The sequence below is a fragment of the Pelodiscus sinensis genome, chromosome Z (assembly GCF_052426305.1).
Source record: "Pelodiscus sinensis isolate ZL-2025 chromosome Z, ASM5242630v1, whole genome shotgun sequence".
In the NCBI taxonomy this organism is placed as follows: Eukaryota; Metazoa; Chordata; order Testudines; family Trionychidae; genus Pelodiscus; species Pelodiscus sinensis.
Window position 1 is genome coordinate 6,267,776 of NC_143085.1, and position 111,899 is coordinate 6,379,674.

The following is a 111,899-nucleotide window of genomic DNA, read 5'->3' on the forward strand; positions in this document are numbered from 1 at the left end:
TGACAATGTTTCAGTGGAGGCCAGCTAACACACCAAACTATTATATTACCACTTTCCCACCAAAAATCCTACACTGCTTTAAAAAAATATTAAAATGGCACCTTAATGTAGGCACCAACTTCTGCCATGAGCAATAGACCATGCAGACAGAATGAGATGGACAGGTCTTCTGCTAGCCCTGTTATTGCACCAGCAAGCACCCAATGTACAATTCGCCCTGCCAAATTGTCATGATACTGGGATAACAGTGTAAGAGGAGCTGCACCGTGTGAAATGTTAGTTCCTCTGGATGTGCTGGATGGAAGCTTTGCTGCCTATGCAGCACAGAGAAAAACTTTCATTGGTGCTGGGTTGGATTCTTGACCCACCAGTGCATACGGTGTTTGAAATGAATCTGACCCATAGAATAGACTCCTGATCTGCATTTCCCACCCTAACTGTAGCGCCTAGGTCGTCCTGTGAGCACTGGGTCCAGAGGATGGTTCTCTTTGGTTGGTTGGCACTGAAACACAGGCAGCCATGAGTGCTTATGCACCAAAAGAGCATGCTGAAATGTGTGGCAAAGGCAGCTCTGCTGGCAGAAGGAAAGTGAAAGCAGATACCACCTGTGGTGTAAAGAGAATAGGTATCTGGGGCGCTAGCTGACTTGAGGGAAGTTGGTCAGTTCTGAAGGGGCAAAATCATCCCTGGTGAAAGCACTGGATTTATACCAAGTAGGAACATGGACCTTCAAGCCACACAAGCATGGGATCAGGGCTGGAACTCCTCCATTATATAGCACCAATTCTTTGGGTTTCACAAGATATCTGGAGGCCCAGTTTAGGTGGCAGGAGACAGATGCCTTGGGTCTGTCACACTCCCCCTAGTTTCCTCTCTGTGGCTGAAGACATCTAGTTCTTCAAGGAGGCTACCATATCCATCACTTGGGCTATGTCTACACAGCAGTGTTAATTCAAAATAACTACTGTTAATCTAAAATAAGAAAATGAGTGTCTATACAGCAAGCCATTATTTCAAAATAATGGCGAGCTGGAGGGCTTCTTACGCCAACTTCTGTAACCCTCATTTCACAAGGGGTAAGGGAAGTCGAAGGAAGCGCATTCTTCCTTCGACTTCCTGCTGCGTAGACAGCACTAAAAGCTGAATTAAGCAATTTTGACTTCAGTTACGCAATCAGCATAGCTCAAGTTATGTAGCTTAATCCGACTTTTGCCCTGCAGTGTAGACATGCCCTGGGGAACCCTGGTGTAGGACTAGCCAGCAGCAGCAGGAATCATTCCAAGCGCTGTTCAAACTCCATCCCCTTGGTCAGGCAACCAGACTTTTTAGTTATTTCTATCCTTGTGAAATACAAAACTAAAGAAGCGCCACAATTTCCAAGCCCTTTGACTCAGGTGCAAACACATCTTGAAAAAACTGATCGTATTGAACCCACAAACCCTCAAAAATGGGTCAGACATCTCTGGAGTTCTCTGTCTTCAATCTAATTACAGCAGATGCCCCCCAGAAAATTGCTTCCTCTGTGCTGGACCCCGTCGGGTCCTGGCATTGGCATGTGTCCCAGCCCCATCAGCTGCCCAATCAGCAGCAAGGAAAAATGGCTACTGATGCCCTCTCTGGAAGCTTCAGTCCCATACTGCTCCCCACTCTCCTTCCCAGCAGTTCTCATTCGCTGTGGTCGGAGTGCAATGCTGCAGCTAGAATTTGAGCAAAGCTGGAACAGACAGATGGGCAGCTCTCTTTCAGAGAGGGTCAGCCACGATGTTTGGATCTGTGCATGCCAATTCGCCAGTGAATGGCATACTCTTGGCACTAACCTGACACTAGAACAAGCTGAGACCTTCCAGCTGCCAATCAGAGCCCAGCCCTACCACGCCAATCCTCTGCAGCTCCCCTCGTTTCTGTCAAAGGCTGCCACTGCCCTGCCAAATCCCATGTATCAAACACAGATTATATAAATTCATCCCTAGTTGCCTGTCCCAGTGCCCTCCCTCCCCCCCCCAGCTGCCTGAATGATGGATGCACAGGCAAATGGTTTTCATTGCCTGCCTCATTAGGGAGAGAAGCAGTGTTGTGTGGAAGATATCACTGACGCTGGGCTGCAGAGGTTGGACACTGGACACGGCACTGCTAAGAGAGACACCAGCAGCTCCATTCTGCAATACACTATGACCCTCTCCTAATATCCCTATGAGAATTTGGGAGGAGATATATGGGGGGAGGGAGCCAAAATCTGTGTATTCCCTGCTTCAGAAGACTGAGCCCCCTAACTTCAACACAAATGTAATGGGGAAGGGACAGGGCCTAGGTTAGATACTTAATTATATGGGTCACATTAGCATAATCATAGAATCATAGAACACTAGAACTGAGAGGGACCTCAAGAGGTCATCAAGTCCAGTCCCCTGCCTTCATGACAGGACTCAGCACCATCTAGACTATCCCTGATAGATGTCCCTTAAATATCCCTAGTGATGGAGATTCCACAATCTCCCTAGGGAACTTATTCCAATGTTTGACCACCCTGACAGTTAGGAAGTTTTTCCTAATGTCCAGCCTAAACCTCCCTTGCTGCAGTTTAAGCCCATTGCTTCTTGTCCTATCCTCAGAGGCCAAGGAGAACAATTTTTCTCCCTCCTCCTTGTAACCCTCTTTTAGATACTTGAAAACCACTATCCTGTCCCTTCTCTTTTCTATACTAAACATGCCCAGTTCTTTCAGTCATGAAGAGGAACCATTTTGGAATTCCACCTAATTCATTAATAGTTTGCATTTATCTTCAAAGCCAAAAACAAAGATCAACTAATTAGTCCCTCTAAAGCAGGTATTAAATATGTATTTATAGTGTTTGTGGCTAAACTGTAGACCTGATAAGTTGCAAAGTTTCCATACTAGGAACCGTGAACAATCTCACACTACTGCAACTAATATTTTATCCTTCGTCCTAGGGCCATGTCTACACTAGGAAATTATTTTGAATTTACTAAATTCGATTTATGGACTCCCAGTTTAACAAATTCGAACTTCCGTGTCCTCACTATGGGGAAGCCTCATAATTCCCCTATGGAGAAATTAATCCAAGGCAGGCTCCGTTAATATGGACGTACTACCTCAGACTAAGCCCCAGGAAACATTCTGGGAAACTGCAGGAGGCCTTTGTTCGAATGAGAAGCACCGGAGCATTCACACACATGTAAATTAAGAATTAGCATTATTCCTCATGAAAAGCAGAAGTACAGAATTCTAATTCTGCGGCCCCTTATTTTGGAATAACAGGCTTGGTAGTGTGGACGCATCACTTACAAATTCAAATTTGGGGGGTGGGGTTATTTTGGACTAAGGTCCTAGTGTAGACCAGGCCTAAGTGAATTAACTTTCTGTTTCAGAAGGTTGAAAAAGCTACCAGAGGAGAAGCTGTTCTGGATTTGGTTTTAACAAATAGGGAGGAACTAGTTGAGAACTTGAAAGTGGAAGATAGTATAGGGGACAGTGATCATGAAATAATAGAGTTCATGATCTTAAGGAAAGGTAGAAGGGAGACCAGCACAATTGAGGTAATGGATTTCAGGAAGGCAGATTTTGATAAGCTCAGAGAACTTGTAGGTAAGGTCCCATGGGAAGCAAGACTGAAGGGAAAAACAACTGAGGAGAGTTGGAAGTATTTCAAAGGGACGTTGTTAAGGGCCCAAAAGCAAACAATTCCGCTGTGTAGGAAAGATAGAAAATATGGCAAAAGACCAGCTTGGCTTAACAAGGAGATCTTGCATGATCTCAAAATAAAAAAGGAGTCATATAAAAATGGAAACTAGGACAAACAACAAAGGATGAATATAGGCAAGCAACACGGGAATGCAGGGGCAAGATTAGAAAGGCAAAGGCACAAAATGAGATCAAACTAGCTACAGGCATTAAGGGAAACAAGAAGACCTTTTATAAATACATTAAAAGCAAGAGGAAGACCAAGGACAGGGTAGGCCCACTACTTAGTGAGGAGGGAGAAGCAGTAACAGGAAACCTGGAAATGGCAGAGATGCTCAATGACTTCTTTGTTTCGGTCTTCACCGAGAAGTCTGCAGGTGTGCCTAACGTAGTGAATACAAGCAGAGAGAGGGTAAGTTTAGAAGATAGGATACACAAAGAACAAGTTAAAAATCACTTAGGAAAGTTAGATGTCAGCAAGTCACCAGGTCCTGATGAAATGCATCCCAGGATACTCAAGGAGCTGATAGAGGAGGTATCTGAGCCTTTAGCTATGATTTTTGAAAAATCATGGCAGACAGGGGAGATTCCAGAAGACTGGAAAAGGGCAAATATTGTGCCCATCTATAAAAAGGGGAATAAGAACAACCCAGGAAACTACAGACCGGTCAGTTTAACGTCTGTCCCAGGGAAGATAATGGAGCAGGTAATTAAGGAAATCATATGCAAACACTTGGAAGGTAATAAAGTGATAGGGAATAGCCAGCATGGGTTTGTGAAGAACAAGTCATGCCAAACTAAGCTAATAGCTTTCTTTGATAGGATAATGAGCCTTGCGGATAAGGGAGAAGCGGTGGATGTCATATACCTAGACTTTAGTAAGGCATTTGATACGGTCTTGCATGATATTCTTATTGATAAACTAGGCAAATATAACTTAGATAGGGCCACGATAAGGTGGGTGCATAATTGGCTGGATAACCGTAGTCAGAGAGTTGTTGTTAACGGTGCTAAATCCTGCTGGAAAGGGATAACAAGTAGAGTTCCGCAAGGGTCTGTTTTGGGACCCGTACTGTTCAATATCTTCATCAATGATGTAGATATTGGGATAGAGAGTACGCTTATTAAGTTTGCAGATGATACCAAACTGGGTGGGGTTACGACTTCTTTGGAGGATAGGGACATAATTCAAAATGACCTTAGCAAGTTAGAGAAATGGTCAGAGGTAAACAGGATGAGGTTTAATAAAGAGAAATGCAAAGTGCTCCACTTAGGAAGGAACAATCAGTTCCATACATACAAGATGGGAAGCGACTGTCTAGGAAGGAGCATGGCGGAAAGGGATCTAGGGGTCATAGTGGACCACAAGTTGAATATGAGTCAACAGTGTGATGCTGTTGCAAAAAAAGCAAATATGATTCTAGGTTGTATCAACAGGTGTGTTGTAAGCAAAACTCGTGAAGTCATTCTGCCGCTCTGCTCTGCACTAGTTAGGCCTCAGCTGGAGTACTGTGTCCAGTTCTGGGCGCCACATTTCAAGAAAGATGTGGAGAAATTGGAAAGGGTACAGAGAAGAGCGACAAGAATGATTAAAGGTTTAGAGAACATGACCTATGAAGCCAGGCTTCATGAACTGGGCTTGTTTAGTTTGGAAAAAAGAAGATAAGGGGGGACATGATAGCGGTTTTCAAATATCTAAAAGGGTGTCACAAGGAGGAAGGAGAAAATTTGTTCCTCTTGGTTACTGAGGACAGGACAAGGAGTAATGGGCTTAAAGTGCAGCAGGGGAGGTTTAGATTGGACATTAGGAAAAAATTCCTAGCTGTCAGGGTGGTCAAATATTGGAATAAATTGCCAAGGGAGGTGATGGAATCTCCCTCTCTGGAGATATTTAAGAACAGGTTAGATAGACATCTGTCAGGGATGGTGTAGACGGAGCTTGGTCCTGCCTTGAGGGCGGGGGGCTGGACTCGATGACCTCTCGAGGTCCCTTCCAGTCCTATGATTCTATGAACTGGTTTGCAATAAGCTATGCAGAAGAGGAGCTTGAGGGCTGCTCATGAGTAGTGTGCTGCCCTCCATTCCTGCTCAGATCTCTCACTATGAAATAGGTTATCTAGGTTTTATAGGAGTTAAGACTGTCCAAGAAAGTGCTTTATACACTTTCAATATATACTGGTGAATAAAGTATTACTATTATTCCTGTTTTACACATGGAGAAACATGGTGTTCAACAGTTCAGGCTCAAATCATCAAGTGGAGTGGGGGTGTCTCCAATTATGGGTATCTCGGTCAAGCTTGAAACACCTTGAAACTAATTTTTACACATGCTGAACACACATGCCTCCCATTCACTTGAACTTGGTCTTTAGGATGCTGAGCTCTGTTAAAAATAAATGGTAACTTTTGAACATTTTGGCCAAAGTCACAAGCCCGAAACCACATTTTGAGTCAGCGAAACTAGGGATGCAAAATCCAGTTTAAAATATTAACTGGTTAAAGGATATTTTTACTGGTCCATCCTAGCACACCATCATGGAGGAGAGTTGTTCTGGCTGGGCCAGACGTCAATTAACAGGTTACTCTGGTAAGGATGCTTAATGGGTAACTAGACAACCCTAAGCGAAACAAAATCCAGGAGCCCAGACTCTCAGCCTGCTGCTCTAATCACAAGACCATGGAATCTGAAATAAACTTTTGCATGGCAGGATAGAAGGAAAGGGCTTTGAAGATGCGCTGAGCAACATCCTTTGGCAGTTTCAGATCTGCCACTATAACTGAAAAGGGGCAACAGAAAAAAGAGTGTAGTGCCAGTTTTAAAAAAGAAATAATAAGAGGTCACATCCTCTTTCACCTGAAGAAGCTTCCTGTTAATTAGCAGCTAGCTTGAAAGGCTAATGAGCAGCAGTGACATGTAAGCAGGAACTGCTTGCATTCCTAAGTGTAAAGGTCAGGACAAACTCTGAGGTCCGTGATCTCAAGGGAATAGGGTGGGTGGGGAAAGATGGAGAAGAAGGAATGGAGAGAAAGTGACTAAAAGCTGAAAGAGGACTTTCCTGCCCTTAAAATGCAAGTGTCTGTGCGGAGGCCAATGTGCCTGAAGAAAGTGCTCTTCTGTCTCAGTGACCTTGCAAAATGAGAAACAGAACAAAAAGCTTCAGGCAACAACAGACGGAAGCCTTAAAAGGCAGTTTTAATTTTAGCCAGATTGTTATGTATGTTCAGTCATGGGGTTATTTGGGGATAAAATGTACTTGCACTGGAATAAGATAAAGGAGTTGTCACACACACACCTCCGACATACCTGGGACTTAAAATAACAACAGGGCCAGGCCTGTAAATCCAAATCAATTCTTCCATTCAGAAAGCACAGCCCTCCAGAGTGACAGTTGCCTCAGGAGGAGAAGAAAAGAATTCCATTCTCCACCTTCTGCACTCGTACTACTACCATGCACTCAGACCACACCCTTGATTTGAGGGTCTCAAAGCCCTTGACAATCTTTAAGTTACCTTTGCAATTCCTCTGTGAGGCATGCAGATATTCTTAACACAGTTGCATGCATGGAAAACAGACACACAAAGATGTGTGTCCTAGCAAGACAGCGATATGTGCTTCCTTTTTCAGCCCTAATATGCTGTTATGAGGGATACTTGCATTATGTCATACCACACTGCAGTCATTCTGGGTCTCCTCTCTCCTTGAGCTGCCAGTCCATTTGATGCTAATGAGTGATCTTCTCTGCCTGACCTTTTCGGACTGGTCTGCTCGAAAGGATCCAAGTATCAGCCACCCAGATGTGGAATATAGTACCTGATCCCCAAACTGACCTCCCTCCTGCCACAAAATGCTCAGAAGCAACTGACTGGAGAGGGGTGGGAGGGGGATGGATGCTGAGCAAACTGATTGGAGAGACAAATGGATTAGAAAATCCCATCTAAAAAGCCCAGACAGAGTCTTGGTGCTATTTTCAACAGCTGTCATGGGCCACTCAATTAGTGGCTTGCTCTACACCGTAGATTGAGGCTGATCCTAAAATGTCACCCCTGCCAATGCAACTTGCCCACTGCACCAACTTAATAACACTGCCTCTGTGGCCCACAGTCAATGTCAATTAGATTGACACGATGTCAGTGTAGATACTCTGTTGCTTACATTGACTATTGCTGCCTTTTAGAAGCCATCACACAAAGTCCCACACTGACAGTTAAATCCATGCAAGCGCTCCTGGTGAGGACATGCACTGCCAACATTAGAAGCGTAGGATGGCAGAGGATGCATGTCAACATAACTTAGGTCGACATAATTTTGTTCTATAAGCATATCCTTAGACTCTGCTAACACTAGAATGTCCTTCGAATAACTTTCATCACTTGGGGGTGAATAATCCACACCCTTCAGCAATAAAAGAGATACCGACCTACACACTGGTATAGACGGCACTTGTCGGCAGGAAAAGCTCCGTTACCAATATCGCTGCTACCTCTCATGGGAGGTGTAGCAGCTAAGTGGATGGGAGATCTCTTTGCTGTCAGCTTAACACATCTTCAAGAGAGCCCGTCCCATCCATCAGATAGTTTGGGGCGTCCGTCCTGGGCCCTGTACTATGGCAGGGCTCCGAGAGGCCTGGGAGATTGTGGATGTGCACTGGGGAGGATGACACCAGCAGCAGTGGTGGAGCAAGCCAGCAGCCTGCTCTGGTCTTCTAACGGGATGGCTTTGCTTCACCATGGCTGTGGGAAGCAGAGTGCCCCAGCCCTCTCTGCTCCCCTGAATTGTGCCAGGCCCCTCACAATAATCCCTTAGGTCACATTACATCCCTGAGGGGAGAGGGCTTGAGTGATGGGATACAATGGAGGCGGGAGGAGCAGAGCAGGGAGAGAAGGTGGGGGAGGGGCATGGCTTGGGGGAAAAAGTGAAGGGGAGCCAGAGCAGGAGTGGGAAGAGGTGTGGCAAGGTCAGGCCCGATGGCAGAGGAGGGGGTTGTCCTGGGCCCCACGACCCGCTAGGGGTGGCACTGTCTTCACCAGAAATACTACAGTAGCATCCTTGCTTTTGAGCAGCTGTGGTGCTTCTAGTGTAGACACTGCAGGGGTGGATCTTCCAGAGTTTGATTTAGCGGGTCTAGTAAAGACCCACTACATCAAACACAGAGGGTGCCTTTGTTGACTCCAGATCTTGTACTCCTCATGAGGAGTAAGGGAAGTTGACGGGAGCATTTCTCCCATCGACCTTCCACTGTGAGGATGGCGCTGAAGCTTGGTTTAAGGTATGTCAGCTCCTGCTATGTTTTTTAATATAGCTGAAATTGCATTTCTAATGCTGACCGTCGGCTGTAATATGGACCTGGCCTTAGTCTAGAGCCAAATTGGCTGTGTCAGATCATGTTTTAACACCATTTGATCTTGCATTATGATCAAAAAGTGTTATATTAAAGAACAAAGCTCTAACATGGCTTGATGACATGGTTATTATATGGATTTGTTCTACCAATACAGGAAAAATCAAACTGCATTACAGCAAGGATGGAGCATTATTATATACAACCTGACTTCTAAACCCTCTACTTTGAGTGTGTTGATGGAGACAGGAGATATTATGACAGGTGCACAGAACAGATACTCCTATTACAAAGTTGCTCCAGTTCTGCCTTCCTCTTCTCATTGTGTCCCTGTACTACATTCCCAGCTCTGTCACTAACTTACTATGAGCAACTCTCTTAAACTTTGTGCCTCAATTTTCTCATCTACTGTTTGAATGCTTACCTGCCTCCATGGTGGGTGAAGATTCATTAACTTGTGTCTGTAAAGTGCCTGGAATTCCTAAATTCTAAGCCTAGATCTGATGCTGACCCTTTCTGGTCTTGAGCAAGTCACTTAGTCGCTATGTACCTCAGTTTCTCCTTTTGTAAATGAGGATAAGAATAAGATCTGAGCCCATAGTGGGGAAAACATTCTCAAATATTAATTCAGATCTGAAAGGGAATTTTATTTTAACACTATTCACCTTCCATCACATTCAATTCCCATGAATATTGCCAAAAGTCCTCATGAAAATGAATTTTGAATAGTATATTCATTTGTAAATGTAACATTTTGCACTGATTTTACATAAGTCATCCAGTCAGGGAACGGAAACAATACCACATGACTTACGGAAACAGATTCACACAGCATAAATTGCAAATTTTGAATGGAAAGTACTTCACAATTCAGAAACTATCCTCAAACTAGGAATTTTTCCAATGAAGATACGTATCAGTAATTTCAAATAGCAAATATATTTGCTAATTCTAAAACCTGTTTGCAAATAGAGAAAAAAATATATATTCATTGTGTAAATTGCTCATTGCAGTTTGTTCACCCAGCTCTTCCTAAGATAAATCCAATCCTACACTTTTATATTCTAAACAAGGATGGCTTGAGGAATAGGCAGGTACTATCTCTAAAGACTCTTGAAGATTAAAAGCAGCGAGGAGTCCTGTGGCACCTTATAGACTAACTGAAGTGTTGGAGCATAAGCTTTCGTGGGCAAAGACCCACTTCATCAGATGCATGTAGTGGAAATTTCCAGAGGCCGCTATAAATATGCAGGCCAGAATAAGGCTAGAGATGATGAGGTAGATCCAATCAGGGAGGATGAGGCCCACTTTTAGTAGCTGATCTGGAGGTGTGAATACCAAGAGAGGAGAAGCTGCTTTTGTACTTAGCTAGCCATTCACAGTCTTTGTTTAATCCTGAGTTGATTGTGTCAAACTTGAAGATGAACTGTAGCTCAGCAGTTTCTCTTTGAAGTCTGGTCCTGAAGGTTTTTTGCTGCAGGATGGCTACCTTTAGATCTGCAATCAACCTCAGCATGGACCAGTCTACATGGGAGGTCCATTTCCTGGACACCACTGTACAAATAAGTGACAGTCACATAAACACCACCCTATAGCCTACCGACCACTATGCTTACCTGCATGCCTCCAGCTTCCATCCCGGACACACCACACGATCCATCATTTACAGCCAAGCACTGAGGTACAACCACATATGCTCCAACCCCTCAGACAGAGACCTACACCTACAAGATCTTCAACAAGCATTCTGTAAACTACGATACCCACACGAGGAAGTGAGGAGACAGATTAACAGAGAAGCCTCCTGCTATGGGACAAGCCCAAGAAAGAAACCAACAGAACACCACTGGCCATTACCTACAGTCCTCAGCTAAAACCTCTCCAACGCATCATTAGTGATCTACAACCCATCCTGGACAACGATTCCTCACTTTCACAGGCCTTGGGAAGCAGGCCAGTCCTTGTCCACAGACAACCTGCCAACTTGAAGCATAATCTCACCAGCAACTATACACCGCACCATAATAACTCTAACTCAGAAACCAATCCATGCAACAAACCTCGGTGCCAACTCTGCTCAAATATATACACCAGTAACACCATCACAGGACCTAACCAGATCAGCAAACTGTCACTGGTTCATTCTCCTGCACATCCACTAATGTAATATATGCCATCATGTGCCAACAATGCCCCTCTGCTATATACATCAGCCAAACTGGAAAGTCCCTATGTAAAAGAATCAATGGACACAAATCAGATATTAGGAATGGCAACATACAAAAACCTGTTGGGGAACACTTCAATCTCCCTGGACACACAATTGCAGATCTAAAGGTAGCCATCCTGCAGCAAAAAAACTTCAGGACCAGACTTCAAAGAGAAACTGCTGAGCTACAGTTCATCTTCAAGTTTGACACAATCAACTCAGGATTAAACAAAGACTGTGAATGGCTAGCTAAGTACAAAAGCAGCTTCTCCTCTCTTGGTATTCACACCTCCAGATCAGCTACTAGAAGTGGGCCTCATCCTCCCTGATTGGATCCACCTCATCATCTCTAGCCTGATTCTGGCCTGCATATTTATAGCTGCCTCTGGAAATTTTCACTACATGCATCTGACGAAGTGGGTCTTTGCCCACGAAAGCTTATGCTCCAACACTTCGATTAGTCTATAAGGTGCCACAGGACTCCTCGCCGCTTTTGCAGATTCAGACTAACACGGCTACCCCTCTGATACTTGAAGATTAAAAGTGATTTATTAGCCAGGGAACAGGACCTACATCTTGAAGTCAACTAGGAAGGCTTAAACCATGAATGCAATTGATGACACCACACTCAGAACCAGTTGGGTTTGTTTGGAGATGAGCTTTACTTGAGCACCCCCTCAAAGGAAGTTGGGGGGATAAGAGAGACTTCAGTATCCATCCCTTGTTCAATTTTCCAATATCCAGTCTAATGCCATAAAGTCTAGTTTTTAATATCCCTAAATGCAGGCAGATATGGCAGGAGTCACGGAAAAGTCAGAGCCAGTTTGCGTGAACTGATTCTCCTGAGGACCTGAGCAGACACACTGAAAAGGTGAAACACATTATGTCAGTTCCTGGAGGCCTGGCTGAGAGTTTCGACTGCTGAGCACCAGTGCTTTGGCTTCCTATCTCTGGAGTGGAACTGTTTAAAGGTCAAGGACGATAAAGGATGCTAGAGCTCCATCCCCCCGCTGCATTACAAGAAGTTTCAGAATAAGAAAGGGAAGGTCATAGGATCCAGGATACTCTGAATGTTACTAACAGACTTAGACATTGGGGGAGGAAGATCATTGGGGTTTAACTATACCTAACTGCGGTCCCAGAACAAGCCCTGATGCTCGCTTATGGATAATAATTCTGGAACCTGCTATGGCAAATCTGAAATGCACTTTCTACAATTCTCCAGAGCATATGGGTTTATATCAGCCACTCCTTGCATGCTCTGTATTATTCATCAAATGGAATCAATATACAGATTACAATTAAAGGCACTCAGCCTGCTAAACTTTCCCAAGTAACCAGTTTATTCTGTAGCAATCCTGTAGCCAAAATGTATTTTTAGTATTGGTTATAAAACTGTAAATATATATAATGTATGATGTATAATGATTTGCTTATAAGTTCTGTATGCTTCTATTTCACCCTGTCTCTCGTGATTCGGCTCTGGTGAGGCCACATCCGGAGTATTGTTATCAAATCAGCAATGGAAAATTAGACACCACTCTCTACAGAAAGCCCATTGACTCATACAGTTACCTACATGCCTCCAGCTCCCATCCAGAACACACCAAATGATCCATCATCTATAGCCAAGCCTTTCGATACAACCGCATCTGCTCTAATCCCACTGACCGAGACCAGAAACTTCAGGAGCTCTACCAAGCATTTATAAACCTCAACTACCCACCCGGAGAAATAAAAAAGCACATTGAAAGAGCCAGACGAATACCTAGAAACCATCTACTTCAAGACAGACCCAAGAAAACCAACAATAGAACACCACTTATCTACAGCCCCCAACTTAAACCTGTCCAAAACATTATCAATGAACTACAGCCTATACTGGAACAGGATACTAAACTCCAAGAGGCTCTGGGGGAGAGACCCATAGTCTCCTATAGACAACCACCTAACCTCAAGATGTTTCTTACCAACAACCACAGGACATACCACACTAATTCCAATCCTGGTACCTTCCCTTGCAACAAACCCCATTGCCAGCTTTGTCCACATATTCACTCTGCTGATACCATTATTGGACCTAACCAAGTGAGTTATAAGATCAAGAACACATATTCCTGCGCATCCAGAAATATAATTTATGCTATCATGTGCCGAAAGTGTCTGTCTGCTATGTACATTGGACAAACATCTCAGACACTTCGCCAAAGGATCAATGCCCACAAAACAGATATTAGACAGGATCACAAAGAAAAAAACAATTTCTTGCCATTTCAACCAGAAAGGACATTGTCTCAATGACTTGATTATCTGCATCCTGCTTCAAAGGCCTTTTAAGACTTCACTTGAAAGAGAATTCTCTGAACTGTCATTCATGCTTAATTTCGACACTTTATGCCTAAGTTTGAATAAAGACTCTAATTATCTTACCCATTACAAAGATAGCTTCCCCAATTATCACCTCTAATATCATTAGCTCACATTTACCTCCCCCCCCCCCGCATTCCCCTTCTGTTCTGAAATTTGATTTGTCCTTTTCATATGTGTTCATTTTTTTAAATTGTATCCTTTGGTATATATGGTTGTGACAATTTTCTTCCACTATTTGATCTGAGGAAGTGGGTCTGGCCCACGAAAGCTCATCACCTAATAAACCATCTTGTTAGTCTTTAAAGTACTACATAGTCCTGTTTTTTGTTTCATCCCTAGAGGTGTTTAAGTCTCGGCTTGACAAAGCCCTGGCTGGGTTGGTTTAGTTGGGATTGGTCCTGCCTTGGGCAGGGGGCTGGACTTGATGACCTCTGAGATCTCTTCCAGCTCTATGAGTCTATGATTCTATTAGATAATGTTTACAGTAAGACCTTGCTTCCTGTTAGCTTTACAAATTAAGCTGTAGCCCTTTGTCTGCATTGTAAATTAAGTTGTGTCTTTCAGTAACTATGTAATCCTTGTCTGAAACTCTGCAAAATTGTGTGGTGTGAGTGTAGGATTTGTGTGTAAGTCATCACAAATGCCCAAGTGGTCAAGAAGTAGGAAATTTGCAGATAATCAGGAAACATGCATTGTATCTGAGGCTGAATTACATTTGCAGTATCGACAACCCTGGAGACAAGCGGAGACCCCCTTCTCCCTAAGAGTGAGAGACAACAATGGGCATCCTGACAATCACTGTCAAAGGATAACTCTGGAAAACACAGATTAACACCTCCTAAGGATGGATGATTACAGCATGACACTGCAAAACCCCATAGACCCAAATGGGAACTTAAATGTATGAGAAGGGGAGCTCTGGCCATTGGAACTCTGGGTTTGATCCTGCATGCCAAGCCTCAGAGGAGCCTCAAAGGAACCACAACTCCTCGCTCAGTCAGCCTTGTCTGGCCAGTAAGACTCACTTGAGCCACAAGTGACTGGTAACTATGCACCATCTGCAGGACCTGGGGGAGAGAGGGGGAGGCTTGTCTTTATGAAGCATATGCTAACTGCTTCTCTACTGTATTCTCAATAAAAGTGGCATATTGCCTTTTCTCCTGAAAAAGATCCTATGTACTTCTTAGCATAACAATCCAAGATAAAGACTTATGTTTATAGATCATTTTTATTCCAAAGTTCTCCCAATGTTTTACAGGCCATCTACAACATGTTTACTAGGCAACACTAAGAGGGTACACTCTCATTCTCCGTCTTCCTTAACAGTGTGTGATTCCATTTTGAGGAGACACTCCGATCAAGTAAAGCTTGTTTCCTTTAGCGTCTTTTAAGGTATCCCACAGCAAAGCAATCCCTACCCACTGATGCAGCAACTCTCTATTTCGTCTTTATCCTGACCTGCTCTCCTGCTGAACTTCTCTGTCTTTATCTTTGATTTCCTTTTATCAGCAGACAACACTCTCTCCCCATGGCTGCTTATCCCATCCTTCATCCGTCTCTACACTGATGCATGAATTCAAGCTAGTGCGGTATGTTTGTTGAACTCGGCTTTGAAAAGCAAACAGTGGTGACCAACACTATTTTCAAGGTCAACATGCCCAGTTATACAGAACGCTACATCTGGAAGTTATACAGAAAACACGCCAGCTGTTAATGTTCCTGAGAAGAGAGAGAACCAACGTTGCCATAGCACAGACATACCAGATCCATGAGGATCCATCTCAATTCTATCAGCAAGGTCAGTGGAGATTTGTAGCTCAGCAGAGGTCAGGTGCTTTGGGCATCTTCATACACTCACAAGAATGACGTCAATGCCCACAAGGACATGCTCCCATAGTTAGAAATGAGCTGGAAGTCAGGACTTCTTGATTCTATTTCTGGCTCTCTCACAGACTTGTATGCAAGTTGTTTCATTTTGCTCTGATTTGCATTCCCTCTCTGCAAAATGGAAATCATACCACCCTCACAAGGAGGTTAAGAGTCTTCATAATTCATTACTTCTTGCAAAGTGCTCTGAGATTCTCAGATAAATGGCACCAGAGAAGGGCATTTCATTATCAGAACAAGTTCGATGCTCAAAGAATTTTTCTTCCCAAAGCTGTGGTGTAGGTGTGTAAATTGGATTACTAAAGGAAGCCTCGTTGCAACCTAAACTGTGAAGAGATTATCGATCCCTCCATAATCATTACAAGGTGATGAAGAAATGAACAGAGCCCAGGGCAGCCAGGCCAGTGTTGTCCTGCCAATTACTTTTTCCTGGATCTCCGATACTGGTTGCAATGCTATGTTGACAAGTGTGCTGTGCAGCAAACATACATGCTCTCATGGTCTCCCTGAGAGATTCCTACACTGAGTTCCCCTGTTCCAAGCAAGATCAGTGCTCTGTCGAGCCTGGCCAGAGTCATTAAGCATGTTCTAACAATGGCATTAATTGCAGCTAGTACAGGGATAGCTCAGGGCTTCTCTGCCTCTGTGTATCTCTACCACATCAGGACAGTGAAGCACAAGTGACATTTTGCAGGAAATGAAGCAGGACAGGACTCTCTCTAAACACTGTTTCCCCTTTGCTTTCTGTGTCTCTCCTAATCAGCCTCCTGGACTGAAAACAGAAGCCTTCACTTTGCACAGGGCCAAGCCCTGAGCATGCACGGTGCACATGTCCTATTGGATTACAAGGCAGAGCACTTTCACGTGACCCAGTCTGTCAGAGACCCAGCTGTGTCTCTGCAGAAAGTAAGGGAATGTGGGAGAAATGTGCATAAGCAACCTGAGTCCGCACAGTACAGTCAGAAGGCTGGACACAGGGTTCCTATATAAACAAGTTGCATAAGCAAGCTGATGTCATTTGGGATTTTCTGAATGGGGGGAGGGCACTTATGGATTATAACTCAGGACCCCAGTCTATAGGAAGGAAAAACATGAGTCTTGGTGTATCTAAAACATAACATCAGAGACCTTGATGAAACTAAAAGCAGAAAGAACAGATCAATATCACCTGGGAGCTCACTGCATCTATATGGGGGATGAGTTGCAGACACAGTGAATTTCCCTGACAGCCAGATTGTGGGAGAATTAGATGAAATCAACTGGGTACTGAAACTCAAGGTAATACAGCAGAGACCCGCTCAATACATCCTATCTTATGAGGGAAGCAGACAATCTATGACATTGTCAGGGCAAGATGATATCCTCAGATCTCACCACCTGTAGCAGGCAAAGGCGAAGGGCTGTTCACAAACCTATATTCAACTCCATGCTCCCCTCAAACCTAGTCATATCACAATCTGTAACTGCCATCAAAGCTTGGCCCAAAAACATGTGATCGCAGGTGGAGAGGAGTGAAGAAAGAAAAACCAGATCAGGAGAGCTGGCATCCATTTCAGAGGGCAGCAGTTTATCACCCACAACAGTATTTCCACTGAGTTTATCGCCATTCTCTCCGTCTAGAATTCAGGTCATTAGCGGCGATGTTTCCACATTGAATTAGCAATGAGCTCCCACTTTCTTCTATATCTTTCCCTTACAGCATGCCAATAGTTCCACGTGATTTCATTCCAAAGACCTCACTCTGTGAGGAGTTTATCCCATGAACCACAAGCCAGCCCCGTGAACTCCTCCTCCTCCTCCCCCCCACAATGCTCTACTTTCTCAATCTTTCATAATTAAAAACTCTACCTGGCGTCCCATTACACACCTTCTCTTTCGGCCTCCGCCATCCTCTCCCTCTTCGCTACCTCTCAAGCATTATTTCCTGCTTTCGCAGGTGATCTATCAATAGGCCAGAGTCAGGCTGAGAACAACTACTTTAGTGCAGCTCTGCCACTTGTATGTCTGTGGCTGTTTTCACCCAGTTGGACAGAGAGATACAAACCGGAGACACAGTTCCAAAATAAACAGGCCTCCTCTAAGGAGAATCTCCATTAGCTGGTAGTAGAATGGTTTTTATCCTGTGGACCAGTGGAGTAACCCACAGGCTAACATTCCATCTGGCATATGGGCAATACTGAACACACACACCGGACAGTACACAACTACAGGTATGTTCCACAAGGGGTGTTGCAAACAGCGTTGATATTCTGTCACTGGCTCTGGGTCTCCCGACATCAAAGCCAGCACAGGGCAGGAAGTGGAAAGATCCAACCATGGATGTGGCAGTGAGAAAATCCACTTCTACTTATAACAAAATATTCTCCAAGACATCTGGTCCTGTGGAGGACTTGCTCAGATAATGGTCTGTAGTACATCAGCCCTACCAGGGTCTCTGTGTGGAAGATGCAGGACCACCTGGTAAGCAAAATACATTGTTTATTTTTTTAAAGAAAGGGCTTCTCATTTTTTTTTGTTCTGAATAAATAGTATTTTGTTTCATGAGAGCTGGCTGATCACTGTATAAACGATGTCATTGTTCCTGAAAAAGTAAAACAGCAGGTGCTGAACTGAAGCCTGATTGGTTGAGGAGATCACTGTGAATTACAGTAGTTTGAAGCCCAGATCCCTGGTATGCAGGAAGATGATTGCAGGATCCTACATGAAGAAAGATGACAGCCTGAGACCTAAGTGCAGTGTCCTCAAGAAGGCCATGATGGAGTCAGAGGTGCGCTTAACATGGGAACTGTGGAACACTCCCATTAGCTTTAATAGAGGACAGGACAAAGCTTGCAGGATATCTCATTCACAGGCTTCAGTGCCAACTCAAACTACTTGTGTTTGTATTAATCATTAAGAGAGTGCATGAGAGTGGCATCAAAAGGAGAGCAGGCCAGAGGGCTGCACACAGGAGAGGGCAAATTGAGGGCAATAGATAGGGATGATTCATGTGTGATGTCCTGTGGAGCCATCTCATTCCTCAGGCTTTTATGAAACTTCCAGGTTTTGTACAGCCCAATCTGGACTTAGTGAGAAGGGAGTGAATGGCAGAGAAGCATCTTTTCATGTCTGCAGATTAGTACCACAAGCACAGACAAGCAGATTTTGAAGTGTAAATGAGGTTCCCCACAGGACCAGGCAGGCAAAGAAATAGAAGCCACAGGACACTGCCTTCCTCTCACTCCACTTGCTCAGCCAATTGTCTCTCTCAGAAGCAAGCAGTAAGCTTCTCTTGCATGAAGCCACCACGAGGCACAGCAGGCAGCCTGGGGAGCAGAAGAAATAGGGGAGAAATGGGAGTTATTTTGCTTGACAACCAGATGTGCTGTCACTGTTGCCATTGATTGTCAAACCCAAGACGGAAATCTAGGGCTGAAACATCATGTGTATCTAAGTTCCAAAGACAAGTCACAAAGTTTAAGGGCAAAAAGGATCGCCAAATCATCTAAGCCAGTGATTCTCAACTGAGGGTATGTGCGCTCCTGGGGTAGGCAGAGATCTTCCAGGGGGTATATCAACTCTTCTAAATATTTGCCTAATTTTATAACAGGCTACATAAAAAGTACTAACAAAGTCAGTACAAACCAAAATTTCATATAGACAACTACTTGTTTATACTGCTTTATATACTATATACTGAAATATAAGTACAATATTTATATTTCAATTTATTTTATAATTATAAGGTAAGCATGAGAATGCAAGCACTATTTCAGTAATTCAGGAAACTCCCACCTTACGATGGCCCGAGTTCCAATCCCCTGTACTTAACGGCCATTTTTTTAAGTGCGGAAGGGGCTGAAATCCCCACCTTATGTCCTCGGCCTACTGTAAATGTGGGTTCGAGTTACGATGCCCCCAACTTGCGACACTATCCCAGGAACCGATCGAGTCGCAAGTCAGGGGCAGCCTGTAGTATGCTATGGCTCTTTTGAATTTTTATGTCTGATTTTGCAAGCAAGTACTTTTTAAGTGAGGTGAAAGGGTTGCACAAGACAAATCAGACTTCTGAAAGGATTCAGTAATCAGGAAGGGTTGAAAGCCATTGATCTGGGACAACTGCCTGTATATATCACAGGCCACTAAACATCACCCAGTCACTCCCACACTAAGCCTAACTACTAGAATTAGACCAAAGTATCTCAGCTCTCAAAAAACAAACTATTATGCACCACAGGCAGAGAACACAAGGGACTGAGATGCTGGAGCAGCTGGAAATGGAATTGGTTAGAGATGGAACCTAAAAATGGCGTGGAATTGTATGTAGTTAATGAATAAAAGATCCCCTTGCTCACTGCCCTAACTGGAGCCTCTTGTTGTTACTTTATGTTCTTGTTCTTACTCACTTAATTCAAAGGACAATAGGATTGCGGGAAGCATTACAGGCAGGACTCTGAGTTGGAACTCAGCAGCTCTGCAGGTGCAAACCAATTTAAATTGGGGAGCTGGCTTGGTTCCCTTCAATCAGGAATTGAAGATGGAGGGGAGTGGCGACACAGTTGGGATTCCCCCAATTCTGCACCCCTGTAGCAGCAAGAACAGATTCCACCAGCAGTAGAATAGAGGGGTTTTATTGCTTTTCTAGGATACAGTACAGCATAGACGTGATGTGATAAGAATCAGGGCCAGGATGTTTCAGACCCCTTGGGTTAGGGGCATAGGTGTGCACAGCACATTTCATTAGGGTGTGCACCCAAATCATTTTTTTTAAATGTACTCTTTGACCCCCATTCGCCACGCCTCTGGAGCTAATACTTTCAGGGCAATATGGACACATGACCAGAAATAAAAGGTTTCATGTGACATCCCCCCCAAGGACTTTTCCCACCATCCTCCTACCAATAGGGATAAGTTTGGCCCTCACCAAACCCCCCTCATGCAACTATCCCACGACTGCATTAACCCATTGGCTGAGTCTACATTGGAACCCTTTTCCGGAAAAGGGATGCTAATGAAACCAGTCGGAATTGCAAATGCCGCGGGGGATTTAAATATCCCCCGCAGCATTTGCATGAACATGGCTGCCGCTTTTTTCCGGCTCGGGGCTTTGCTGGAGAAAAGCGCCAGTCTAGACGGGATCTTGCGGAAAATAAGCCCTTTTCCGGAAGATCCCTTATTCCTACTTGAAAGCCTTGCTCCACCCCTGCCTTCCTCATGCCCACCCCTTCTTTCAAGTCTTCTCCCAGCACCTCCCTTTCTCCCCTCTAGCCCCCAAAGCCCTTCCTCTCTCCTCTCCTAGCATCATCCTGTCCCCCGCTCTCATTGACACTTCCCCTCCTGCCCTTTTCCTCATTGTCTGCACTTGGCCCCCTGGCATTTGTGTCTCACCTCCACCCTGTCCCTTGGTGCCATCTCCTTTCTTCTCCTGACCTGTCCCCCTCCCCTCAGCACAAGCCCCTTCCTCTCTGACCCTTTCCCCCTATTTTTCCCTGCCAGATGGTCTGTAACAGAGTTCTAGGGTCGCCCTGACTATCACCCTTCTGGTGCTCCCCCTACTCTGTCTTTCTTAGGTTTCTCAGCCTCCTTTTGGGCCACAAACTCCCACCCCACAGTCTCTGGTTCCCAAAGTTCCAGCAGTCTCCCCATCACTTAGTGCCTGCACCGGGTCTGACTCGTAGGATTGCCAGGACAGTCTGGTTTTTGGGCCCTCTGTCCGGTAAAAAAAATCCAGAAAATACCCGACACATGCAATGTCTGGTATTTCCTGGTTTTCCGGCTGAGCGCTAGACTGAAGCCTGGCGGCAGCGGGGGAAATGACTGAAAGGTGGGGCGCAATCGGCACTGGGAGCCTCTAGTTGAGTCTGACTTCTTGGGGAGGAGAAGAAGCTCTATCTCTGAGCATGTTGTGGAGCTGCAGCTGGTAGGATTACCAGGTAGACCACCCCCCAAAAAACCGGACACACTTAATCATGGACCGGGGGGAGGATGGCCAGGAGAAAGGGGTTTGGTGGGAAGCAGAGCTGGTCGGGAGGCCAGGGGCCGCAGGGCTGGCCGAGAGGAAGGGGGGCCAGGGGAAGGAGGTGCAGGAAGCAGAGCTGGGGGGAAGTGTTGAGGAACGCCAGGTTGGCTGGGAGGAAGAGGGGGGATGGGAAGCAGTTCTTGGAGTGCGGGGGCCAGCCACACTGCCCCCGACCTCAGCCCCACTCCTCCCCGGACCAGCCGCGCTACCCCCGACTTCGGACCCCCCCCTCCCTGGGCCAGCTGCGCTGCCCCTGGGTTCCCCCGACCCAGCTGTGCTGCCTCCGGGTCCGCCCCCGACCCCAGCCACGCTGCCCTCGACCCCGGCCCCCCTCCCTGGACCAGCTGTGCTGCCCCCGACCTCCCCACTCTGGGTCAACTGTGATGCCCCCGGACCAGCCGTGCTGCCCCCCGATTCCCCCGACCCTGGGCCCAGCCGCACTACTCCTGACCCGAACCCCCCCAGCAGCTGCACTGCTCCCGATCCCCTGCCCAGAGCACGCCCCCACCTGCCCGGGGTTTAAACTTACCTCTCTTGCCTAGGACGCGGGGTGAAGATGCTGCTCCCTGCCACCTGTTTCTGTGAGGTCCTAAGACCCGCTGGTTTTGGCTGCGCATGCGTGGCAAACCCTGCGCAGCGTCCGTTCCCCAGCGCACCAGGGCGGCCCTTTGAAACATTTGGGTGTGCCTGGGCACACCCGGCACACACCTATGGTTAGGGGTCTATCACCCCTAGCCCTCAGCCCCAGTAACCTTAGTCTCTCTCCCTCATGGTTCCAGCCTAAGACTGACCTTTCCCCCAGGGCACACTTCCTTTGTCCTGTCTCTTTCCTTAAAAAGTAGAACCGGTTTGGCCACTGTCCTGAGGCCCCTCTTGCTGGGCTGTGCTTACAGACAATCGCCAGCGGGGATCCTCCACAGCCCACCGCCCAAACATTGCAACCAGCAAGGTACTGACACTACATCACAAAATGTGGGGGAGTCAGTGGGAATCACACATCACCACACAGGGGGACCCCGGGATACAGAGCCAACATCCTCCCCACTATGCCACAAGGGGTCATGGAAATGTGGCAGGGGCAGATGAGGACAGAGGAGCTCGGGGAGGGGGCCAGGGGAAGATAAGAACAGAGGGGCCGAGGGAACGGAGGAGGCGGGGCAGATGAGGACGGAGGGACCAAGGGGGTCCAGGGCAGATGAGGATAAAAGAGCCGAGGGGGGGGCGGGGCAGATGAGGACAAGTGGGCTGGGGGGGGCAGGGCAAATGAGGACGGAGGGGGCAAGGGGGTCCAGGCCAGATGAGGACAAGAGGGCTGGGGGGGCAGGGCAGATGAGGACAAGGGAGCTGAGGGGGGGTCCAGGGCAGATGAGGACAAGGGGTCTGGGGGGGCAGGGCAGATGAGGACAAGGGGTTTGAGGGGAGGTCCAGGGCAGATGAGGACAAGGAGGCTGAGGGGGGGCGGGGCAGATGAGGACAAGGGAGCTGGAGGGGGCGGGGCAGATGAGGACGGAGGGGCCAAGGGGGTCCAGGGCAGATGAGGACAAGGGAGCTGAGAGGGGGCGGGGCAGATGAGGACAATGGAGCTGAGAGGGGGCGGGGCAGATGAGGACAAGGGGGCTGAGGGGGTCCAGGGCAGATGAAGACAAGGAGGCTGAAAGGGGGGCAGATGAGGACAAGGGAGCTGGGAGGGGGCAGATGAGGACGGAGGAGCTAAGGGGGTCCAGGGCAGATGAGGACAAGGGAGCTGGGGGGCAGACAAGGGAGTTGAGGGGGGCAGACGAGGACAAGGGGGGGCAGGCGAGGGGACTAAGGGGGCAGGCGAGGGGGCTGAGGGGGGCAGACGAGGACAAGGGGGGGCAGGCGAGGGGACTAAGGGGGCAGACGAGGGGTCTGAGGGGGGGCAGGCGAGGGGGCTGAGGGGGGGCAGGCGAGGACAAGGGGGGCAGGCGAGGGGGCTGAGGGGGGGCAGGCGAGGGGGCTGAGGGGGGGCAGGCGAGGACAAGGGGGCAGGCGAGGGGGCTGAGGGGGGGCAGGCGAGGACAAGGGGGCAGGCGAGGGGGCTGAGGGGGGGCAGGCGAGGACAAGGGGGGCAGGCGAGGGGGCTGAGGGGGGGCAGGCGAGGGGGCTGAGGGGGGGCAGGCGAGGACAAGGGGGGCAGGCGAGGGGGCTGAGGGGGGGCAGGCGAGGACAAGGGGGGCAGGCGAGGGGGCTGAGGGGGGGCAGGCGAGGACAAGGGAGCTGGGGGGGCAGATGAGGGCGGGGCGGGGCCGCCTCTCACAATTGCGGTCGGGGGGGGGTAAGTCTGCCCGGCGCGAGAGGGGAGGCGCTGCCCGGCCGGAGGCTGCGACCGGCCCCTCGGGCCAGCGGCGGGGCGGGGCGGGGCGGGGCGAGGCCGAGGCCGGCGCTCGAGAGCCGCTAGCTGCCGGCGGGGGCCGACGCTGGAGGCGCCCGCGTGTGGCCCCGCCCCGGCCCGGCTGGCGCAGGCGGCGCGAGCGGGAGGCCTGGGCGCTGCGCGAGACTCTGCTGCCCCCGCGCGGGCTGGCGCCGGCCGCAGCGGAGGACGGGGGCGGGGCTCTGCGCCACCAGGCAGCAGCAGCAGGAGGAGCCCGCGCGCTCGCGCCCCCTACCCCGCCAGCGCCGCGGCCCAGCACGCAAAAGCGCACGTGAGCCGCCGCGCCATCGCGGTGTTTCTCGTCCCTCCCCCCGCGGCGGCGTGCTGATTGGCTGCGGGGGCCAGCGGCGACGCTCCCATTGGCTGAAGCGTGCGGCGGACTCCCTGTCCCGCGCGCCAGTGCGCGCGCAGCCGAGGCGGCGATGGTGCGGTTCAAGCACAGGTGAGGCAGCGCTCCCTGCTCCGCGCGGCCCCGCCCCCTCCCGTCGCGCGCTAACGCGGCTGCCTCGCCTTGCAGGTACCTGCTGTGTGAGCTGGTGTCCGAGGAGCCGCGCTGCCGGCCGTGCATGGACGAGCGGGCGGTGGGCGCGGCGGTGAAGGAGGCCATTGCCCGCGCCCACGGGGACTACGGGCTGGCGTGCTGCTCCATCTCCTTCACAGGTGCGCGCCCGCCGGACCCCCGGTCAGGCCAACGGGGGCGGGGGGTCCTGCAGGCGAGTGGCTGCTAAGGAAGGAGGGCTCGGGAGGGACTCGCCTCGCCCCCTTGCAGTGGCTTGTTTCCTTTTAATGGTGTGGCTGCACGAATGTGGAACTAGAACATGAGCTTTTGCTTCCTCCCTAAAAGCGACTTGGAACTTCAGCAGTATAAGAGAGGAGGTTCTGTGAATAAACCAGCATTTCTGAATTACCCTCTAATGTTAAGCAATTAAATGTCATTTGTACTAATCAGTTATTTTCTGTGCCCAGTGAAATACCTGAATGCCTACACAGGCATAGTTCTCTTGCGATGCCGAAAGGACTTTTATAGGCTCCTCTGGTCAGCTCTTCCCTTTGTCACTTACTTAGAGAACAGGAACCAGCGCTATTCCTGTTTTTTCAACACATTACATGTTGGAGGTAAGGTTTTCAAGAGTGTTTTTGGTAGCTTGTGACACTTCAATCTCAGAACTTTGAGATCTTGAGTGTCTTACTATTCTTGCAATGATTAGAAAGTAGTGAAGAGCCCTGTTGTTTAATGTTTCTAGTTGTGACAGAAGGTGCGCTCAGATTCTGCCTCACTGAGGCTAATACAAATTTCCCTTTAATGGCTTGAAATAGATAATCCAAAAGCTAAAACATTTTTTGTTGTGCTGAGGCCTCTATACCTCTGGTATTTTTTTCATTCTGCTGAATTGTTCACTACTCTGTTCATTATACTGTTTAAAAACAAAAGCCCACCTACTTTGCATGTGTGACTATTTTCCTAACCCCTATGAATTCAGTATTTACATCAAAGAGCTGGCCACCCCCATCAAACTTGGGTACCATCTGTCCTCAGGAAACTTTTGATTAAGTCTTAAATGAAGGAAAACGACACCTGGTATTGCTGCGGTTTGCAAGTTTGGGCAAATAAGTGTTAACAAATATCAAACGGTGGGAAGTAAGAGTTTTCCTTGCTGTTCAGCCTGGTTTCTGTAGTTTATGGTCTGTGATGTTCTTGTTTTTTGATCCATAACACTCCTACTTCCTGGTTGAACAGGGAGAATACATTGTATCATTAAAATGTACTTTTGCTCTGCTCTGTAGTGTTTAATTTGCTTTAGTTCTCTATCATACAGACTTTGTTCCCTTGTTTCTTCAACAGGGACAATAAGAACATGTCAAAAATTTCTAGTTCAGTACAACAGGAAACAGCTCCTGCTACTATTGCATAATTGCACCAGTGAAGGTAAGCGGCTGCTCTATTCCTACCTTTCAAAAAGGACTTTGTTACACATAGACTTTTGGGGACTTGGGTGTTGTTGCAGCCTCTGGTTATTTGGTAGAGCTGGCTGTCTTATCACTGTAGCTATGTAACTCTGTTCTTCCCTCTGAAACCTATTGAATAATGAATTTTTTTCATACTATGCCTCCTCATCATTGTTACAGAGGAAAGACAGTCCATCCAGAAGTCTCTGCTAAGCTGTTCCCTTACAGAAGTGGAGGAGGAGCATTTTCACAGTGGAGATGAAGAAGACTGTGTAGAGACAGACTGAACATAAACTTTAAATCTAATGTGGTGCTTTCTGTAAGGCACTGGGAAAACTACCCTGTTAAAAGATGTCTTGGGCTGCCTGCCCTGTGCTAAGTAAATGAGAATCAAGGCATCTCTAACTGTATTTTGATCTTGTGAAAATAAAGGAAAGGGTAAAACGATTTCTGGTGAAATCACTGGGCAGCAGCCTTAAAATTCAGCTAATGCAGCACTTTTATTTAAGCAAAAGCCTGAATCTCTTCAAGCCAGGAGAGGGGAAATGGAAGGCTACCTTTCAACAAGTTGTCCCCTGGGACACAAATTCTATTAGTTAGAGCTTGCTTAGTTTTTAAAACAGGCCTAAAGACTGCTCTAGGTTAAGCTCCTCCTCCAACTATACCTATCTCTGGGAATCATTCCGGTATTAGATCAGGATTACTTTTTTACAGTAGCTGAGGTGAAACTGAGTTAGTATCCCATAGAGGTTATTTCTTTGAGGATTGTTATAGTGCCCTGCTTCTGAAGTCTGTGGCTAAACCTGTTTGACAGTTAGATGTCTTGAGTAGCTGCCCTGCTACCATCAAGAGACAATACTTATGTCTGGGTATTGATTAAAATGTGTTGGTAATGTATTCAAACTGCTGAGTAAATTGTACTGAAGGAAAGATGCACCATTGCTGCTTTGAGAATGAATCATCCTGAGAGTGGGTGTTTTGCTCTCCACTATTTATGGAAATTCAACCTTCATAAAGTTTAGGCTGCAAAACACCCAGGGCTAAAGCGCATAGCACATCCAGGTTAAAATAGTCATAGCTGTCAAGGGAGGATTGGAGGCATTGTTAAAGGAAAGTTCTATGCATATTTTTATTCAAATTGCCTCAAACTAATTCAGTTTCTCAAGTGGAAGAGCTGGTATAGACAAGCTTGAGAGGGTGCTTGACCAGAACTCATTAAGTTTCTCTTATTTGCAAGAATATGTTGTGGGATGTTTTAGGTGAATGCTTTTATAAACAAAGCAGTTTGTACTCACATGAAGAGACAACCAGTTGGTGTTAAGTAAAATGGGAGCACAAAGGAATGTATAGATTTGATGTTTTATGACCGTGAGAAACGTTCAAGTTTCCTTTTATTCCCATCTCAAAAAAACCTCCACAAAACTGGGACTGGAAAAGAAAAGGGCAACAAAAATCAGGGGTCAAGCTGTAACAGGTTTCAGAAAGGTAGTGGTGTTAAGTCACTTTCAGCAAAAACAAGTTGGATGACATCTAAAAGTGAATTATCACAAAGGCTTATGTTCTAATTTCTTGATTAATTAGTCTAAAGTACCACTATTCCTTGTTATGCTTCCTTATGAGTGATTAATAGGATTGGACCTTGCAAATTGGAAAAGAAAATGGGGGGGAGGTTTCAGCCTATAAAATGACTGGTGTGGAGAAAGTAAATAAAGAATTATTTACTCACAAACTAAAGCATCAAGCTTAACAAACAAAGGATTTCTTCACACAACACACAGTAAACCCATGGAACTCTGCGAGAGGCTGCTGTGAAGGCCAAGACTGACAGGTGAAGGGAGGACAGGTCCATCAGTTACAACTAGGCAAGATGACAGGGCACTGGGCTAGACAGACCTTTGGTCTGGTGTAGTATAACTTTTCTTAAGTTACTAGAAAAAGTCTGGCAGATCGTTCTGATATTAAGGAAGAGCTGAAGAGGAACTGACTGTAGTTCTTCATACTAATAACATGCTAGAGAAAAGTTCAGACACCTTTAAGAGTTCAACAGCTCCCCTTTTCTTAAAGGGGGGGTGAGATTCACTGCACAGAGCAGTGGTTCCCAAATTTTTCAGCATCACCACCCCCTTTTTGATTTGAGAAACCCTCATGCCCCCATCCCAAAAAAATAGCAACACTCAGGGTGGGATTGATGGGGTATGTGTAGGGCTGGGTTGCCTCACACCCCCTCTGGAATTTCTTCAGACACCACAGTTTGGGAACCCATGGCATAGTCTCTTCCAGCATATCCAAGACAGACAAGACTAGGGATGCCTCCCTCATCCCTGCAATGCTGCTTCCTGCTGCCAGAATGCTTATTCCCCAGGGTTGGGCAATGGGGCTAGGGTGCATATTAAAGTACAGGGTTAACGTAACACAGAAATAGGGTTACAGGCCCTATGCTCCCCCTCAGCTAATCACACACTGCTCAGAGGGGACTACATATTGCAGGTTTGGACCCAGTACCTAGGTAGGTGCTGCAGCATGCTCCACCCTGGGCATTTGCTTACTTGGTATCTCTTTCTGCATCCTTCCCCTTCTCTAACACCCAGGTAGTTCCCAAGGAAGCACTTCATGTCAGCTCCCCAATTCTTCCCTTAGCTCACTTTTCAGCTGCAGGCTGAAGTCCTTATTTTGTGCTGCAGGCTGAGGATGCTGCTTTGCTCCTGACTCAAGTAGGTAATGATATCTGGCTGCTCTCAGAACTGTTTCCTCCTGCCTCTGCTGCCCCACACGGGTTTATTAGTGACTGTGTTGAACAGTACAGCGATTGGCATTTCTTTGCACCTTCAGGAAGGGAAGGGCATTGGGAAGTAAAGGAGGCAGAGAAAGGCAGGCAAGGAGAGGTAAACCTGCCTCAGCCCCAGGGAGCTTGAGCTTGTCTGGCTCTCTTGATGGATTTTTACCAGTGTGTTTCTTACTCCATGGAGCTTGCAAGGCAGAGGGAAAATGGACAGGGCTGGGGAGCTGAGACTTCAGCCTTCCCTCCCCACTTTATACAGCTGCTGCTTTATTGTTTAGCCTCATCTTCTCCTCCCCCTGCCCCCTCCCCCCTTGGTCCCACTAGTCCAGGACTGCTGTTAAAGTGCAGAGCTGCAGCTGAAGCAGTCCCCTCACCCTCATATTGACTAATCAAGTAGTCAACTGAAATTGTTGATTTGATTAGTTAACCAATTCACATCCCTAGACAAGACTTGGACATTCCTGATAAGTTAAGGAACTTAAGAAAACTCAATATTTTGTAAGGAAGAGCTAGAAGCTTAGGGGCACAGCTACATTCTTTGCCTTTACAACTGGCTGTAAAGGAAGCCTTTTCAGGCAGCATCTGCTCAGCCTAACAGAAAAAACACTTTTCAAATCGAGCTCTAACAAGCATGCCAGAGTACAGAGAAAGAACCTCCCCCACCACCAATTCCAGTTGTGCATGATTTATTGCAACTGTTCACCACTGCTGGTACATTACACCTACAGTTCATTTTATTTAATGAAAATCCATACCACTTAGCTCATTAGCTTCAAATTAAACCACAGGCAATGCAGAATGAGACCACTCCCAAAAAAAAGTGGGTGATGGGGGGGGGGGGAAGGGGCAGGGAGAGAGAGAGAGAGAGAGAGAGAGAGAGAGAGAGAGAGAGAGAGAGAGAGAGAGAGAGAGAGAGAGAGAGAGAGAGAGAGAGAGAGAGAGAGAGAGAGAGAGAGAGAGAGAGAGAGAGAGAGAGAGAGAGAGAGAGAGAGAGAGGAAAAAGATTTGTTTATAGTAAGATGAGCCTAGAACAATCCAACTTACATCCCTACAAAAAGCAAAATAAGGCCCCTGTCCTCAAAAGATAGGACAGCCTGGTTTGCTACTGTGAGGTTAACAAATCTGCAGATATCAAAGATGTCACCTATTCCCTTGATTCAAATGCAGCTGGTCTCAAAAAACCACCCAGTCTAGTTATCAAGAGCTGGTGGTTTATTCCAGATCATGCAGACAAAGAAATTCTTTTTAACCTGTGCTGGCTAAATATTGCAGTCTTACCACATCCATGTGGTCACAATAATGTAACCACTTTGCATTCCAATGTAAAGTTACTTTGACATAAATCCTGGACTCTACATTTCAGAATGAATTGTAATTTGAGGTTGATAAAAAAAGATCTACTTTATTTCCACCCTTGGTCTAATCCTTAGGTACCAGAAGGAGTGAGTATCATCAGCTATTTGTGTCATCATTTTGAAGATTAAGACCCCTCCTTCCTCTACAATTTAGAATCAGGAATCTCTTCATTATTGCATCTTTCCAGCAGGGGGCGAACTGCACTTGCTAAGAAAAAGAATTTGCTTTACAGCAAACTGCACCTATTGCCAGATACTATGTACTGTTTCTCTTATACACAGGTAGGGACAGTAGAGGTTCTCTGCCTTTTGAATGAAAAACCACACTGCAACAACTGGCAATGCCACAGATAGCAATAGAAATATTTAAACTGTTGATGGGCCAAAAGAACTGACTTGGCACAAACTGGAAACCTTGGATAAAGGTAGCCAGGTTCAGTTTCTCTTAATACTTTAATTTTGGTATAAACCATCCAAATGTGCTAGAATTAAATGATGGGCCTTCTTCCCTCAAGGCCTAGAAACATGGATTTAGTCTGATCAAGCTTAAATACTTAAACTATAGCAGCAAAACAAAAAGCAAATGAAAACCAGGAAACAGAACTTTTAGACAGCAGCATCACTTTGTGTGGACAACTGAGGTGCTAAATAGCAGCTTCTGTTTCTGCTTCTTTCTTTTCTTGCCTCCCTTTTCCTCTGTAAAAAGAAAAAAAACTGGCTTAGATCAAGCCATATTTCTCCCCAGGTCCTGTGATTTTTCCCACTTCATTGTGAATAAATTGGGAGAAGATTTAGTTCCAATGTATGTACTTAGAATCTTGTTTTCTATTGTTTGGCAACAGAAACCCCATTCATAAGGGTTAAGAACAAGTGCATTTGCAACACACTGCAACTGCAAGTTGGATGGCAGCATTTAACAGACTAGTACATCATTCAATGCATATTCATTTAAATGACAGCATCAATATATGAATTAGTTAGGGAACTTCTATATAACTACAGTTGGCTGCAGAATGTGTCATGGAAGTTCCAGAGACCACAAAAAACTTTGGGATGAGCTAAGCCCATCTTACCACAGATGACCAATCCTTGCTCATAGGGCAAAGGCAGGCAAATTACAGCCTGTGGGTTGACCCAAGCCCACCAAGCTGCCCTATCTGGCCTGTGGTGCAACAGGAGCCTCGGGCAGGCTTCCTATCTGCCCTGCTCTTCAGAGTGGCCAGTTGCTGGGGCAACATGCTCTCTGCCTGGGCAGTGTTTGCAGGGCAGGCAAGCCACAAAGTACCTCCCTGCCCCCAGAACTAGCCGTGCTCAGAGAAGTACATGGTCTCTGCAATCAGCCACTCTGAGCACGTGGGGGCATGGAAGGCAGGGAGCCTGCCTGAGGAACCACTTTGGCTGCCAGCCAGGAGCCATATAGGTAAGTGCCTCCTAGCCAGGGCCTGCCTCAAGCACCCTATCCCTTCACTGTCCCTACCCACTCTGCTCCCCCTCCTGTACCCCTGACCTATATAACCCAGATTCCCAGTAACCCTATCACCTTCCCCAGGTCACAATCCAAACCCCTGTACCCCCTCCTGCATTTCTGACCTACGTCAGAATCTTCTCCTGCACACTCCCCTACACCCCAATCCTCTGTCCCAAGTCCTATACTTCACCCAACTTAAAGGATTCCACACCCAATCCCCAATGCCAAGTTCCCTTCTGCATGCCACCTCCACCCCAAACCCTGCACCTCCTCCATCAATAAAGGAAGAGTGCAGCTCTTGACCCCTTACCAAATTCTTGGAGTGCCCCCAGGGCCTGCCTGAGCCATTCGTGCATCCCAAGACCCCAGCGCATGCAAGGCCCCACCCCCGGCAATAGCCCAGCAGCCCTGCACGGTGCCCCTTACAATGGGGCACCCCAGGCAATAGCCTGGTTGGCCCATACCTTGGGCCAGCTCTGAGTGTACCCCATCAAAAATTGCCCACCCTGACAGTGAGCAGCAAGAAGATGGTGCATGGTGAATGCTGAAGATACAATTGTATGCTGTGCCTCTCAGGACCAACTCAGGTGCAGTCCAGGAGTAAGAGAATGTGGTTTTAAGCCATCACAATGCTTATGTGATTCTGGGCCTGTTAAGGCAGGTGTAACTTCCACTGTAACTTAAGAGTAGCTCCTTCAGTTTGCCTCTGAGCAACTCTGCAGCTTGGCACTGCTCAGAATGGTTCTAGTGTTGTTACAATTCTATCCCCAGCATACCACTACACTGCTATGCAAAGACTTGGGTGGGGACACCATATAACTTATGCAGTGCCAGCACTGGGAGAAACTTGCCCAGCTACAAATGGGGCTTTTATGGTTCCTGTACACTGGGAGGAAGGATTCCTTCTATCAAGGAACAGCAAATGGTAATTGGTCACCTGAAAAGTTTGCTCTGCTCTTACCAGAAAGGGAGTCCGCTGTGGACGGCTTGTCCAACTTTAGGAAGGCTGCCTCAATAGCTTGGCTAAAGGAGTTCTGGAAGCTGGGCACAGGTATACGGTCAGAGTTGTCACTCTCTCCATCACTATCTGCTGGAGCAGGAGGTGCCAGGGTATTCTGATCTGGAAGGAAGAAGATTTCTAGAAAGGCCAAAAAATTAAGGCCTTACCTACCAAATTCACAGCCACAAAAAGTATGTGAAGATCATGCCATCTGATCTTGTGCACCTTTCCCTTGTGAAGTCTGTGTAGTAGAGGATAGCAAATTGGGGGGTCCTAACTCAAAGGGCATTGCAGAGGAGGGGTGTCACAGTATTGCCATTCTCACTTCCGCACTGCTGCTGGTACCAGCTCTGCCTCCAGAGCTGGCAATCCAGCTAGTAGCTGCTTCCCTCCAGCTGCCCACTGAAGGCAGCAGCACTGCCAGCAGTAATGCAGAAGGGAAGCAATATCATAACCCCCATACAATAACCTTGCAACACCACTCATGCCTCCTTGTGTGTCAGGACTCCTACAATTACACCAAGAAATTTCAGATTTCTGTAACTAAATCATGAAGTTTACATTTTTAAAAATCCTATGACCATTAGTTGGTCAAAACAAACCATGAATTTAGCAAAGCCCTACAGATGATGGAAGAGTTGTATTGCCGAGGTTGTACAAGAGTGCTTTTATTCAGTAGCGATTACACCTGAAATTATGCAGGTTAGAGCCCTACCAATTTAATGGCAGTGAAAAATGTCAGAATGTGAAATCAGCACGTCCCTGTGAAATCTGATCTCCCCTGCGGCTCCTAGATGCTGTTCTGGGGAAGGACAGGAGTTGTTCCCCCTCATTAGACCCACCTCCAGAGGCAGTACAGGAAACAAGGGCAATACTCCCTCATTTGTATACTGCAACAGCCTGGAAGCTGGGCTCCTGCCACAGCTCCAGATCTAGGTGCCAAGGTTGGGGCTTTGTCCTGCAGCAGCTTCTTCTGGGCAGGGGACTCCCTCAGCAGTAATAGCCTGGGCTCTGGCTCTCCTCCCCTGGGGGCATCCTACACCCAGCCACTCCAGTCCAGGCTTGAGGCTTCTTCCCCTATAGCTGTTTAGTAGGAAGAAACCTCTGAGGTCCAAGGCTGGTACAACCATTTTTCCTGGGGGGGAATCTCAAGTTGACGAGGGGCACCTACCTTAATCTGTCTCTGGCATGGAATGAACTCCTGCAGGGGTTCTCCCAACAGTATGGGGGAGATTCTACCCACCTCCACCTCCCAGAACTACCTCTAACTGCTAGAAGGGTGCTGCCTTCAGAGCTCAGCTCTGAAGGCAGCACAGAAGTGAGAATAGTTATCTTGGGGACCCCTCTACTACAATTTTGTAACTCCACACTCCTAAATCCCATTTTAGGACAGGACCTCTATAGTTAGAACACTGACATTTCAGATGGAAATATCTGATATTGACAAGTTTTAAAATCCTCTGGCCATGAAATTGGCCAGAATAGGGGCTTGCCAAATTCAGTCCAAATTTAATCACTGGAAATAGGCTTTCAAAAGGAGGATTTCCTTACCTCTTGTGTCTGAGGCAGCTTTGGGCCACTTTTCTGGCTTTGCTTTTCCAACCCTCAACATCTATCAAGTATGGTGAGAAAAGAGCAGAGGAAAAAGCATGAGAAAAAAAGCATAAAAAAGCTTACCAAGACCTATCTGCTAGCATCCCCTTCCATACCCTAAGGAAGTTGTACGGAAATGATGCAGTTTGTATAACACAACCTTCAAGGACTGTTTTAGTATTACGGGTCTTTTGCCAACATCAATAAACTCGGAGAGGTAAGATCCTCCCATTTTAGCAGCCAGTAGGCCTTGCTTTGAGGTTTTAAACTTCAGGCCAGGGAGAAAACATCAAGACAGTCAGTTGGGGGGTTCTGTTGCATATGCTATTTTAGAGAAAGGAGGATTTACCTGGGCAAAAGAGGGGAAGGTAGATTCTTCTTCCAGGCTCCCAATACATAATGATGGGCTAACCAGGCTAGCAGCAGTTGACAATGGAGTCGAGACAGATTCTGCAGAGACTAGATTATCAGACCAGGAAAGTCAATTACATTAGCAAAATCCCACATTTGTGGAACTAAGGGCATGTCTGGCATTGGAGATTTCAAAATAACTCCTTATTTCAAAATAGCAAGGCGAGCATCCATACTACCAAGCCTCTTATTTCAAAGAGACTCCTGTTTGTGAAGAGGAATAAGCTTATTTCAAAATAACCTGGTAATGTAGACATACCCCGAGGAGAAAGAAGTGAACGAAGCAGTCAGCAGAGTTAACTAATGCATTATAGCCTATCATTTCTCAATGCATGCGGTCTATATTTTCCCATATGCTATTTTGCATCTTATACAGACTGTCCTAAGATTGTCCTTGTATAAAACTCTTACTAGAAAGCAAATGACTAAGGACTGTCCCTGAATGCTGGAAGGAGACCCAAGATGAGACTCACCTAGAGTGGTAGAGTCATTGGCCTTTGTCCTTCTCAGAGCTAAAAAAGGGAAGCCTCCTATATTCAGCGTTAAAGGTAGCAGGTCTCAGGTTACAATGCACAAGAAAAATAAATGGTGGTTTACTCAAGGCAGAATTACACAGTTACAACCTTTCCCAACTCCCCTTGAGAGTGAGGTGCATTTCTTGGAAGTACCTGTTCCTTTTCCTCCAATATGAGGTTTCTTGTAAGTGGTGGCCTCAATGCAATGCTCAGACCCACGATCGAGACAAGACATAGGGATGATAGGCAAAACACGTATGGAGATATTAGGGCTGTGAAAGGTTAACTGTTGGAGGGACTAGAGCAGCTTCCTGTCCATGGCAGACTCAGCTGACATGCCTGCACTCGGAGGGGGAAGCCCCCCTGGCCTGGAGCAGCTTCCCTCAACCCCTTTTAATTGGTTAACCATTTAAATGGGATTTTACATCCCTAAGAAATACACTTTAGTCTTCCATTTCTAGAGATTGGACTTTTGGATTTCACCACTAACACACAGATTTTGTGGCTAGCAGTGGAAGTTTAGCTTGGAGTTCTGAATCAGAAAGCTTGGGGGAGGGACTGCATCAATCCATCTATGTCAGGGGTTCCCAACACAGTGCCCGTGGGAGCCATCGCGACTACTGGGGCATTTTTGTGTGCCCGCGCCAGCATTTTTGAAACAGTGATCTCCAAAGTAGGGTGCACACACCCTAGAGGGTGAGCGAGACTACTGGAGGGAGCACATGCCGCTGCGCAACAGCTGAGGGGGAGACGCTGGTTCACAAGACGTCCAAGGAAGCGCATGCACGGCAAACACACCACACATGCGCTCCTCGGATGTCTTGTGAACCAGCGTCTCCCCTCTCAGCTGTTGCACGGAGGGGGTGCGCGTGCCGCCATGCAACAGCTGAGGGGGGAGACGCTGGTTCACAAGACATCCAAGGGAACGCATGCACAGTGTGTTCAAACGCCTGCGCAAAAGTTGAGGGGAGACACCCGGCGGCCCGTGATGTCACAGCCCAAGTCTTTACATTTTAAAACCACATGGCCCAGCTCCAGGCCCAGCACATGGTCTGGGGTCATAGAAGCAACTGGGGCTGGTCCCGATCACAGACAAACTGGAAGGCAGAAGGTGGGGGTGTGAGAAAAATAGGGGGAAAGGGTGAGAGAGGAAGGAGCTTGTGCTGAGGGGAGGGGGCAGGTCAGGAGAAGAAAGGGGAAGCATGGAGGAGAGAAAAATGCCAGGGGACCAGGTGGAGACAATGAGGAAAAGGGCAGGAGGGGAGGTGTCAGTGGGAGGGGGGGGACGACAGGGTGATGCTGGGAGAGGAGAGGGGAAAGGCATTGGGGGCTATGGTGGGAGGGGCGGTGCTGGGAGAAGGCTTGAAAGAAGGGGTAGGCATGAGGAAGGCGGGGATGGAGCAAGGCATGTGTGAGGGCACAGGGGCATGAAAAAGAGGGCAAAGGGGGTGGGGGCAGTGAGGGAAGGGGGAGGCACCAGGAGGGTGCAGGGCTAAGGGAAGGTGCAGGTGCCAGGGGATTCTGGGGGTGAAGCAGAAGGGCAGACACCTGCAGGGGAAGGACCAGCACCAGAGGAGAGAGGCAGGGCAGGTGTGTAGAGGGAGGTGTTAGAGGGGGTAGCTCACCTGATCAGAGTGGGGCTACTGGAGGAGTGGGCACGGTGGAGAGAAGGACTGGTGGAGGGGGGCAGGTCTCAGGAGGGCTGAGGGCAGCGAGAAGGGCAGGAGTCAGGACAGCAGAGGAGGGTGAGGGGTTGGGGGGGCAGCAGGCACCAGGGGAGCTGATGGAGCAAGGGGAGGAGACAGGGCAGCAGATGGTGGGAACATGGTGGGGATGGAGAGAGAGATTTAAAGGTGCCATGATTTTTTGGGGAGGGAGGGTGCATTTTTTGCTCAACATTTGGACATCCCCCCCCCCCCTTTTTATTAATTCAGAAGGTTGGGGACCACTGATCTATGTATTCTCACAGTTACTCACCTGTGAAAGAGACAGAGCTATCAAGAAGTGACAAAGAGGAGCTCTGATTTTCACTGCTGGTGAGTTCTCCTGAGCAAGAACTGAAGGCAGGAAACTGCTGCAGGTTCTCTAAAGCAATGTGGACCTCTGGATCTAGAGAGAAAACCAGAAATAGTGTTTAATAACATTATTCCATATTAAGCAATGTTCGTAAGCAATGGGTCACTAGTGCGCAAGTGTTAAGTTGTTTCAGGAGCTTTGGGAGTGATCTCTGAAGGAAAACAATGATACTGTCATTGACACCTTGAGAAAAACCCAACTAAAAGACCTGCTCCTTGGTAGAGATAATCCCTGTGAAGATGTTTGTTCCTCCTTCACATTTCCAGTTGAAAAGGAGACTTTGGATTTAGACACAGAATCCAGGAAGTTACAGGGATACAATACATCCTTTCCACTGCAAGATCTACCACATTCTTCAGCTTCAATAGGCTGGGCATAGTAGAGAAGAAACTTAATTGTGCTGTGTCAAATGTTTTGACCCAGCTAGCACAACTCATCTCAGTAAAAGGAAAGAATGCTAGAGTTTTACAGCAAAGTTATGGTGAATATGTATTAATCATGGCAGGCCTTCAAACTGTAGCTCAATACAAATCCCCTAAATTCTCAATTCAAATGCTGGGAAGGTGTGAATAGAAGTAGAAATCCACTAGTTGTGCCCAAGAGAGACTTACACTTGCCCTGCTTCTTATTCTCCTCCATCTCAATTCTGCGTTCCCGACGCCGTTCATCACGAGCTTTCTTCTGCCGCAGGCGTTTCCTCTTTTCAATGTCATCTAAGAGTTACATAAAGCATAGGATACCAGGTTAAAAAGCTAATTGGTAAGTCTTTCCAGTTTTGGAGTTACTTATGGATAAGTTAAACAGTAAGTGTAGCATAGTATCCATGTATGACTGGAAATTCACTCACATTAGTCCATACTCTCACATTTTTGTCTATTCCACACACAAAAATCTCACTTGCTGCAGACAAATCAAAAATATTCTTCAGTCTGAGCGGGGCAAATCCCTAGTTCTAGATATGAACATCATGAACAATTAGCCTGACTGAAGAACAAGTGAGCCTTTTATATTCACATTATCCATTTGCCCTCCCAGCTACCCCTTCTTCCAAACTCTTCATGGTCACAGGCAGTGCTTTTTTGGTAAAAATAAGTAAATAACTGAAAAAGGTGCCTGTATCCCAGGGGAAAAATTGCTGAGCTCTGACTGGAGGTGCTGGTACTGTATCTGGAGATGCCAGTACTGCATACCGGGCAGTACAGTCACAAAAAGAGCACTGGTTACAGGGTATGATCCCTACTTGGAAACGGAATGAAAGCACTAACCAGAAAATGTCTCTAGGGTCTCCTTAGATATGACAGGAGGCTTCAGAGCCAGTTCACAGATGCTGAACTCACAGGTGAGAGGCAAGTGACATAGGTAACGATGGCGCTGTCGCACATCCTGAAAGGAGAAGAGATATTAGCTATTTAATTGCAGCAGAACTTATTGGCCTCCAGGCTAAGTCTTTTACTTCCCAACCATGGGTTTCATACAATTTTTAGGACATGACATTACCATCACCCACCACTTGTTCTCAGACCCAGTCTTGGCAATATTTATATTGCCAAGTACTCCACATTAATATGTTCTCAGGAACAGAGAATGAAAGCTACACCAATGAAGTCAGTCAATCCAGGTGAAATCTGGCTTATAGGCATTGCTGCCTCAAAGGTGCCTTCCAAGAAAAGCAGATCCTGACCCTACCCCCCAGCACACCCCCTTCTCCCCCCCAAAAAAAGAGAGGTGCTTCAGTTAAGTATTAGAAATTGCTTGACAACTGCTATTTCCTAGTACTAGCTTTCCAATCAGCCCTCAACTGCCCTCCCTGAGGAAAGAAACCATCACTGAGAATACAGGGGAAGCTATAGCAGTTACCTCTGTCATAGAGTAGCCAGTTATCTCCACCACAGCTGCAGTGAGCTTCTCTGGACTGTTTTCCAGGCTGCCATACTCACGAACAAGACAGCGAACATTCACAGGGTGAAGATACATACACTGTCCATCCTCCGCTAGAAGGGAAGAAACTCACTTGTCACTTCTCCACTTCAGGCACTCTTAACTCCCCTGAAATTATTGTTTTATCAAAGCTATTCCTCCCAGCTGAGTCTCACACATTAAAAAAGAAATTTTAGACTTCCTTGTGTGAAGAAGTTCTTTCATAGGGGATAACAAGCTCATGAATCCATGGAAGCTACAAATGCCGCCTCTGGAGCACTTTTTTCTCCCTCCACAGAGACTCCATTCCACTAACCTTGATAGAAATAGTAAAAAGGAGAGGAGTTGCTCAATCGTCCACTGCTGGTTGTAACATTAGATTCCTGATATTTGCTATCTGATGGACTAGTTTCTTTTGAAGCATTCACATCTGCCAACTTCCTAGTGTCCACCTCAGATATCTCCTCCTCTTCTGCTTCCAGGGGAAGAGGAAAGGAGCTCCCAGAATCAGAGTGTGCTTCCACTATCTCTTCATCAAATGCGGAAAGGTACGCCAGAACACCCTGTTACAGAAGAAACAGCATAGCATCGGTATTCAATTCACATCCTTCCATTCAGAAGAAAGAAAGAATTACAATCTCTGGTATAATGCTCTGAGAAAGGCAGGTATCCTCATTGCCTGCTTATCTTACACTATAGCGAAGAGTTGGATCCCAACTGTGCTTGTTCTAGGGACCAAAAAACCCACCTTTTTCTCCTGGGAAGCTGCAGGCTCCCTGGCCATAGAGCGCTCCATCAGGACCAATTCTTCTACAGCTGCTGTGGCTCCTGCAACATCACTGTTGCTACTCTGGTCGGAAGACGACAGAACCCTCTCTCGATCCTGTAGGCCACCCCCAAAGAACACATTTCAGCTTTAGTCCAGGACAATGACAGAGTGTTTCTATTCCCTCTCCTTGGATCTCAAACTGCCACAGATCAAGTGTCCCTTTATTACAGAACTGGTTACCAGGTGAGTGAGGGACATCAAATTACTCAGAAGTTACCTCTTGGCCATCTGTCACAAATTGGCTCTGAAATAAGCACTTACAGGTTTGGTTAAAGACAAGACAAAAGAACCACTACCCCAAGAATTATTCCTTATCCAAAGACAAACACAACACAACTCATTCTGAAGATATGACACCATTCAGAAGCTGGTGGCAAAGTTCTGTTAGTGATAGGCATGTATGTAGTTATTCCCTTTCTGTATTTATACTGCTGCTTTTGATCAGCAGGTGCCACCAATATCTACCTTGCTAGTATCTAGTGCTCCAAAGCAAGAGTATTTTCTTTAACACATCATTGCTACAGTAGATACTGAATTCCCATATTTATATTGACAGACTTGAAGAATTCTCCCTCTTCCCTCACCAAATAATACAAAAAAAGTCACTAAATATGTGGCCTTCATTTAAAAAACCCCCACACATAATAAGCATAAAGTAACCATTAACAATCTACCACAACTGGAGGGTAGTCCTCACCTTCAGTTCCTGGATAGCTGCCTCGATAAAACAAGCCTCAGTGGTGTGCTTTTCTTCCTCATACTGTCGGAGTAATGCTGCTTTCTCTTCCAAAATCACCCACTGAAGCACCTGCTCCTTGGATGCCAGCAGCAGCTTAGAGTATTGGCTGTGCTGCTCATCTGGCCAGGGAAAGAATATCAGAAAGACATCCATGTAGACACCCAATGTGAAGCAAGCTCTAATTTCAACTTATCCATTCCTATTATAATCTTATCTACCCTTTGCCGGCAAGTCTATTAAAGATTAGATCTGTGCATAAACAAGGGTGTTGGCAAGAAGTTACTATGACAGGAGAGCAGTTTATTGTAAATTCCCATGGCAAATTATGAAGTTAACAGTCTCTATAGAAATTATTGCAGAATGTTTACACTGTATTTGTTTTAGTGACTTGCTCACAAATATTTGTAGTGTGTGATTCTTTACATTTAAAGACTCTACAATGGGCTTCTATTTTAAAAAAGGGGAGGACCTTTGAGCTCTTTATTAAATAAACTGTCTAAAAGGATTTCCTGCCTTAACCCCTTTACAGCATCAGGAATGACAAGTCTAGTCTTCCCTCATTTTGATGGCTGACCTCAGGATGATGGTTCTCACTGAGGGCTAGGAACTGAACCTTAGAGTTTGGTATCAAACCTAAACTTTAAAATAGTGACCAAAATATTCCTTTCCTCTACCCCAAATTGCTTTTATTAATTTCAGTGTTTGAAAACCCAGATAAACTTTTAACAGGACATTAGGTATCTTCATTCTTCCAAATGCAACCATCGCCCAGTTTCATAGTGTTACTCTGGTGCAAAGAGCAATCTTATATGTGCATTTTGCATCTTTTGCCACATTTAGATTTCCTTTAAGAGCAAGCTTAATACCGATTCTTCTGGGTTTGCAGTTATCCCAGTGCCAAGCATTACAATATCAATATAGTGCTGTATGTCCCCACCCTCAAGAGTTACTGATGCATGCGCAATTGTAACTCTCGATACCTAAGATAAACATCTGAAATTATTCTAAAGGCCAATCCCCTGATATAGGATCCTAGAGCATAGAAATAGTTTAATTTCTTTCCTTGCATAGGAGTGGTTGAAAGACCACACAGGTAAAAATAACCCATAAAACAGTAGTGATAACGTGAAGAACTTATCAGCAGTCACAAGTTGTAACACGATCTTTTCCATTAGTGCTTTAAGTGTATAACACTGTATAAATAACTATGAAGCTCAAACATTATTTACTTGTTCCCATAATATAAGAACTAGAGGACACCAAATGAAATAGGTAGCAGGTTTAAAACTAATAAAAGAAAGTTCTTCACACAGCGCACAGTCAACCTGTGGAACTCCTTGCCAGAGGAGGCTGTGAAGGCTAGGACTGTAACAGTTTAAAAGAAGAGCTAGATAATTTCATAGAGGTTGGGTCCATAAAAGGTTATTAGCCAGGGGGTAAGGAATGGTGCTCCTGGCCTCTGTTTGTCAAAGGCTGGAGAAGAATGGCAGGAGACAAAATACTTGGTCATTGTCCTCAGTCCACCCCCTATGGGGCACCTGGCACTGGCCACTGTCAGCAGACAGAACACTGGGCTAGACGGACCTTTGGTCTGCCCCAGTATAGCCCTTATGTTCTTAATCAAGCCAGAGATAGGAAAACTTGCAGATCCTTGGAAACCTATCACCTATCAGGAGATTCCACTGGTAGAATCATATACATGCTGCTGCTACAATTATTCTGTAATTCATGGTAAAGTCAAATCTAAAATAAATCACTCTCCTGCCAAGTTATTGGTTGAAGAGGAAAAAACCCAGACAGATGAAGAACTAAGACCAACAAAAAGAAATGAGCTCTGCAATGATGCATAAATAGTTATGAAATACAGAACAAACATTCAGTAAATTATTCTGGGATGGCAGGACCTTGCACCATACTAGAGGAACACAGTGTACTGGAGCAAGTTTATGGAAGGAAGGGAGTTCTAGAGTAGCAGTGCGTCTACAGAGAAGACCTTAACATGAAATAAGGTACACAAATTGAGCTCCATCAATTGTGTAGCTTATTTCAACACTGGGAGAATCTACACAGATTATTTTGAATAAGCTCTTCCTGACTTCCCTTACTCATACAATGAGGATTACGGGAGTTAGAGTAAGAAGTCTTCCAGCTTGACAGTATTCAACATTATTTCAAAATCACCGCCTGCTGTGTAGCTGTGGACTAAATTTCAAAATAACGCTAGTTATTTAAAAATAAAGTTGCTGTGTAGCTGTACCTTAGGAGACTGCAATTTAGTAATTTAAGAGATGATAGTTAACTCGATTAAGTACAAGGATTGAGTTACTTTCAAATACTAAAGGTTTCTAATGGGCCATATATAAATGCATCCATAGTGAGCTAAGTGAGGTTTCCCATAGCAACCTGCTTCCACAATCAGGTTTGTCATACATGCAGCCAACATTCCAGAAGAGATTTCATGGAGTACTCACCTCCCAAGTGAATGGGCTGCTCTACATTCACCCACTTGGATTTGGGCAGTGGTATCAACACACTTTTCTCCCTTCTCATTAACTGCATAGTAATGGTGTCACCAATTGCATACTGGCGTGTTTCCATAGCAACAACACTGCAATACAGGAACAAACTAAGTAGCAAGAATCAACTTTACAAACAGATGAAGGAATCTGAGTAGTCTGTAAATCTTACCTCTTGAGATCCTTCTTGTGAATGGACCCATAACAGATGGGGCATTTGCTCCAGGTTCTCTCACTCAGGGAGAGATAGTGTAGAATGCATGCCCAGCAGAAGATATGCCCACAACGGGTGATCTTAGCTGCAGTTGGTGGATATAGGCATATTGGGCACGAGGGCACTTCATGGCTACAGATTCGCTGGATGGCCATAATAGAAGAATAATACAAATAAGTTACTAACATTAGAAAACGGAAATATGTTGAAAAGTCAGTCACTTTCTCTAGAGGGTAGAAATGTTTGGCCAAGACAGACTGGGACCTTTCCAAGAAGGCTGGTGTCACATTATTGGATTTCAATGTAAGTAGGCAGATCACTGTTGCACCCACTGTTGTGTGTTTTCCCCAGATTCTGTACAAAGTAGGGATGCAAGATGCTAGTGACTCAACTAGTCACTTCCTCCCGCACCCCCTCTGCCTTTAGAGAGGCAGTGGGGGGAGCAGCTGGTGCTGGGGGAGCTGGCTTAAAAGTTGGTTCCCACTAGCATTGTCTCTGTGGGGGGAAAAAAGGGGAGTCAGGGGGCACAGCATGGAACTGGCAGCACTTCCACCTTAGAAATGTAGCAAGACCAGGGCTCTCACTACATTTCAAAAGCAGAAGTGCTACAGGGAGCAAGGGGCCAGTGGGGGACTACAGTAGTATCAGAGGTAGCAGCACGGAGTGCTGAGGGGAGCTGGTCCATGAGGGGAGCCAGTTTAAAAACCAGCTCCCTTTGGCTGCCTGTCGCCCTGCACTGCTGCCTCTGATAGTTCCAGCTCCTAATAAACTTTTAATGCGGAGCTGCAGTGGGGGTAGGTCCCGGACCCAGTAGGAGCAAAGACTGAGCCAGGCTGCTGGCCAGCCTGCTAAAAAAGTTTACTGGCAAGGGGAGGGGGAGAATGCGTGTAGTCTATAGCATTAACCTATACACTTTTGCTTATCAGTTCGTCAACTACACTATTACATCCCCAAATGAAAGCTTTGCTAATTCTATTCATGCTAGTAATACTCGTATGATTTTTATATGTAAAGTTATGAATATTGGCTCTGTACTTATATTTTAAATGTTTTCTGTCTAGGAGACTGTGCAGGCACCACTCACCTATTGTGAGGAGTAGTGTCCCAGTGAATACTGCATGGACAATAGCTCTTAAGTCGGGGTGGGCAAAAGGGACTTGACAGTGGATCCAGCCTGCAGAGGCCCTGCTGCTCTTCTGCCCCCAGGCCAATTAGGACCTGAAGGCAGGAGAGCACACGAAGCCCTCTCCGCTCTGCCCCCACCTTGTGAGCGGCACACAGCACTTCAAAGCGCCACTCGCAGGGCAGGGGCAGAGTGGAGAAGGCTTCATGCACTCTCCCTCAAGTGGCCTGGGGGCAGGGAGCATGTGAAGCCTCCTCCCACCCTGCCAGGAGAACATGGCACTTTGAAGCACCACACACTGCTCGCCAGGGGGCGGGAAGAGGGGAGAGCGGAGGAGGCTTTGCACGCTCCCCCACCTCCAGGCCAATCGGGGCTGGGGAGCCGCATGAAGCTTCCTTCGCCACGCCCCGGTCCTGCAGCACTTCAAAGTGCCATGTGTTCCTTGCAGGGCACGGGCTTCCCATGCTCCCCCACTCCCAGACCAATCAGTCTGGAGGTGGAGTAGCCCCACTCCTTCCAGGGTGACCTGGGGCTACTTCAAAAATTTGAGTGATCTCTGGGTAAAAATTACTGCCCATCCCTGTCTTAAGTGTTGCTAACTGACACCTGAGGAGCATACGATGGCCCCCGTCTAAGGGGGACATACCTGGGACCCTTATAGAACCTTTCCCAAAAAGGACAGAGTAATCATGGTGATCAAAATGAGCTCCATTCTGGGAAATGCCACCACTCAAGAGAATAACAGATTTCCCTCTGCATGGGCAAGTTTATAAAAGGATCCTGGGGATGCCTACATCTTTGTTTTCATTCCTGCCCACCTCTCCAGAAACATCTTTGCTAGGGATTGAGGGCCCAGAAGGATTTGTGCTAAAATGTGCCTAAGGTAGACGCATTAACAGGTTACCAGTGTCAGACTTTCAATGTACAACAAAAGCTTGGTACTGCAGTCAATTTAGTTTCCCTTTTTATGTTCACTGATGCCCATCTTCAGGAATAGCAGCATCACAAGATTAGTTACTATCAGATAACAGATAGCAGCAGACTTCTTGGTGTCACCTTAATGACTTCAAAACCTAACTACACAGGTAAACTTTCTCTGCATCTCCCACGACTAAAGAAATTGATGGGACCTAAATTTCTAATGGAATGTTAGAAGAGTAGACAGATGCTTCTGTGGTGTAGTCTTAGAATATAGCTATGGGGGAGGGGGAGGGAGAGGAGTGTGAATGTGTGCATTAGTCTCAGGGTAACAGTACAAATCCTTCCCTCCCAAATGCATGCTCTGCATCACTTAAGTGCATCTTGAAAGAGCCATTTCTAGATCCGGTTGGAATCTTGAGTAGCTACAGATTTTTGTTGTGAAGCAAAAGAGGTTTACCCAGGCATAGGATAAGTGTCTCTAGAGGCATTCTACACAGCACATTTCCAACAACTCCATACCTGTGACCTTGTCAGAAGGCTGACATTACTACATAATGCTCTGGAAAAAGGATGTCAGAACTAGCCTATTCCTAACTAACTTCCATTTATAAAACAAGGAGAAAGAAGTCTTCCTTCCTCCTAACAGTATTTGGCAATATTAAGTTCCTGTCACATGAAGTCTTTCAAAACTTGAAAGGAAAGAGACTGGATAGCAACTAAAGTCACATTATGTCAAAATGAACTAGAACAAATAGGTACTTTTGTATCAGATAGATGAAGAGAAATAAGTTTTTAAAGCCATCCCATCACTACTGACCACTTGTTCCACAAAGTCCCAGTTGACCAAGGTATCTGGGTCAGCAAAGTTCACTGCGTAGTCCTGCTCCTCAGACACCACAAATTGGCAGCTAGATGGAAGACAGAAAGTATTGTAATTAACAAATCACCTATTCCAATTGTGCGCAGGTGTCAGCAGAAGCAAGCTTTTGGATTAAGATCCTCAAGAGACTAAGTCAGTCCTTTTCTTAAAGGTAGTACCCAGGAAGTGCCATACACCAGGTATGTGAAAAGATCTGGCATATAGGCTGACCAATGTCATCTGTTATCAATTATATTAATAGGGCTAAGTTCAGATCCAGCACATTCTTGGACACAGTTCTCCCTGCAGTTTGGCTACGTTGCAGGAAGTTCTTTTCTGAGAACAGGCTAAACAAAAGGGAACTTAAGAGGATATGGCTTTCCATAAAGGAAACTGAAATAGAACACAAGGCAGAAAGATCACATATTATTCACTCAAGTCTTTACACACAAAGTAAGTTCACATTTTACCATAGAACAGCAATTATAGCAGTACTTTTTCTGTATCTGGTCACTACTTTTAAGACTGTGAAAGGTTAAACCTGCCTCAAATTAAAGGTAAAGCCATTAATGTACATGAAACTTGTCTTTCATGCTCTGATAAACTGACTACCGTAAAATCGCAAGTATAATGCACACCCTGACCTTAAAATCTTAGCATAATGAAAAAACTGAACTCCTATGTACAATGCACACCCCATTGTACAGGAGAACGGGAGGTAACCTGTTTCTGAAGTCCAGAATTTCTTGGTCTCTGCATGGGTGCTGTGGGCGGCAACACGGCCTGCCCCGCTGCACCAGGAGCCGACCCACCAGCACCAAGCCCAATCTCACCTGCTTCCCAGAGGCGGCTCCAGGCTGCAGGAGAGCGGGAGAGAAGGCCGTGCTGCTCCTACCTGCAGGCTCGCCTGGGAAATGCACGTGCAGGAGACAGCTGCCTGTGCACTGCGCCAGCTCATGCCTGCCGCGGGGACCCCCAGGCACAGCCTGAAGGAGCACTAGGCAGGCAGTGAGCCAGGGCGCTGCAGCCTGGCGGCGCCGACGACTCCTCGCCTTGTCCAGGAGCCTGGCAGGGCAGCGGCTCCTGTGCTGCACTGAAGCAGGAAAGTTTCCATGCAGAGGGGAGGGGGAAGTTTAAAAACGTTAAAAAAATTGCTCCTATGTATAATGTGCACCCCGGTTTTGAGCCTAAAAACGGGAAAAAAGTGCCCATTATAGTCGTGATTTTACGATACTTTAATTGATGCATTCAGTGTATATTCCTAAAGTACGAGTATAAAAATTACTACAACTTTTACTATACATCTGTTTAAAAACAAAGATCTCTGCATATGAGGATTTAAAATTGAGATTTGGCTTGATCCCAAAAGGAGCACCTTTTAATGTCTTGCTGTACTAAGATGAATTGGGTTGGTTTCATTTATACCACATTACTTGAGCTACAAAGGAAATTGAGTTATTTTAGTGGGAAAGGCACCCAACAACGTACATTACATTTTTACAGGTGGTGCTTGAGTGTCTGTGCAGAAGGATATATTACCCTTTCCATCCACCACACTCAGTCCATTTAATTCACTTCCTTTCAGATACCAGTATCAATTTTTATAATCAAGGATAGGACATCCTTCTCCCTTTTATATAGGCAGAAGGTAATCCTAGTACCAAAGCAAGGGAAAGGCATAACCAGTGGAGAACTTCAGTAACTACTACAAAAAAGCCCTTCTACAAACACTCAGTATAAGTAAATACATAATTTCCTGACAGTCACATACAGAGAATGGAATACACATTTCCTGAGGCAGAGGTTCTTGAACTGCATTGTATAGTAGTCCACTCTAGACAACAAAAATCGTTATACAACTCCAGGAGGGGAGAACAAAGCCTGAGCCCAGCCAAACCCTGCTGCCCTGGATGGTTGGAGGGGGAGCAAAGCCAAAACCTGTAACGTAAGACCTACTACCCACAGCTGAAGTCCTAGGACTTCAGATCTGGCTCTCGGTGGTGGTGCTCAGGCCTCTGCTTTGACCCCAAACTCCAGCAAGTCTAAGCCAAAACTGGCAACTCCATTAAAACAAGGTGATGCAACCCACTCTGGAATCCCAACACAGTTTAATCACTATGGTCTTAGAGTTCAACTGTATAAATGTCTAGGAGCCCTGCTGATCTTCCACTCACTTGGCCTGTAAGAAGAGCTCTTTGTTGAAGGGTTTATGTCCCCATTTGTTCCTTTTCCCCCAGCTGCCATGTCCATTCCCATCAAAGTGACCTGTTTGGCCACGCGGTTCAAAGGTGAAGTTCAGTAAGTGGTTCAGATTAATCTTCTTTGGACCAGAGAATTGGGCAGGGCTGAACTCTGCCCGTTGAACCTCTGCTACCTACAGACAAAGAACACAAAAACCACACACACACACACACCATAGTTCTGATTAGAATTCACTAGAAGCTGGTACTTGCAACTTATCAATACCGATGTCTACTTCATTTCAATGGTATACAAGGAAATGCTCTAGCACTACCTACTCACATTATGACTCCACGTCTGAATAGCAAATACTGCAATATTAGAAATACAAAGGAATTTGAAAGTTACAACTGAGTAATTTTTCCATTGAACAAATAGAAGTGATAAAGCAACCCTATGTCACAAAAAGTGAAACTAGTTTAGAATTAGAGACATGGGTAACAAAAGCTATTTTAAAACTAACAATATCCCATTAAAGCAAATCAGTATTGCAAGTTTGATTCATTCCAGAGGTCTCATGATTTTAAATTAGTTTCCATATAGCTGAAATGGAAAGAATTGAAACTCAAAATATAGTGTAAATATATGATCTCTTTAAATTAGCAATTTAATATACAAGTAACGTGATCATTTACGCCAGAAGGCAGATCACCCACAGTGCCTTCATTCCTCACTAGATCACATCAAGGCTAGTAAGTTTACTTTGGTAATCATTCCATAATGTGGGATTTGAGTACACAACTGACTGGACATATATGTATCTCAGATTTAGGAACTGTAAGCTGTATTACTAGGAGATGGTTTTCATGAAGGAGCTGTGTTTCACAATATGTATATGGCCTTACTATACACCCATTCCTTAGATTGTACTTCTGTTAGTTTCACTTGTCTTCTTATTGAAGAGATCTCAGCCCAAAAAGCATCCTCTTCCTAGATGATGTACAGTTGTTCTGATATCGCTGAGATGCCAGATTGAGTGAGGTTTTTACCTAGGGTTTCTTTCCATTCCCAGCCCAGGAATGGAACTCAAGAGACCTAACTAGCAGGTCACAGTGATCCTCTTGTCTCATGTAAGAAGGACTTGCAGACATGGCATTACAATTCTCACCTCATCTCGTCTTCCACCATTACAAGAGCTAAAAAGTTTGCCACTGCCACTGGTGCCCCCTCTCTGAGGGGGCATCTTGTTAAAAGCTTTGCTTTTCTGTGAATTGGAGCGACGGGATTGACTGGAAAAGTTCTCATTTTTTGAATATGAAGTTTCTCTTTTACGAGTGTAACGTTTGGATCCACTTGCATTCTTTCCATCTGAAAGAAGGGAAAAAGGTCAGATTCAGAAGCTCAGTGAGATACTCCCATCACTTTTGTAGTGGCCGTTCAGTCATTTATGCCTTTCAGATAGAGATGTAAAAATCCCATTCAATTGTTAACCGATTAAAGGGGACAATGGTTGGGGAAGGGAGATCACTCCAGCCAGGCTGGAACAGCACCCCCCCCCCCCCACCGGGCCAGCCCTGCCTGTGGGGTGATGGGAGCCACCATGGACAGAGGCTGCTCCAGCTCCCACCAGTTAAACATTCATATTACTACTTTAAGACATCCAGACCAAATGCTGTCCTCATTACATCTGCCTAACAGCACAACAATACTGACTCTTACCCAGAGTAGGGATGTCAATGGGTAGTAAATTATATGATTATCAGTTAATCTTGTTGACTACATGCATTCCCCACCCCTTGCTGCCTCTGCATCAGAGGCAGCAAAGGGGGGAATCCAGCTTAAAAGCCATTTCCCCCCCTAGCACTGGCTCCATGGTACTGCCGCCACCTCCCCACACCGTTGAACAGAGTGTGGGGAGTGGTGCACACAGGGAAAGCTGCTGCAAAGCAGTCTGTCTGCAGTGAGCTTGAGCTACCTGTACACAGACACTGCTCTGCCTCCCACAGAGCAGCCTCTCTGGTGAGCCTGGGCTTCTGTCTGTGGGGGAACTCCAACCCCCTGCAGACAGGGGCTACTGTTGCAAAGCAGCCTTTGTACATGGCAAGGCCAGACTCACCACAGACAGAGACTACTCAGTGGGAAGAGCAGCATGTGTCTGCGGGGAGCTCGGACCCCCTGTGGACAGGGGCTGCTGCCACCCCATGCTGCTGCCTCTATCAGTGGGAGCAGCAGGCAGCTGGTCTGCACAGGGGGCTGGTTTTTAAGCTGGCTCTCCTTAGACCAGCTCCTGACTGGCACCCCACACTGCTGCCTTATAAAGGCCGAGCATGCACCAGGAGAGGCTGGAATGCACTGGCTGCCTACATTAGGGACTACAGAATAGTTGACTAACCAATAAGAATTAATGCGGTTAGTCAACTATTCAATTACTCGATATAACAACCGGCGTTAAACTAAAATTTTGCTCATACTAATGTAATTACCCCACTATACTGAATTAACAGGCACTAAAGCAATCAATTTAGTTAGTTCCACCCAGCATTAGCGTAGACACTGTTGCTTACACCAAGTGTTATTGGCTTTCAGAAGTCTTATTACAACCTCCCTCACAACAATATAGTCAGTACAAGGACTCCTGGTGAAGATGCTCTCTGCTGACATGAAGTGTAATGTTGACACAAAAGCAATTCAATTACTTTACATACAAAATATGACATTACTTCAGTTGACTGTTTTGTAGTGTAGATACCTTCAGCTGATTGTGACTGTATGTTTAGAATGTGTAAAGGTACCACTAGGCCTGCATTTATCCAAATGGATGTACTATGTTGCTCTATTATGCAGGCTTTATCCTCTTTACTTCCTTTTCTCCTTTGCCTTGATCCCTAAACTTAGGGCAGTACAATGCATAGCTATTCTTAAAAACCCATTTTTTTCAACATGGCCACAGAGTGTCAATCCACCTCAACACACCACTATCACCTGTGATTTCCCAATGCATCTAGTCTGTGTTCTAATCAGTAAATCCCCAAATCCTGTAAGGCAGGCATTATTTGCCTGATAAGAGTGCCAAGGACACTGTTGGCATTTTAACACAGAAAACACTAGCTGCAAGCACCAAGTGGTAGCTTTAATTCTAAAGCTCACAAGAATGGAACAGTCAGATGTTAGTTGGGTATTCTTAATGCATGCCAAATTTGCTAATGCTTCCTATACTATTGTAGAGGATCATTCAATAATATTAAAAACCACTTTTTCCTAAAGTTCTTTGATGAAAAGTAAGAATGTTATAATGCATGTAATTGGTTAACCAAGTAACTGCTGAAGTTTTCGTACAAGTGGGGTGGCAGCCAGCTCCCCAAGAAAGCCAGATTTTAAGACCTGCAGTCCCATGCTGCTGCGACTCCTCAGTAGCTGGAGGCCCATGCAGTCATGTAGCTGTTTGGGCACAGTAATGTTCGGTTACCTGTTTAAATAGCTATCCTCTTCCATCACTGATGTAAAGTCAGATTAAGTCCAAACATGGTAATCATTTTCCTATGCATTAAATTGGTAATGCTACTTGATACATTTGTTTCATTAAGCAGTTGAAAATTAAGCCCTAATTTTAGTCTGTCATTAACACAAAGATAAGCCAATAAACCGTTCCCCTCAAGAAATATTTTATTAATGGACCTGATGCAGTGTTGTGACCTATCAAATCTAATGCCTCAATAGCATCAATAGAACATCTGTTGCATCTTCTAGACCTACATACCAGGAAGTAGCAACCTTCTTTGTCCCTTTTTCCATCACCCAGATTCTGCATGAGTCTTTTGCAGCTGCTTCCTTATTTTAAGATCATATTAGATACAATCTACCATTAATCTTTTCACATTTGACTAATTACTTCCAAGCTACAGAAAACCACCCAACTACATATTCATGTCTATTTTTCCAAACTTTTCACCACAAACTTTGTTTCACCCCCCCTAAACCTCCCCTGGGCAAAAAGTGTGTGGAGCAGTGAGAAAAACTGTGCATACCTCTACAACGGTGGTTCTCAAAGTGCAGTCCACAGGCCACTAGCAGTCCACAACTCCAACTCAGTGTCCCTTTCCTCCCCACCCCCAACACAGTGGGGAGCCCATGCTGCTACTTGAGCCACACAGCCGTGAGGCTACAACACCAGTTCTGGCTTTCCACTCAGAATGTGCAGGGGGCAGTGAGAAGAAAGTCCCTATCTTCCCTGGCTTACCAGGAGGCAGAGCAAGCAGCTCCATGCGCTACAGAGCTACTTGCTCTGCCTCTCTCCGGGAGCTGGGTCTGGCATGGAAGGTTGGGATTGTCTTCACTTCCCCCTACCCCACACACCCTCTGAGTGGGAAGCCAGAGCAGATGCTGAAGCCTCATGGCTGTGCAGGCTTCCTGCTGCATGGGGATGGAGGCTGAGCTCCCTCCCCACTCTGCTGGAGAGCAGTGCAGTGATGCACTGTCTGGTGGCTTTCCACGCTGCAAGGGGGCACGAGGCAGGTAAGCATCTCCCTCCTGGCCAGACACCTTACTCCCAATCCGCTCCTGTTCCCTCTTTCCTGGCCACACAGCACCCTCCCTTGCTCCTGCTCCCTCCACCTGTCCAGACACCCTACTCACACCCTACTCCCAAGCCTGTTTCTGCACCCTACCTCTTATCCAGACCTCACAATCTCTCCCCCTTCGGCACACCACCTCCCTCCCAGATCCTGCACTCCCAACCCTAACCCACTTGCTGGCAGCCCTGTCCCACACACTAAACCCCACATTTCTGTCCCTACCCCAAAGCCTAAGGGGGTCCATAAGATCCACTAACTCTGAAACCCCCAAAAAATACATCTGGCCTATGGGAAACCCTGAACCTCAGTCCTCCCTGTCCTTTCCCCTCACTCCATGGGGAATAGAGCACAGAAGAGTGAGGTGTCTAATTGAGGGCCACATGAACAAAGGCTGGGGGTTTTTGAAGGTTTTTTGCTTCTCACTTCTGGGGTCCTCAACTGATTGCTGTGAGGGTCAGTGGCCCCTTGACCCAAAAAAGGTTCCCCAACCCTGCAAAAAAGCCACATTGAAACCTTTTGTATCAGAAAAATTAATATTTTACTTTATATAAAGTGTAGATTGATGAACATAAGTAAAAATGCTTGATCTGTTTAATACTTTAAATTAAAACATTCACCCTAGCTGAAGCACTAGCAAAACAGCTCAGGTGAAATTATGTAATTAATGCTGAGTTTCCATTAGCAAATGGTGGTCCAGCAAAAAGTTTACATTGAGCCAGGTAAGTCTCAAACTTTTTGGCCTGTGGACCACTGCTATCTGTACATAACTGAGCAGTCAAATGTTTCAATATGTAATAGGCAGGGCTTGACAAACAGCGGTGAAATCTACTTGCCAGTCCCGCACTGCGCATGAACAAGACCCGCACTGCGCATGTGCATGCCGCCAGTGAACAGGGTGACTGGCTGAAATCTACTTGCCTCGGGTGAGTAGAAACAGCGATTTATCGAGCCCTGGTAATAGGGATGTAAGCAACTAGTCAACTAACCAATAAGCATAAATATGCTTATTGGGTATTTGAGTAGCGACTCAACTAGTCATTTCCTTTTCCCCCCTGCTGCCTCTATCCGGGGGGGGAGGAGGGGGGCAGGTGAGGTAAAGCACAACAGGGAAACTGCATGAGCAGGGAGTGAAGCATCCCCTGTTCATGCTGGTTCCTACTGTGATGCTTCAGCCTTTGAAATAGGCACGCATGGGGAACAAGGCAAGCAGGGACTGTTTGAATCCCCGCTTGCCCTGTGCTCCGTGGTGCCCTCCCCACACTTTGCTGCCCGAGGCAGCTAGGGGACAGAAGCCAGTGCTGGAGGGAACTGGCTTAAAAGCCGGTTCCCCCAGCACCATCTCCAGGGTGCTGCCACCCCTTCCCCTGTTGCCTCTGACAGAAGCAGCAGGGGGATAGGGGAAGCTGCTGCAAAGCAGGGGTCCCAGTAGGGAACTCTGCCCCCTTGCAGACAGGTGCTGCTGCCACGAACAGGGGCTGATGCAGGAGCAGCCTCTGTTGTGATGGCAATCCCTGTCCACCACGAACAGGGGCTGCTGGACTCAGTGCAAGGTAGGACTGAGCAGTCCAGGCTTGCGCTGGTCCAGGCTGCTGTGCCTCTGCATTTTAAATGTAGTAAGAGACACCAGACTCTTGCTACATTTAAAATGCAGAGCTGCAGTGAAGGTAGCTCCAGAGCCAGCTCCTGGAGCTATCCCTGCTGTGGCTCTCGAGTGGTCTTATCAACTAATCTATACAAAATATCAACTATATGATTTGCTAGGTAACCACCATTTAACATCCTTAATACATAAGGAAAGCAAACATAAGATGTATCTAGACCAGTTAAAGCTTTCACCTCTTAGCAGAAACAGTGATAGAGATGGAAAGGTGTGGCCACCATATTTTAGAGTTGTAGGGAAAATAAGTTTGAGGTCTACTGCACCAGTTTTCACAGTTCAGCTTTCAGCGGAGTCACAGCTAAAATCCCAACAATTCTGAACTTGTTAGATGTGCCTGTGATTTCTGAAGAATAACAATCTTACAGAAGACCTTCAAAATGGTCCAAAGTTAAGACTAAAGCCAAACATCTTTCAGATTATATTAATAAATTACTGCCTCCATAATTAGTTAAGTAGTGACAGGGAAGCTTGCAAGAGGAAGTATACAATCAATGTCATTGTTTACTGACAGAACTGGTGATGTTCTTGACATAATGGCACAGTCAAATTCAGGATTACTGAAAACTCACCATCGTTCCTACTACTAGAAACACTGCTGCAGTTGCAGTGCACATGGGAGTGACTTCAAAAATCAGCCTGAAGCCTTATGAGTAGAGTATTATCTGGAGAAGCACATTAGCTACAACTACACTTTCAGGGTGTAACCAGGCCTGGCCTATGGTGATTGGACCAGACTTGAGAGTGTAGAAAAGGAGCTATAATTTACACCACTGAGCTGACTCTGGCAGAATTAAAATTTATTAAAAACAAGAAATGGCTGTTGGATTAGGATTAGATTTAGCCGTTTTCAGTTAACTTTAAGGATGTCTATAAAATGTGGAAGAGCTGAAGTCCATCACTGAACAGCTTCCTCTCATCTGCAGTCACAGAACATATTCTGAACAGGCACAGGCCAAAGCAACTTTGGACCTCAATACATGAGCACAAGGGGACAGATAAGTGTGTCTGTAAACAAGGGGCCAAGATTAAAAATACAGCCTCAATCTCTAAACTAGGTCAGATTACTTCTTGCTAGGTGTGTAATCTTCCCCATGGGGAGACAGGGGTGGGGCTGGAGTGCCAGCATGGGCACCCCAATGCTGAGGGGGAGCCCCAAGCCTTTGAAGGCTGGATCCAGGCAAGATGGGAGATGCATCTTGCCCCCAGGTCTTAGATTCTCCCACCCTTGTTTTATAGGAAAGAATCCCTAGTCCAGTAGTTTTCAAACTTTTTGGCCTGAATCTCATCTTGTTTCATTCAAACCTTTCTGCAGGCCACTAGCCAGCCACCCATGACAAAAGGCATTGCTTATCTCTAATGACCTTAAATAGAAAGTTATTCATATTAGGCTACTGGAACATAAAAACAAATATGCAGTTATAACATAAGGGAGCATATATAACTAGCAAGAAATATTAGTAATTAAAATAAGATAACATGATGATAAAGTTAAAGCACTTAATCGGTTTACTAACTTATTCTCAAATATTATTTCCAAAACAAAAGGGTTCAACATTGTCTTTATCTATGGCACAGGTAAAGAATCTTTTGAGTTGGAGGCCCAATGACCCACAGGGGAAAAAAAAGTCACAGGCCACACAAAAGGGAGAAGCAAAAAAATTTCCCCAGTCCTCACTGATGTAGTCCCTGACTAAGACAGCTCACTCCCCTTGCAGTTCAGCCCCATTGAGGGGAGGGAAAGGAAAGGGAGAACTGAGGTTCAGGGCTTCCCACAGATCAGATAACTCTTCTAGAGTCCCAGGGCTAGTAGATTTTGCGGGGCCAAAAATGAGGGGGGGAGGTCAGTGTATGGCTGTGAAAGGTTAACTAGTTACCCGGTAAGCAACACCCTAAATGCATAATGGTTTAGGGTTAGTGGTTACTGGTTCCAGTTAACTGGTGACAGTAAGGTGCTGCTTTTGCCCCACAGGGGGCCTGCGGCAGGCAGATGGGCTGCTCTCATTTGGAATAGTCCCTGTTTGCAGGAGCCCAGACACCCTGCAGGCAGGGGCTGCTCCTGCAGGGGCTAGAAACCAACAGCCAGACCCAAAACAGAGCTGCACGAGCCAGGCTGGAGCAGACCCCACCTCAGATTCTCCTTAATCAGTTAACTGGATTTTACATCTCAGTATGCAGGAGGTGGCTGCCAGGGAGCGAGATAGAGATGGGGTGAAGGTGTGAAGCAGAATGCAGGAACGGGCTAGGGGTGGAGGTCTGGCCAGGAGGCTAGATGCAGGAAGGGCTATGAGTGGAAGGAGGGTGCAGGAGTGGGCTGGGGATGTGGGGTTTCTGCTGGAGGGGGTGCAGTGTCTGGGCACGAGGAGTTTGAAATGCATCCTGTGAAGCTCAGTGCTTCAGCAGGGGCTCTTGTGCATTTCAAAGCAGAAGCACCCACATGAGTCTAGGGGCCGCTGGGGATTTCCCCAGCTGACTCCGGATTCTGCAGAAATGCCACAGGGAGCTGGAGTCAGCTAGGAAGTCCCCAGCTGACCCTGGGCTTCATGCAGCAGCGTTTCAAAGGGGCAACGCTGCACTGAGCCTGGTTTCAGCGGTGCAGCGCTGCCCCTTTGAAACTCCACCAGTGTTTCAGTGCTGCACTGCTACTTTGAGCCTGGGATCAGCTGTGTGGTGCTGTTCTTTTGAAATGCCACCACTGCACTTCAAAGCAGCAGTGCCACATGGAGGCTCCATGTGGCAGTGCCGCTTTGAAATACCTCTTCCCCTTAACTAGTCTTAGCATCCTTACTCCAAACACCTTTTCCTCACTTCAAATATTGAAGATGGCAGTTCCTCCGCTTCAGGACAGTCAGCATGAAAATGCCTAAGACAACAATGAATCACCAAGGTTGTAGTAAAACAAGCTTGATATGAGGAAAGTCAGATTTAAAGCAAAAGAAGCTATGAATGTCTAGTCTTGCCCTGTGCAAAAGTTCATCTTAGACAGGGTTGCCTATTTCCCTACAACTATAGGAAAGGCTGACTTCTAATTGTTTTGGCAGGCAGTAGATCTGTCCACTATCATCTTTCTTCCCTGATATTGCCTCAGTTATGAATTTTAGGTTACTAAATAATGCATCCAGTGACATCTCCAACCAAAAAGTCCTGAATTAATTCAGGATTTTATTCATTGGCCTTAAAAAAATCAATTCCTGTCTATCACCACACATCGCCCCTTCCCCCTGCCCCACCCAGTCATTTTTAGGACTTAGTTTTTAAAAACATGTAATGTTTGCTAGTAGTTGGGAAACAAACATCCCCGTCTCATAGGACCTGCTGTTTGTTCCAGCTCAATGATTAATCTTTTCAAAAGTATTTGTCTTCTAAATGTTAATCCATAACCAGCTCATTTTAATGAAGCAGGACTCATTACTAGTCGTTATCTTTTTATTTCAGATCTATGAACTAGAGGTAAAATAGATGACATTTCTTATCTTTAATTTTAAGAGGAGGGACTTGGACAGGGGAGCATTGTGTTTATATTTTAAGTTTAAATTCACACTATTCTAAATATTATAGTCCTACAAGCGGTTTCAAAGTGCACCTGAATGGGAGCACAAAAGTACCTTATCCACAAATCAGAACAAGTTGATTGTTTGAGGGATTAGAATGGTGCCTGAGTGCATGTATCTTCTGAATCTTGCATAACTTCTGAATGTAACATTTTGAATAAATACTAAGTCTCTGAAGCTTCAGAGGGGTAGCCAAGTTAGTCTGTACAGGATAATCAAACAACAAATAGTCTGGTAGCACTTGAAAAGACTAACAAAAAGCTCATGATGTCATCTACATGTTTTGTTAGTCTTTTCAAGTGCTACCAGACCATTTCTTGTTTTTTAAGTTCAGTCTTTGAAGTCAGGCATAAACAAAATAAAAACAATCCCATTTAGTTTTTCAATATAATTTACATTAGTTCTCTATCTAAATACTCCAGACTACACGTGGACTACAAGCATTAACAAAATAAAGAATTTCAACGAAAAATTCTCAGGCAACCTTTATACAACAAAGATACAACCCCCAATTTTTCCATTTTGCAGTTTAGGGAACATCAGTTAGAAAGCTAAGTTTGAAACATTTAGACAAAAAACAGCCCTTAGTATGTTTAGTATTAGTGTATGGCCTGTATATCATGCTTTTCAAAAGCATGAGGAGTCCATAAAGAAAATAAGTTATTCCTTTATCTTGAAGTGGAAGTAGTATGTACCGGGTGTCTCCAGACCCCAGCTTCAAACTCAGCTAATTATGCAAGAGGATCTTTAAACAGACTGAAAAAAATCAAATTCTACAAAGAATTTGAGTGACTGACACAAAGCTCTTTAAAACACAGGTTTTTAGTTAAAACCCATAACATCAGTTATGGGGCAACCTAAGACACCGGTATTACACATTCAAGTAGTTCCTCAAACACTCCATTTGCTTCTGAAAGAGATCCAGATAAAGTATATGCCAATGCTTCAATTTGACACAGTGAATCACTGATTGCTCCCCAAGAGTGAGACACACTTCAGTTGCCTATGGCTCCTCTTTGAAGTTTATTTTACTGGTAGTCTCATCAAGGTATACACTGCCATTATGCTAATGCTTTTTATACTGTAACTGGGACATCAAGCCACCTAAAAGGAAAGAAACTGAGCACAGTCCATTGCAACACCATTCCAATTAGACCCCAGTGTCCAACGTGCTAGCCACTAGCAGCTATCTGGACCATTAAGTGTGGCTAGTTGGCTTCAGAACTGGTTAGACACCACTGCATTACTGTAATGTGCATGGTCCTGTATCAAAGTGTCCAGCAATATCAAGTATAGTTGCAAGTTTCAATACTTAGAAACATTTATGGCCAAACTGTAGAGAGTTTCAAATTCCAGGCACTCCAACTGCCTCTGGATGGAACTGCTACTGCTCAGCACGTCTCACAATCAGACTCTTAGCTTAAAATAGTGTAGCACAACTGTACAAAAGTGATACACCAGATATTTTATAAACTATCAGCAAGAGAAGCGATGTCAGTGGTCACCAACCAGTCGGTCAGGATCTACTGGTAGATCCTGGAGCCTTTGACAGATGATGTTGACTGGTTTGGCCAAGAGGCTATCAAGTGCAGCACTGCAGCTGCCCCTTCTCCCACTACGGCACACCTCTTGCCCTTTGCCTTAGAGCTGCCCCTCCCTGGGAGCCTCCTGATTGTTGTGCACAGCAGGGAAGGGAGAGGAAGGTGCTGATGTCAGGATACCCTCCTACCACCCTATATTCTACCTCAAAAGAGCAGAAGGGGGGGATGGAGGGAGTTTGCAGGCTGCTTTGGAGACTGGTACAGGGCCAGTGCAGAGGAGAGCCTGCCTTAGCTTCACTGCCCCACCACCCAGGACCCACCGGAAGTAAGCAGTGTCTAGCTGGAGCCAGCTCTCATCCCCTGCCCCAGTCATGAACCCCCTCCTGCCCCCGGCTCAGCTCAGAGCCCCCTTACACTCCAAGTCCCAAAGACCAGAGCTTGTGCCCCAACCCTCTGCCCCAGCCTGGTGAAAGGGAGGGAGGATGCAGTGACCAGGGGTGGGAAGGAGGTGGGGGCAAGGATATTTGGGTTTGAGGAAGATCTTGGATTGAACTTAAATTCAAAAAGTGATCTCGTGCTCAAAAAAGGTTGGAGACTACTGAGCTATTATGTTTAACTACTGTAAGTTTACATAAGATCCTTTAGAATGCAGGTGTGTCAAATATACAGCCTGCAAATTGATCCAGCTTCCCTGATGTATCCTTAAGGCCTGACAAAGATTTGCAGAAGAATTAATTACATTTTTTTTTAATAATCATGGCTGCAAAGACAACTTTCAAAATGAAATCTAAGTGTAAGCTAATAAGGGTTGTCTGTAGGCAGCCTGAAACAATGAAGCATGGATGCTCCACCTCCTATCTTAACCATGTATTAACACAAAAGCTCTGTAACAAGGTTACCTTACTGCTTATCTTTAAGAAGTTAAATGGGGAAGGAGTGGACATGTTCCCCCTCGGAAGAGAGAATTAGGAGCTGCTGCAAGTAAGCAGATCTGAGGGGAAAAACAAAACCACAAATAAGGAAGAGGGAGAATAACAAAAGGGCAAAAATTTAAAGGGTCCTAATGGTAAGCATGTTCTCCCACCAAGTGATACTAAATAAGTAACACTAGTAGCCAGGTGTTCAATTTCCACTTCTAATTTTGGTCTTAGAAGAAGCATCCTGTGTCTTTGAAATACTCTCTCCCCCTGCCCTTTGCTGCCTCTACTGGATAGAAGCAGCAAAGGGGAGGAAGCAACTAGAGGACTCATCTATCCAAAATGCTTATGGGATAGTCAGCTAGTCCTTAACACCCTTATCAAAGACCCTCAAGTTATTCTAAGGAAGGAAGCCACCAACCAAAAGGCAGAGGTGTTCCATTTCAGGTCACATCACTTTGGCATACACATCCTCTTCTTTTATCAACACAAAGAATGTTGCTCACAGGGAATACTGCTGCTGAAAACTTAAGATGAGAGGGATATTTAAAGACCAGTAACAGATCACATGATACTTTTAAAAGTAAGTATCATTTGTGATCTTAGTTCAGAGAGGACTGACAGACCCCCTACAAGAGGAAGGCAGCCTCCATTCCATAATGATGCAGAAGCAATGCAAGCCAGGCATACAATACTTGGCCTTTCCAAAACACTGGGAACTAGCTCGTTCACCAACTCCCTCTCCCCACAGTAACCAGGTACCCTGATAGAGCAGCAGTTCTCAAACTTGTTGGGCTCTGGAGCCCTTTACATGCATCAAAATGCATGTGGCACCCCAGCGGTCCACTGATTCCATGTGCTGTACCTATGCGGACCACCAATGGGTCCACTGAGTCCATGTGCTGTACCTACGCGGACCACCAACGGGTCCACTGAGTCCATGTGCTGTACCTACGCAGACCACCAATGGGTCCACTGAGTCCATGTGCTGTACTTATTGATGTTTCCAGTTTGTCAACCTCACGCAGCCCCTGGAAGTGTCTCAGGGCCAGAGCACAGTTTGAGAAACACTGTGTGTGTCAGAGGCTAATCCATACCACCTAGGCGCAATGTCCAGCCCTCTTGGACACGGCGCCCAGCAGCCACCCCAGGAACATGGAGCCTTCCCACGGCTACCCCAATACCGAGCCCGCCCCTCTCAGTGCGCGGCGCCTGCCAGCAGCCGGTGCCCCCCCTCTCCCCGGGCCCGTCCCTTACCGCCTTTGGGCTTAGATTCCCCCCCGGCGGGGCCGGCCGAGGCGGAGCGGGCCTGCTGCCCTTTGCTGCCGGCGGAGGAGCCGGGGAGACCGGCGCCGCAGGGGCTGCTCTTGTCCATGTCGGAGGCTGAGGCGAGGGCGGCGCTGGGCGAGCTCTGCGGCATCAACGGGCGCCCCGCTGGCGCTGGCGAGGGGGCGGCAGCGACTCGGAGCGGGGGGGCAGGCCGGGAGGCGCCGGGGGCCCAGGCTCATGGCCCGCGAGGGGGACCGGCAGGGGCGGCGCAGCGCGGACTCGGCCTCCTTCATGGCGACATCTTCTCGCTGCTCCGCGGAGACGGGGGGGGCCGGGGAGAGGCCGGGCCGGGCCTGCGGGGCTCCGGAGGGGGAGGGGCGGCGCAGGACGGGGAGCCCCGCGGGGCCCGGCACTGGCTGCGCTGGCGGGTGGTCGGCGCCGCCCCAGGCAGCGCGGGCTCCTCGGCGCCGCTCCGACAGCTGCTGCCGCCGCTGCTGCTCCCCTGTAATGGCGACGAGTCGCCCACAGCAAGAAAAGAGCCCGGATGGACCTGCTTATATAGCGAGCCGGCTGGCCGAGTGCATGCTGGGAGCTGTAGTTCTCTGCTGGGGCTGGGCTCTCGGTTGCCTGGCGTGGGTTCTTGCCAGGCTTCAGGGATGCGCCTGGGTGTTGCCTTGCCCGCTGTTTGAAAACACAGGGATGCCCGCCCATTTCTAAAAGCCCCTCCCCCATTCTTGCGGGAGGGACGACTGGCCCCAGGAGGTAACTGATTCAGGGGGACAAATAATGAAAAACAGGGTCAAGGGGTGCAGCTCTGCCACCAGTCTTGCACACCTACCTCCATCATGGGCCACTGGAGCCCCCCCCACACACTTACCATTGGTGGGCAGGTGTATGGCAAGCAGGGATCTAGAAAGCATTGAGACATGCCAGTATTGGCGGCACTGAGGAAGCGGCACAGGGGGACACCCCTTTTTTCTGTTTCTTCTCCAAAGGGGGGACCCCGCGATATTGTGCTGCCCTGGGCCCCGCAAAACTCTCATCCACCCCTGCCCAGCCCACACTGCTTCTAATACAGAGGCAACAAGGAGGGGGTAAATGTGAGTAGTCAACATGATTAACTGATAAGCCTAAGCTTATTGGTTGTCTAGTTGGCTACTCATTGACATCCTTACCAGAGATCTCTGTTGAATTGCCCACACCAATACTCAGATACTTTTCCTAACCTAATTAATTAATGTAATTCCCTTTAAGGTATTTGGCTAGATCAATTTTTTCCTCCCATGGTGCATTATTTTACATTTATTAATATTAATTTAATCTGCCATCATGTTGCCCTTTCACCAGCTTCTTCAGGTCTTTATAGCATTCATCTTAGTCTTCACTGGCCATTACTGAATAATTCTGTGTGATCTACAAATTTTGTCACTTTCTAGTTCATCCCCTTTTCCAATTCATATGCCTGTACTAGTACTTTAGCACAAGGTAAAAATCAAGGTAGGAGGCAAAATATCAGAAAAGATTGTAGTTATTTCCATGGGGTTAAGTGTGCAGGATTCTGGGTCATGACAGAGATGCCATAAAATGCTGCCTCCCTTGAACAATCTCATAAATCTGAGGCAACATGTCCCATAATAACCCTGAGGGTTTGGGAGTGTCAGCTACTATCCCACATTTCTTGGAATCCAGAAGAAACTGCTTCATTTTAGCATATTAATTTCTAACAAAAAAAAGTATGGAAAGTTTCTAGTGGGTCAACAAATTCTATAGGTAGTGTGTTGACCAAGAAGTGAATGTCTAAATATTAAGATGAATAATCCATCAGAAAAGTACTACTATCTATCTAGATACTTAGAAAGATAAAACAAATATAGTAAGTACAACATTACCTTTATTTAGAAATTTAATTTATTATGTCTGGTCATCATCAAGGAAGTCCAGAGGAAGAACAACATATTTAATTTAGTGTCTCCTTATTTTCATATGTATGAAGAAATCAGATACAACCATGGTATCTGTTTTTCTGCTTCTCCCTCAAGTCTCTTCACTTTCTTCCACACTGACCCATATAAATGGAATGCCCTCTCCAAACTTGTCCCCAAAACCTCCATTCTTTCTTTTAAATTATTCCTGAAGAGCCAATATTTCTACAAAACTGTATAAACTTAGCTAAATCATCAACTTATTTATTTAATCATGAGAGAACTACTCATGTGAAAGGAGTTGTTAAGGAATAAACTTTAAACAGTTGTGAATACTGCTCACTAAGGCAACCAGGACCTACACATTTTTGCTCTCATGGAATCTCAATGAAGTTAAAGAGGCTCAAAATAAAAAAGTCAAAGGGCCATGCAAAATTAAGTGCAGGATTGAAACTTAGTCTTATAAGCTATATCCCTTTGTTTATCTTTTTTGTTTGTGATTCTGCAAATTGTTCTACATGAGTGGATCCCCTGAGCCAATATGGATTTTGTAGAATCAGAGTCCTTGGACAGGCAGAAAATGGGTACCAAGCCTATCAGCTTGCTTTATTCCTCCCCTACCTTCCACTTGGGTCATTATCAGAAAAACATATAAACAGGTACTCTGGGAGGTAATTGAATGGAGGAAGCAATCTGTGAAAAAAATGGGAGACAGTGTGGGTACTCCAGTTAATTGAGATTAATTCTGAAAAAGGAGTAAAACAGGTTCAGAATAAGCCCTTTGAGATGTCAAACTCAATGACAAGGCAGGGGCTGTGTCTTTTTCTGGTCTGGGGAACTGTGCAACACCTTATTTTGCTTGCTAGCACCATGTAAATAATGTACACAGTGTTGGATAGTTGATATTTTCTTAGTTACACAAACTTAAGTACCTAAAAAAGAAATCAATAAGCAGGTCAGACAAGAATGAAGTAAACACATACTCACATACCTGAAATTTGTAATGGCATATTTAAATTTTACATGCAGTAATAATAGGGAATGGCTACCTCTGTGTTTCTACTTAGGCAAGGCTTTCAGTCACATTCAAACATATTCTAAATGCAGTGGTGGTTAAACTGGTTTATCAAGTTATGTGACTAACATATGAACATGACTATGGGATAGCCCCAAAGTTATTTAGGTGGATAACTTCCATTGAAATAAATACAAATTAGCTTATGTAAGTTAGGTTCCTAAATACATGTGTGGATTTAGGCCTTTATAACCATGCATATATGTTAACTATACATTGATACAAATACCCATATATGAAAACAAAATCAGCCTTAAATGAAGCCAGTTAAACATAACTAAAACTTATAACCTGCTAGAGATTCTTAGCTGGAGTGGAATATGAGCAGTTGGAAAGTAGCATACTAATTGCTGCTTTGCCTATATTTATTTTGCAACTCCTTCTGGCTGTGCTTGGTTCACTGATGTAGTGAGGGTTGAGGGCTCAGATGCAGAGGTGGAAAATACCTAAGTAGAAATAAATACTTCATTACACTACTCAAGTACATTTTTTTGGTATTTGTACTTTACTCAAGCAATTTATTTTTGGATACTTTGGCTTTTACTCAAGTAGTTTATTTAGAAATTATTGTACTTTTTACTCCACTACAATTTCTGGAAGTGCTTAGTTACTCACTACATTTATCACCCCACTAACACTTGTGCAAGCCAGTGATTTGCTCAAACGCGGCCACATGCGCATGGGTGCCATTTAAGAGCGGCTAGGAATAGTACCTATTAGAAATGAGCTCTAGAGAGAATGTTATGGATTGCAGGATTTCCTCACTATGCAGAACCTCAGGGACAGGCGAGGGGCCATAGATTAGGCCTTGCCTCTTGGGGCCACAGGGAGAGACATAACAGATATTGGTTGGAGGGCACGGTGAGGAGCCAGGGGGCCACAACCAGGGATTTCCCAACACCCCCCCAGTTTTGTGAACAATGCTGCCATACAGCCCACCTTCCCCCTCAGGGTCTCACCCCTCATCGGCCCTGACACCTCCCCATTGTAAATTCAAACACCTCCCCAAATTCAATTCCTGGGGAGGCTACTGGCCACAACAAAAGGCAGCGGGGCAGGTGCCACAGTGCAGGGCCGCCAAGGTGACCTGCTGTCCCAACCTTTATAGGGACAGTCCCAATCTTTAGCGCTTGGTTTTATAAAGGCTTTGTATAGGCCCCACCCCTATCGGGGGGGGGGGTAGTGCGGGGTGAGAGGGTCGCCAGTTCCTGGGAAGAAGGTGCCATATGGCACTAGGCCGCTGTTTCCTTGGTAACCCCCGCCTGCTCTGACGCGAGCCCCGCTACAATCAGCTAAAACCCGCCCTCGCTTCCGGCCAGTAAGACGCCCCCCTCCATTCTCCCACCCTCCTTTTGAGTTACATACGGGCTTTCTCATTGGCGGGCACCAAGGCGCCCCGTGACCGGAAGCAGCCCTCCGTGAGGGCAAAGGTCACGCTGCGTCCCAAGATGGCGGCCTCCATCGGAGCCGCTGTGGGCCGGCTGCTGCCCAGCAGCCGCCGTGGGGAGCTGCTGTCCGTAGGGCGCGGGCTCTTCAGTGCGGCGCGGTGCCTTGGCGCCGAGCGGGAGACGCACTTCGGGTTCAAGACCGTGTCGGAGGCGGAGAAAGGGGAGAAAGGTGCGGGGGGGGGGGTGTGGCGCTGGGCACGGGCCCCGAGCTCGAGCTTTTAAGCCAGCTCCCCCCGTGCAGCAGGTCAGCCTGCCCTCGCCTCCTACCCCCACCATGGGAGGCAGCAAGGGAGGACAGGCAACTCCATGGAGCCAGCATGTACAGAGAGCTGGCTTAAAAGCTGGCTCCCCGTGCATTTCAGCTCCTGTCTGCCCCCTGTGCTGATAGAGAGGCAGCAGCACAAGGGGCAGGTAGCTTCGCTGGAGCCGATATGTGCAGCCAGCCAGCCTGAAAACTAGCTTCCCATGTATACTGGCGCCCGTCTGTGCCCCAACCCTCTTCCCCTCTCCCCCTTGCTCTCTCTCTATCAGAGACAGCAGTGCAGAGTTGAGGGGGCAGGCGACTCCATGGGATCCGGTGTTGGGGCAAGTCAACTTGAAAGCCAGCTGCTTTCCCCCTCCCTCCCCTCTGCCTGCAGTAAGCCCAGACTTACTGATTAATCATATAGTTGTTTACACATTGACATCCCTAATAAACCTAGGAAGGGGCTAGTAAATATATAAAAGTAAGCTTAAATGGCATGCTACCCAAAGAAATATGTATTGCACTGTAATATAATTTTATTTCAGTTTACCATGTATTTGAAAGTGTGGCCAAGAAGTATGATATCATGAATGATTCAATGAGTCTGGGTATTCATCGTCTCTGGAAGGATACTCTGCTGCATCAAATGAACCCTTACCCAGGAACCCAGCTGTTAGATGTTGCTGGAGGGACAGGTATGTTCCATTTTATTTGTAGTACTACTAGGAATTAATACTATTTGATGGAGTAATGATTCCTTAATGTAGGACAAAAATTCATGTACCTGTAGATAAAAGTGGAAAATATAATTTCTGTTGTGTACACTGTGCTTAATTTCACATATTACAACAATTACATGACTTTAGAATAAGTATCGTATAGTGCATTGTTCCCAAAACTGTGGGGTGCACTGTCTTAGGGAGTTGTGGAGGAACAGTTGGGGGAGGGATGAGGTAGGAGAGCCACCCAGCCATGTTCTGCCCCCAGTTCTGCCCTGGCCTGACCCCAGGCCTGACCCTAGTTCTGGTCCCAGCTTTGGCTTCCATTTGTGGTTTCAGACTCCTGGATGGTAGGGGAAGAGGGACAGACAGATTACATTATGGTTAAGTAGAGATACAAATTACAAAATTTGGAGTCATCTGGTTTAGTGACTAAATGAACCGGAAGTCAGGAATACAGGCAGTCCCCGGGTTACGTACAAGATAGGGACTGTAGGTTTGTTCTTAAGTTGAATCTGTATGTAAGTCGGAACTGGCGTCCAGATTCAGACACTGCTGAAACTGACCGCCAGTTCTGACTTACATACAGAATCAACTTAAGAACCCCAGGCGTCCCCAAGTCAGCTGCTGCTGAAACTGATCAGCAGCTGATTCCAGGAAGCCCGGGGCAGAGCAACTCTGCCTGGGGCTTCCTGTAGTCAGCGCTGGTCAGTTTCAGCAGAAGCTGACTTGGGGACGCCTGGGGCAGAGCAGCTGGGGTGCTACTGGACCAACCCAGCAGCACCCCATCTGCTCTGCCCCAGACGTCCTGATTCAGCCGCTGCTGAAACTGACCAGCAGCGGCTGAATCAGGACCTGGGGCAGAGCAGCTGGGGTGCTGCCGGGTTGGTCCAGTAGTGCCCACGGGCGCTGCAGGACCAATCGGCAGCGCCCCAGCTGCTCTGCCCCAGAGTCCAAAACAAAAGCCTGGTCTGCTGGGGGGGGGGAGCACACTAGCTGCGCCCCCCCCCCCCAGCAGACCAGGGACACGGGGAGCAGAGCCGCAGCGGCAGCGGGGTGCCGCGCCTCTGAGGCTTTGCTCTGGCGGGGGGTCCCGCGCCTCTGAGGCTTTGCCAGAGCAAAGCCTCAGAGGCGCGGGGAACCGCCGCTGCTGCCGCTCCAGTCTGGGTGCCTGTGGTCTGCTGGGGACGGTCCCCAGCAGACCACAGGCACCCGGACTGAAGCCAGAGGCGCGGGGAACCGCCGCTGCTGCCGCTCCAGTCTGGGTGCCTGTGGTCTGCTGGGGACGGTCCCAGCAGACCACAGGCACCCGGACTGAAGCCAGAGGCGCGGGGAACCGCCGCTGCTGCCGCTCCAGTCTGGGTGCCTGTGGTCTGCTGGGGACGGTCCCCAGCAGACCACAGGCACCCGGACTGAAGCCGCAGCTGCGGGGGGGTCCCGCGCCTCTGAGGCTTTGCCAGAGCAAAGCCTCAGAGGCGCGGGGAACCGCCGCTGCTGCTGCTCCAGTCTGGGTGCCTGTGGTCTGCTGGGGACGGTCCCCAGCAGACCACAGGCACCCGGACTGAAGCCGCAGCTGCGGGGGGGTCCCGCGCCTCTGAGGCTTTGCCAGAGCAAAGCCTCAGAGGCGCGGGGAACCGCCGCTGCTGCCGCTCCAGTCTGGGTGCCTGTGGTCTGCTGGGGACGGTCCCCAGCAGACCACAGGCACCCGGACTGAAGCCGCAGCCGCGGGGGGGTCCCGCGCCTCTGAGGCTTTGCCAGAGCAAAGCCTCAGAGGCGCGGGGAACCGCCGCTGCTGCCGCTTCAGTCAAAGCGGCAGCAGCGGCGGTTCCCCGCGCCTCTGAGGCTTTGCTCTGGCAAAGCCTCAGAGGCGCGGGACCCCCCCGCGGCTGCGGCTTCAGTCCGGGTGCCTGTGGTCTGCTGGGGACCGTCCCCAGCAGACCACAGGCACCGGGTCTCAAGGGGCAGCAGCAGCGGTTCCCACGCTTCTGAGGCTTTGCTCTGGCAAAGCCTCAGAAGCGCGGGAACCCGCCCGGTGCCCCTGGTCTGCTGGAGACGGTCTCCAGCAGACCAGGGGCACCGGAGCAGCTTACGAACGGGGCTTTCTCGCCCCGACTTCCGGGGTGAGAAAGCTCCGTTCGTAAGTGCGGATCCGACATAAGTCGGATCCGTGTAAGTCGGGGACTGCCTGTACTGGGTTGTATTTGCGTGCTCACTTGTTCTCACTCACATGCATGCATATGCTATGACCTTAAGCAGGCAACGAATTGCTCTGTCCCCTATCTGTAGAATGAGGATCCCCAAGGGGAAGGATTGAGTCTTAGTTTCCTAATGTTTTGAAGCACTCATGATCCTTGGACAAAACCTCTAGAAAAGCGAAGTATCACACTGATAGAAACTCTTTCAATTAACAGTAAGGGGGAAACAGACTTGTTAATTTTTCATTTAAATAATGAAAAAGAGCATATGGTTCCAATTTACCTAGACGTTAACAATTCTAACTTCCTGTTTAATATTTAATTTTTCAGTATCTGAAAATATTCCATATCTGCCATTCACCTTTCTAAACCAATGCAGGTGACATCGCCTTCCGGTTTATCAATTATATTCGTTCCCAATGGGATCACCAGATCAGACAGAAACTGAAATCCCATCAGAATTTATCATGGCAGGAAATCTCTAAGAGTTACCAGCAAGAGGAAAATGAATTGCCAGGAGGCTCCCAAGTGGTGGTTTGTGATATTAACAAGGAAATGCTAAAGATTGGAAAGCAGAAAGCACAACACCTTGGCTACTCTGAAGGTAATCTCTGTATAATATCACTTCTGTATTGGGTCTCTGAATGACAGAAATTTAGATTTAAAACAAAAATTCCTTGTGTAGCAATTGTCCAAAATTCTACTTCTTTATTTGCCTGGAGCAGTAACTTTTCTGAAGGGCAAATATCAGGTGTAGGTTTTCTTTATCCTCAATAGCATGGAGAGAGTAGGTAAGTAAGCTGTTGCACTGGTGCTGGCCAGTTGTCATGACAGGTCTGCAACCCTGAGTTATGCTCTCTACATAGGCACAGTTAGTGTCTTCAGTACTTGTATCCCTTTGAAAAGGAGAGTCTGGGGATTTTTTACTTCTCCTTCAGTCAGACACTGAGCAAAATACATCAGTGCAATTCCATTGAATACAGTGAGCTGCATAGATATGAAACGGGAAAGTTGATTCTAAGAATGTGGCTATGCCACAGATCTCATGGGCTTAAACTGCAGCAAGGGAGGTTTAGGTTGAACATTAGGAAAAAGTTCCTAACTGTCAGGGTAGTCAAACACTGGAATAAAATGCCCAGGGAGGTTGTGGAATCCCCATCTCTGGAGATATTTAAGAGTAGGTTAGATAAATGTCTATTGGAGATGGTCTAGACAGTATTTGGTCCTGCCATAAGAACAGGGGACTGGACTTGATGACCTTTCGAGGTCCCTTCCAGTCCTAGTATTCTGTGATTCATAAGGGATACTTTAAGAATCAAGACAATAAATAAAAAGTCACTATATATATATATATATATATATATATATATATATATATATATATATATATATATATATATATATATATACACACACACACACACACGTGTATATATACACACACACACACACACGATAACTATAATAATTTCCACAGAGAATAGGTTGTAGTGCTTGGAGAATCTGAATTATATTGGCTATTTAGTTTGCAGGTCAATGGACTAGTGATATCTAGAAATTCTTTTGTGGGGCCATATTCTTCCTATCAGGATTAATTTAAATAAGACTAAAAAATAAATTTTACTTGATGCACAGTATTTGTAGGATAATTGTTTGCCCTCTCCCACTTTTTAATTACAGAAACATTCCTTAAATAAGATTTATTATGTGTATGTAAATGTGGTATATTTTATTTAATGCATTCAGTTTTAAATGGGCTGGTATTACATGTTTTTTTTAACCCATTGTTTCAAATTAAAGATTTATCAATAACAACTGGAAGATGGTAAGTTTCAACATTAAAAAATTATGTACAATATTTTTTCCAAACAAAATGAAGATCTTCTGAAAGTATTCTGGGATCTGTTGCTGAGCAGCTCCTAGTATGTATGTTGTATTGTGGTGGTAGTGGTGTATGTGTTTTTTTTTGTTTTTTGGGGGGGGGGAGTGTGTGGATTTTTTTTGTTTATTTGTTTGTTTGGTTTTTTTAGGCTTGTCCTGGGTGGTTGGGAATGCTGAAGAGCTACCCTTCATTGACAACAAGTTTGATGTTTACACAATTGCTTTTGGAATACGGAATGTAACTCATATTGACCAGGTAAGCAGGGACAGCATGTCCTGGGATATACAGTTCACCTGAGCTTTCTGGGTACCAAAAAAAAGAAGAAAACCTAAATATCCTGTTCTTCTAAGAGCAACATAGTCTTCACATTTTTACCATGGTGACATATATGGTATAAATACTTGCATACATTTTTCTGAAAAGCTGATTAGCCCTTAAAAATTAAAAAAAATATTTGTAATCACTCTAGCAAGTAATATCAACTGTTCTAATTGGGACCTAGTATTTTGAGACTGATTGATTGTACTGCATGAGAGGATATTATTGATCTTTTTTGGGGGGTGGGTGGGAATCTCTTCACAAACTGGTAAGTATACGTAATGTTCTATGCCCTGAGAGATGCTTTGAATCCCTTAAAGTGTAATTACTTGTTCAAACAACTGATGAAAGTCTTTCTGCATGTCAGCTTTTTTTTTGCTTTGTTTTTTGTAATGTTGTTTCACCATCTTCAGGAAGGTGGATGTAGCTTGAAATGTTATGAATCTTGGAATACTTGCTAATATGCTGCGATACCTCATGTTTAATACAGTCTTAATAAAGAAGGCCAATCACTTCCTGAAAGCAAAAGATTTTTATTTAAAAATATAATGATGTGCAGCTATATTGAGCCTCTCTGACCTAACATGAGTGAGTTGAGTTCAACCTGACAGAAAAAGACTTGTTAATTCAGATTTTTGTCTAATTTAAAACATACTTGTAGTTTGAGGCCCATAATGGATAGGTAGGTGGTATTATTATCCAAGTCTAAATATTTAAAGTTTCCTATGAAAATCCCAGGCTATTTGGTAACATTAACCAGAACAGACTCTTTCACTTGCTTGGACTATGCCCAACCCAAAGATGTCCAACATCCATGTTTCATCTCCTTGTGAGATATTAGGCTGGCTGCTTCCCTACAAAACAGTCTGTTCATCTACTTTTGATCTCTCTCAGGCTCTTCAGGAGGCATATCGTGTGCTGAAACCAGGAGGGAGATTTCTGTGTCTCGAATTTAGTCAAGTCAACAACCCCCTTATTTCCAGGTTGGAATATGACAATTTATTTTCTCTTTATTTTTATCCCCCACACAATAGTTTTTCTTGAGCTGTGATAAAAACGTGGAAGAAGAGTCAGAAGTCCTTGAAACACTATCACATGTTTAAATCCAAATTCTGTGGAAGTCCACAGCAAACATGATATACAGAGACTAATTCCACTTTAGGGAAAAGTTAGTCCTAGTAGGATTTTTTTTTTAAGTCTGCATGTTAACCTGTGTTGCTTGTCTTTCTGGGCAGGCTCTATGACTTGTATAGTTTCCAGGTAATCCCTGTTCTGGGTGAAATTATTGCTGGAGATTGGAAGTCCTACCAGTATCTTGTGGAGAGCATCCGATGCTTTCCAGCCCAGGTAAGAAGGCACTGCTTGAATATTTAGTGTATAAATTGATACCATGAGGACAGCTGGATTAAGAGACTAAGCCTTTAAGATACATGGTAGTATTCTTCTTCTAACTGCAAATTAGAGATGTTAGCATATAATTGAATAGCTGCATAATTGCATGAAATTTTAGCAGTTATGTGACTTTTTAATAATCCCTGGGGGTGGGGTTGGCAGCCAGTATGCTTCCAGCTGCACTCCTGGGGAGCCCCCTGTCACCCCATTTTGCTGCCTCTGTATTAGAGGCAGCAGTGTGTGGGGTGGTGCAAATGGCAGAGCTGGTGCTGGGAGAACAGACTTTTTAAGGCGGCTCCCCCCCAGCACTGGATCCTGCCTCCCCTCCCACCTGCTGCCCCAGTACGAGGCAGGGTGGGTAGGTGTGTTCGTAGAGCTGGCACATGCAGGGAGTGTGCTTGAAAGCCTGCTTCCTATACATATCAGCTCCCAGCTGCTCCTGTCACCCTCTGCACTGCTGCCACTCTATCAGAGGCAGTAGCACAGAAGTAGGGTGGGTGGGCAGTTGGATCCACCTTTTAAACCAGCTCCTCATGATCACTGGGTGGTATCCCCCCCACTTCTGATACAGAGGCAGTGGGGGAGGGAAGTGCGTATAGTTAACAAGATTAACTGATAAGACCAGACTTATCCGTTAATCTTATAGTCATCTACACTATTGCCGCTCCGCGTCTCCCTGGTCTGCTGGGGGGGAGAGGCTGGGGCGCAGCTAGTGCGCTTCGCCCCCCCTCCCCCGCCCAGCAGACCAGGCTTTTCTCGCCGACGCCTAGGGTAGAGCAGCTGGGGTGCTGCTGGGTTAGTCTGGTAGTGCCGACCCGCGGCGCTACTGGATCAACCCGGCAGCACCCCAGCTGCTCTGCCCCAGGCGTCCCCAAGTCAGCCGCTGCTGAAACTGACCACTGGCTGACTACAGGAAGGGGCTTCCTGTAGTCAGCCGCGGGTCAGTTTCAGCAGCGGCTGACTTGGGGACACCTGGGGCAGAGCAGCTGGGGTGCTGCCGGGTTGATCCAGTAGCGCCGCGGGTCGGCACTACCAGACTAACCCAGCAGCACCCCAGCTGCGCTGCCCTAGGCGTGTCCGATTCAGCTGCTGCTGGTCAGTTTCAACAGCGGCTGAATCTGGACGCCTGGGACAGAGCAGCTGGGGCGCTGCCGGGTTGGTCCCTGCAGCGCCACACTTCGGCGCTGTGGGGACCAACCTGGCAGCACCCCAGCTGCTCTGCCCCAGGTGTCTCCAAGTCAGCTGCTGCTGAAACTGATCAGAGGCTGATTCCAGGAAGCCCGGGGCAAAGCAGCTCTGCCTCGGGCTTCCTGTAGTCAGCCGCTGGTCAGTTTCAGCAGCGGCTGAATCGGGGACACCTGGGGTACAATATGTACCAGTTCCGACTTATGTACAAATTCAACTTAAGAACAAACCTACAGTCCCTATCTTGTATGTAACCCGGGGACTGCCTGTATATATGAGGGAGAGTGTGTCATGAAAGTAAACTAAGAAGTGTTGTTTGCCCCTTCACAAAACACAAGAATGAGAGGTCACTCAATGAAATCAATAGGCAGCAGGTTTACAACAAACTTAAAGTACTAGAGGTTGAACCTCTCTGGTTTAGGACTCTCTGGTCCAGCAATATCAGATGTTGTTCTGTTGACTTCCTCTTGTAGTATCTAGTACCAGCCACTGTCAAAAGACAAGATACTAGACTAGATGGAGTATTTGTCTGACGTCATATGGCCATTCTTAAATTCTCTACTATGTTTCAGGAGGAGTTCAAGGCAATGATTGAAGATACAGGTTTTCTGAAGGTGGAATATCAGAACTTAACATCAGGCATTGTAGCTATTCACTCAGGTTTCAAACTATAAATCTTCTACACTGCAAAACTCTTGAAGGATAAAGGGTATTTCCCTTAGAAAGCTAAAAGCTATATGACTCCAAAACTTCCCTGCCAAGACAGATGTGGGGAGGGATAAAGGAAGAATTGGCCCCCCTCTGCAGAACCTAGACTTCAGATTCAGGGTTTCTGAAAAATTAAAATGTGTGTTCCTACAACCAGCTGAGGACCTGAAAACCCTCTATCTACTAGGCATTTGTGTTAGTGTGGTTAAAGAGATACCTTGATGCCTGGTATATACTCTCTGTCAATTGATTACTCCCAAAGCCTCAAAGACAGTGACTTTTGTACTTGACAGTTTTTGATAACTTCTAAAGTACTGTGTGAGGATGTGGCAAAAATTAAATCCAAGCTTGTCTGTGTGTATTTTATACACCAGTAAAAGAACTGGTTGAAGGTAGACATGAACCAGTTAGCCTTCAATCCTGCTATCAGTGATTGCCAACCTGTCCATCGTGATCTACTGGTCATTCGCAGAGGCACTGCCACTCGATCTCAACGCAGTGCTCCCACCACACCCTTCTTCCCACCCACTCACAATGAAGAGCCTGCACTGGCACTTCAGACTCCTGCTCCTTGGAGCTAGTGCTGGCTTCTTGCTGCAGGGGAGAATGGGTGAGTGGCTTCTCAAGAAGTGTGCATGCACTCTGCTCCTCCCCTCTCCACAGCAGAATGTGTGCTTTCTTATCTGCCTTTCCTTCCCCTGTGCTGCTGGGGGCAATTTAAGTAGGTGGCAGAGGATCCAAAGTGGCTGGATTTCTTAAAGAAGCCACATGTGCGCTTCTTCCAGCGCTGTCTGCAGAGCCTGCCCAAAAGATCCTTGTCCCTGGAGATCCCCAGGTACTGGCTGAGCTGCCCCGCTCCTTCTCCCCTGCCCACACATCCATCAGCACTCTGCCCCCTCTTCCCTAGACAGACACCCTTCAGCACCCTGTTTCAGCTCCTTCTTTCCTGGCCAGATGCCTACCTCCAGCTTGCTGCTGTACCCTACTTCCCACCCAGATTCTGCACTCCTATCCCATTCGCTGGCAGCTCTGTCCCACAAACTGGATCCCTTATTTTTGGCTCCACCCCGGAGCCTGAGGGCCCCTCACCAAATCCATTAACTTTGGAACCCCAGAAGAGTTAATCTGGCCTGAGGCTTTGAACCTCTGTCCTACCTCCTCTTCTCCTCCACCATCCAATGTGGCTGGAGTGCCAGGGGAGTGAGGTCTCAGTTGGGGCCATACCAGTGAGGGTTGCAGGGTTTTTGAGGGGTTGTTTTTTTGCATTGCACTTGTGAGGTGCCCAGCTGACTTTTCTGTGAGTCAGTGGCTCCTGACCCAAAAAAGTTCCTCATTCCTCCCATAAAAAAAGACAATGTTGAAACCTTTTGTGTTGGATATAATTTAAATATGAAACCTGGACAGCAAGCCCCCAATTGGGGTCCATCCCCCACCTGGCCGAAGTGCCATAACACTCCTGCACCCACAAACACCTCAACCCTGAGCCCATCATACACCTGAACCCCTGGACATCCCCAAACTCCTGCACCCCCACATCTCCAGTCTTGTGCCACAATACTCCTGCACCACCCACACACCACATACCTGTGTCGATAGCCCGTCATATAGCCAACCACCCTGCCCTCCTCATGAACCCCAACAAACTCCTACACCCCCACATCCACAAGTCTATGGCTTGCTCAGCACCCCAACCCTCCATCTCACTCCAACACTCTCCAGCCTGGAGCCCCCTCCCTGAGCCAGCATCCTCTTCTGCACCTCCTCCTGCACCCAAATTCCCTCCCAGACCTTGCACCTCTCACCCCTCACCCAGATCCCTCATTCCCACCCCAGAGCCTGCACCTCCTGTCTCAATCCAGTGAGAGTAAGGGATGGGGACAATAAGTGATGGAGAGGGTGGGGCCTCAACGAAGAGATGGGGTAGATCTTGGCTTGCCCTGACATTTAAAAAGAGATCTTGGGTGTGAAAAGGTTGGAGACCACTGCTCTATATACTACAATGAAATAAAGACTCCAGGGTGCATGTTTGGAAATATGGGTGACTTGAGGCTTTTTGTATATTTATTTTAAAGATCTTATTACATTCTTGTATATCTTTCACTTTTTTATGGTAAAATGTCTCACTGATTTGAGAATTCTTTTGCAGATGTATTTCCTCATTGATAGGGATAAAGTCCTGAAAGTGCCTGCTCACTTTATAGCACTTTCTCTCACAGCATAATGGTGGCTGTGCCTCAAAAGTTAATTACACTATCCATCAAATACATGATATAAGACAAAGGAATCTTTTACTAGTTTACTTCTGTATCCCTTGATTGACAAGTTACTGCAGCAGTCTCTTTGAATTGGGATAAGGAAAAACTAGGAAACTTTTATATTGAAAATCTATCCTCTTATTGTCCATACTTACCCCTTATCAGAGCTGGATTAACTCTTGTGGGGCAGTGGATTTTGTGCAGCCCCGTAGACCAGTTGTTCCCACTGCTGGGCTACGAACCAATGGCTGTGGCATAGTGCCAGGCCACACCCATGCTGGTTGCTCCAGGCCCAGGGCATACCCTTGGTGCATGACCAGCAGCTGCCAGACCTGAAGTTGGCTGTTCAGATACACCCTGAACTCTGGCAACCAGATGCCTGTGTTCTCTGCTGGGTTCTGCCCCAGTCCAGCTGGACCTCTGCTGCCTGCTATGCCTCAGCATGTGAGGCCACCCAGGAAAGGCAGAACTCAGCTCCAAGCAAGTTGGGATGTGTGTTTACCTACGTGAAGCTGAATTTGACCAGTTATTATGTAAACTTCAAATAAATATGTGAAAAGATGCAGTAGAAGTAGTCTCATTAAATAGTGTGTAAGTATGTTTAATTTATGCTATTAATCATATCAATAATATCTTCAGTTATGCAAACAGTATTAATGGCTTAAGATAAGAAAGGAAAGGATTCCTTTAACAACTTTTTTAGTGTTGTATATATCTGCAAACTCTGGTCTTACCAATTTATGCAAATGAATTTTGCATAAAGAATATGCAAATAAAATGTTACCAGTCATCCAAAAGTTTTAATGGATTTGCTAGTATAAAAAAGGTTGGGAACAACTGCCCTCTGCTGAAGTGGGGCCAAAAATGAGGGATTCTATGTGCAGGAAGAGTAGGCTGGGAGTGAAGGGTCTGAGGGGAGGCTGGCACTGTGTGCAAGATCTGGGTAGGAGTGCAGGGCCTGAGTGGGAAGAGATGCAAGGTCAGGGAGGGAAGTAAAGGAGCACAGTAGACATGCATTCTGAGAAAAAGCTAGTTTGCAGCAAAGCCAGCTGGGGCTCTAGCTAGGACACCTATTTGTCATCCTAACATCCTTAGAACTAGTCCTTCTTACTGGGGTTATGTAGTACCTATCCTAATAGAAGTCTAATAACTTTTTGCAAGTGAAATAAATGGCTTATGATTCACTGTTCTGCCACTGGACAATATTACAAGACGGTAGATGTATTGGCACAGAATGATACAGTTGTAAACAAAGTGTTTAGGTGAGCAAATAAAAGGCATATGAGCTTCAAAGTTGATGTCTAGACACCTCACAAATTACCACTCCAGGATCAAAGGTACCATGCCAGTACTGAAGTTTTCTATACGAGTAGTGTTAGCCTTAGAGCGAATTTTAGGTCGACAAATAAGCTCACTTCATGAAATATTTCACTTGTTTTCAGGGGAAGACCACAGTACAAGAATCAATGTAGGGCTAAGTGCACTTATGGGCTCTAAAACTATTAGAATAAACTCTTAAAGGTTGAGCATACCCAACAGTTTTATTCAAAAGGGAAGTAGGTTTCTGGAAAGAAAATAAATACAAGAGACTTTTTTGCTATTTTTTATAGCCACAATGAAAACAAACTGGTACAGAGGAGTACCGGTCCATTACCACAACAAAAGGTTTGAAGAGCAAGGTTTGTTCCCTCAGGAAGCCTTAAGATTTCAGTCTATTTGGAGTCAGTGTGCAGTCCTGGAACTGGAGGCAAGTTTGGATAGCACAGTTTGTGCTCTAACCAGATTTGAAGAGGAGAATAGCAACTTGGCCTAGGTAGAAATAGATGAAGTGCTTAGTTTCATGAGTCACATAGCTGCCGAAGTTCCTTCCCACAATGCAGTGCCAAGTGGGGTTGTACTTCTTGTCAAACTCCTAGAAGGGGGGGGGGGAGGAGAGAGAAAAAAAAGTTACAAAAGCAGAACTGCCATGAACACCTGATCATTATTGTTCTGGTAAAACGTGTGGCAAGATTGGAAAAGATTCCAACATATATTACCAAAGATGTTCCAGCATGTTCTGGAAAGCAGTCAAGAAACAAGTTCCCCAGAGACAAATGTCCAGCCAACTCCTCAGCCTGGAGTCAACTAGCTCAAATGAACCATCAGCTGATTTAAGTGGCCATTCTTTGGCAGGAGAAAGGAGGTAGGGGGAAACTACATTGACAAAGTAGTAGCATAAGATTCCTGGCCATTCTTCAGCCAGAGGATTCCTACTGTAAGAAGGCAAACAGTCAAATCATATCTCATTCTCTATGTACAGCATTAACCCCTGAAGACCAAAGAAAGTAGCACTGGATTGGGGGAAAAATCCTTCCTGGCTTAATCTTTGTCATACTCCTGGAACTTGTGATAGAGACCTTTTCTAAGTATTCACTTAGCTTTTTCAGTTAGGTGAAGTTGTTACATGGAAATAAAAGGTAACTGATTTATACCTGTAGTCAATCTATTTTTCTATAGTTAGATTTGTTTTATCTAAATCACTGTGTTGAGACTGAAGTAGTTTGGGATAAGATCTGTAAATATTTTATATTGATGTCAGACTTCCTATGATCTTGTATAGTCCAGATGGATGCGGAGCAGTACAACGTACACTGTAGGATGGGGAGAGTCAAGGGCTGGAAGTTACTGATATTGCCCTACACCTCATTGTAATTCATGAGTGGCTACCTTATCACACTCATACAGCTTAGATGAGTAATTTACATGTTGGAGGCTGAGAGAAGATCAGGAGTGGTTATTCTCTCAGTGAAGTAGGGTTAAATACCCCAGATTAGGGAATTAAGGGGACAGCTGTCCATCAGTCCAGACTCTACTGATTAGTCACAACTGCCCACTTGCCAAGTCTTGCAGGAGTCAAGCCAGTTTACTTGAAGTACTGTCCTCTTCAATCCAAGAATCTAGCGCACTTCAGTAGATCCTTAGCACACTAGGTTTCAAGCTATGGTTTCTTAAGCAGCAACAGGACAAAGCCTTTGCTAGAGCTCTATAAAAATTATTAGCCAAGCAGTAAGTGAACATGGAGGAGAGGTGACCTAGGATCTCACAAACTGGCACCCATAATTGAAGTGCAGAATACTTAGGGAGTTCCAGTGAGTACATTATGCTAGTTTGCATCATCTTATTTCATGAGATCCTAACTGGAGAGTTAGTTCAGAGCATAACAAACCTTTATACTAAAATACCTTCACTTCATTTAATAGACTGTTTATCCACTCAGGGCTCGCCTGCCGCATGGTTCTGCGCTCTGCACATGCACAGATTGCTCTGCGCTGGCTCTTCTGGGTTGTATTCTACTCGCCACTGGCAAGTAGATTACATTATTTGTTGATCTCTGTACCCACTTATGGCTAGCAAAACCTGAAGGACTAGTGTGATGACCAGAACAATCCAGACTTGTTAAAGTGCTTTATATACGTATCCATACATAATTGCCCTGAAATGTTGTGCTTTGGGCCAAGCAGAGGTGTCCATCTGTTTTGTATTCAACCACTATATTAGGCCTCTAGGCTAATACTTTCACTGTCTTATCACATCTGCCACTGGGAAGGTATACCAAAGTTTAGCAAAGAGATAAAGAATTGTTTTATAGTAAATTAAACTGACATTTCTGCTATAATAAAATCACAAAGTGTTTTTTTTTTTTTAAATGAAAGTTTGCTGTTCTCCTTGGAAATAGCACTAAGTTGAACCAACTCAAAAGACAGTTTAAGGAGAGCATTTGACTGACATTTATTCATGGTCAATTATTTCTGCTTATAAGTCTGTTCCTCTCAGCACTTTAACCCCCTCACTCTTATAGCAGGCCAGTCTCTTCCATTAGCAATTCCAATTCAACAAACTGTAGAAGTATGAATAGTTTCCTAACTTTGTTCAAAGGCAACATCCATGTTCAGCTTCTGCCAATAACTGCTCCGCTCTTAGAATAAGCTAGGATAAGAAAAAATAGCCGAAGGAAAGAAGAGCAGTTACCAAACCCAAGGAAGTTGCTATCTTCACAGGAATGGTGTACAGGCGACCAACTTGTGACAGAATTGGTTCCCAGGGAAGCATTGCAAATCGGGGGTGTCGTAACTAATACCTTCATTGACAATAAGCGCCATGTGCTGTCCTAAATGCAGGCCGAGGACATAAGTCAGGGGTTTTTGACCCCTTCTGCACTTTGAAATATAACTGAGTACAGAGGGTCGCAACTCAGGAGGTCACAACTTGGGGGTTTCCTGTAATATTATTTTGCAAATGAAGGCTTTTGTATACAACTTCAGTTGAGCTGAGCACCTAGTAGGGCTTCATCGTTCTCTTCTGGACTCCTTGAACACTAGGGGAACATCTAAACTACATTCCTCTTCCAAAAGAGGAATGTAAATGAGCTTAATCAAAAATGCAAATTAAGCATGGATTTACAAATTTCATGCTTCATTTGCATAATCAACCAAGAGCACTTTTTCAAAAACATGTTTTTTGAAAAAGAAACCGCAGTCTAGACAGAGTTCTTTGCGGGGGCAGGAGGGTGAGGGGGGGGGAGAGAGAAGAGGACTTTTCGGAAGAACCCATATTCCTGAAAAAAAATGAGGAACACGGGTTCTTTTGAAAAAGGGTTCCTCCCTCCCCCAAAGAACCCCGTCCAGACTGCAGGTTTTTTTGAAAAAAAAAACTTTTTTTGAGTAAAGCGCTCTCGTGCAGTTATGCAAATGAAGCACGAGATTTGTAAATCTGTGCTTTATTTATATTTTTGATCAGGTTCCTCTTTCGGAAGAGGAATGTGGTTTAGATATAGCCTAGGTTCTAAAACATGTATATCCAGCAAGAGAGGAAAAAAGCTATTACAACAGTCATTTACCTTCTTTATGTGAGCTGCAATGTCCTTCTCAATGTTGTATTTCTCCAGGGCCTGAGTGGCACACTCTACTGAATCTTGCTGCATCTCTTCAGACATATCCGCATTCTTGATTACAGCCTTTCGATCACACATGGTTACCTAAGAAGCAGTGCACAAACTCACACAATATAACTTGAAATAGCAGTAGGAGAATCCATCACCCTAAACTCCTATAGACAGTTAAACAGACTTGGGCTTGTACAATCCATGGCTGCGTCTAGACTGTCAAGCTTTTCCGCAAAAGCAGCTGCTTGTGGAAAAACTTGCCAGCTGTCTACACTGGCCGCTTGAATTTCCACAAGAACGCTGAGGATCGCATGTAAGATTGTCAGTGTTCTTGCAGAAATGCTATACTGCTCCCGTTCAGGCAAAAGCCCTCTTGTGCAAATGCTTTTGCGCAAAAGGGCCAGTGAAAATGGTGATCAGGGCTTTCTTGTGCAAAACCACATCTAGATTGGGATGGACGCTTTTCCGCAAAAAGTGCTTTTGTGGAAAAGCATCCGTGCCAATCTAGACGCTCTTTTCCACAAATGCTTTTAACGGAAAAACTTTTCCATTAAAAGCATTTGCAGAAAATCATGCCCGTCTAGACGTACCCATGATTTTTATGGTGCTTATAGCTTAAGAACACACCTCCTCAAATCAAGCAGAACTCAGCTTCCAGCCAGTGATACAAGTCACGGGCAATGAAGTAATCTAGATGTAGTTTCTCCTCTGTAGTATGCTGGGACCAGCTCCTTCAGCTGAAAGGAGGGAGGAAAGCATGCGTGGGAGCATTTTCAGTTTCACTATTCAGGATTTATTTCCTCAAGAGAAAAGGCTGGAATCACTTTTTGGCTTTTCAGCTGCACTGCAAGCTTACCAGTAAACCGATACCAGCTCCGCGGCTGGTACCCGCAGGGGTGGCCGCCTACAGGTTTAAGGCGCAGAAAGGGGAAGCTTAGAAGGCGGGGAGCGGTGCTCGCGCGTGTCCGGCCCCTCTCCCCGGCGCAGCTCGAGCTGGGGACGGCCCCTGACAGTCCCACCGCCCGGTCGTGGGACCTCGGGCAGCCCCGCACAAGCCGCCACGCTGCTATCGCCGCCCCCTAGCCCAAGAGGGGCTCTTCTCCCCTCCCCCCCATCGGAGCCCCCCCCGGCAACACCCCCGCCCCCTCAGCAAGTTCCCCCAGCTCCACTGCGGACCCCCCCATCAGTCGCACAGAACCAGCGCCCCTCCCCCCAGCCTGGGGCAGGGCTCGCGCGCGGCCAGGTGCCCCCCCCCGTGAGCGGTGCTAGGGCCCGGGCGGGACTCACCGTGTGCTGGGCGGCTCCGAGCGCGGAGGGAAGGGATGGGGCGGGCGGGCAGGCAGCGTCTCCAGCAGCGCTCGCGCGGCCAGCTCTCCGATGTGACTGAAGCTGGCGGCGCCGCCTCCCTGTAGTCTAGTACTGCCCGCCACGCCCCCCCCGCCGCTGAGACGCGCCCGCGCGCCCCCGACCATTGGCCGCGGCAACAATCTCCCGCGCACGTCATTGGCCGGCAGCGGCCTCCTCCCGCGGCTGCTTACTGTTGCGTTTTGTTTCAGCCCGGCGTGCACCGCGCTGGCGTCTGTTGCCATAGCGACAGGCCGCGTGCTGGAGGCCTGGCTCCGGGCCTGCGCACCTCCGAGGCCCCCGCCCGCAGCGCCGCGTCCGGTGAAAGGTGCTGGGGATCCCCCCCCCCCGCCCCAAGCAGCGAGGGCCCCGGCTCCGTTTGTCGGGGCCGTGGCGGGCAGCCTTCCCCCGCCCCCGGAGCCACGGCGGGGGCAAGGCTCACCCCCCCGCCAGGGGCCCCCCGCCGACGGGCCCATCTCCCCACGAGCCGGGGGTGTTGACAGGGGGAGCGCCAGGGAGCCCCTCTGGAACTGGGCCCTCGCCGAGGGAGGAGCCTCTGGGCCCAGGCGCTGACAAGATAAACCAGCAGCTGGAGGGGAAACGGGCCCTGCAGGTCAAGTGGCAGAGCCCGTGTGGGCAAAGAAAAGGCCCTTGCAGGTACTCGGGGGGGGAGGGGGTAAGATCTGTCTCTATTGGACAGACCCAGCAGGGTCAAAGTCGAAGATCGGTTTCCAAAAACTTGGACTAAGGTGTTTTGCTGTAAAAGTGGGAAATGTTTTACCTGTGGCTGACTTCCATTTGCACTGGGGTTTTAAAAAAAAATGTATGACATGACTTAAGAGCGGGGAATGGGGGGACTTAGAACACATCAGTTCCTACAGGTGTCAACGACTTTAGTGCGGAACAGATGTATATCGGGGCCACTTATAGCCGGTAGCCAGTTTCCTTCGGCTACAAGTCACTAGAGAGCGAGAGCTGAAATTTGCTCCAGGGATAAAGCTCAATAGATAATAGTCCAGGGGTCTCCAACCTTTTTAAGCACAAGATCACTTTTTGAATTTAAATGCTAGCCAAGATTTCCCTCGGACCCAAACACCCTTGCCCCGCCTCTTTCATGTCTCTTCTCTGAGGCTCTGCCTCTGTTCACTCCGTCCTCCCTCTCTCCCCCATCCTGCCTCCTTTTCACCAGGCAAAGGCAGAGGGTTGGGGCACAGGATCTGGCCTTGGGCTAAAGGATTTGGAGTGGTAGCAGGGCATGGGGGATACCTGACTGGGGAAGGGGTTTGGAGCTGGCTCCAGCTGGGCATTGCCTACCTCAGTGGTGAGTAGTGGGGCTAAGGCAGGCTCGTCCCTATCCTGGCCCTGCCCCACTCCAAAGCAGCCAGCAAACTCCCTCCATCCCAAGCCCTGTTGTCATCCCCTTCTGTTTTGTGGAGACAGAATACAGGGTGAGGGGGGGGGGCACCCTGACATCAGCACCCCTCCTCTGCACAGAAAGCAGGGGGGCAGCTCCAAGGCAAAGGGTGGGAGATGCACAGCAGTGGGGGGAAGGACAGCTGCTGTGCTGCACTTGATAGTCTCTTGGCCAAACGAATCAAGATCATCAGTCAGAGGCTCCAAGATATACCAGTAGATCCTGCTCTACTGGTTGGTGACCCCTGCAATAGACTATGGAATGCTTTGCCATATTCTCTGATGTGAAGTTGCTTAATGGCATCTGCTGAAATCTCTGTGGGAGTTTAGTGACTGAGAAAATAATCATCATCATCAACCATGGGCTCAACGCCCGTTGGAAGGAAATGAGGGAGGGAGGCATCAGACACCATCTTTCCCTGTCTGGTGCAGAGTGGCTTAGTTTCTGCAGACTAGCTCTGCACCAATCTACTATATCATCTACCCATTCTCTGTGGGGTCTGCCTCTCCTATCAGGGATTTCCCTACATCTCCCCCATGGGGGTGTATACCCCCCCTGAATTTCCCCAACTCCCCCCCCCCCGAGTTTTGTGAACTAGTTACATGCCAATTTAGTGATTGTTTGGAAATTTGAATTGAAACATTAATACATACTTTAAAAGCATATACAGTGTATGATAAGATGTGTATCTGAAAAACTATAATAGATTTGAAAAGTATGAACATAGACTAGCGTCCTTATACAGCTGTTGTTTTTTATGACAATGTCAGTGCATTCATTTTGGTGATTCATTTGGTCCCATATGAGGAAAGGTTAAAGCGACTGGGATGTTTCAGTTTAAAAAAGAGGAGACTGAGGGGGGATATGATAGAGGTATATAAAATCATGAGTGGTGTGGAGAGGGCGAATAAAGAAAAGTTATTTATTAGTTCCCTAAATAGAAGAACTAGAGGACACCAAATGAAATTAACGGGGAGCAGGTTTAAAACTAATAAGCGGAAGTTCTTCTTCACACAGCGTGTAGTCAACCTGTGGAACTCCTTGCCAGAGGAGGCTGTGAAGGCTAGGACTATAATAGAGTTTAAAGAGAAGCTAGATAATTTCATGGAGGTTAGGTCCATAAAAGGCTATTAGCCAGGGGATAAAATGGTGTCCTTGGCCTCTGTCTGTCAGAGGCTGGAGAGGGATGGCAGGAGACAAATCGCTTGATCGTTGTCTTCGGTCCACCCTCTCTGGGGCACCTGGTGCTGGCCACTGTCGGTAGACAGGATACTGGGCTAGATGGACCTTTGGTCTGACCCAGTACGGCCGTTCTTATGTAAGATATAAAAGACAGTTACTTACCTTGTAACTGTTTTTCTTCAAGATGTTGCCTATGTCCATTCCGTCTAGGTGTGTGCGCAAGTTCCGGAAGCATTTTGCCCTTAGCAATACCCATTGGGCCAGCCAGGGAGCCCTTTGGAGTGGCGCCAGTATATCCACGCATATAACCGCCTGCTGGCCCTCCACCCCCTCGGTTCCTTCTTGCAGGACATTCCAACGAAAGGGAGGTGGGCAGGTTTGGAATGGACATAAACAACACATCTCAAGGAACTACAGTTACCAGGTAAGTAACTGTCTCTTCTTCTTCTTCGAGTGCTTGCTTGTGTCCATTCTATCTAGATGATTCCAAACAAAACCCCCTTGGAGGTAGGGTTGGAACCCAAAAATGAAACGGACTGCAGCATTGCCCTACCCATCGCTGCGTCCTGACTAGCCTGCTGCATGATGGCGTAGTGCTTGGCAAAGATATGAACCGAGGCCCACGTGACCACCCTGCAGATATCTACAATCGGCACCTGGGCTAGAAAGGCCATCTAAGGCCTGCTCCCTAGTAGGTCTGTCTGAGGTGAAGCCACTTTCCCTTTTAAGTCATAACAAGTCCTAATATAAGTTGTAATCCACAAGGATAGGCACTGAGCTGACACCAGGCGACCTTTCATTCTGTCCACTACAGAAACAAACTGAGGACTTATGAAATTGCCTCATCCTGTCTAAATGTTAGAAGGGATCTCACCTTTTATTTAAAGAATGGAGTGCGCTCTCTCTCTCTCTCGCTCTCTCATCTGCATGTGGTTTCGGGTAGAACATCGGTAGAAAAAGTTCTTGGGACATATGGAATAGTGAAACCACCTTAGGAAGGAAAGTGGGGTGAGGATGTAGTGTCACCTAATCCCTAGAAATTATAGTGTACAATGGCTCTGAGGAAAGGGCTAATAGCTCGAACACTCTTCTAGCAGAGGTGATGGCCACTAAGAAAACTACCTTCCAGGAGAGGTCAGAGCACGTGGCCAGGGGCTCAAACGGAGGCCACATGAGCCCCCGGAGTACCATGTTCAGGTCCCGCTCTGGGACAGGCTGCCTAACATTGGGGGTACAACTGTCCAGTCCCTTCAAGAAATGCTTTACCATGTCATGGATGAAGATGGATCTTCCCCCTTCTCCCTGATGGAAGACCATGATGACCGCCAGGTGCACCCTGATCGAGGAAGCAGACAGCCCTTGCCTCCTGAGGTCAAGAAGGTAGTCTAAAATCAGGGGAACAGGGGCTCTTTCCAGATTCCCCCCTTTCTGCCTGACCCATATCAAAAATCTTTTCCATTTACCCTGATAGGCTGTCCTGGTATAGGGCTTCCTGCTCTCCAGAAGATGATGGAGGCTAGCGTCATCATCCTGAACCTTGACTTCCTTATGAAGGCGTTGAGCCCTCTGAGGTCTAGGATGAGGAGAAAATCCCCTTTGGATTTCAGGATAAGGAAGTACCTGGTGTAGAACCCCTTTCCCCTGAATGCCAATGGGACATCCTCTACTGCCCCCAGAGACAGTAGCGAGGCGACCTCCTGACTGAGCAAGAACTCATGAGAGGGGTCCCTGAAGAGGGGGTGGGGGAAGGAGGTGGGAGGGCAGGTAGGCAAAGAATGGGATAGAATACCCCTTTGCCACTGTGTCTAGAACCCCTCAGTCCAAAGTGATGGTACGCCAGCCACAGCAGAAAGGGGACGGTCTGTGACAGAAGGGATGATCTAAAGTTGGGGCTGATATTCTACCCTTGGATGTTCCTTCAAAATGCCAATTTTGGGCCCTGGGACTTGTTGGGGGGGTCCCTAATTCTGGTCAGAAGTCGATCATGACCTCTTCCCAGCACCCCTGGCGTTATTAGCCCTAGATCTACACCTGTTGTCAAACCTCGGGCCCTGTTGGTATCCCCTTTGCGATCTCTGAGTGAGGGAATGATGCTATGGGGCAGGGGTGTGGATAGCCACGGATTTCAACGTTGCCCTACAGTTTTTAAGACTATGCAGCTTATTGTCACTCTGCTCCGAGAAATTCGGAGCCCTCAAAGGGCAGATTTTGTAGCTTCACCAGGACCTCCCATGGAATACCCGAGACCTGGAGCCATGAGCATCTGCACATAACTATGCCCATGGCCATCGATCCTGCTGCTGAATCCGCAGCATCAAGAGCAGCCTGAAGTGCCACTTTCAAGACTTATCTTCTCCTGCTCCTCCATAAGAGCGGCAAAATCTTTCTGCGAGCTTTGGGGAAGCTGGGACTTGAATTTATCTACTGCCACCCATGAGTTATATGAGTATCTGTTGAGCATTGCCTGTTGGTTTGCAATCCTTAGTTGCAGACCAGCTGTGGCATAAGCTTTTCTCCCCAAAAGGTCCAATTTCTTGGGTTCCTTGCTCTTCAGAATGTGCCCCAACTGTCCTTGCCTCTCTCTCTGGCAGGTGGCTTGGGCCACCGCCAAGCCTGAGGGGGTGTGGGCAAAGAGGTGTTCATGCCCAGTCTGTGGCACAAATTACCTCCTCTCAATCCTCTTGTCGGTCAGGGTTATGAAGCCTGCCATCTGCGAAAAGGTTCTTTGTAATTTTTGCCACCATTTTGTTCAACTCCCTCATGGGAGGGCCATCTTAGCTGGGGCATCGGCTGTAAAGATGTCCACCATTGGGTCAGCTTCCTCTTTAACCTCCTCTGCCTGTACCCCCAAGTTCTGGGCCAGCTGCTTAAGGAGCTCCTGATGAGTTTGAATGTCCATTGGTGGCATACTTGGGGATGGATCCACCAATGCCTCTTCTGGTGATGAGGATGAGGACTCTCTGCTGGAGCTGCACTCCAGCAATCACTGTGGGTTCCACATGAGTCTTATGTCCCAGAGGAGCCCACTAATGGCGGTTATTGCATCAAGTGGGCAGATTCCCTGTCTGATCTAGGGGGACTGGCTCTGGTCTCCGACCCTTGGTCCCCGGTAAGGGGGGTGGCCAAGGGAGCAGCCCCATGAGCTGAATAAGCTAAGGTAACCACTGACCCCAACCTCAATGGGCTGGGACCCTGGGCTTGGTGATAAGCCCAGGGGGTCCAGAAATGCCACTGCGTGGGTGGTTGCCACTGTGGGGGCCATATTTGAGCCATAGCCTGGCTGTACGGTCTCGTTCGGTGCCTAGACGGTGACCGGTGCCTGGACTGAGAATGGTGCCAGTATTCTGATCTGCAGGAGGACCATGGTGCCATTGAGGTGACTGACTGATGTGAGGAAGCTCCAGAGGCCAGGGACTTGCTGTCAGATTTGGAAGAATATTCCAACGAGGACCATAGTGGTGCTGATGATGAAATGTGCTCCCTGTGCCATCTGTGCTGAGCCATGGCCGCCAGTTTCCCCTGATGCGCAGAAGGCGGTGCTGGTGGTGGCATGGCGTCGGGTCCTGGTGTCAAAAGATGTGGTACCAGTGACACCAGGGGACCTGAGGTTCTCACCTGTACCAGCTCCTGCACTGGTGGGGTTGGTGCCATCGGTGCAGCGGGTGTTGGCGGTGCAGTGGGTACCATGCCAGATTCCTGCCTTGGCGACAGCATGGGCAATACCAACTGCAGTGCGGGGCTGACTTAGCCACCTGGCATTCCTGGCTCTCCTGGCTTGTGTGCCCATCCGTGCCACGTAGTGACGGACCTGGGGAGGCTGTGAACTCTATTAGCTCCCGAGCCACCGTAAAAGTCTCTGGCGTGGACAGCTTCTGGACCTCCATCATGGACAGGTCACAGGCTTCTGGAGTGCCCATCCTCACTAGGCTCCATTGCTGGCATGTTTACGGTGAAACCCCCGGGCATCCCTCTCGCAGGCATGTGCCTTGGTCCCGCTTCAAGGGCAACCTTCCTCCTCTCGCCCTCTTGGTAGTGGTCAGTACCGGAGATTGTGATCAGTGCCTTGGTACTGTTCAGTGCTCCAACGCCGCAGAGTGCTTCGACGCATGCCCCGTCAAGGTTTGAAACTCTGGGGCCACAGCATGCCCTCCTTGCGGAGGGAAGTGGGGAAACAACTATCTACAGACTATCTGCTTTCCTACAATGAACTGCTAACTAACACTAATCACACAATTATTTACACAGGAAAAGGCTTAGGGTGCACTTGCAATCGCAAGCGAACCACCACAGGCGGAAAGAAGGAACTGAAGGGGTGGAGGGCCAGCAGAGGGTTATATGCGTGGATATACCAGTGCCACTCCAGGGGGCTCCCCAGCTAGCCCAATGGGTACTGCTAAGGGTAAAAAGCTTCCAGAACTTGTGCATAGGGCATGCACACACCTAGACAGAATGGACATAAGTAAGCACTCGAAGAAGAACAAACATTAAAATCAGGGAGCTTATAGCAAGGACAAAAAATTAACAATTTGGAAATGCAGACAATAATAAAAACAGGACTATGTAGCTACATAGTCCTGTTTTTTGTTTCAGCTATACAGACTAACACGAGACTAACACGGCTACATTTCTATCACTATTAGACAATAATAAGGCAGACTAAAGGTGTAAATGAAAGGAAACAGAAGCCACTAGGATTAAGATCAATAAGAAATTTCACTAAATATACCAGGAAAAAATTAAGTCCTAACAAAATAATAGCTCTAATATGAGATAAACAGTGTCAGTTGTGATGTAGAAAATTTAATAAATATTTCAGTTCTGCATTTAGAAAAAGCAGGATGATGTATTAATATCTTCCAATGATAACTAGAAAGGATGTTAAACAGCAGCTGTTTAAGCTAAGTATTTATGTCTGCTTGACCAGGTAACTTGTACCCAAGACTATTAAACAACTGACTGCTAAGCAGTCTAAAATACTGTTGTTGATTTTGAACATCTTGAAGTTCAAGAGGACTAGGAAAAAAGCTAAAACAATCCCAGTATCTGAAAGGCGTAAACATATTGTCTCAGGTAACAGGCTAGGTAGCCTGACATCAATCCCAGGCAAAATCATGGAAAGTCTGATTTGGGACTCTATCAGTAAAGAATTAAGACATAGTATTTTTATGGGAAATAGTTATTTGTCAAACTTGTTATAATAATTTTAATTAAAAATGTGGCTGGTAAAGAGAACTGACATAATAGATTTCTATAAGGCCTTTGAAGATCAAGTAGAAGTAGGAAGGCTGTACTATCTCTGTATGATATTCTAATAAAAATAGTAGTGTACAAAATCAATAGCCCATATTAATCAGTAGCGCACTGGGTTAAAACTGTTTAATAGGCAGATTTCAAAAAAGCAATTGTAAATTAAAAATTGTAATCCAATGTGGGTATTTCTACTAGGGTCCTTCAGTAATTTGTTCTGTGCCCAAAGATATTCAATGTCTTTATCAAAAATCTAGAATAAACTATCATTCCTGGTGAAATTTTAGGATGACACACAAATTGGAGAAGTGGTAAATGATAGAGACAGGTCACTTATATAAATTTAATTTTTGTGATAATGTGAGCTCATTTGAACCACACGCATGATAATAAAATCTATTTCAAGGTCAGATATCTAAGAATAAAACATGTAGGTCACAGTTACAAAATGGAGAACTGTATCCTAGGATGAAGTGACAATGGAAAGGAATTAGGAGATAGCTCATGTTCATTTGGATCCCAGTATGATGCTGTGGCTCAGAGGGTGAATGGTATCCTTGTATATAAAATCAGAAGACCAAGTAGGAATAGGAAGGTAGTATTATCTCTGTATATAGCTTTAGTGAGGCCATTATGGGAATACTAAGTCCATGTCTGGTGCTTACATGTAAAAAATAGTTGCAATAATAGAAAGGGTACAGAAAAGAGCAGCAACAGTTCAAGGTCTGGAAAACATACCTTATAGCAGGGCTACTCAACACATGGGCCACATGTGGCTCGCAGCCTGTTTGTTTGCGGCCGTCAGTGCAGTTTGGGTTTATACGGGGTTCAACACATGACCATAGGTGGGATCCTTTGAACATTGCCTCCACTGAGAACATGCTCCACAACAGCAAAGCTTCTCCCAGGAGGGGTGAACAGTGAAAGAGACAAGCAGACAGGCTGGCTGGAACAGACAGGTACAGGGTGTTGGTGTTTCTACTTTAGGGAGGAGGTGCTGGGAGCACCGGGGCATTGTGGGAAGTGTTTTGTATTCATGTCCCTCAATATGAAAAGCTATTTGCTTATATATTTGCAAGTATATGCAACCACACTTAAGTTGCGGCTCTCAGCATGTGCTGTATCATTGGAAACCCCAGGGGGCACAAAGTTGAATAGTCCTGCCTTCTAGCCATGGTGTCCAACCAATTCTGAAGCAGAAGCCTCTATTTTGGCTGCGGCTATAGCGAACTAGCTACATTCAACCAGCCAAATAGCCAAACTTTTCAAGCCAACTAGCCATGCTAATATGGCTAGTAGCTAGTGTGTTGGACACCACAGCCTTATAGTGATGACTTTAAGATTGGTGTACTTTGTTTACCAAAAGGAAGGTTAAAGGGTGATTTGGTCACAGGCTACAAGTCCCTACTTAGAGTTTTCTTATCAAATCTTTTCTCCATTTCAAAAACCCATGATATTCATGACTGAAAGATGACACATTCACACTAGAAAGAAGATGTAAATAAATAACACTGAGGGAAATTAACTATTGAAACAACTTACTAAGGAATGTGGTGGATTCTTCATAACTTGAAGTCTTTACATCAGGACTAGATATTTTTCTAAAAAGATATGCTATAGTTCAAACATTTTAGGGGATAAAGTAACTTAAATTTATTTCAGGTACTGTCCTATTGCAACCTACTTTAGGGGGAGGTGTGTATATCCTTAGAAAGTTTTTTTACACTTTCTACTGTAAATTGTGCACCTAACAAGACAGACTAGTAAGAGTAGGAAAGGTTGTCCCAATCTCTGTTAATAAACTGAATATAAAATTGCTTTATTTCAGCAAAGGGATCTGCCTTTATCATTTGAGTGAGGCCCAGACAGTACTACTAAGTCACATCAGACCAGATGTGAACGTGTTCCACCTGACAAAGTAAAAACTGAAACCTGAAGGGGGATTTGTAATGTACAGGGTGTCCCTGCTATAAGTTACCCTGGTATATATCCATTCAATATTAAAGTCATTGATGCTTGTAGAAACTGATGTGTTATAAGTCCTCCGATTCTCCACTCTTAAGGCATGCAAACCAACAACTGGCACAAATGGAAGTCAGCTGTGGGGGAAAAAAATTCCCTGCTTTGTTTTTCTAGAAGTTCATGTTTTTTCGAACATATCTTGGACTTATGAGGATGGCCTGTAAAATATTGGGAATGTAAAATATACGTAATTAAAGCAAGAACTCTGATTTTCTGCTATTAATGCAGTTTCAGTTCCATTGGAGGAGGTGTGGGGAAGCTTAGAGCAGAGGGCTAAGGGAGGGGGTTGAGTGTGTGTGTGTGTTAGGGGGGTTCTGGGCAGGAGGTGGAGATGCAGGATGCTTAGGGCAGAGATTAGGGAGCTCAGGCAAGAGGTTGTGTTTGTGGTAAGGGGCTCAGGGCAGGGGGTTGAGTATGGAAGGGCTCAGGACAGTGGATGGGGATGCAGGAGGCTGAGGGCTGTGTGTATGTGGGAGATGCAGCAATCAAGGCTGGGAGTGGGAGGGAGAGTGTGGCTAAGCCTACATTGGCATAATCTTGCGCAAATACTCTTTAACGCAAGAGTTCTTGTGTTAAAGTATTTGTGCAAGAGAGCATCTACACTGGCATGTGCCTTTGCGCAAGAGATGTGCTTTTGCGCAAGAGCATCCATGCCAGTGTAGATGCTCTCTTGTGCAAGAAAGCTCCGATGGCCATTTTAACCATCGGGCTTCCTTGCGCAAGAAATTCATGTTGCCTGTCTACACTGGCCTCCTGTGCAAGAACAGTTGCACAAGAGGGCTTATTCCTGAGCGGGAGCATCATAGTTCTTACTCAGGAAGCACTGATTTCACACATTAAAACATCAGTGTTCTTGAGCAAGACCTCCGCGCCAGCGTAGACAGGCAGCATGTTTTTGCGCAAAAGTGGCCGCTTTGGCACAAGATCATGCCAATATAGACACAGCCTGTATGTATGGGCTCTGGGGTTGGGTAACCTTACCTGGCCACAAGGGAACTGTGGACCATCTCTGTGTGAGAGGGGACACTGAAGAAAAGAAACAGGCAGCAATGTGAGAGACCCCCAGGCTTCTTCCCAGGGGTCGCTGGCAACAGCGCATGCCAGAAAGAGCACATAACCTGCCTGTTCTCAGCTGGCTGCGCATGTCTGGTCACCAGCACCAGTCTGCAGCTGCAGATGCAGCCCTGCTGGGAAAGTGCATGGCATGTTGCACCCCAACAGGCTCTCAGTAGCACACCCGCCCGGCTCTTTAAACAGAGCACCTCAGCTGGTTTTTGCCGGAGTACAGCTGGCTCTTGTGGGAACAGCGCACCCTTTACTTTCATCTCTGGAAGTTACGGTCTTGATGCAGAGATTACCAATGAGTTTATTTGACCTATATAATGCCTGAGGTTGGACTAAATGTTAAAAATGTCACTTTCTGCTGTTCTGCATTTGTTTCAAGATCCAGTCACACTGTTTTCATAGCATTCTGGAGCAAAGTCCAACAAACAAATGTTTATTTAACATGCCCCTCATTTTTCCCTCCATCTCACCCCACTCACCGGTGTTGTCCTTGGTCAGTGGAGACTCAGAGTTCAGAGGTGCTTTTACATGAGTACACCTCCCAGGTGGGGGGCAAGAAGGCACCTTGCTTGTTCCTCCAGCTGCTCACTGTTCAATCTGGCCACTGTTGTTTGTTGTGCCACCATTCACTGCATCGCTCTGCTGCCAATGGCCCTGCACCGTCACCTTCTGCTGCCACCTGCCACTGTGATCTCTGCGAGTTGGTCTCTTGAGGTTCCACCCTGCTCTCAGTGATTTCAGCTGAGCTCTCAGTGGGGGAACCTCCCTGCTAGGGCAGTTTGGGCTGTCTCTTACACAAAAACACTGTGCCCACAGGAACACTGTCCCCACAGCAGGACTAAGCACATAGACCAGTTTATCAGTGATTTCAGCTGTAGTGGTCACTTAACAAAATGAAAGACTATATATGGAGCCTAATCATCTCTGTCTTTAAACAATGGAGAGGGGCAGGTCAAATAGTACTTGTGACTCAGACAGACCATGGAGCAAAACACCTGTCCCCACCCTCTCTCCTGATGCCCTCAATCAGTACAAGTTAAGTACAGTTCTACTGCCCTTTACTCATACAATAAGAACAACAATATTTCATTCCCCTCCACCCCCCTCATTCAAGTGATTTGTAACTGTAACGGGGAGACTCCGGCTCCCCACTACGAGGCTGCGCCGTCCCCGGCTCTCTGGGGGGGAGGCGGCCCTCCAGCCGCGGCTCTGGCGCTGTCGCACCTGCATTCAGGCAGCGTCAGGCCGAATGCTGGAGGCTCTACCTTCTCTGTAAGTGATGCAGTGGCCGCAGGCTGCGCCAGGCGGGGGGAGGAGTGGCGCTGATGCAGAGGAGCCGGGGGAAGGCTGAGCTGCGTCTAACCGGCGGGGTCACACCCACCCGAAGTGTACTGTGAATTGGACACAGGGTGGCCCCACCCCACCCCCAGCGTCAATGACGGAGCCGGCGGAAGGAGAGAAGGGGAGAGGAGACAGCTCCCAGCGGGCAAGACGGCTGGACCAGAGGGACAACAGACCATGGACCCCGGGAGGTAGGAAGCGACCCAGGGCACGGCCGCAGAGGCCCGTGGGTTGGTGCATTGCAGGGATCCCCTCCCCTACCAACCGAACCATGGGAGAAGCAATGTCCCCCGGTTCCTAGGGCCCTGGGTCGGGGCTCGGAGTGGGGGTGGGCCAGAGACCCCCTACCCCTCTTTCGGTCTTGGTACCGGCCAAGTGACTCAGAGAATGCATGTACCGTTACAAACTATACTTGGGCTCTGACTACAGGCCGGGAAGGGCGTTGCACCTGAAGGGTGGTGGGCATGGCTCCCTCCCCCAGATGAAGGGGGGTGTGGGCACTGTACCGACGCAGGCAACATGGGAAGCTGGTGCCCAGTCACAGTAACCCAATCCCAGCCAAAATCTATCACTTGGGTAACACAGCTCTGTTTGCTGGATACCATTTCTATCCCCTGGGTAATAGCCTTTTATGGACTTAACCTACATGAAATTATCTTGCTTCTCTTTAAACTCTGTTACGCTCCTAGCCTTCACAGCCTCCTCTGGCAAGGGGTCCACAGGTTGACTATGCGCTGTGTGAAGAAGAACTTCTTTTATTAGTTTTAAACCTGCTACCCATTCATTTCATTTGGTGTCCTCTAGTTCTTCTGTTATGGGAAATAATAAATAACTTTTCTATATTCACCCTCTCCACACCACTCATGATTTTATAGACCTCTATCATATCCCCCCTCAGTCTCCTCTTTTCTAAACTGAAAAGTCCCAGTCACTTTAACCTCTCTTCATCTGGGACCTGTTCCCAACCCCTGATCATGTTAGTTGCCCTCCCCTCTCCCAGCCTTTCTCTTCCCCTCTCCCACCTCCTTTTCCCAGTCTCCCCCAGTTTTGTTCAATAAAGACAGAGTCAATGTTGGAAGAAACATCTTTATTTTGTACATCAATAAGAAGGGGGGCTAGGGAAGGGTAAGTGGAAGGAGGTGAGGGAGGAATGGGGTACGAGCCCCCGATGGGGAGGACTGGGCTGGCTCTGCGGGCTTCTGGGGGTGGAAGCTCTCCTGCAGCCCCCCGATTGCCCCCTCTCCCCAGATTGCAGCCTGCGGCAAGTGCAGCCGGGCTGATAGCCGAGTGGTGTGATGTGCCCAGTGTGGGTACTCCGGGCAATCCAAGCCAGGACTGCTTTGCAAGCGGGGCATCCCTTAGAACTGTCTGTCCGGGGTGGGGGTCGGGACCCTTTAAGCGCAGCCCTCGGCTAGCCTGAGACAGCATCTCCACGCTCTAAGTCCTCCTCTGATGCCCTGCCGGCACTGCTTCCGGCCAGCCTTAAGCCCTGTTCAGGGTCCACTCAATGTGGACTTGCTAGTTCGAATTAGCAAAACGCTAATTCGAACTAGTTTTTAGTTCTAGACGTGTTAGTTCGAATTAGCTTAGTTCGAATTAACGTTGTAGTGTAGACGTACCCTCAGTTTGATGAGATCTTTTTTAATTTCTTCACAGTCTGAAGAAATCTTGATTTTTTTGTATCTTGATTTTTAAAAATTATTACTGCTTGTGACAACAGGAGTCCAAACACTCACAGCGGGTCTGAATCAAAAAGAATAAGTAAGTAAATCAACTGGTTGTATGCAATATTATTGTATAGAAATATATGTCAAGTAAAGTCTTTGATGAAGGCTTGGTTTGTTTTCAGCGTGATGGTCATTTGGAGATAATATAGAGATGTATACCCCGGAAGAGGCATAATTTAGCCAGCATAACCCCAATTTAGAAAGCACTAGGTTGATGGAAGAATTATATTGTTGACATAGCTATCCACTTGTTGGAGTAGTGAATGAACCAAGTGACAAGATAATCTATCCTGCTAGCATAGGTAATATCGACACTAAAACACTATAGCAGCACTTGAGAGAGAAATGGATTAATTTTTCAAAGTGCTTTGTATTCAGGTTATCCATTCACAAGTCAACTGCAGATTAGAACATGGTTAGTTAACACTAATGGCAGAGAACTCCACTGAAAATTTACTGAATGCTTTAAGCAGGTAAGCACATAAACAATAAAAAAGGATGATATATCACAAAATGTGCTTAGTTCATTTATTTTGACAATGACAATTTGATTTTAATTATGTATCTCATAATGCTCTAATACATGTTCTGTTGTGTTGTTTGTTAGACTAATTACATCTTAGTAACATGATAGTTCATGACACCCTCTGCATTTAAACCTTTCCTGAGAGGTGGGGGAGAAATAAGACAATTTTTGGTGATTCATCAAAATGCATATTAGTAAGATTCAGCCATTGTTATATTTGTTATCTTTTGAATTGGCTGATACAGTAGGGTTTTTTCCTCAAATGCACATGAACACAGACAATGATCGCTGGTTGGAACATTAGCAGTTTACAACAGATGCATCACAGGACTTAGTACAGACTCTCCTCCTGGAATCAGAAGTGCTGGGAATCTGCATTTTCCAGCCCAGTGTTTCCCACATGGTGTTCCACGGAACCCTGGGGTTCTGTGAATTGAAACTAAGGATTCTGTGAGAAAATTCTACTCACTCTCCTGCCGAGCCTGTAGGCAGCTCCCATTTGAGCTTTGCCTTTGGGGGATGGACTTCTGGCAGTGAGTAGCTCTGGCCACTCCACCATCTGCTGCGGCTGGCTGCCCTACCACCGCGCACGTTGCCTCCCCCTCCTGATCCCACAGGACAACCCCTGTCGCACAGGGCCTCAGGTACCACACAGTCTCCTCCTACTCGTGTGCAGGTGGCAGATTGTGACAGCGGCCACTGCTGCTGGGGGGTGGCTGGGTCAGGGGCACCAAGTAGCTGCTCCCAGACCTCAGTGTTTTTAAACTGCTGCCTGCAGCCAGGCAAGGGTTGTGCAGAACTCGGTTGGGGCTCTGACCCCCCCTTTGGGGCCGCGCGGGCTTGCTGCACCCCCTGGCCAGGGCGCACGCAGGCTTGCTGCACCCCATGCGCTGCTGCTCTCTCCCCCGCATCCTTCCACACCCTGCTGGGGAAGCGGCAGAGTCTGGTCTGGGGGAAGATCAGAGTTTCTACACCCACCCTCCCCTGCCCTGCCTGCGGGAAGCCTGACCTGGTGCTGCAGCTGTGCTGGGATCCTTGCTGCATGGGGGAATGAAGGAGGGAGGGGACTGAGCTCCCTCTCCCACCCCCCTGCTGCAGGAATGACAGCATGCTGCCTTAAGGCTTTCCCTGCTGCACCAGGATGCCAAGCCAGGTAAGCATCGCCCTCGTGACCAGACCCCGCACCCAAAACCCACTCATTCACTCCCCTCCCCACGCCAAGACCCCGCATTCCCAGCTTCCTCTGACACCCTGCCCCAAGCTCTGTCCTGTACCCTCCCTCCTGGCTAGGACATTGCGAATCATCTTCACGATTTATAGATAAATATCATGAAGTATTTTCCAACCATAAATGAAAACTAACTGGATTCGAAATCCATTAAGTATAACAGAAAAGCCAGTCATTTTTTCTACGCAAGATTATGAAAGCCTAATCAAAATCGCTTCAGATAGCCAATTAATACAAAAATTTACAGAAGTTTCTCTGATTACATTTTGGGACAGATTATGTCAAGAATATTCAGCTTTATCAAGACGTGAAATTCATCAGTTGTTACCCTTCAAGTTTAAAAGGATTGTGTGGCCAAATAAAATTGGGAAACATTGTTCCAGCCCATATTTTCAGATTTATTGAGCTTGATTCTCCATTCACACTATTTGTAGCTTTCTACCTCCACTTTGTGCACATTACGCCATAGCCACACCTGAAATAGTATGGAGATACACAAGGAATGGATTTGTCTGAGTGCAAAGTGGATATAAAATGTTATCACTGATGTGAGTGGAGAATTCTGATTTAGTGGCATTTTATCCCTATTCGCACAAAAGTAAATAACTATACAAGGTGCAAGGCAATGTACAGTCAGGCAAAAGAGGTTCTGACAGACCTAATGTTCTTCTTCGAGTGGTTGCTCATGTCCATTCGAATCAGGTGTGTGCACCGTGTGCACCGCATCTCTGGAGCGTTTTCCCTAGTGGTACCTGTAGTGTCAGCAGGGCACCCCCTGGAGTGGCGCTTCCCCACCTCAGTTCCTTCTTACCGCCCGTGATGGTCGTTGGAGCGTGTCTCTCTCTGAGGGTGTGTCTAGACTACAGAGTTTTGTCGACAAAAGTGGACTTTTGTCGACAAAACTACCTGCATCCACACTGCCTTTGAGTTATGTCGACATAACATCGACAAAACCCAGCAGTTTTGTCAACATATGTAAACCTCATTCTACGAGGAATAATGCCTTTTGTTGACAGAGTTCTGTCGATAGAAGGCATTATTGCATCTACACTGTCCTTTGCGTCCACACTGTTATGTCGACAAAGCGGCTTGCTTTGTCGACAGAACTGGATGTAGTCTAGACACTCTTTGTCGACAGAAGCTTTGTCAACAGTATCTGTCGACAAAACTTCTGTCAAGAAAACCCTGTAGTCTAGATGTACCCTTAGAGTAGTTAATGGTTCCCATTTCTCTTAGTGTAGTGTTTGTAAATAGTTATAAATAGTTTTAATTAGTTAGCTAGCGAGTTCTTTGTTTTCCTTCCCCCCTTTGGGGGTGAGGAATGCCAGGGCCGCAAGGCTTTAGGGCTTGCGCAGTATGCGCTAAGTTCATGCCTACGGGAGATTCTCACGATAGCTGCTTAAAATGTTTGGGTGAGGGCCATTTGGCAGATGTCTGTAAGATCTGCAGGTCGTTCAAGCCACGCACGAAGAGGGAGTGAGACTCGCATTTGAAGCTTCTCCTCATGGAGGCAGCTCTGCAACTGGCACCGACTCGCCACTCCACGGTGTGCAATGTGCTGGTGTCAACGTGCGATGCCCCATCCCGTGTGTGGACTTCAGTATCGAGGGCTCTGCACCGTTCTCACTCCCCGGCACTGAAGAAATTAAAGACTTTGTGGGGTAGGTCTCCAAGCCGGAAGTCTAGGTCAGGCCTACACTATTGCTTCGGGTTGCTGGTGCAGACGTCTCCAAGTGCTGCTATGCGGCGGAAGTGAATGGGCCGACCATCCAGTCCGGGTCAGCTACCCTCACATCGTCCCTCGACACTGGACACTTTTGAGGTGGCGCAGGACTTGATTAACCTCACTACCTCTCCTCTGTCATCTGTTGAGGCGGAGAGATCGAGATCTTCTATGCCGGGAGCCATGTTGGCACCGATTTCTCCTCTGCACCGGTTGGATCGGTTGGCACTGGTCACGTATGCAGCGGGACTGTCCCCTGTGGGACCAGTACCACTTGCCTCTACGTCATTGCCAGTCTCGGCACAGGCTGTCAGGCCTCACCCGGCGCTTGACTGGACTCGACCTACCTCGGTGCTGGTACTTCTCCTGGAACTGGTCTTCGCTGCACTTGTGCCATATTACTCAGGCCTTGTGGCACCATCAATGGCACAGTCAGCAGTACTGGCACCAGGCCTCTTGCCTGGTGTGCAGGTACAGTCATCGGCACCGGCCTCTTCGGCACCGCTGAAAGTTTCGGCACCACAATTGCCGGTGATGCCGATCCCTTCTAGGGCAGCCACCACGGCTCCACTGCCTTCAGTCCTACCCACCATGGCACGAAAGTTGACCAATCCAAACATATTTATTCAAGTAATAGAACACACAGAACTGTTGAAAAAAAGTGCAATGTGGTACAGAGAAAAAACAAACACATTTACAACACAGAGCTGAGGACTGCAGAGCCCAACCCTGCGTCCTCCCTGGCCTGCTGTGTCAGTGCATAGTGCGCCGTAAAGGTATGCACTGATGACCATGTGGCCGCCCTGCAGATTTCAGTAATTGGAATCTGTGCCCCAAAAGCTACAGAGAACGCCTGTGCCCTTGTGGAGTGTGCTGTAACCTGTGGCGGGACCTTCCCGGCCAGGACATAACACTGCCTGATACACCCCACGACCCAATTGGACAACCTCTGGGTTGAGAAAGGGAGCCCTTTCATTCTGTCCGTGAAAGCAACGAACAGTTGTGTGGAGTTATAAAAGGGTTTTGTTCTATTGACATAGAAGGCTAACGCCTGCCTAGCATCTAGGGAGCAGAGCACTTGCTCCCTAGAAGAGGCATGGGGCTTTGGAAAGAAAACCGGGAAGTAAATTTCTTGGGACAAATGGAACACTCACACCATGTTGGGGAGAAAAGCCGGGTGAGGACAGAGCCTCACATTATTCTCCGAGAACACTAGGTAGGGCGGGTTTACAGTTAGCGCCTTCAGCTTGGAGACCCTGCAAGCCGACATAATGGCTACAATGAATGAAACCTTCATAGAGAGGTGCTTCAAAGAGCACGTGGCCAGCGGCTCAAAGGGGGGGCGACATAAGTCTAGACAACATGGGGTTAAGGTCCCAAGCGGGGAGAAGAGGTCTAACCAAGGGGTACAACTTATCTAAACCCTTAAGGAATCTTTTGACCACAGGGTCAGAGAATAGAGAGACTCCTGCCGATCCAACATGGAAGGTGGAGAGTGATGCCACATGGACTTTGATAGAAGAGGTAGAGAGCCCCCCGGACCTGAGTTTGAAGAGTTAGTCCAGAATGGACGAGACAGGTGCACAAGACGGGTGCACCCCCCTTCTGGATGCCCAAAATGAGAACAGCCACCACTTGGCTGCATAGGACCGCCTGGTGGATGGCTTCCTGCTACCTAGGAGCACCATCTGCACCTCCTGGGAACATTCCCTTTCTGGTTGCATCAGCCACAGATAAACTAGGTCATCAGGTGGAGAGAGCTGAGATTTAGGTGAACCATGAGCCCCCCCCCGTCCGAAGGCTGGGTCAGGAGATCCCGAACCAGCGGGAGCGTTATAGACTCCTCGCTGAGCATATCCACCTGGATAGGGAACCAGAACTGCCTGGGCCACCAAGGGGCTATCAGGAAGACTGTGGACCTGAAGGTCTTGACCCTGGAAAGAACCCTGGGAATTAGGGGAAAGAAAAGGTGGGAATGCATAGAGGATGCCCGCCGGCCACAGCATGGTCATGGCATCTCCCCTGGAGTGGTCCCCCAGCCCCAACAGGGAGCAGTAACTCTGGCACTTGGTGTTGTGTGCCAAGGAAAACAGGTCTACTAGGGGACAACCCCACCTGTGGAAGACCTGATGAAGGGCCGAATCCTTAAGGGACCATTCGTGGGCTCCGAAGGACCTGCTCAGAGCATCGGCCAGCAAATTTTTGCACCCCGGCAGGTATTCTGCCTGCAAAAATATAATGTGCACTACACACAGGTCCCACAGCCATAAAACCTCGCGACAAAGGGGAGGCGATCGGGCTCCCCCCTGCCTGTTGATGTAGAACACAGCCGCAGTGTTGTCCAGGTGCACCAGGACGCAGCTTTGTCAGGAAGGTCTCGCAAGCTCTCCTGACTGCCATGAGCTCCCGGACATTTATATGTAGGGCCCACTCTGCAGGGGACCACAAGCCCTGGGTCTTGTGACGCCCCAGGTGCGCTCCCCAACCCAGGTCCGAAGTGTCTGTGACCAGTGTCACTGAGGGGGGAGGTACGGTAAACGGAACCCTGCTGCACACCACAGCCTCCTGAGCCCACCACTGTAAGGAGGCAATTACCGCTGGAGGCACCGTGAGAACCATGTCCCGGAGACCCCTGGACTAGTCGAACGCCTTTGCTAACCAGGCCTGCAGCGATCTGAGCCTCACTCAAGCGTGGCGTACCACATAAGTGCATGCCGCCATGTGTCCCAGCAGTCTCGAGCAGACTTGGGCGGTCGTAATGGGGAACCAGGTTAACTCGGAGACCAACTCCACTATGGCCAGAAATCTGTTCCTGGGGAGGAATGCTCTCGCCACCCTGGCATCCAAGAGAGCCCCCACGAATTCTAGGCGCTGAGAGGGAGTCAACAATGACTTTTCCTCGTTCAGCATGAGACCTAGTCTTAAGAAGAGAGTCCTTGTAAGGGAAACATGAGCCACCACTTGTTCGTAGGATCAGCCACGAATTAGCCAGTTTAGTTACAGAAAGGTGTTTACCCCCTTTTTGCAGAGGAACCGACATACATTTTGTGAAGACCCTGGGTGCTGTCGAAAGTCCAAAGGGGAGCACAGTAAACTGGAAGTTACAGCAGGACACTATAAAGCAGAGAAACCTCCTGTGGCTGGGTCTTACTGCCACATGGAAGTAAGCGTCCTTGAGATCGAGAGTTGTGTACCAGCCTCCTAACTATAATACCGGGATAACAGAGGCCAGGGTTACCATTCTGAATTTGGATTTCACCACTGTCTTGTTGGGGTCCCTGAGGTCTAGAATTGAATGAACCCTGCCCTGGGGTTTTGGGACAATAAAATACCGGGAATAAAACCCCTTGCCCCTTAAGTGTGAAGGGACCCTCTCTACTGCTCCCTTTTGGAGGAGTGCTAACACCTCCTGGCAGAGAATGCCTTTGTGAGAGGTGTCCCTGAAAAGGGATGGGGCGGGTAGGTTGGGAGGGGGCGAGCCCAGGAAAGGGATAGTATAGCCATCCCTGACTATTCTCAGAACCCAGGCGTCGGTGGTGATTTCTGCCCAGGCGCGGGCAAAGTGGGATAACCTGGACCCAAACAGGTGGTCGGGGGGGGAAACTGGTGCGCAACGCTCTAGAGGACAATCAAAACGGGTGCTTGGACTGTTGAGAGGGGCCCTGACCAACCCCATGGGGACTGTCCCCTCTTCGGCGGTGACGAGGAGCTCTGGATGAAGACGGAGCCACAGCCGCCCCCGCACTCCCACTGGGAGCGCAAGGACAGCATCTCCAGTAATCCCTACGGGGGACCTGGGACTGCGTTCTCCCCTGTTGTCTGTAGGGAAGCTGATGTCACTGAGGAGCCGGCGTGTGGATCCCCAAGGACCGGAAAGTGGACCTTGTGTCTTTGAGCGTATGCAACCTTGAGTCAGTATTCTCAGAGAACAATGCTTTGCTGTCAAAGGGCAGGTCCTGAATAGTAGTCTGGACATCAGGAGGTATTCCAGACACCTGCAGCCAGGCACCACGGCGCATAACTACACCCGACGCCATGGTACGGGCTGCAGAGTCAACAGCATCCAAGGAAGCCTGAAGAGCCGTGCAGGCAATAGTTCTGCCCTCTATGGTCATAGCCCCAAACTCTTGACGCGCCTCAACGGGGAGTTTATCTTTGAACTTATCCATCGCCTGCCATATGTTATAGGTGTATCAATTCAGCATTGCCTGCTGGTTAGCAATGCGGAGTTGCACCCTACCGGCGGCATACACCTTATGCCTCTCCTTCTGGGCCGCAGCTTGGACAACCAAGGACCCCGGGGACAGGCTGGGAATATAGGTGCTTGTGCCCCTACTGCGAGACATAATAGCGCCTCTCGACTCCCTTTAAGGTAGGGGTTAAGGAAGCCGGGGTTTGCCACAGGACGTTAGTGATCTTAGCCACAGTTTTATTGAGTGGCAAAGCCAAATGGGCGGGCACATCGTCAGACAGGATGTCTTATCATCAGATCCGGGTCCTCTCTTACTGGCTCCACTGGGACACCCAGGTTGGAGGCCAGATGCCGGAGCAAATCCTGATTCGACCGAGCATCCATGGTTGGCATCACCGGTGCGGGATCCGCTAAGGCAGTGGTCCCCAACCTTTACGGGCTCCCGGGCGCCCGGGGGCGGGGCCACACACGTGCCGGGTGCCCGGGGGCAGGGCCACACATGCGACGGGCGCCTGGGGGCGGGGCCACACACGCGCCGGGCGCCCGGGGGCGGGGCCGTGTGTCCTGGGGCACGCCAGGGCCGGGGCCGCTCGAGCCCCTTGTGCCGTGGGTCTGGGGCTGGCGCCGCCGCCCGAGCTGCATGCCTGGGGCCGGCACCAGCGTAGGGCCCGGTTGAGGGGCCGACTGGACAGGCACCGTCATGTGTGGAAGTGGTTCTGACACCGAAGCCTGCGGGTCTCTAATGGCATCTATGGTAGCAGTCCTGTGGGGCGAGGGAGGGGGGTCGCAACAGTGATGCTGACGGGGGCGCTAGGTGCCCAGAGACACTGGACACAGTGGACGGGGTTACAGGCCCTTGCCACTGATGGTATGCCCACGGCGTCCAAAAATGCCAGTGCAGCTGAGGTGGCCAAGTCTGTTGCACGTGCAAACGATCACGCCGGTGGCGGGAACGGGATCTATGCTATGATGAAGCCCTCGAGGACCCCAATCTGAAAGAGCCCGCATCCGAATCTGAAGAGTAATCAGACTTGGGCCAGGGTGGCGCCGATGATGAGTACCCCATCACCATCGGGGGGGCGAACCTGGCCATGGATTCTGACTTGCCCGCGTGCGTGCGGTGAGGTCGTACCAGTACCGGTGCCAGAAAGACAGGCTTTGGGCTCGACTGTGGCGCCGACATGATGCACATGGACTGCAGTGCCAAGGTCGGTGGCGGTTGCAGGCGTAGAACTGCAGAATCCTACTGCCCCAGAGGTGGCCCCCCAACCTCCGTGAAGTGGGGTTGGCTTGGAAGTCACCTGATTCGAATGGACATGAGCAACCACTCGAAGAAGAAAAGAACGGTTACTTACCTGTAACTGTTGTTCTTCAAGATGTGTTGCTCATGTCCATTCGACTCCCCCCCACCTCCCCTTCGTCGGAGCGTCTGGCAAGAAGGAACTGAGGTGGGTGAGCGCCGGCAGGAGAACTTATGCTCCTCCATAACAGCGCCACTCCAGGGGGCACCCTGCCGGCGCTAAGGGTATCACTAGGGAAAACGCTCCGAAGATGCAGTGCATGCGGTGCGCACACCTGATTCGAATGGACACGAACAGCACATCTCGAAGAACAACAGTTATAGGTAAGTAACCGTTCTTTTCTCACCTATTTGTAGTTGAAGTTCATGCAAAGCTGCATAGTGCCTCCTTACCGTCTGATTTCTTGGCACATGTCTAGTTCCATCTTTACTGCTGCAACATGAAAAGAGTATCTGCTGCCAGGCCCAATATTTCTTACTTTTCCTGTTAGCCCCACTCTCCCTGGGTCTGCAGGCACTCACTGCTTAAGCTCCCATCAACAGCTAGTGTTGCTGATGGTGAGAGTCCCAAGTTTAGGAATCAAAAAAGGAAAAAACTATACAGAGATTACTTCAGCTATGAAAAACAACTTATAGCTTGATCTCTCTTTATTTCCACTCGCAGTTTGGGGCTCTTCAAATCATAAGATGAAGGAATCCTACTTAACAAATAATATGATGTAAGGCAACAGTTACTTGTAACTTGAAAAACCAAAATGTGCTTTCCTGCCCTACAGCAAAACAATTGAAACAGGAACTGGTTCTCTCTCTCTTCACTGTTGTTCCACAGGAAGATAGTGCAACAGGGGAGGGAGGGATAATCATAGGAGTTTTGCCTGTGTCCTGTCTGCTGTAGATCAATTTTGAATCATGGGATAATTTCCTCAATGTATGGTCACAATTCTTGGGCTGCTTGAGATTGCTTTGGCTCTCAGTGCCAGTTAGGGAAGCTCTGATGTACCATAACGCTATAGCTATTGAAGCAGTGGGGAATAGCCAAGACATAAGGGATGGTTGGCCACATCCTGTAGTGGGGGCTTTTGTGGTGAGCAGGGTTCTATACCTAGCAGAAAGAACCTCCCTTTGCTAGGGACAATCTTGGGATGGGTAGGTGTGGTATCTGCAATGCAATCAGTGTCTCTTCCAACAGAGAGCTGGAATTGCAGAAATAAACCATTCAGCGTCCGACAGTCTGATCAGCACATATTGCAATCTTTGGAAATGCCCATAAATAAGTAGTGACAGGGAGAGATTGAGCTTGCTGGCTGCAGCAAGTTTCTAAGCATTCCTTAAACAACGGTGAGCTGGAAAAAAAAGCTTAGATGATGACTACAGGAAACACCAATATTTATGAGAAACAAGGGCTTTAAACAAAAACATGAAAGAAAGCCTTGTTTAATAGAATCATAGAACACTAGAACTGGAAATGAGCTCAAGAGGTTATCAATTCCAGTCCCCTTCCCTCGTGGCAGGACCAAGCACCATCTAGATCAGTGTTTCTCAAGCTGTGCTCCACGAGACATCTCCAGGGGCTCCGCGAGGTTGACAAACTGGAAACATCGATAGGCACAACACATACAATCAGTGGACCGCTGGGGCTCCGTATACATTTTACTTATGTACAGGGCTCCAGAGCCCAAAAAGTTTGAGAACCGCTGATCTAGATCATCCCTGGCAGGTGTTTGTGTAACCTGCTTTTACATATCTCCTGTGATGGAGATTCCACAACCTCCCTAGGCAATTTATTCCAGTGCTTAACCATCCTGACAGGTAGGACATTTCTCCTATGTCCAACCTATACTTCCCTTACTGCAATTGAAGCCCATTGCTTCTTGTCCAATCCTCAGATGTTAAGGAGAACAGTTTTTCTCCCTCCTCTTTCAGGTGTTGCTATTATGTCCCCTCTAAGTTACAAAGCCTCCACATGCCAGGCAAGCAAGAAAAATATCTTAAATAGATACATTCGCTATATTTGGTGCCTATAAATAACACATCCATATGCACACTGCAAAACTACTTCCGCAAATGGATCCAACATGAGAACATTCAGGGCAGTGTACGTGAACACAGAGTGTCAGCCAGAAAGCCCACTTAATCCAAAGACAACTGCATTTATATTAGTAAGCACCAATTTGGGCCTTAGCTGTCTACATGCTAGAATGTGGGATGCTTTGTAAATGTGTGGACAACGTGAAGACGCAGCCACAAAGCATTTCTGAGGATTCCAACAAGAGTAACTGTGCAGCCACCAGTTTACGCGCAGACCTATTTGTGGATGCAGTTTCCTTACTTTCATGTGCATCCTACTTCCTCACACCCAATCTCCCCCCACTTTTTTTCTTTGAAGCCACAGCAATTTGAGTCCCCCCCCCCCTCACACACACACATACACACTTCTGTGGCTTTAGTGCAGTGGTTTTCAAACTTTTTTGGCCCACCATGCTCAACATAGGCCTTTCTACTGAGCACCGATCAATTACCCATTATGTCAAAATGGGGTTGAAGGTTCAGGGTCTGGCTGAAAAGGCCAATTACAGCCAGCTAAGCAAGCCCATGCCTCCCTGGGCCACTCTGGTCCTTCTTAAGGGGGTCCCTTCAGGGTGAATCCCCACTCATGCTCAAGCACTCCCTTGGGGTTTCTTTGGGCGGCTCCTTTGTTCCTTCCCCACTAAAATTATAGTGGAAGGGGCCCAGCCCATAAAAGTCAGCCCTTGCCCACAGGTCCACACACAAAGCACACCCCCATTGGGGCGCTTCCCCTGATAACACTTCCACCTGCATTGGAAGGTCAAGTTCCTGTCTCCCTTTGTGCAGTACCATTTGTATTTCAGTTACTTTGATCTCCCCAACATCAGTCGAGGTCTCTTTTTCTGGGGACTGCTCTGAGGAGAGATTCAAATGTGCCTCCTTTCCTTGGGAGAAGTTAGGGCTACCCGTCACCCCCAGATATGCTTCCCACCTGTCTGTCCCCATGGGGTTAGGACACACACCCATAGCACTGATGAAAATGCTTCTGTCTCCCTCAAGGGGACCTCTCTCCTTTCCCTGAGGCTTCCCCCACCCCTTTCTGTGGTGGGCCAGTTCCAGTCCTGACCTACCACCACAGGTTACAGTAGCCAGTCCACTAGCTCCACCTTCTTCCACGAGGAGTAAGGGATTGGTCGGCAAAGGCTTCCCCAGCCAACCGATCCATGTCTAGACTACCATGCTGTGCCAGATCAGCTGATCATCAGCACAGTGTTGTGGCCATGTTTATTTTAATTAAGTGGGGATTATTTAAATCTCCACTTCTTTGCCTATGCTGGGTAAACTAGTTTACATGGCTCCATCGACGGAGCCAAGTAGTCTAGACATACTCTAGGGCTGTCTAGACTGGCTAGTTTTTCTGGAAAAGTGTCTGCTTTTCCGCAAAAACTTGCCAGCTGTCTACACTGGCCATTTGATTTTCCGCAAAAGCACTAACGTTCTACTGTCCGAAATCAGTGCTTCTTGCGGAAAAGCTTTGACGCTCTCGTTCGGGCAAAAGTCCTTTTTGCGAAAAACTGTTGCGCAAAAGGGCCAGTATAGACAGCTAGCTAAGACTTTTGCGCAAAAGCAGGCTAAACGGAAAAAAGCCGTTTGGATGCTGGGAGACCCTGTAGCTGCCCCGGACTTCCTGGTAACCCGAGCTCTTAAAGCAGGCGCAGACTGCTGAGCGCACGTGGCAGGAGCATGCCTCAGACCTCTGGCCTGAGGTCTGCCATGGTGCCCCTGCCATGCCCAGCAGCCACCTCACAGCCCAGCATGGCAGCTCCGGGCCCTCAGCCACCCGCACCCCCAGTGCAGGAGGCCCCCAGGGGCCGCAAAAGAAGAGCCCCATCCTGGTCCTCGGGGGAGCTGCAGACCCTCCTGGACCTGTGGGAGGAGGAGGAGGGCCTCCACGACACCCGGTCCCGGCGCCGCAACGCTGACATCTTTGGCCACATGGCCCAGGTGCTAGCCCAGCAGGGCCATCCAGCCCAGAACCTGGAACAGGTCCAGGCTAAAGTGAAAGAACTGCGCCTGGGCTATGTGCGGGCCAGGGGGCAAGACCAGACAACTGCCCCCACTACGATCGGCTCCACACCATTCTGGGGTAGCTAGCTCCACAAGCCCCGGACGTCACAGCGGACACCTGCATGCGCCCCTCCGATCACCAGGACCACCACAATGGGGGAGGGAGACAGCAGCAGCAATGCATCAGAGGACGAGGCCAGCAGTGCCACCCAGCAGGCCCCCTCCGGCAGCCCCGACGTCTTCCGCACGTCCTCGGAGGCCGGGGAAGGATCCACCAGTAAGTGTTGCACTTTGCACTCACAAGGGCAGGAGGGGAGCCAGGCACCCAGAGAGGGGAGGGGGAGAGCATGTCACTCGGGCCACATGAGCTGCACGCTGTGTAGCATTAGACCGCAAGCAGCATGTGCAACCACTTGCAGCCTGGTGACCGAGTGGCATGTGGCCACGGCAGGCAGCTCCAGGGCATGCCTGGGACCGTGCTGCTCACACACATCTGGCAGGACCAGGCGGGGAGGGGGGAAGAGTGGATGCCGGCTGGAACCAGCCAGGGCCCCAGGGATTCAGGCCAGAGCCCGCACCTCCACAAGGGTGTAGCAGGCAAAACGGCACACTGTCCCATGCCTGGCTGTGAAGCACAGCCAGCTGCTCCTGGGAAAACCACAGCGTCACAGCCCTGTGATCGTGCCCCCCCCCCCCCGAGTCCCTCGCCTGCTCCCGGTGCCTTGGCTGGCTCCCCGAAGGAAGTCCCCACTGCGGCCACACATGTCCCTGGGCTACGTGTGTGAGGGATAGTGGGAGGGAGAAGAGGGGGAAGCGCTCGGGTGCAAGGATGGGACACTCCCCAGTCACTCTCCTGGTTCCGTCCAGGAGATATCCCACGCGATGAGGATCTGAGAGCCCAGACCACGTCTGCCAGATGTGCTCCCAGGCACTGTGTGGGGATGCATCTTGCTCCCTGTCAAACACCAGTGATTAGCCCAAAGCCTCACAGTCCCCACCAGCAGGGAGTTCCACAGGTTAACACAACACAAGCGCCCTTCCACCCTCCACAGGGCCAAGACACAGACCGGGGGTTCCAATACATGGAGGAGGACCCTACTCCAGGGGTGGTCCTCTATGCAAACATACAACACGGGGGGCAGAGGGGAACCGAGGAGGCCCAAGCCACACTATCTCTGTGGTGTCATCTGGGCGCAGGAGTGGGATAGAAAGCATGAGGTATGGGTACAGTGGCCAGGCTGCCTGACTGACCCATCCTTTCTTCTGTTCTCTGCAGCAGGACCAACCAGGAGCGGGAGACTCTCCAGTCCGGCAGCAGCAGCACCCCCAACCGCCCAACCATGGAGGCAGCGTGTCCGACAGCGGGACCAGCTTCTGCGGCACCACATGCAGGCCGTCGAGCGCATA

At 47.5% G+C, this 111,899-nt stretch overlaps 4 protein-coding genes and 1 long non-coding RNA gene across 7 annotated transcripts; 2 read left to right on the forward strand and 3 right to left on the reverse strand.

Moving 5' to 3' along the window:
* Positions 1–14,826: 14,826 nt before the first annotated feature.
* LOC149520650 (uncharacterized) lies at positions 14,827–22,205 on the reverse strand. Its single transcript, XR_016348347.1, has 2 exons — positions 22,032–22,205; positions 14,827–18,809 (listed from the first exon to the last, which is right to left on the reverse strand). It is a non-coding gene; the product is annotated as an uncharacterized LOC149520650 (long non-coding RNA).
* A 1,861-nt stretch (positions 22,206–24,066) lies between these two features.
* POP5 (POP5 ribonuclease P/MRP subunit) lies at positions 24,067–29,513 on the forward strand. The gene is made up of 5 exons (XM_075898080.2): positions 24,067–24,336; positions 24,412–24,554; positions 24,861–25,010; positions 25,738–25,821; positions 26,022–29,513. Exons 1-5 carry the CDS (start codon positions 24,317–24,319, stop codon positions 26,126–26,128), a joined length of 504 nt encoding a protein of 167 aa, XP_075754195.1. The 5' UTR covers positions 24,067–24,316; the 3' UTR covers positions 26,129–29,513.
* Positions 29,333–62,378, reverse strand: RNF10 (ring finger protein 10). 2 transcript variants are annotated; one of them, XM_075898079.2, is made up of 17 exons: positions 61,832–62,378; positions 49,506–49,705; positions 48,331–48,530; positions 46,115–46,205; positions 43,212–43,396; positions 42,995–43,131; positions 40,482–40,642; positions 39,704–39,838; positions 39,272–39,518; positions 38,896–39,029; positions 38,304–38,421; positions 37,650–37,751; positions 36,940–37,071; positions 34,386–34,495; positions 33,995–34,055; positions 32,405–32,563; positions 29,333–30,671 (listed from the first exon to the last, which is right to left on the reverse strand). In XM_075898079.2, the coding sequence occupies exons 1-17, from the start codon at positions 61,992–61,994 to the stop codon at positions 30,595–30,597; spliced, it is 2,412 nt and encodes an 803-aa protein (XP_075754194.1). In that variant the 5' UTR covers positions 61,995–62,378; the 3' UTR covers positions 29,333–30,594. The 2 variants fall into 2 exon arrangements, with proteins under 2 accessions (XP_075754194.1, XP_075754193.1); XM_075898078.2 differs by having other exon boundaries at positions 32,405–32,581.
* Positions 62,379–66,251: 3,873 nt separating this feature from the next.
* On the forward strand, positions 66,252–77,751 carry COQ5 (coenzyme Q5, methyltransferase). Its single transcript, XM_075898081.2, has 7 exons — positions 66,252–66,457; positions 67,078–67,227; positions 69,826–70,050; positions 71,477–71,583; positions 72,541–72,629; positions 72,882–72,993; positions 74,796–77,751. The coding sequence occupies exons 1-7, from the start codon at positions 66,289–66,291 to the stop codon at positions 74,895–74,897; spliced, it is 954 nt and encodes a 317-aa protein (XP_075754196.1). The 5' UTR covers positions 66,252–66,288; the 3' UTR covers positions 74,898–77,751.
* Positions 77,752–78,708: 957 nt separating this feature from the next.
* DYNLL1 (dynein light chain LC8-type 1) lies at positions 78,709–83,535 on the reverse strand. 2 transcript variants are annotated; one of them, XM_075898086.1, is made up of 3 exons: positions 83,395–83,535; positions 82,063–82,200; positions 78,709–79,098 (listed from the first exon to the last, which is right to left on the reverse strand). In XM_075898086.1, exons 2-3 carry the CDS (start codon positions 82,192–82,194, stop codon positions 78,961–78,963), a joined length of 270 nt encoding a protein of 89 aa, XP_075754201.1. In that variant the 5' UTR covers positions 82,195–82,200; positions 83,395–83,535; the 3' UTR covers positions 78,709–78,960. The 2 variants fall into 2 exon arrangements, with proteins under 2 accessions (XP_075754201.1, XP_006114820.1); XM_006114758.5 differs by lacking the exon at positions 83,395–83,535 and adding an exon at positions 82,735–82,850.
* Between the last annotated feature and the right edge of the window lie 28,364 nt (positions 83,536–111,899).

Coding starts and splice junctions, on each gene's coding strand:
- POP5 (XM_075898080.2), top strand. CDS start 24,317: ATGGTGCGGTTCAAGCACAG. Junction 24,555..24,860: donor CTGCTCCATCTCCTTCACAG/GTGCGCGCCCGC, acceptor TTCTGTGCCCAG/TGAAATACCTGAATGCCTAC. Junction 25,822..26,021: donor GCATAATTGCACCAGTGAAG/GTAAGCGGCTGC, acceptor TCATTGTTACAG/AGGAAAGACAGTCCATCCAG.
- COQ5 (XM_075898081.2), top strand. CDS start 66,289: ATGGCGGCCTCCATCGGAGCCGCTGTGGGCCGGCTGCTGCCCAGCAGC. Junction 70,051..71,476: donor ACACCTTGGCTACTCTGAAG/GTAATCTCTGTA, acceptor TGGTTTTTTTAG/GCTTGTCCTGGGTGGTTGGG. Junction 71,584..72,540: donor ATGTAACTCATATTGACCAG/GTAAGCAGGGAC, acceptor GATCTCTCTCAG/GCTCTTCAGGAGGCATATCG.
- DYNLL1 (XM_075898086.1), bottom strand. CDS start 82,194: ATGTGTGATCGAAAGGCTGTAATCAAGAATGCGGATATGTCTGAAGAG. Junction 79,099..82,062: donor TTGCAGCTCACATAAAGAAG/GTAAATGACTGT, acceptor CCCCCCTTCTAG/GAGTTTGACAAGAAGTACAA.
- RNF10 (XM_075898078.2), bottom strand. CDS start 61,994: ATGCCGCAGAGCTCGCCCAGCGCCGCCCTCGCCTCAGCCTCCGACATG. Junction 49,706..61,831: donor GGAATCTAAGCCCAAAGGCG/GTAAGGGACGGG, acceptor CCCTTCTTTCAG/ATGGAAAGAATGCAAGTGGA. Junction 46,206..48,330: donor GAGCTCTTCTTACAGGCCAA/GTGAGTGGAAGA, acceptor TCTTCCATCTAG/CTGCCAATTTGTGGTGTCTG.